This window comes from Botrytis porri (assembly GCF_014898465.1).
Source record: "Botrytis porri strain MUCL 3234 chromosome Unknown BPOR_005, whole genome shotgun sequence".
In the NCBI taxonomy this organism is placed as follows: Eukaryota; Fungi; Ascomycota; class Leotiomycetes; order Helotiales; family Sclerotiniaceae; genus Botrytis; species Botrytis porri.
In genome coordinates, this window is record NW_024066079.1 from 1,013,187 (window position 1) to 1,155,296 (window position 142,110).

A 142,110-nucleotide genomic window follows, 5' to 3' on the forward strand; every position below is an offset into this window, starting at 1 on the left:
TTCCTCTCCTCTGTATCGCAACTTCCCACTCACGTTCTAGCTCTTTAAACCTGAATGTAATGAGGAACCTGATATCTTTTTTAATGTATCATACATAGCTATCTATTTATATAGAACCATTGTAATACTAGACATATAAGAAATTGATGAAGGGTATTTATCATGCATCGTTTATATTTTGTACAGGTTCCTACTTTACTCTACAATTTCTATAGTGACTATCTATTTTGTAGAGTATGTTTGCCATCTATGTATATAATTGCCATCATCCATCTGGCAACCTCCATCTCAAGTATCACCGACGCCCTAACCATCTCATCTATCAAATCAATCCATATTCTCTTTCCGTTTTCTCACACCCTTCTTAACTCTAGACCCACTAGGTTTCATAGAAAACCAAGCCGGCAATGCACATTTCCCCACCAATCCCCCAAAATCCCTTTCACATTCTTCCAAGAATTCCTCATCCGAATATGTATTTAACAATCTCGACTGTTCACCCCCGGATTTAGAATCCACAAGCAATTGCAGAATTTGCATAAGCGATTCCGAAGTCTTGGGAAGAACTTGTACCGTCTGCCCAGTACGTGCAGAGACGAGGAAACCTGATGATTTTTCTCCGAGAAGTAACATGTACAAAGCAACCTGTAGTAGATGCTCTGGAGATAAGGAATCTGAATGTTTGATTTCCCAGACTGCGGCGATCTCTTTTTTGGGTCGACATATATCCATGGCGCCGCCCACTATGATTCCTAATTTTTTCTGTGGGTTTGTAGGCCCACCTCCATGGGTAATATTGAGGAATTTGCGATACCTCATGCTTTCGAAAAATATACCTCGTCCGGAGATTTTCGCGTCGCCTGGTAGTGTGTTAAGGACATATTGAATATCTTTACAATAAGCCTCTGAAACCCATGTGTATCCCATCAATGGAATGCTCAATAGCTTGGTGATATCTTTATCTTTTGCTGCCATCTCAAGGTTAGATAAGTATAATAGATCACCGGTTGTGATAACGCCAGCTTCCAACGCGTACCCTATGTGTCGAATTCTCTCATAGAATTCTTTCGGAAGCTCCCGTAGCGGATTTCTTCGTTTCGTTGGCCTCTGAGGTGGCGCTAAAAGTTTCAAAGGTCCTGCAAGTATGGCCAACCTCTTTTTTTGACGCCACTCAAAAATAGCAGGAATAGCTGTTCCGGTAATTGCTGCCACAGCTTCAACAAGACCATAAATATCTTGAATTTCAGAAGGTGGAGGTGAGCTACCGTAAGTCGGCTCGGCATGCATTTTGAACTCGAGACGGCTTAGACAGTTTGTTATGAGAGTCTCCGAAACATTTCGACACAATGCAGTGACGCCAAATTTGGGTGTTTTTCTTTCAGGGCCTGGGGGTTGAATGTTGAGGTTACGAGTCATGACCAAATCGCATGTTTCATGCACAGTGTCCAGGTCCACAAAGGGCAAGGGAGCATTTGTATGAGCATGAACAAGGACAAGATGCTCAAGTGCCCGGGTAGCTGCTACGTATTGCGGATTGGTGACAACAATGGGGTCTTCAGAGACTTTGTTGAAGTAGTCATGATATGCCTGATCAAATCCTAGAACAATCGAGGCCTTACGCTCGATTCCCTTTGCTTGATGATAAGTACAGATCAATACTTTTCCATGAGCCACTTCAGGAGCGATTTCTGATATATCCGAGTCCGATCTGAATACGGGGATTCCTCGGAGTGCAAGATCATTAGCGAGATAAATTGCAGGCGAGACACCACGCACAGATGGAGAAAGAACTATTATGTCGTTTGGAGATATGCCAGGAAATTCCAAAAGGCGTTGTACCTCGTGCACTAAGTCATCATATGGATCGCATATAACATAACGTGGTTGAGGAAAAGGCCGACCTGATGCATCATGAGATTTTACTGCCCGCATGGGCTTTCCACTGGGGTCTTTGAGAAGTTGCTGGTTGATGAAGTCGACATTGGATTGTGTCATACGATTTGAGGCAGTCTGATCTGCCAAAACCCATTCTTGATCATTTATATAACCGAAAACTTCAGGACGATTAGCCATGGACAAGAAGCGCGAATCGGCATTGTTAAATCCATAAACTTCCTGACGTCTATCACCCAAAACCACGACTCTCAACGGTTGTTCTGCTTTCGGCTGTCGATTAGGCCCGATAAATCCTTTGTCACGTAACACCTTGTCCACGAATCGTTTCAATATCGGTGTCATATCCTGCTGCTCATCCAGAATCAAGACCGAAAACTCAGGAAGTTCCGTGTTTTCAAAGATAGTCATATCATCCTCAACAACTCGCTTGAGACCTTGATCGGTAGCACATTCTGACGTGTAGTATCTAGCTCCTAGTGTATGGTAGTTCTGTACTGTGACATTGGTCAAGCCCAAATCTTCTATCCTCTGTTTTGTCTCTAACATCAAGCGCCGATTATAAACCAATACTAAAAATTTGGTATCAGGTGAAGATTGTGCAAGATGCAATATGGTGGTCGTTTTTCCAGAACCAGCACATGCATCAACGATGATGTTCTTTTTGGTATGTAATAATGTGTCAATGGCAATTTGTTGTTCAGGAGATGGTGGTAACAGGGGCCTGGGTGGCCCAATACCCCGGACAGCAGCGACCGTCTCATCTGGAATACTTTCCGTCGCTGCAGCGGCAACATGAGCCAAACTTCTGATGCAGAGGCCGATACCATGAGGTAGATCACCTTTCTGTCCCAAGCTTGTCCATGGCAACGCGTCTGGCGAGTATGGGAAGAGGTGCCTAGGATGACGCGCAGTCAAAGATGTGCTCAACGTCGCAAATGGCCGTCGAAAGCAACCTCGAAGCATGATAGAGTCGAAATCAATATTGCTTATTAAGTGAGCACGTGGATAGGAGCTCAGTTTGCATGTGTAACTTCAATTTTGAGGATGGGCGAAGGAAGTTGGAGTCCTCTCAGCCGAATGAAGTGGCAAATGTCAACATATTGCTTTTGATGAAAACCCGATTGAAAGTACTAGGAGTACGATTAAGACGCGAGGAATGTTTTATGAGTTAAATTGCTTTTGACATGTCTCAATAAGGAACAACTAACGATTGTGATATATCGCCATTTGATTCTCTTATATGGAAAGTGGGTGGAGCAAGAGTTCTTGACGTTATCGATGTGAGATCTGGTTAGCTGACTAAGCAACACGACGAGAGAGTGGCAGTACATAGATTTAATTTCCATACTGGAAATGCGCATCCTATTGAAGGCATACAATAGAATCCGAGACAGAATTGTTATTCAAGCATATAGTTAATGAGTCATACAGTAAAGGCATAATATTCAAGAGAAAGAAGACTCCTCGTCGAGTGCATTTCCTAAATTAGCTTCGGAAGCCAATTTGTATTTCTTATTCTTACGATATTCAGACTTGACAGAATCTTACGCAGTCAGTTTCTTTTCAATACATATCGATTCCAATTTATTTGCTTTCAGAGCTACCTAGGTAGTTACTAGGTACATTATAACATTTTGAGTCTGTCAAGGTCGGTCAGTATCTTCACGGTATCATCCGCATATTCGTTCCATTTCTCGCTCTTCCAACATTAATACAATAGCTGCGATTCTCTTTCCTGTGCTCTATTCCCTTAATGTTCTTACCTAAGTTGAAGAATACATTATCCTCATCTTGGAATTTCCCTCGAGTACGCTGATAACAGATGTCTGATGGCTCTGACATTAACCTCTTGACCGACAAATGAAACCCCTGATATTCACCACTTGTTGCCGTTTTTTAGAGCTCGTAAACCATACTCCAATCATCGTGAAGAATTCTGCCTACTTCATATGACTACCATTCTAACCACGCACCGAATCACATGCACCCACACATCAAACCAAGAAACGCTGATTACCAAAATATCCATACATACCGTATGCAGAGAATAAAATGCGATAATTCAAGGGGACGGGTTCAAGATTCTGCAATTACCTATTGAGATAAAGGCGTAAACCCCTCGATACCACAAGTGGTTGAAGAAAAGACTCGAATATCACTCCGTGCACACCAAAATATGTGAATTTGTGCATTGCATTTTATGCTATATGCATCACCAAACTACTTAACATTTTGGAAAATATTGAAAACTGGTTGGAAGCAATTTTTTCAACGTGCAAAATCATTGATTCCCATTTCGAGGTAACAAATGCGACAACACTGTTGCGTTCTCAACACTTGAAGAATGCAATGCTACCAAAAGTGCATCGCAATCGCCCTGTCTCCTGACGCTGGATTGTATGAAACTATATTTAGACTTGAGGGTGTCTTACAACCCCACCACAACTTCATTCCTACTCGTGAACTCGTGGGGTAGGCTTGATAATTCTTCATTGAAAAATATGATATCTTGCGAGACTTCAAGGGGGTAGTATCGATAATTATCAAAATGGGAATGCGGTCGAGGAGTAAGGCATACGAGCTTACTTATATTCTTATTTGCAACGTCCGAGACTTCTAGGATGTCAAATAATAGAAACGGATCAAGGTTCAAAGCCAGAGCCCCACCAGTGGCTGGTAAGATGTCGATATACGTGATAGGAAAATAAGACAGACGATACCCACCTGGTTACATTTTCTTCAGATGAAGAAACGAGATACCTCCCGTGGGGGTTGACACGTCTTCTTACCTTGTAATAAACTCGGCGAGTTCCTGAATATCAATGTGAGGATGCATGGCGACCAGGATAATTCATCCTTACACCAGCTCGTCCCACTCTGAATCAATGTTCGCAGAAGTCTAGAAGATATATCTGATATTTCTTGGGGAACTCCCCATACGTGCTCCTTTATTCCGATCATTTGTGGTTTGATTCGTGGGAGGTGGTCGTGCTTGTGCAGTAAAGTCTCTTTATTACGATGAAGTCGATGATAGATCCAATCACTGTCATCAACCCTGCAGTCGTTCCGTATCATGTTCGTGTACGGTATGTGAATTTTGAAGGAGGTAGGTTTTCGAATAGATGTCATCCTGACACCTGAATCTGTTTGCGAATTGTTTAGGGCGGTAGAAAGCACATTTTTCGTGTAGATGTGATTGACTTCCACAATATTGTGCCGGCCCTACGGTACAAATTTCGTGCCCTGGAAGAGAGATCTCTTTGACTGGGCTGACGCATCATCGCCTGCGCGGATCTTGTGCTGGCTTTGACTGTTGTAAGGTATGTAGCAAGGATTGGGCACTGCAATGAACGTAAATGCACCATCGTACTCATCTAACATGTCTCCATCACCAAAAGTCAGCTTGAACCTGTGATGGGCAGACAACATGAAAGACATTTTCATACCTAAGGTTACTATTGCCAACTCTCTGCAGTCTTTCCGACGGGGCTTCCGTGAATTATCAGAGAGCGAACCTCTCATTGTCCAATAATTTCGTAAGGCGTTCGTCTTTGGCGCTTGGTATTGTGTATCTCACGCCGTCAACGAGCCTACAAACAAACAAACCAAATTAATTTGGGTCAGCCAGTTGCATTTGATTCTGGAATGTAATTGGTTGTGTCAGCAGGCTGCAGGTCACTCGCACTAGTTCCCCCCTGTTCATCCACAACAGCGGGGGTCAAGTGTTCCGGATAACAGCCTCTTCAAGTAGCCTCGTCAGCTCTCTCGTCTTTACCTGCAATGTGAAATTATATATCATTCATTCATTCATTCATTCATTCCTCATATCACAATAAGTTTTCTTTCTCACCCCGATTCCTCAATCTTCCTCTCTTACAACTCTCACCACCATTCCCACCTCCACCATAAACTCTTCCCAAAAACATCATGCATTTAATTCTAACCGGCGCAACCGGTCTCGTCGGTTCCGGCATTCTCCACCAGATGCTCATACATCCTTCAGTTACCAAAATATCAATCCTCTCTCGAAAGCCTGTTCCTCTTGCTGAAACACATGCAAATAGCGAAAAGGCAACTGTCATCATCCACTCTGATTTTAAAAATTACCCGGAGACTGTTTTGGAACAATTGAAGGGAGCAGAGGGCTGTGTTTGGGCTTTGGGTATTAGTAGTGTGGGAATGGATAAGGAGTGAGTTTTCTTTCATACTTTGCGCGGATGGGAGTTTATCACTTTGAAGAATAATGTTAACGAATCCATCACAGAAAATACACCGAAATAACCAAAACCTACACCCTCCGCGCCGCGCGAGCCTTTTCCCCTCTCTCCGTCCCTAAACCCTTCAAATTCCTCTACATATCCGGCGAAGGCGCAACCCCATCCCCTGGTAAGCTAACTATGATGTTTGGAGTTGTAAAGGGTGAAACTGAAGCCGAATTACTTGCTCTTCCTGCGGAAAAGGGTTGTGAAAATCTTAAAGTATATAATGTCAGACCAGCCGCAGTGGATGCTTCTCAACATGATGAGATCAAGGAATTTACGCCGCAGAGAACAGGTTTCTTGAAGCTGGTGGATATAGGATTTTCTCCGGTGGTAAGGACTGTGGGTAGGAATTTATATACGCCGACCAGGGAAATGGGAAAGGTGGTTACGGAGTTGATGTTGGGAAATGGAGAGAAATTGGAAGGGAGTGGGGTTATAGACGGGAGAACTTTGAGTAATATTGGATTGAGGAGGATGGGAGGATGGTAGAGAAGAGGAAGAGGTCTCGATACAATTGTCACGATTTTCATTTGGTAATAAAGCAGTTTTAATGTAGTATAGAAGATGAATTCATTTGCTCTCATGCCATCCCTTTTCCAGATCCTATGGATATTTACCTATTTTCATATCTTTTTTGATAGCTAATCTCTGTAGCTCTATATATTCATTTTCATTCCCTTCCATTCCACCCCAAATCCTCCCAATAGAAAAACCCTGACACATTCCATCCTCCCTTCCATCCATCCATCCTCCCGTCCATCCACCCATCCATAATCATCCATCCATCCATCCATAATCCATCCATCCCATAATACAAAAGAAATCCAAATGATAGACAGTATAGTATAACATCTCCCCAAGCCAACAATCCCCTTTTAAGAATTAAAATAAAATTGGTATCATAGAATCGAGTATAACAAAAAGGAAAAAAGGAATAATAAAATTAGAGTTACCAAAAAAGAAAACAGCCATATCATAGCAGACGATGTGAATCGTGAAAGTCATTATACGTTTCTACACGGAAAATAAAACGCCAACGAGATTAATGCGGGGAAATACCAAGAAGTATGGGAGAATCGCCAACATGAATAAAGGAGCATATAGATAGGGGAGGACAGGTAGGGAGAGATTTAAATCTTAACACCTTGCTTTCCAGCAGGCATGGTGAAAACCATTGGTCTGAGTAAGAAAGGCGACATTGGTACCGCGGGCGCAGAAGATGAGAAATGGGAATCAGCTTGGGAAGCTTCAGTAACCTTTTCGTTTCGTGGAGCTTGTGGCTGAGCTACTACTTTCTCTTCTTGGGACTCATCCGAAGGATATAAATTAGGATCGCCCATTCTATTAATCTCATCTTCCACATCGGCCAACAGAGCAAAGACATCCGAGTCCGCATAAATGCGAATAGATTCTACTGCTCTGCGTCTGGTTTCTTTCTTCTCTTTGAGTTCCGCCTCGGAAAGTCGCGGTTGCGGAGTCATGACATCGACGGTGCGATGACTTTCTCGCACAGGACTAATTCCCTTGATGGGACTGCGTGGTGGTGTAATGGTATTTACACTATTATGATGTTTTCTAACAGAAGGAGGAGTGACAGGCATAAAGACCGCAGCGGCAACATGTTCCAATAACTTTTGACGCACGCGCGTGCGTCGGTTCTCAGCCTGATCGAGTTTGGATATCCAGTCGTCGATGGAGGAATCGAGTTCCGAGAGTGCTTCTTCTTGTTTGAGAATGGCATCGTGGGAGAATTTGGCGGTGCGCGGCGAGCGGAGATAGGTACAAATGCGATCGTGCAGGTTGCGACGTCCGGCACGGAGGGAACGGTGGGTTTTGCGGAGGTAGAGACAGCGTTCGTCGAGAGCGCGGAGTTCCTGGGTTTGTTAGTAGGATTTGGGGGAGTGGAGGGGTAATAACATACTCTTGAAAGAGAATCAACATCTCTTGAATTGAGAACCTCAAAGCGACAAACTTGGCCAATAGCCTGACATCTAAGTGTCTCCATTTCCGTTTGAGTCAATTTTGAACTTGCTTGAGCAGCCTTGACACCATGTGGTAAATATTCGAAAGCCAATTGCTCCTCGGAAGTAGGAGAGCGTTTTGAAGGTAAGAGCCTGGGAGCTGATGCTTTGATGGGTGATCCATCACTTCGCTTCTTAGGTCTTCCTCGATCCATGATTGAGGGACCAGATTCAGACCCCCCTCGTCTATGAGGTACATCGTGACTAAGATTTCCAGCTCGTGGCTGTCGAACGAAGTTCTCGGATTGATTGCGAAAATGACCGGGGGATTTTCGTCGAGGGGTTGGAAGTGGAAGAGTGACTGAGCTGGAATTTGCGCTTTGCTGCATGATGTATGAAGCATCTTTGGTCGGTTTAGGAGATGATCGTCCGGAGAGTAAATTCATCCATGGTTTTGGTGATGATCGACCAGTGCTCATCCAAGGTTTCGGAGAAGATCGTCCTTCTCGTGGAGAACTTGGAGTGGTTGCTGCTGTAGAAGCACTAACAGATGATGAAGGGGTGTAAGGAGAAGATCTATGATATGGAGATTGCTCCATCATTCTAGCAGACTTTGGTGGCACTTGTGGTGGCATTGGTGATCTAAGTGTACTTGGTGAAGACTGAGTACGAATTCTTGGTGGCATTGGAGCATTTCTGGATGGGATATATAGAGGAGCCAAAGATTTTGGTGAAAGTGGTTTGGGTGATTTCGAACGGCAGTTAAAATTTGATCGTTGTCTTTTGAAAAAGTTGGATTCATTGATTTCGTGTTCAATCTCTGCATTCTCATCTAGAATTGGTCCCTCAATACATGCAACTAAAGATTCGCCATATGTATGCTGTCTCCATTTACCACCTGGTGCACTGAAAGATCTTTCGTGTAGAGGAGGTCGTCCTGGAATAGTAGCTATTCAATGTTATTTTCAGGCATCCTTATAAGATGTTCAAGCTACTTACGGGAATCCATCGAAACTTCATGTACAGTAGTCATTGGTCCTAATTCGGTGACACTTGGCTTCCTTCGTTTGTTCAATTCTTTGGGCTTTTGAACGTTGTGCTTCTCTCCCAATGAGGATTCTGGACTTTGTCGATCTGAGCCAATTGATGGCTTCTCTTTGGAAGGAAATATACTGTATTTTCGTGGTGCTTCACTAGGTTGATGCATTCGCCAAATATGTTTTTCTTTCTCTTCCATAACTGGGGATTCTGAAGGCTAAATATAATGTGAGCAAAAACCAGCTTGGCCACGAAGAGAATGACATACAATATCTTGAGGTGAAGAAGATACCCCCGTCTCGCGAGCTATTAAGTTACATAAGCCAACACTGCTCGTAGCATCGACCAAGTACTCGGAAATATGAGCCATATTAGGAATTGATCCGTATCGAAGCTCCCGGCTCGATTTTCCGTTTCGATGGGTGTGGGAAAGAAAGTTCGATACTCAATTGTGGATGAAGGAATGTGGCATATATATTAATATAGCGGAGAAAGAAACATATAAACGGACTCGATCCACTTGAAGACTCTAAGAGAAGGAAAAGACAGGATTAAGATATACTCAAGGAGTGCCAGACACTTGGACCGACCCAGCGAGGGTTCAAGTGGGGATATGTAATTTTCCTAATATATTATCTCCAGTCTGTAAGGTAGTATGCAGCAGGGCCCGTTAGTGCCCTTTCCTTCCTTCTCCTACTATGGAGTGAAAATCAACTGTTTTAGCGTCTGAGACAGGCACAATGATAAGAAGGGGCTAGTAAGCACCAAACCATGTGAAAAAGTGCATATGATGCCGGATAAAGCACGGAGAAAAATAAGTATAAACTTCGGAGTTCCCTATTTGCCTCCTTCACTCAATGATACTGTACCAAGGCACTGTGCAGAATAGCTAGTGCAGAGAGGCGAAATTGTGATTTTGGCAAGTGTTTGAGGGTACTGGTGACAAAACAAGGGTGATTGATGAAATGAAACCGCTTGGAGCTTTTGACAGGATCGTAGTTCGCTTACCTCGACGGAATCAACCAAGGGTCCGTGCTGCCCCGTGCACATTCATGGCAGCCACGTAACTGCATGGAAAACTAGGAATACACATGAAGCTATGAAAAAATAGGCAAGAAGAGTCGTTGACTGCATGAAAATTTGCAAGGAATGTAGGATGATACCCAGGGCTACTTACTGGTATCAATTGGTTCTTATACTAGCTAGGTAGAAGAAAAGGGAAGAGGTCAAAAAGAAGGGGGACCGCAAGACATGAAGATTCAAAAGCTTCGTGATGATCAGTGGTGAATCATGAGGTACATATGTACCTGCTTACTCGTGGATTCAGGATTGAAAGTTCGAGATTCATGATATTGACACGATGACTTGATGTCATTCTGAAGTTAATTGGAGGTCGTACTGATCTTCCATCCTCTTAGTTCTGATGATCATCATGGGGACACATGGAAAAGAAGCTTCGTATCAGAAGATTGGGCTGTCTTGGCAAGTTGGCGATGTATTTGCACAGACGTCGATTTAGGGTTGAGAGTTTAGCAAATCGCATCAGCATTTTTGAATTATTTTGTTCAAGTACCTGTGAATCAGTGGATCGTTTCTAGTTTCGGGGTCGATGTGGAGATTTTCGTTTGGAGATTAAACCCTGGAAAATCGTCTTAACGCTCTAAAGACTGGCATAATCGCTATAATGCCTATGCATCTATAGGGGTCCACATTGAATCTTGGAAACGAACTGACGAGAACTTCAAAACAAAATATCATGTTTTTTCGAATGGGAAATCCCATTGTGGAACAGATGGAAAAGATCCCTGGTATTTGTTCTGTTATCTTGTCATCATAGATGTCGACCGAGGTTCTTATTGCTTTACTCGTTTTGCTAATACTGTACTTATTAATGCATTTCGTCAAAAACCTCATTATTCGAGTTCTTGAGACTAAGGTTGTTTCTAGAAGAAAGTTTTCATCATAAGAAAACTCAGTCTAGTTGCTTCCGCCACTTAATCACAAACTTAATAGACTATATGAAAGTTGATCTTATCCTTATGACTCGCCACCTCGCTCGCCTGTCATATTATATTATGTTGACTAGTTTTCTATGTTCTCAATCATCACAAAATTTAAGGCTATTCCAATCGCCCCACAGACTATAAAGATTTACAAGAAATCTGGATGAACGTTCCTAATCTCCGTCATCTCGACGATCTCACAGGAAAATATCTAATTAACTCTAAAACTGCATCCGTTCGTGTATGTTGATAAGTTTGAAGAGCCGGTAAAGACTTCATAGTGGGGCAGACAAATGTCTCTATTCAGAAACTCATTCCGCACTTGTCTGTGCAGTCTCAAACTCTAGACTAAATTTTGTGGAGAAAAACTCTCAAACCTCCTTGATACAAGAATCTAAATCTTTTCGGCACCTGTCCGGTATGTTGACCAATCATTATCGACTAGGGAATGTTCAAATTCTTCATATCATTTCTATATTGGTCATGATGACCTAGATATCCTTACAAATGGAAGTCATTACCTTGTTACTCATCCGGATTACTTGCTATTCTAGGATAATTCTCCTGAGAAAGTGTTTTGCAAATATCCCGTTGGACAAAATCTATTCCTCCTGTTCTGGATCTCTCTGCCACGAGAAGTGGTCAGGATTGTGAAAAGCTTGAGTGCGAGCTGGAAAGTGTAAATGTGGAGAGTTGGGAAAATCCCGATGCTTAATCTTTACTTTATTGCCCCTCCAAGACCTCACGCGAGAATTATGTGATTGAACGTCATTCTGAGATCAATCAGAGAATTAGACGATTAGGTGATTAGGCGATTAATTCAAAATCTTAATAAGAATTATAAGGGGGTATCGCAACCTAAGAAGTCGTCCGGATTGATGAACAACGAGATATTAAACGAAAGATTATATTTTCCAAACGTCGTCGACCAGGTATTCCCCCACAAATTCGCACATCAGTATAACGGTCACCAATAGGAACTCATATACCAGAGTTTAGAACCCTAAAGCTTGTCAATAGCACATATATTATAAACACACGGTACTACGCATTTTTCATCCAATGCCTATAATACAACAAATAGACCCCTTAACGGATGTCATTTTATTACACAAGCCTATAAGCGATGCCGAACAAGCATTTGATCAACAGCTTCATTGATACTCGGGGTGCATGTTTCGTCTAGTCTTTCCATCTCTACATTTTCCTTGTCAATATTAGACTTCATGGTAATCTAACAAGAGCCGGTATGAAGAACGGCGAAGTTGTGCGACTTCGCAGTAGCAGTAATGTACTCTTCTCACACCTCTGTATGCGGGTACTCTTTAACTCAGGTGTTGTTTTTTAACTTCCTGCGTTTGTTTTAGACCTCACATCTTCATCTCATCTTTCGTCTTTTGCGGTTCCCGATACATAAAGGGGCAAAATCCTACAGATCACGCTAAATTACAATTTTGCGAGTCAGACCTATATCACTTCGACTTCATGATTCAAAACATACTTGTATTTCTGATCGAGGAACGGAACAATACTTCCAGGTTCGTTTTGAATTCATCCCCATGATTGATTATGAATTAATCTAATCCTACTGTTCACATAGTCTTGAAACTGTGTTTTCTTGGAAAAGCACTTTCCATATCCATACTGCATCGCTTTCTTCAATGTCATCCCGAATATCATAATTGAGTCTCAATTGTTCTTACAACGGTATCGAAGTGCTATATTTGGCCTATCACGTAACCGTTAGCACATGGCTTCTGTAACGAGAACAATAGCCCGTCATACAAATGAATATTGAAGGTGCCATGAGATAGATCCTCCTCACGTATCTTTTCATGAATTTTTGCTTGCGGGAAGGAACATCATCATGAAATGGAGTCTCTAGTCTAGTTCCTCCTAAGTCTAATTCTGTTCAACACGTACCAAATTAGAAACACTTAATGTTTATCAATAATTCATCATTAATTCTCCGTAGCTCCTTGATGTAATTCTCTACAGTGACACTTTGTTTGTAGATAGCGAAACATCTGCCAGTGTCAACAATGAATATCATGCACAAAAAAGGCCTTTGAATTGAACATCATGCATCTAAATTCTTCAATCCAAATTGAGAAAGATTCTCCGTCGACAGGTATCTAGGTTCGTCTAAATCGTACGATTATATCACAATCTTGACCTTTTGCAGACAGGAAAACTTTCCCCGCCCCTCCATGCGACGAGTAACACAGCGAGATTCGATACGAATCTCATCAAAAGACAAATACAAACTATTGTCAACATTCCGTGCTTAAACCTTCCTTCCGGCGTTGAACCCTGAAGACTTGGCCCTCTCGCCCTATAGTAATAACACCGATAACGAAATATCCCAGAAACTTCAGGATAAATACCTCCCAGCATGATGGAAAAGTCGATCAGCTGTAACCAGTCTAGTCTCCCACCCCGAAAAATCGGGGTCAGCATGGGATATGCATTGGTGCCAAGCCCATGGTTCGAAACACGTCAACAAAATATATGAGGAACTTCCGACTTTTCGATACCACGCCAGTAAACCAATTAAAATCTGAAGCACGACGATGGTGGAGTACTGTGGCTATGTGGAAGGATGAAGGGGAAGGAAATTTTCAAATACGGACTCTTTGAGCTGCCTTTTATCACGATGTATGTTTGAGAACGTGGGCTCGCGTGGGTCGTCAGGTACCGTGGAGTGAAAGTGGGAACGGCAAGTATTGGAGGAAGTGGAGAATACTCATCAAGCATAATTTAGGAGATTTTTGATTACATTGAGATTGATATCTGTGCGAGAAGGCGTAAGGAGATATTTGGATTAGAAAGCTCGCGGGTGACTGTGATTGATACGTATGCTAAGAATGACTTAATGTATTCACAATTTCCCCTCTTCTTCGCATTCGTGCTTCCATATCAATATGTTTTCATCTGCTACCAAGCGTATTCAAAGCTTCACATCGTCGACGAATTATTCGGAGATACTGATTCATAATTGGATATATTATCAAAATTTGTTGGGTTCTTTAGAACTTCTTCCTAGACCCCTGGGATAGCTTCATAAGTTCCCCTTCAAACTATTACCCTCGTGGTCCCCTATAACATAACTGCATCTGTCCATTCATATCACTATTCACATATCTAATATACCCCAGGTCCATTGTTATATCGTCACATCAAAGTATAATTCAGCAATACATATGGCAATTGAGCTGTCACCAGGATCCACCTACGAGAATCCAAAGTTTCAGTCCAGTTCGTCCTTATCGTGTCTGTACCTTGCCTTAGATTTTTGAAGATGCTCCATCCACCATTCCAGAACTCAAACTACACATCCCTTCCCACTATTGTTTCCCCTCAAGCTTAATTTGCCGCTATCAAGTATGTCAAATAGATTTGATTGTAGTTCATATCTCTGAGACTGAGCGGGGGAGCCCGGATCTGGGTATTGAGTGAGGAAGGTACAAAGTTCCTGACCCGGCCGGGGATAGAAAACTTGATGGGATGATGATTCAAGCACCTCGCTAATTCTGGTACTTTTAACCGTACATAGTTACCATATTCTATGGTTATTTGGATAATGGGAATGAATCATAGGTCACTGTGATGCGACCAGCCGCAGCTTGCAGCCTGCAGAAGAGAGTTTCCAGACCGCATTTCTTCCCGGTAAAGCTCCTTTGTACGCGATGATTGTACATATAACCGATACCATGTCTGCGGTCTATTCTGGATGAGACTTTCCGTGAATTTCTTTCGTATTCGGGGGTTTGTAGTAGGTATGACACATACAACACTATACCTTGGTACCTACCTCCTCCGTCCTCATTCACCATATGGAACATCGTGAAAACCCCCTCAAATCCTCCTCTCTATAACAATTGAAAGCCATGAAACACGGCAAATGGAAATTACAGTTCGATTTCAATTTGAACCTGACAGATAGATCCTTCTGGCCGGTTTCCAAATCCTTCTAGATCTGTTCCTAGATCCACACATTTCTCGGCTGATCAAACTTTGCGTGTGCCGGCTAATGTGAGTGATATGGATGAAAGAGATTTGGGCCTTCTCGGACTTCAGGAGGAAGGGGAAGAAAACAAACAGTATTATCGGAAGGTGCTAGCCATAATAGGAATCCACGGCATATCATGTGACCATGTAGATCCCGAGGTCATTCATACATTGAGGCCTGAGGCCCGACATCGTGATTAACCTTACCCCTCCCACCTTCCAACCAAAAGACAATCAACACAAACCCAGAAAGAAATCTTTGACCTTCACCGACCAACGCCAGTAAGCTCAAGTTTGGTCCGGCAACAGAATTACCTTATCCCATCCAATAGGGGTTCCCGATATATGAATACCTTGCTCTCTGTCGGACGCAGTATCATCACATCTGCACCTCGAATAGTATCAGCCCGTCAAACAATGGTGACAGTTCGTACGATGGCTTCAGTTTCTACCATCAACATGCCACGTGATCCAAACACCTTGTCAAATTACAACAATTGGAGAACGAAGCATACTATCGCCGATTTGGCCATTGATTTCACGAAACAGCGAGTTCATGGCACAGTTACACTACAGCTTGAATCTATTACGGATAAGGAATCTGAAGAGATAATCCTCGATACTAGTTTCGTTGATGTGCAAAATGTTGCAGTTGACGGAAATAAGACTGGTGAATGGACTCTCCAAAAACGCATTGAACCATTCGGCAGTCCTCTTTCTGTGAAGGTCCCCGGTGGAGCAGCAAAGGGTACTATCATTGCACTCGACATTACGCTATCAACTACCGACAAATGCACAGCTCTCCAATGGCTCACTCCCGCTCAGACCTCGAACAAAAAGTTCCCATACATGTTCTCTCAATGCCAAGCCATTCATAACCGCTCGATCTTCCCGTGTCAAGACACTCCTGATGTAAAGAGCACATATGATTTCCGTATTCGCTCTCCTCTTCCCGTTCTTGCCAGTGGCTTGCCCCGTGGTGCAACCTCATTTGTTCATGGCGAAAATGGAGAATCCGGAACTCTTCTCTACTCCTTTTACCAAGAAATTCCTATGCCATCTTATCTCTTTGCTCTCGCATCAGGTGACATTGCTACTGCATCTATCGGTCCACGTTCCCTCGTTTCTACTGGTCCAGAAGAACTCATTGGTGCTAAATGGGAACTCGAGAGAGATACTGAGAAGTTTATTGAGACTATAGAGAAAATCGTCTATCCTTACGAATGGACCCAATACAATGTTTTGGTCTTACCACCAAGTTTCCCTTATGGTGGCATGGAAAATCCAGTATTTACTTTTGCTACTCCTACTATTATTAGTGGAGATAGAGAAAATGTTGATGTGATTGCTCATGAGTTGGCTCATAGTTGGAGTGGTAACTTGGTCTCCAATGCTAGTTGGGAACATTTGTAGGTTCTGAGAATTTCACAAATCTCTTTACTTGCTATTATTCTTACGAAGATGGAGAATTTATTGCAGATGGAGATTATTCAACTAACATTTATATAGCTGGTTGAACGAGGGGTGGACAGTCTATTTAGAAAGAAGAATCATTGCTGCTGTTCATGGTGAAGCATATAGAGACTTCTCTTCCATTATCGGGTGGAAAGCTCTTGGTAAGTCATACTTTTGGATGCAAAATCTCAAAAGCTAATATTCAAATACAGAGGATTCTGTCAAACTCTATGGCGAAGATCATGAATTCACCAAGTTGGTTGTCGATCTGAAGGGTAAGGACCCAGATGATGCCTTTAGCAGTGTTCCATATGAGAAGGTGGGTAATTCCAGTGATTTCATTTCAGGGCTAGAAGTCTAATTTAACCAGGGTTTCCATTTCCTCTACTATCTTGAGAGACTTGTAGGTAAACCATCCTGGGATAAATTCATCCCACATTATTTCACCACTTGGAAGAAGAAGTCTCTCGACTCTTATGATTTTAAGGCCACGCTTCTTGATTTCTTCGCTTCCGATTCAACTGCTACTAAAGCTCTCGAGTCGGTTGATTGGGATTCTTGGTTCTACAAGCCAGGTCTTCCCCCAAAGCCAGATTTTGATACAAGCTTGGTCGACAAATGCTATGCTCTAGCAAAGAAATGGGAATCAAAGGTAAATCATGTGTTACACTACGTCACGGTTCAGAAACTAATTCCTTTAGGATTTCACACCCTCCCCATCCGATATTGAAGGTTGGGCCGCAAACCAAGTAGTTGTCTTCCTCCAACAGGTCCAACTCTTCACTACCCCTCTCACCTCAGCTCAAAGTCAAGCAATGGGTAAAGCTTATGATCTTGTCAATACTAAAAACGTCGAACTTAGCTCCCGCTATTTTGGTGTTGGCTTAGCTGCAAATGATGAATCAGTATATCAACCTACTGCAGAGTTGTTGGGCAAGGTTGGTAGAATGAAGTTCGTTCGAACACTTTACAGAAAATTGGTCGTTGTTGATAGAAAGTTGGCCGTGGAAACCTTTGAGAAGAACAAGGATTTCTATCATCCAATTTGTAGAGATCAAGTAGAGAAGGATTTGAAAGAGTAGAAAAGAAAAGTGAGAATGTGGTAAGGGAATGTGCATGAGCGTGTCGAAAAGCGGATATCCTGTGCTGCGAGTTTCTGATAATGATGCAGACTATCAATATATGCATATCACAGCTTGTGATTGCTCAAAATACAGTTGATAAATGATAAGCTTTGCCACTTGTGTGAAGGCTCCAAATGATCTTGTGAATGTGGGAAGTGTGTCGCGTGGTATCAAATGAGGTACAAAGCCATGTTGAGTTGGCTCTACTACAAAGGTGTCCGCGCGAAATACCCCACGGTGTTAAATGTACATGCTAGATGGCCTCTTGTAATCACTTCTAAAGTTTTATTCCATATCGCAGAAACTCATCGTTACTTAATAAGTATCTGTACTCACATGACAAGCAAGTGCTAGATAAGGCTGGAAAGTGAATTTTTTTAGCTAATGCTATATTGATCGATACTTGGGTTGTAAGGTGCGCAGAAATTTGAATGTGTGTGGTATTTAAGAGAGGATAGAATCTTCCAACCACGCTCAAACTCGACCTAGAAATGCTAGGTCCTCTGACAAACGGGGTGTTGTTCCCTTGCCGGGGAATTGAATTGGTGTAATGATATATTAAAAGGGGCTGTGCACGAAGCAGAACAACTCCTACTGTAAGATAAAATAAGTGAATATTTTCTTGAGGATAAATTGAGAGTCTAGATTATGATGGTGAAGGATAACAATGACAGTGCTAGTATGTGTTGACGAGGATGCTATTTAGCGACAGCAAAGTATTCATGTGAGAGATCTGGAGTGATTCACTTCCTTTTCATGTCCTGCTCATAATCGGAGGCTGATTGGGCGTTGCTGAGCGCATTCTCGTTCAATAGGCCAAATTTGCTCATTCTGTAGCTGGTTACTATCCATGCTGATTGCATAGTTGTAAGTTTTTATAACCACATATCTAGGATATCCTATTCCGAGGATCTCTTTGTTACATCGGGATAGAGAGGAGTATTATGATTTGATATTTTAGGCGAATATCGATTTACAGTGCCGTGAAAGGGGCATCGCGGGGTAAAACATGATACATACAGGAAGTTGCTTTGTAAAAAGTAGGCCAAAAATGAAAAGAGAAAAAGAGGATGGCGCAAGGTTTTCGATAGCCAAAATCTGTGAATCCCAAGCTCTGAATTTCGTAGCTTTCCCTTCAATACTACAAACGAAGATGTAGCGTGGGATGTATTCAATTCAATTTTTATCCTGCTCAGGATCTAGAAAAGTTGGAGTAGCTGGTGAGTATCTAAGGGGAGTTGTGGTCTTCGATTCTGCTTTAGATCGAACAACTCAAATAGAAAGAGAAGAGTCCAGGCGCAACACCAGAGCTGTCGGACACGCGTTACAGTAGAGTTGGTTGTGTTGTGAAGAAAATCTCCTGCTTTGAGCTGGGATGGGTAAGTGTTAAGAGGAGATTTATTCCGTCGCGTCTCCGCCTCGTGTAAGTTTTGTATCCGCTCTGAGGCTGTCGTATTATTCTTGCAGATATTCTCGATAATGGTTTGTAACTTCTCAGGGATTATTTTGCCAAATTGATGTTTAGATTGAAGGAAAGCAAGTAATTGATAAGCTTGCGTAACAATCTCCGCCTTCATAAATCGATAGATCGAAATAGAGATTCGATATCCGGGGGTTCCCAGTAGTGCTTCATCAGAGACTCCTTCGAATCCGCTTAATCGAAAGGAAGTATCCGACTAGAAAAGATTGTATTCATTAGGACTTGCTACCAATTGAGAGGCAAATATTGTAGAGTTGTAAAAGCTGTCCTATTACTATCTAGAGAAACTATGCTATTTGTAGGTGTTCGTTATGTAAGCTACGCTACAGGGTAGCGTGCCACAACTTCGAAAATGTACTAAAATCAAGGGTTTCTTGATATTTATATTTTAATAATTAATTATTATTTTTAAAAGAAAAATTTATAAAAAATCATAATAAAAATAGAATATTTAGATTTCTTTAGATAATTCATTTTAGCTTGAAATTGTTATACTCTACGTTATAGAAACTCTTTTTCTTTAATAACTTTAATAATAATTAAAATTTTAAAAAAGAATTAGATTTTTAAAATAGTTGAAAAGTTAGGTTTTATATGAGAAGTTTTTGAAAGATTTCATTGATTAATAAAGAAAGTGTACGGTTACGTATAGACGAATTTTATATATAAAATAAAGTAACTCATAGTAATATAATTTATATACTGATGAACTATATTATCTAACTTTTAAAAGTACTTAATAAAAAAATTCACATTAGAATTAAAAGCTTATATAATAAGATAATTAAAATAAAAAATTAAGAAATAGAAATAAAAGAAAGACTAATCTTGTTTATATAAGGTTAAAAGTAAGTTTACTTAGATAAGTCTATAAGTTATATTTAACTTCTATAATATAATAGATTAAATAAAAAAGATAGAAAAGATTTAAAGCTAGGAATATATATAAATAAGGAAAATATATAAATTAATTTCTTTTATATATTTCGATGACAATTTATGCATGATCGTTATAGTTATATATTTTATTGAAAAGAAAGTTCATTCTTTATAATCAATAGTAGTACACAGAGAAGTAAAGGAGCGTTATCGGAATCTGAGAGCGAGTCAGACTCATATGTACAAAGATGATGGTGATATAGCCAACACGCCATTCACTCAAGCACTCTGTCTTTCGGCGACTTTTTGCAATAAGTTTTATCGTTTGAATCCCTGACATGATGTCAAGCCAGACGTCGAGGTATCTCTACCTATTTTACTCATGCCATCCATCCATTACAACTCTAAATAGATCTAATACAGCCTCTCAGCTGCCACCAAGTTCCTTGTCGCTGAAATATAACACAGCAATTTCCCGTAACTAGACAGGGTATTTCATCACAATAGTAATTATAGAATGCCTCAGACCTCGACTCACAAATCCTCAACTTTGAGGGCTAGGGATACACGTAAAGACCCGGTGGTAACCTATCAACTTACTTCAGGGCATGTTCCGTGTACATTTGATATTGTTTTCTATCTATATATCGAGTAACTCGAATCATGTCTCTTTTCCTCATCAATTGGCTTCAGTATCCTAGCCTTTTAGAACTACTGTATGGTCATCTACTGGCCATCCCAGCCGTATCAATGAGATATATGTGCCATCAAACAACTCGTATTTCACGCAACCACTTCGGGATCCTTTATAAGAGTACTTGATAGTTGCAATCAACACAATCAGCTCTATAACGCTCAGCTCGGAAAGAAAACGTATGTTTCGTTCCTCGATCAATATACTCATCTTTCTATTTGGTCTAATATTTGTTTTCTAACCTCACTTCCTCCGATATAGCTGAATTATCATGAGCGATATCGACCCATTAGATTCCTCCATCAGGAGGAAAATACTTCCAATAGAAAGAAAGTTTGGCAACAATAAGTTAATCTACGATGGTTACGGGATGAAATCAAGCAGCCATACCTTTGATTCTAACCTCGAAACACGATTTCCATCTGCTGATGGGGGTGGAACGCGGTCAGAGTCCTTTTGGAAAGCTCAATGTCTATTTAGAGGCCTTAAAAGAACCGGAATAATCTATGAAATGATAGATAGGCTGCAAAAAGATGGACATAAGCCAATGGTGCCAAAACTGGTTGCATTGGAAATGCAAATGCGGGATTATTACCAGACACGATATATTGCAATGAGAGAAGAATTGGAGGATGAGAAACGGAAAGCAGAGGTCAGAGAGGAGAAAAAATGGAATAACGAATTAGACGATCTTGAGAAAGCTCGCCAGAACCTAGAAAAGTTCTTGAGAGAAAGGTTCCCGATAGTTTTGGATTCTAAACGAGAATATACTGTTTTCATGACAACTGACACATCATCAGTAGCCGAGATTCGAAAGGCTGCTCTATCACTCGGTCTCATATATGAATCCTTGGAAGTTTCAAAATTCGACGAACCACCATCACAAAGAGACCTTTGCTCACTCATCCATATAGCAATAGGCAGAACTAGATCTGCTGTCAATAATCGACTTCAAATGATACATCAGATCCGAGGCAAAGCTATTAAAAAGGCCCGAGAAGCTATCAACAATGCTCGAGAAATTATTAGCGAAGCCCATCATGATGTGATCCGCGCATCAGACGACAAAACCTGGGATGTAACTGGAGATTGGCATATATCGTGCTTGGAAATGGAAAGGAGATGGTCCACTCCTCTCACACTTAAGATTTATATTAAAAAATCTGATGATAAATGCGAAATGTTTGGTGAGTTTGATTTCGGTGGGGTATCGGGTCTATTGCGGTTTGAACAGCAGTATCCAACTACTGAGATGAAGTCGGCTAGACTAGCTCATCCGAATGTCAAGCGAGGAAAGATCACTTTCAAGAAGGCCGAGAAAGAGAAGAAAGATGGCAATTATAACGATATGGGATTTACAAGGCCCAGTGCCAAACGCCTTTTGTGCAAATCTACACCGGAAATCTTCTTATTTCCTGCCACAGAGAAGCCTTCTCTCCAAAATCCAACATGGAATTATCGATGGCGCGGTGAATACAAAGCAGATAGCGAGCCTGTCCCAGGTCAGTATCTTTGTTCGATTATGTTCGGCGAACCCTTAGGTACAACATTGATCGGTACCTTCGGGGGCGATCTTTACAAGACTTGGAAGGAGGATATGGTCTTCACAGGTGTCAAGGTTGGTGTTGGAGGTGATTCTTCTATCGATATTGAAAAGGAATGGTGTGATGGACAAGACATAATATATGATAGCGACATACAGGACTGAAGGTTTATGACGGGATGAAAAAGACGACGAAATAGTTGATAGACTGGCAGAAGAAGCAGAAGAAGCATAAGGATTTATAACTTATCACTACAGGAATCAATACAGATGATGAAGATGCAAAGTAATTTAGATGAAAAGCAAGCATGTGTCAGCCTTAAAAATTCCCACCGACGGAGGCAATATTATCTCGATTCATAGTTTGGCAGTTGCGTCTGTAATTTAGATACAACATCACAGCAATCTAAACTCCTTCGTTCTCACACATGTATCATCATAGAGTTGACGAAAACATACTGGTGTTGGGTATTCTTCACGTTAATAATTCAATCTCATCGCGAAAATCGATTTACCCTCGAAACTCCCCAACCTTACCCAGAAAAACATCGCAACAATTAACCTGCCAATGCCATAGAAACTTTTCACCAACCTCTCAGCCTCAAAACCATCTCCAAATACAACCACATCGCCAAACCCCATACCTATCACGTTTCACCCCCTCACAAACCTGCCACCCCATCAGCCCTTCCCAAAATCAGCCTAACAAAAAGCCAAACACAAAGGTCTCCCAAAAGGTCACTGTGGCACAGAAACCGACCATCATCAAATCCCATCCATTCATTACTCACAAACAAAACTTCATTGGCCACGAATCCCCCACGTTCAGCGCTGAATAGGCAGTGCAGCTTGTCGATGTCGCACAGCTGGGCGCACAGGTGGTACAGGGGCGGGGAGGGATAAATGGGGAGATGCGTCACTTGCTTCCTTTCTTGTTGATATATCGTATTGTGTTTCTTCTGTTTTTGTTATCGTTTTGTTTTTATCCTTGTCTCCATATTTAAGTCGAAATTCTGAGCTTCTATAATTAATTGAATGCCTCGCACACGTAGTCGTCATGCAACCCGCATTTCCCGACGTAGTCCACCCCACGAAACACATTCTGGGGTTGGTATTCGTCCAAGTTTGAAGAAAAATGATATTTGTGTCGGTTGTATAGTATGGCTTCCGTCGAAATTGGAATGCGATGGTGGTTTAGTTTGTAAGCGTGGGAAAAGTTGTTGTAATGGGAGATGCTTGGATGATGAGGGGTATAATCATCCGGTTGTGATTTTGGAGCATGAGGGAGATATTTGTTCTGTTGCTATGGTAGAGAATCTCCTTTTTCATATGTTCAAAGTTGTTGTTGGGGAGGAACCAATGGTGAATGTCGAGGAGAAACTAACAATATATCATCACCGCTAGATGACATCCAAACCCCGTCAAAAATACAACCAGAAAACCCGCATCGCCATATCTCAAACCCCTCAAGATCCAGAAACCCCAGATACTGATTCCCAAATGAAACTCTATCTCGAAGCAGGAAAGAAATTGAAACAACCATCCTTCATCGTCACTGAACATATTCACCCAATCCCCTTCTCAACACTCCGTGCCTATGGTTTTCACCCAGAATCCAGAGCTTTTGATAAGAGACTTTGTGAAAAGAGTTATTTGGATTTGATTGGGGTATTCGATATGGATAAGGATAGAGTGGAATGGATAGATACTGTTGTTATGAAGGGGAATGAAGGAAACGCGAATGCCGAGAGGAGAAGGGAACAGAAGGGACCGAGAGTTACATTCAGAGATCCATGGGAGGAAATCAGAGGGAACATAATGGCTTCGCAGCAAAGCTCCGAAGGCACCGGACGATCTCTGGATCAGAGAAGACTATCCGAACCAATCCCATCTACAGATTTCCCCCATCTTCCGCAAACAACTCTACAAACACACACGGTTCCCACCACCCCATCACCAGGATGGTACACCTATAGCCGTGCAACGAGTCTCGCGAACGAACGCCAATCTCTCCTCCAGCAATCATATCCAATTCCCTCCCATCTTCCGCCCTCTCCATCGCCTTCCCCACCTTTGCAAACAGGACATCAACAATATCATACTAATGTTCCATCCTGTCCCTCACGTCCAACGCACCACGTTGCGCTTCCGTCAGTCGAAAGATATGATCGTTCGCATTGGGATGCAAGGATACGCAATAGTAATTCTCGGACTCATGATTTGGAGGGTGGAAGATATGGTGGTAGGAGCGGGAATGGGAATGGGAATGGGAATGGAGGAGAAGGGGAGAGATATGAGGGTGGTTTGTTTGTGCAGCTTGTGGTTGCATTTTTGGGATTGGGAGGATTTGTTTGGTGGTTGTATGGGAAGTAATTTCTGAATAAGAGGTCAGAGAATATGAGACTGTTGGAACAAATGTGACGATGGATTGAAATTTGGAAAGAAGCAATTGATTTAGCGAGGAATTTTGAGGGGTATATGTATTTGGGGAGTTTGGGTTTGAATATTTATTGGAACTATTTTCTTTAGCGAATCCAAGTCGTGAAGGGGTATGAATAGCTACATATTGGATAGTTCGAAGTATAATGAGTATTGTATAGCGTAATATGGCATGTAACATTGCACATGGATTCAATTTTGGGCGCGTCATTTGTTTTGAGTATGTTATATATTATGTTTGGTTTTCATACTCGTACATAAGAATTTTTTTCATCCACTAGATAGACTTCTAACAAACTCCCAGCTCACTGCAGCTACAACTTCACATGAAAACATCATTCGCACCCCATCTCATCCAATCCCATACAGACAACAAAACTTCTAGACGCCAGTTTCAGTTATATAACTTCCCAGAAAGAACCTGTAGAATGAAACTCATAGCATCTAATTTGCGCTTGCTTCGATTCAAGGAATTGCAGATGACCTCGCCCGGCAAGATTAGCCTAAAGAAACTCGGACCAGAAGGATTCGGAGCTTTGAGCACCACAGACACATTTCCACCACTATGCGCCAAACCATTAGTAATAATCTCCGCTCGCGTCTACCTACGGAACTGCATAGCATTAAGAGAATCAAATACACGAAACGTATCACAAAGCGCTATGAGCTGTTGGCGCATATTTGCAATATGCCATGAGATATCATCTAACTCAAATTAGTTTGACTTCTATTTTCGAGTATTAATGAGCTTTGAGAATGGAGAACTTACTGGAAATATGACTTGCCATCAAATATCCCTTGAAATCTGGCTGATGCGAAGACAGGTTTCGGAAGGGGGGCTGCGGGTAATATATAAAATCTTGATGGGTATTTACCGGTAATTGAGTCTGCTCGGGGCTGTGAGTTTTATCTGAGTTGGAGCTAGATCTTCGAAAATCTTCATCAATTACAGCTTGCGATTCGCTGTGGCTAGCACTCGTGTCTTCGATTGACATCGATACTTCGGCTCTTACTGGATCTGGGTGCTCTGACGTATAAGGCCATGGAAGAGCAGGTGGTATTGACAGTCTATTTCGCAATCTTGCCATTGACGCTCCATCCAAACAATGATCACTAGTCTTTGTATTTCCATTCTTCCCAAAGATGCCGAAATATGGTTGGTCCTGTGTGATGAATTTTGTGTATGTGTGGAACAAACTTAAGTAAGTAAGTTTGTTTATCAATCTCCCTCCTCTTAACCAATATCTCGATCGAGCTTCGGACATGAAGTTATTCTTGAAATCATGTCCAATGGGTGGTAGTGAGACTAGCCATCGTTACTCATAGGTGTACTCGTCATCCATTCTGAGTTAGCGAGTATTCAATAGGAAGCTGCCATGTTGAGAATTATTACTGTGATAAAGGTAACTTTAAGTGCCTTTCCGTAATATTTTATGCCGGTTACTAGTATGGGATGATTGTATCCTCCGTTGTTTAATTGACAATTGGATTGACAGAGACGCGAGTGTTGCTCGCAAGTGAACTTGGAGGTGTGCTCGAGAGGTGGAAGCCATAAAATACATCCAGCACGGATGTCCTTGACGACTACGGGTTTTATATCCACTGGGTGAAGGTTACTTGACATGGTTTATTTGAGAGCTACTATGACGAAGTAGGAGTCCTATGCTTCAGAATAGGAGATGATAAATGTGAAGTTTGGACTTTCGGTTGACTGAATGAGTAGTATATTGAGGATGTAGATTATATGAAGTCGATATTTATTGGAGATCCCTAAGATCCTGAATTCGAATAGAGATATCTTGGGAATCTGGCAAAAACCAAGCCGCAGAGCGGGTTATATAGACCGAACAATTCTTCCTTCGGAATACATCAATGTCCCAGAAACAACACGTACAATGACAATGGCACTGCTTATGTTGAAACTTTTGCGATAATAGTATGATACATTATTTTCAATACGAAAGAAACTTTTGAAACAAAATGTTATTCATTATGAATATAAAAAGAAATCCAAGATGTAAGGCTGAATCAAGTCTCAACTCCAAGACATGCGACATGATTCTTATGCTGAGATTGGGGAGCGTCCTTTGTGTCAAAGTCCGCAGGTGTAGTTGGAGTCTCAACGCCCGCTGCCTTATTACAAGATGTCTGATTTAAGTAAAGAATATTCTTTGACAATACTCATTATCCAAAACAATAATCATCAAAGCCGACCCACATCAAATTCCACCTCCAGAGTCCAAACCATAGACCTCACTCCACCTTCTACCTCCACGCTCCAAATCAACTCCAAATGATTCCCCTTCCCTTCTATTACGAAATCCCCAAAGCACCAGATTTCATCTCTTGCAAAGAGTCAAGGAGTCAAAGACCCAGAAACCCCCTCTCATAAATCCAAATATACTAACATAAAACCCCTCCAAGCACCCACTGACAACAGTCATCCCACCACCACCCAACCCATCCCTACTCCCTTCTCACCCTTCCAAATCTCCAAACCGGCACCAGCGCCAACACCAGCAAACAAAAAAGCACCTACCTACCAGCAACTTCAACAGCCTCCTCCGCCCCATATCCCAAACAGTCGCGAAGAAAACATAACCTCGCCCAACAAGCTCATCACCAAAATCCCCGACTTGAGAGATTTTCCGAGGACATTTCTCAAATTATTTAGAACAGCATTAAAGAAAACATTATTAGAAATATCAAACTCCTAACTATCTCTAAGAACACAGACAACCTCGCCGGGCGAGGTCTTCATCACCCGATCTCCGACCTTAGAATTATTTTTAAAAGATTTGGAGCAACATAAAGGAAACATTCTTATGAATACCTAATTCCAAGTAAGATTAAAAATCCCAAACTGTCGCAAAGAACATCTAACCTTGCCCGGCGAGGTCATCCCCAGCTCTCCCTCCACCAGTGGGTGCATAGACTCACGGGACAACATAAAACAAAAGTACAATTTCACATTCAAATCTATTAACTTCAAAATTCAATCAAAGTTTGAAAAACAATTTAATATTAATCAAAATACAAAAATGTACTTTTCAAATATTGAAAAATATTCTTTTAATAATTTATCTCAAAAAAAAAATTTAAACTGAAAAGACAAATAATATATTTTCTTATTAAAATTTTTAATAAAAAATTATATATTCTTCTATAAGAATATTAATATTAATTTTTTAAATTCAATTTCAAAATATTATAGAGTATTTATATTTGAGATTTATATATATATTTGATTTTCAAAGAGATTAATTGAAATTTTGAATTTCAATCGAATTTTCAAAATAGCTCTTTGTAATATGAAATTGTGCTTTTCCTCTTGAGTATCCTATGACCACTGGTGCTCCAACCACAAAATTATTCCTCGAAGATCGTGAGCAACGCAAAGAAAACACCATGCATTATAAATATCAAATCCAAAAGAAACTTAAAACTCGAACTTACAAATAACCTCGCCACGCGAGGTCATCTAGGCCCTAGCTCTTCGACCCCCCCATCTTCCCCTCCACGATGTCCGCGATACAAGTAAAGATTGAACCTCGCGACTCGAAATCAACAATATACACACTACCTCACCATCTCACCATCTCACCACCTCACTATCCGATTTCCTACAGTACTGTACACATACATCCTTGAACTTATCTCCTCGAGTATATGTTCGAAGTGGAATGAAAAGATCATACCATCGAAAACAACGAGATAACTTTCTTCCATACGAGGATTTCCTTGAATATTCTCACCCTATAGTCCGACCCTCATGATAATAGCCGTTTGGTATAGCAGTACAAACATATACTCGCTGGAGGTGAAGTAACATAATAGCAATGTGCTGATTCAATAGAGACCAGGTAACTACTAAATGATCCAGGTATTTTCAACGTTTCATTAACAGAACTCGAGATAGGAATAAAAGATTATGTGAAGCCTATTGCCAATATTGGGTAGGCTTAGGCGGTAGGCATTCCAAGGCACCACCTCTCAGAACTTGACACACGGTTGTTGTCACCATGATCGCTTGGCGACTAGAGAAAAAATTGACTGGAGCTATTCACTCGTTGCCCTGTTTCTTTATTTCATCTCTCTTTATCTCGTCGTTACTGTTGATATGGTGAATGGGCAAAAGTAATGGCATCAGGGCCGAATTAACATTGACATGAGCATCACATCACATCACAAGACAAGGGACAATGACAAATTACTTTTGAAGTGCATTCTAGACGACTATGTTCTATGTATGGTACCAGAACGTGGAAGAGTCAAACCATTACGCGCAAACCCAAACCCAATCATCTTATCGTAAACCGAGGAGGTAAAAGGAAATGGTGTTTTGCATCCTAGCCATAAATCATCGTGAACCCGAAATAAAGCAAACATGGTGAAATTTTTTGTTTCATTCCATTATTGCATTTATTTCTTAGCACCAGCCTTGACGGCGGCCTTGGTAACCTTACCGGCCTTTTCTTGCTTCTCGACGGACTTAATTACTCCTACGGCGACGGTCTGTCTCATGTCACGGACGGCGAAACGACCAAGTGGTGGGTACTCAGTGAAGGCCTCAACACACATAGGCTTGGATGGAACCATCTTGACAATAGCAGCATCACCAGACTTGATGAATTTTGGAGAATCTTCAATGGATTTACCGGTACGACGATCAATCTTTTGGAGGAGCTCAGAGAACTTGCAAGCAATGTGGGCAGTGTGGCAATCCAAAACTGGAGCGTAACCAGCACCAACTTGACCAGGGTGGTTGAGGACAATGACTTGAGCATTGAAGGACTCAGCACCCTTAGGTGGGTCTTGCTTGGAGTCACCAGCAACGTTACCACGTCTAATTTCCTTAACGGAAACGTTCTTGACGTTGAAACCGACGTTGTCACCTGGAACACCCTCAACGAGTTGTTCGTGGTGCATCTCGACGGACTTGACTTCAGTGGTGACACCAGCTGGGGCGAAGGTAACGACCATACCGGCCTTGATGATACCGGTCTCAACACGACCGACTGGCACCGTTCCAATACCACCAATCTTGTAAACATCTTGGAGTGGGAGACGGAGAGGCTTGTCAGTTGGGCGGGAAGGTGGGTCGATAGCATCGATGGCCTCGAGGAGAGTCTTTCCGGTGGACTTGGCTCCTCCCTTGGCTTCCTTCTCCCAACCCTTGTACCATGGGCAGTTGGTGGAGTTGTCGATCATGTTATCACCGTTGAAACCGGAGATAGGAACGAAAGGAACGGTCTTTGGGTTGTATCCGACCTTCTTGATGAAGTTGGAGGTCTCCTTGATAATTTCTTGGTAACGATCCTCGGACCACTTGGTGGTGTCCATCTTGTTGATGGCAACAATGAGTTGCTTAACACCAAGGGTGTAGGCAAGAAGAGCGTGCTCACGAGTTTGGCCATCCTTGGAGATACCAGCCTCGAACTCACCAGTACCAGCGGCAATGATGAGAACAGCGCAATCAGCTTGAGAAGTACCAGTAATCATGTTCTTGATGAAATCACGATGACCAGGGGCATCTGGAATTGATGTTAGACAATTGAAAGATACAAGGCGAAGCAGTAGACAACTTACCAATGACGGTAACATAGTACTTGGGAGTCTCGAACTTCCAGAGAGCAATGTCGATGGTGATACCACGTTCACGCTCAGCCTTGAGCTTGTCCAAAACCCATGCGTACTTGAAGGAACCCTTTCCGAGTTCGGCAGCTTCCTATGATGGTTATTAGTGACTGTTGAAGCAGCATGTTGTAGACATTGGTGTTGTCCAAAGATGACATAATTTGTTCGATGTACTGCAAAGTGCTACTACTCGCAGATAATTTTATTGTGCTCGACAAAAAAAGTCCGAGCGCACAAATAAAATTCTGCAAGTAGTACAGGGAAAAAATCTTTACCCCACCGAGGGGCACAGTGCGGTAAGGTTGGGTGCTCAATGCCCAACCTGTACACGAACAAAGAATGTGCAGAAAGAGAAGGGAAAGAATGCTCACCTTCTCGAACTTCTCGATGGTACGCTTGTCAATTCCTCCGCACTTGTAAATCAAGTGACCTGTGTGCAATGTAAGTTATTGATCGTAAGAATACAAAGATCGGGTTCGCAGGTCTGCGAGCGGGGTTGCTTACCGGTGGTGGTGGACTTTCCGGAGTCGACGTGTCCGATGACAACGACGTTGATATGTATCTTTTCCTTTCTGCAAAGAGGAAATAGATCAGTAAAGAGTTCATGAAGATGTAGATCGAAGGATAAGGCATAATCCCGATGGAAAACTTTGATGGATCGTAAGACTTACCCCATTTTGAAAGATTTGTATGGTTATTTGTGGAAGTTTTGTCTTCTTAAATTGAATCTATTGAAAGAAGATGATATTAGTTGATCGATCTTCAAGAAGGTTGATGAAAGAAGAAGAAGAGAAGAAGAAGAAGAAGAGATGGAAAGAATTTAAACTTACTGCACAGATATGATTACTTGAATCCAGGTATGTGCGACGAAGAAGGAAGAAGAAGAGTTGCGAGAGGATGGCGGGGTTTATAAAAAAAAAGTTCAAGTGTGCGGTAGGCTAAGCGATCAAATTTGAACGCTAGTGAGTGGGGTATGATCATGTGACTCTAACCAAAAAGCACCATCTTCAGTCCTTTGCGGCGGTATGACTGGTTCGGTGAATATTGAAAGTGGATTGGTTTTAATCTACTAAATTCACTCTTTTCATTTATATCTACTGGATTACTACTGGATTACTACTGGATCACTACTGTATGACTAGGTCCTGTACTATGGATAGCTCATGAAAATCATCCAAAAAAAAAATCAACCATGAAAGTCAAATAGAAAGTTTCCCAGCAGAAAAAAGTGAAAAAAAGATTCACAAACGGGCCACAAAATGAAAGTTTGGCAAAAAGGCAATGAGGTAAATGTGGCGATTAAGATCATTGGGCTCCCAGGATGGCTCAGGCTTACATGTTACAAGACCATTTCGTCGCTCGAGTACATTAGGTTTTATCTTGATTATATGAAAACCAATCGTTTCGACTCAATTTTGACACTTCATGCAGCCAAGTGGAATCATTGAAATCTGTGTGGATTATCTGGCGGCAACGATCTTTACAAGCGGTTAGTGAATTCCTATCTTGATAGAATCCTTGACTCAAATTTTCATTCATTTTGACATCTTTGGTGGAGGGGCAACCAAATTTAGTGAGGGGCAATCTTGATATCATGCAACTGGATGCAAGAGCGGTCTTCACGGCTTCAAGATTTGATCTATTTGATGAAGTGTCACCGTGTTCTCACGACAAGTGGGTTATCGTTGCATCACCTGCATCCATTCTCTTGCAAATTTTCATGGTACGTGAGGAGAAGTATGGAATATCAGTGGATAAATGGGAATCGAAACTGTAGATTATGATGTGAGTTTCGAAAAGAAAGAAAAAAAGTATTCATTCACCCCCACTTATTCCCAATCAATTTTATATCTCTTGACATTTCCTGCACGACGAGTCTGGCGTCAGATTATTCAATGGAACTACATATTCCATCCATCCTTAATATGGTTATGGATGTTTCATTTGTCTTTAGATGAACGGTCTGAATCATGTTGGGAACTCGAGTATCACGCAAACGCAGTCAAGTTGACGGTAAGTTTATTCATTCTTCAAAGGTATGCATTGGATGCTGCATTATCTCACAGCAAGCTCGACGCAAGATGAAACGAACAAAAATTGCTGGTTGGTGGTGGGGCATGAGTCAAATTACCTACCCCTCAACCTCCCCAATTGTTATCACAATACATCTACGAAAAGAACGGGGGAAGAAAACTCGAGGCTGGAAAGATACCCAGTTTTAGGATGAGCTGAACGACGGCAATTCGATGTTTTATTATTAATGGATGTAAACGAACTGAATCCCTCCACGCAACCCTTTTGCTCAGGTGGGCGGAACATTCCTTTTTGCAGATGGGATCAAAGGTGGGAAGCCAATGCCCTTGAAAGTCCTCGGCAGATCGAGTCTGATGATGATTCCCTCACGATTCATGTGTCTCGACATAAATACTCCTGAGTGAGTCGATAGGTGAGAGAGTCTAAGGCTAGGGGTACTCAATATTTGGATGAGCAGGCAGACAGTAATTCAACGGATTTACATGTTACTTGGACGAAACTGAAGCTACAACCTTGACACCTGTTGGATAGGTTCGAAATACACAACCTTGATAGATCCGCCCGATGGAGGGCTCACAGTTTCAACACATATGAGTAGAGCTCGAACTTGCCTGTATTTATCACGAGTCTGCAAACTCGACATTGCGGCTTTGAATCGGGTCAACGTAAGTAAATTTGTGACTGCAGATGCACAAATTTCCACAGCACTCGACAGATGATCTTTCGACAAATGGAATTTTGAAACAATCGACATGTGGGAAGGCGCAAGGCTTGGGAGATGCTCAAGTTCGCAGATGGTTATTCAATGATGGAATTCTTATGGGCTGAGCTTTCGATTTTACCCTCGACGCTCCGGATACACTGAATCCACAACGAGCTTCAGATGAGCCAACTCAGCTAATTCGAGCGCACGGATATACCCAACCTAGAGCGGGTCGACAGTTGAAAATACGAGGAACTCAATATCGTGTCGGGCTTGAGGTTGGCAGTGCATGCGATATCAGGAAGAGCCGGCAGATGAGTCTGATAACTTACCTTTTCCAAATATAGATATCATGGTTTTAGAGGAATTAACAAGTAGTGGATCGACATATACATATTCTTGAAAAGAACACGAATTCACGATTTCGAGGCGATTTTCCGACAGCTGCGAACACAACCAGGCTTGGAACGAGTGGGCAGCAAAAAATGAGTCCACTTCGAAAGATCCTCAAGTCTCCGGATGGCAACTCTATTGGCACAAAGCAGAGCTCACGATGTCGACCTCAATCCGAAACTACATTTTCAGATCAACAAAACACAGAGTATGAGCTCTTGCACTAGCAAGCATATCCCGCAGTTGGGGAGAATAGATTAAACAATGTAGGTGGCAATAGGGAGAACGGATCGCCCATATTCTGGTGCAGTAAGATCTGGGAATGTGCGAATTCCACATACATCACACTGAGCACAGTCTCAAACACGGCATTGATATATCAGGTTTTTATTACTCTAAAAACGAACTGTGATCGACTCTCGTCCTTACTTCTACGGATTGCCGAGTGAATATCTGGATTTTTTCATCCTAGCTCATTAACTTCTTAGTCTGCATTTGGAAGAAGAGAGGATTGTGGTTCTCATAGCTTGCCTTCGGTGAAGCAGCTGCTGCAGCAACAGGAGCAACAGTAGCTAGGACTAAGTCTAGCGACTGAAAAGAAAAAGGTAATGTCTTGAGATATCTAGTTAGCTTGCTGATATATAAAATATCGCTCAAGTACCTAAGCTAAGTGATTTCTTTACTTCTTTATGCTAGCCTCACTAGTCTTCGTTTCCCAACTCATCGATTCAGTCTTGTCTCCGCTCTTCACCCATCACTCTACCTATCCATCAACCTTCACTCCACGTGCCACAGTCGCACCGGTCCTTGAGCTCAAATATTTTATTGCATGTCTAATTCAGGGTTTCAAGCCTGAGAATCGCTGAGGATTAGGCTTGCGAAGGAGAAAAAGGAAGCACGATTTTGGGGGTTTCGCTATGCTCTCATATATGAGGAATCACATTGTGATGGGTCTAAAAAGGGTTTCAATGGTATACGGTTTGACCTACACAATACTATGTGTCGATGTGATTCAGACAGCTCCTTTGCTAGGTTTTGGGACTGCATGAGGAATACTACAACGGAGCATGTTTAGGTATGGATTGAGCCGAATAAGTTTCATGGCCGTGAATGACAGAACTGTATCCATAGTCTTTCGTATATCAAATCACGAATGACGTTCAGGCCTGGGTTACAACACATTGATCGCCGGCCCGCAACTTAGGAGTTTCCAATCGCCACGGAGTTCCTGAACTTCAGAACAATACATGACAGAATCAGAAGACAAGTATACTCACTCCACTGAGCAGCTATTCAATCGCAATCCCGTCGAAACAAGGACAACCATTTTTCACTTGTATTTACTAGCAAAACCTATTCTGCACCTCCCAATACCAGTACCTATATACTCCTAAACTATTCATCTCAGAGCACCCAGTTGGTAGTCTCCTAAAAAACAAGCGCCGAGCACGAAGTAGTCAAATCTCCACTCCAATCCAATTTTCCAATTTATCAACAAATAATCTTACCATAGGATACTTAGGTATGGAATATATAGAGCACCTCGAATTGATCTTCTATAGCTAGGCGGGTGTTCTTGCTGTTTGTTTTCTTTGACTCGTATTCTGGTGGGAAGTATTTCTTTCTTTCTGTGATCTTCTTCAAATATTTGGTTGATTGTTTGTATTTACCTATCCCGTTATATTGCATCCAATCACTCCTCCTCTCCACATACCGTCTTTAAAACTCAGCGAAGCGGTACTTGGGTAGTTACCAGGAATCAATCAAATTGGTCTATTCAACTAAAGTCCCCCAACAGTGCATCATGCTCAAACTCCGAGAGATGAGATGAGATCTAGAGATATCGTGAATCCGCGTATGCAGAGTGATGAATTGTGTGCGTGCTGAAGGTCAATGTGCTACTGATGGGGCTGGAGAAGGAGAAGGAGAAGGTAGATAGATGTCAACGGTACAACTACATAAACATCAATCGTGCATTTCGGAGTCCACTACGAACAAGTAGGTAGGTAGTGAGTTTCCCATTTCTAAATAAAAGACCGCGTCTAAAATTATAAAATCAACTTCTCCCAAAATTCAAATCCTCAATTCATGTCTTCCACGATCATGAATACTAGGGGATAGAATATCTATGATCTTGTAACATCGGTGCTAATTAATACTTTATTGATGTAATACTTTCCTCGCTGGCATTTAGCAGGATACATCGAGTTCTCCGCTTTGAAATTTTTGAAGAGGATGGGTTGTTTGCTGGCGCTTATTGTTTTTTTTTTGTTTTTTTTTGGAATTGATTGCTTTGCATGGAGGAGCTAGATTAGATATAATGAAGTTTTTGGAACAGGCAGAGAAGATGTTTGAGTGGGTGAAGAGGGAGGCGGGGTTCTGGGGTGGTTGGAGGTTGGAGGTTGCAGAGGAGAATGTGGGCTGTTTAGTGGGAGGGTGGAGAGGAGAAGACTTATTGGGATTGAGGGGTATAAGGCGCATTGGATATGTAGAGGATGATGGGAGGGATCATGGATGGTATGGGTTTTTGATAGGTTTTTGGATGGCGATTGCTTGATGGTTGCTTGATGGGTTTAGGATTTGCTTGATGTCCGGGATGGACAGGTTCAGTGGGGTTTATAGATATAGATATAGATATAGCGATACGATACTTTATTTTTAAGATTGCTCATTGGAAAACTGTAGACAGAGCTAGAAACATGCTTGAAGCATAGTCCATTATTTTGATTTTAAAGATACCATGACACGAACAAATCATCCTGTAATTTTCCTAACCAAGACTCAAGGCTGCAATCTGAAGAGTAGTTGAGCGAGAAGTTGTGTTTCTCGAGATATATTGTGTTTTTCCCTTGAGCCTGGATTTGCTGTTTGGAAGGGAGGATGGTGGTAGATAAATTTGTATTGGAACGAAAGGATGCGACTTCGAGAGTGTGAGAAATTATGATGGGTTTCGAGGTAGAGCTTGGCTTTTTATAATGTTAGCTGGCGCTTTGTAAATTTCGGGAGTAAAAGATAGAGATAGAATCATACCTCAGCGAATTCTCCACCACCATCGCGTTGGTCATGATGAGAATGCCACCTTGAATGATGGTTGTAGACGACGAAGCAAGACGGAACTACAAATCCATAAGCACATTCCCCTCTCTTCCAAACATTCTCAAACCTACAATCACTACCATCCATCAATCTTCCTTAGTACCAGTAGCGCATTGCTGGTGTTGATCGTGGTATACTATCCTAGAAATATCGCCAACAAGCTTTCGCAAGGAGAAATAGGAAGTCGTTCCTCGGAAGAAAGATCAATGCCGACGCACGCAACTGGACTGTCAATAACGGCAACAGTGAAAGTTTGTATGAATGCTCGCTGTGAACAGGAGTTGGTGCTACTGGGCAGTGTTGGCGTTGATTAGTATGGAGATGTTGTGGACTGGTTTATGTTAGTAAAGGTGCGAAGTCGTAGATTGTTATGTAATGGCTCACTAATTTCTCCAGATTTCCCGTAGGAGAATTATCGGATTGAATATTTTGACGGGTTGAAAGTCGTTGATGTTTGTACGAGTATTGCTGGTGTTGATCGTGGTATGAGGTAGTTCTGTAGTGTGCCGAGATACGAATGTCAAGGTTCAGAAGTTTGACGTCGGTATCGATGTTCACATCTCGTTTTCATGTTACCACCCCTTGATGCATTGGTGTCGCGGTACTCCTTAATAGAATCATTACTCCGGTTGAGAGCATGGAGAATGTACTTTTGAGGCGTGGCAGATCAGTGATGTACCTGTTCGTGAATCAGTATTGTAGTCTTGTGAGCCCACCAGTGTTGACGACTCACCTCTGACTTGATCGTCTAAAGCCACTTAGATGTAAGCAACCTTGAACACGCAGCAGGTAAGTATCATTCATAAAGTCTTTAGAATACCTAACACATCTTCAATCAATGAGCCAGGCAGCTTTTTCGAATTCACAAAAAATATAGCACAATTCTTCAAAACAATGCAACCATTGAGAGGTAATAAATCGTTCGCACGAAGCAATGAATGTGCACACAAAGTTCACATTATAACATTAAAGGAAGTAACACCATCTCAAGCATAGTCCAAGTATTGAACACCGACAGCAGTAAGAAGTAGTAAACAGCAGGCCCTTAATCGTAGGATCAACAATACCTCCGTACACAGTGGACGTATATGTATCACCAACATATGACCACCTGGATGCATGATCTTCAAATCAAAAGCTTTGAGAAGGGAGTTTGATGGTAGTTTTTGTATGTGATTCTGCTTCCTTCGAATCATTACATCCTTGCTTCTATAACCTGAATTTCTTCTCGCGGCAACAGGTTGAAAGTTATCGAGAAATCCTAGTTTCGTCCACGGATTCGAGGTAGGGTATTGGGTATTGGGTACTGCAGGTAGGTGATCAGCAGCTACTCAAATTAGTGTTTAATGAGATCGAGGACCGGCACTTTACAATTGCTCCTGTAAAGAGGCTAGGAAGAAAGATGACTTACACAAAGTTTCTGCAACAGATGTAGCATTCGCATCTTGCTTCTGGCGTGATCTTGCATCTTGAAGTAGAAGTAGAATTGAAATGGAACAGGCTTATCGATGTCATTGATTTGACAGAAGAGAAGCCCTCAGGAATTACTTCAAATCTTTATGTAGTATCTGATACAATTAGCAGAGCGCATGGTGAAGAGGATATTGAAGATGTTCACCTGAAACTGCAAATAACTCAAGAATTTGTAATTCGATGGTGTCCTGGTCTTCCATTAAACCAGCTGCTCCATAAAACTACCATAGTCCATATGAAGATGAAGATGATCAAGGCGCGCAAGATCAGAAGAATATCTAACGCATGTTCTGGTGGCTGGATTCTTCGAATTATGGCAATTGACTCCATGGTGAGTATAAGAGGATTTGGAAAGAGATTAAATGTATAGAGGGTAGGTGGAAAAGAGTGATCCGACTATATGGGTCGTCCTCCTAACCATGTAGAAAAGAGAAAAAGTTGACAGACAAAATTAAAAAGTGATTCAAAAGGTCTCAAACTTCAGGGCTAGGGCAGGAGAAGAATAAAATTAGAAATTTGAGAGTTATCCAAGGCTGAGATGGCATAGCCCCATTTTATTTGTGGCTATCGAGCTGTTAACTGAGAATTATAGACGTGTCTTTCAGTTATAGAAACAGATTAAGACCTTTATCCCAACTCTTAAGATGCTCAGGAATTATTCCAAAAAATAATCTATTACTTGAAAGTGCATGTGTCTCTTTTTTACCCTATTAATTAGCCAATGCGACCATGTCTCTCTGATGCTAAAGTCAAACAAGAGAACCGGAGAGCATTCGGCATATCTAGATAGTTGAGAGCAAACATGATGGGATGATATCAACCTTGAGCATTAATGAGACTGAAGACAAGCATTGCACAGGCAGTTCACCATGAGGTGAAGTTTGATAGTGAAGTTTGATAGTGGTCTATTCGAGTTGAGGATTGGAAGCTGAAAGCCAAAGGAATCAAGATCGAATGTAACATTGACACCTTTGAGATCCACTTCAAGATGATGAGGAACACACAAGAGATGAACCGCTGTATAACCAGTCAATGGAGGTATATAAGGTGAGAATAGCTCTCAGCAACTCTGGATTCTCTGGTCCTATAACAGTGTTAGTCATCTCTAGATAATAACAGGGAAGGGAAGCTTGGGTGAGTGTCAAGTTTGCTAATGATCCATTGAAAGGCAGTAGGATAGTGGTTACAGGATCCAGTAGTATTGGATGGGTCAAGCAGAAAAGCACAAGATCAATTCCTACTCTAACTTATTACATTGCCTACTTGATGATGTCTGATCCTACTCTTGGTAAGCATGTATGAAGTCGAAAGGCTCTTGACTGGATTACTAATCACATCACTAACGACTCATTAGTAACAGGATAACAAGACAGCAGTTCAATCAAAGTAAAAAGATACTAAATAGTCCATCATCAACCAACTCATTGCTAGATGTCCAACAGATGCCGACAATGTTGACAAGAAAGCCCAAGAGTTACAGTGTGTGCTACAAACTTCAGACAAAACACAAACGTCTATATATGACAAAGGTCAAACCACCATTGTCAAGACTATATCTTTGTACCTTACATCAACTTCTCAGGATCAAGGTATGAAGGGATAAACGAATCAAGTTCGATATTTTGTAGAGAAATTATCTGTAACCTAGCTTTGACTAGTCCAAGACCACTTTGAAATCTTTGGTGAGGCAATGGAGCTGTCGAAGCAAGAACATTCAATGCGTTTACCCCTATCATACAACGGCAAATTCTAGAATTTTAAGAAATCTTGCTTCATATTCCTACAGAGTTAAGATTTTTTGACCTTCTACCGCCAAAGAGATCCTCCACCTAATGAGTTCGTGTTCGTGTTCGAGAAGGTTTCATACTAGAAATGAACATTCACATGAAAATGACCTCTTCTCGTTAAATTGTTTCTCCGAGCCCCGAGCACACACACGTGATGTATCTCCCCACATTCGCTACATCATTGTTAATCTATATTGCTTCTAACGTTTTGGCCAGAACAACTACATAATCTAATTGATAATTGCTCCCTCGAGAGACCTTAGGGAGTAATTGTACCTCTCCTTGAGGACTCGACATTTCAATTTCAAAATTTCAACTCTTCTTTCGCTCTCTCGCCAATCGGAGCCTCATCTCTTTCCAACCAAAGTTCTTCAAACTTGCGTGAAGGTATTGTCGGGCGATCGAGCTTAGCTAGAAAGTTGGCATTTACCCCCCGAAGGCCTTGCTCGTTAGCACACAACTCAACACTGTGACCGACGCAGCAGAAAATTGAGCTGGAGATAACACAAAAACGTCGAGAATGACGGACCCCGTCGATTCAGCGTAAGTAAGAATTATTGAATTTGATCATGCCGGGGGAAGCGCTACCCCCTCTTTCTCCAGGTTTCAAGTTCTTTTGGGCGTTATCGTGAACAGTGACCACCTGCTAATACTTATATTCTTAGTCACAAACGCAGTAAATCATCTGCTTTATCTCTTCTTCGCAGCAGGAGGGAGGGAAAGGATGACGAGAATGTAGAATATCAAGCCCCGACGTCTCCGGCGACCACGGCACACTCACCCACGATTTCAGCTGCACCATTTCAGCCCACTCTTGGACATTCATCGAAGAAGTCGACCAGTGCAACAGGGCTCATGAGATCAGCTTCTAATGTCCATCCGCGAAGCACGGCTACTTTATCACCCGACAAGACGATGTCCATCGAGCAGACTGTTCGAAAGTTCAAGATATTTGAGGCATTAAAAAATGGAGATACAGCAGCAATATCAAAGGCAATCCGTGAGTCTGATGGTAGTCGAATGAGCATCTCTAGCTTTGCAACCGTTTCAACCAATTTGGAAGATACCACCATCCTGCACTTAGCTATTCAATGTGCTGAACAGCAAGTAATCGAGTATGTGTTATCTGATGGAGCGGGAACAATTGACGTCAATGCAAAAGATCGTGATGGGAACACGGCTCTTCACCTTGCTGCAAGCTTAGGTCGTGGCCCTATTGTACGCTTGCTTCTTGGGCAGCCCGGTATCAACGATTCTTTACCAAATTATGCCGGTCGCCTACCTCTCGACCTTGCTCGAACACCCGATATTTTCCAGCAATTACAGCTCTCTCGTTCAATGTTTGTGGATGGCAAAATAAAGCAAATACATGAACTGGTTGCGCACGGAGACTATAAGACATTGGGTGAAATTCTGGAGGAGCCCCGAGTCAAAACGGTCTTGGATATCAATGGTGGAGAATTCACTTCTGACCCAATCACGGTACAAGCTGGTGGTACTTTACTCCATGAAGCTTCCAGGAAAAAGAATATTGAACTCATACAAGTGCTGCTGTTACATGGTGCTGACCCGTTCCGTCGCGACCGAAAAGGAAAGTTGCCGCAAGATTACACAAAAGATGATGCAACCAAAGCTATGTTAAAGAAGTCTCCTGCTGCAGTTGCCGCTCAACGCGGAATTCAGGAGAAAGCTGTTCTCGGGAATGCATCTCAACAAGGAGCAGTCAATGCCAATCCGTCAGATGCACTAGCTGGAAAGGAGGGTCGAGAAATGCAGGGTTATCTCAAAAAGTGGACAAATTATCGCAAAGGTTATCAATTACGTTGGTTTACCTTGGAAGATGGCATCCTAAGTTATTCCAAACACCAGGACGATGCAGGCTCTGCTTGTCGAGGTGCAATTAATATGCGTATCGCAAAACTCAACATGGATCCTACAGAGAAGACCAAGTTCGAAATCATTGGAAAATCATCTGTCAAATATCACCTTAAGGCGAATCATGAAGTTGAGGCTAAGAGGTGGTTTTGGGCGCTGAATAATTCTATCCAATGGACTAAGGATCAGGCCAAGGAAGAGGAAAAGCAAGAGGCCAAGAGATTAGAACTGTTGCAGCAAGCGAAAGAGCAATCTGGTAACGGATCCAAGGAAACCTTTGACAGCAATGGTCTCAACGAGCCATCTCTTGTCTATACGGATTCACGCCGTGAGAGTATACAAGGTAGCAGGCTTCTGCCACAGGCTAGCCTCAGCAGGATACCAAGTCCACGAGTCGCATTTACCAGCATTGCTGGCAGTGTTGGTGATGAAGAAGAGACTAACTATGGATCATATAACCCAAGCTTCATCGGTGATGGAAGTAGAATACCAAGTCACATTGGAACTGGACCTGTGGATGGAGATGATGATGATGAATATGGAGATGGCTCTAGTGAACACGAGATGCCGGCAAGTAAGGATGCTTTTGAAATAACCGCTCAATCTGCTCGATTACAACTCGAACTCATGGGACAAGTCAATGCAGCTTTACAAGTAGAGCAATCCCGAAATCCAAATCTCGTCATCTCTGATCCAGTTGCGAACCAAGCAACCGCGACATATGATTCGGCCATTCGTAACCTTAAGGGTCTTGTTGGCGATCTTTTGAAAATTTCCAAAGATAGAGATGCATATTGGCAACAACGTCTTGATCGGGAAGAGCATATGCGAAGGATGTGGGAAGAAAGTATGGCTCAAGTAGCTCGTGAACAGGATGAATTAATGGCTCGTATGGGCGAATCGGAAGAGAAGAGAAAGATGACAAAACGAGCCCTTCGTGAAGTCACTCGATCGGCATCTAGACCAGCTAGTAGAGGTGAATTGGTAGCAAAAGCTGAGATAGATGAGGCTCTTGATGACGTTTCTCTCAATGATGACGGAACTGCTCCTCTAAGACATGTACCGACTAGCAAAAGCTCATTACGTCAGAAATCAATCGTTGAAGGTATCCCTGATATGTCTGATTCGGACTCAGATGAAGATGACGAATTTTTCGACGCCGTTGATGCCGGACAAGTCGAAGTGGTCAAAGCTTTACCGCTTTCGAGTCCTGCAGTAGGTGTAACTGAAGAGTCAAAGGAGGATGAACTTGTTAAAGTTGAGGGGCTAGACATCAGTTCTGCTTTCAAGGGATACGAAAATGGCGTAAGAACTCGTTTGAAGATGGATGCTGATGATCGTCCAAAAATTTCTCTATGGGTATGTACTTGAGCTCGTTTTATTCCGATATCGCTAATACTTTTCAAGGGTATTCTCAAATCTATGATTGGCAAGGACATGACTAAGATGACACTCCCTGTATCTTTCAACGAACCGACATCGTTACTATATCGATGTGGTGAAGATATGGAATACGCGGATCTTTTAGATATTGCAGCAGACCGAGCAGACTCAATCGAGCGCATGGTATATGTTGCAGCTTTCGCCTCGAGTGAGTATGCATCGACTATTGACAGAGTTGCAAAACCTTTCAATCCTCTTCTTGGCGAAACTTTCGAATATGTCCGTCCTGATAAGAATTATCGCTTCTTCATCGAGCAAGTCAGTCATCATCCACCAGTGGGTGCTGCTTGGGCTGAATCTCCTAAATGGACATATTATGGAGAATCAGCTGTGAAGTCTAAGTTTTATGGAAAGTCTTTCGATATTAACCCTCTCGGTACTTGGTTCCTTAAACTTCGTCCCACTTCTGGAGGACCAGAAGAGTTATATACCTGGAAAAAGGTCACATCTTCCGTCGTTGGAATCATCACCGGTAACCCTGTGGTCGACAATTATGGGCCAATGGAAATCAAGAATTGGACAACAGGTGAAGTTTGCAACGTCGAATTCAAAGCTCGAGGTTGGAAGGCTTCTAGTGCTTATCATATTACTGGTAGAGTCAACGATGCAAACGGACAAACTCGTTTCAGTCTTGGTGGTCGCTGGAACAGTAAAATTTATGCGCGTTTCACGCCTGGTTATGAGGCAACTGTCGAAGAACCTAAATCCGGTTCTTCTCACCGCACAGGCAGTGTCAATGATCCAAGTCAAGCATTTTTGGTCTGGGAAGCTAATCCACGCCCAGCTGGTATCCCATTCAACCTTACTCCTTTTGTTCTTACATTCAATGACATTAACGATAACCTGCGTCCTTGGTTGCCACCAACAGATTCTCGATTGAGACCTGATCAACGTGCCATGGAAGATGGCGAGTACGATTTAGCTGCTACTGAGAAGAATCGCCTTGAGGAGAAACAACGTGCTAGACGACGTGAACGTGAACAGCTTGGTGAAGCTTTCGTTCCTCAATGGTTCGAGAAATCGAAATGTCCAATCACTGGAGAGGAATACTGGGCTTTTAACGATAAATACTGGAACGAACGAGAGAAGGCTGCTACTGGAGAGGCATGGAAAGGTGTTGAAGATATTTTTAATGACGTAAAGGAAGAAGAGTGATCATGTTTAGATGAAGAGATAGGGAAGGGTGTAGGATATCTGAATGTAAAGTATAAATCTTCTTTCATAGCTTTGCTTTTGGCGATGAAATGGGCGGGTTTTCATGAGACGCAACGATACATAAGAGAACACGCACATAAATAACTAGTAGTTAGCGGGCTATCAGCCAGTCAGTATAATACATATCATTCAAATCAGGTCAAGAAGTCTTGGCACGTGTGTACATGATGTAAGAGTGGAAAAATGATTTTATTTGAGCCTGCAGCAGCTCGCGGAAGTCGACCTAGAGTATATTGTTAGCTTCCATTGTCTGGATAGGTCTGGGAGGTTGATATGCACTTACCAAACAAGTCCAGATATTGCGCTTTTCGGCAGCTTTATAAAGAGCCTGAGTTTCAACACGTTAGCTCGAATTCTCTCAATGGTAGCTTTGATCGTCCGTCTGGATCAGGATTAGTTGAGGGACGTTGTACTTACCCAAAGGCAAATGAGCGACGAAAAGCATGACAGCGGAGGAAACAAGCTAAATCGGAGGTTAGCGTTGCTCAATATATCCTCCTCGTTGTTCCAGTGGATCGAGGTTATCGAAGGGCGTTGTACTGACCAGACAGACGCGGAGCGGGGGGGAGCCTAACTACAGCTCAAGAAACCTAGACGGGAGGTTAGATTGAGACCTGAGTGCGTGGTCTATTGTTTGATCCAACTAGCGCCACTGGGGGATATCGTACTAACCAGAAGGAACGACAGGACGGAGGCAGCAGTGGCAGTCTAAACTACCTTATATAAGTGGTTAGCCTTTAGCTTTCCATGTCTGTTCATTGTTCGAACGGATTTAGGTGGTTTGAGAGTATTAAACTGACCCAAAGAAAACAGAGTGGAGAAGGGCGGCGCCAGAGATCTAAACTTTCTAGATTGGAGCTTAGTGCTGCTCTGTACAACTAGTCTATTGTACAAATCTACAAGGGACATTGAGGTCTAGCGTACTTACTCAAGAACGCAGAGCACCGCGGAAGCCGACGACAGCTTAAACGCGCTATATTGAGACTTAGTTTTGAGCGCTGTATATCTGTTGATTGTACAGATGGAGGTGGCAGTTTGATACGTACTTGGCGAGGGATGGAGCGGCTCATATACAGCCTGGTGTAATCCCCGTCGGGGTCGTCTTCGTCGCCCTCCTCGTCTTCCCGACGGCGTTTCTTGGTTGCTAGACAATCGTTTAGTCTTATCGTTCCATGTTATACCACACATTCAACGGAGGTTGTAGTTTGACAACTTACTTGGCTCGTCGTCTGGGAGAGAGAAAGGCAATTCCTCCTCCTCCTCCTCCTCCTCAGCGGGATCCGAGGCTCCCGCGGTGCCGTAAATCGGACAGCCCTCTTTCCAAATAAAGCTATCGCCCTTAGCCCGAAAGCCCATATTTCTTGCCGCCTCTCGCCAATCAAAGCCCAGGTCCCTCCGATATAATATGCATTAGCTTTTACCTGTCAAGGTTTGATTGATTTTTGGGTCAAATACGTACTGTTCTTGCTCCTTGCGGGAGCGTGCAGTCTGGATCATTGCTCGTCGGTCAGCAGCATTGGCGGCCTGCCACTCTGGAGTACTCTGGACCTCCTTCGATCTACGGCAGAGAGCCTGGTTGAAGTTTTCCCGCATGGCGGCGATACACCACGGAATGCCTTTGGCATCGCAATCCAACATGCGATTGGATATGACACGGGGCGCGCAACCGGCGACAACTGTGACGGCAGCGACAGCGGTAGTGGTTGTGGCGGCGGCAGCGGTGATGGAGCTGGAGGTGGTGGAGGTGGTGTTGTTGCTGCTGTTGGCGGCGGCGGCGGCGGTAAGGCGAGAAGAAGCCTCTTTGCCCTCGGCAGGGGCTTTCACATTCTTCTTTGGTGGCATGATGGCTTTGATGGTAATGGTGTCTTTCTTTTATAAAAAAGTACTCGTTCGATGGTACTGATCGCAGAAAATATTTCTGCTGTTGATCCGCTTGACAGAGAGAAAGGAAGAGAAGAGAAGGCACAAAGTTAGACGAGATATTACTTACCTAAATTTGGGCCAACAAGGCTGCATTTACGTCTATCTACAAAGTGGCTATTGCTGGTGATAAAAAGATACATGACTGTGAAGGCTCAAGACCAAGAAGTGAATACTTGAACACGAAAACTCTGAATTCCTGAAATTTATTTCTATTTATTGTGCAATGGTTAAGGCCGAATAATTAACCTTAGACAATAATACATCTAGCATCAGTTTACTGTTTTGTTTCCTGCCTCATTCTATGCTGGTGGACAGCGGGCGACTATGACTGAGCATAAGATATCTTTTATTCTCTACATCATTCGCATACCTGTCGCACCTTACGAACAGGTTTACCCCATAGCAAAAACAAAACGTTCGACTACATCTACGATCACATATATTGACCTATTTTAACCTTCAAATCTTCAAATTTTAGGTACTTGAGCTCTATGGCATCGAATTCGGCACGGGTGAGAGGGAGGAATTACGTTCTGAGGGGACAAAATATTCCGAAGTTCAAACCTCGACGGCAGATTGCTGCTATATAGCGCACCTGTATCATCCATATCTCGGGTATATTCGTAAACAATGTGAGTTTTTCTCTGGCTGGAGGGTCGTTCACAAGGACGAAAGCTGCGGTGCTCTAGTATTTCATTCAAACAGCATTAAAAGATAAGAAGCGCGGCACAGCGGACATGCATAATGATAACAGGAGAACCGATCCTTTGCCTGTCACTACGATACTCTCGGGGCTATCGAGGTCGAAAAAGAATTTAAGATGACTGCAAGAATGGAACAAAGAGGTGGGGGAGGAATCCGAGGAAGGACTAACAGACCGTCCAATTTTATAGCGATGCGAAAGGCGCATTTGGTAGGGCGATAACGATCCTAGAAGAGGATATCAAGATTTGCGAGCTTGAACGACCTTGACTACTAGACATTGGGTAAGTTGTGGTCTGGTGGCAGCATTTCAGGGAAAGGGAGCAATTGTAGTGAAATAGCAGTGGAATTGGATAATGGAGAAGATTAGAGCATAAGATGGCATTGTTCAATATTTTCATAGTAGCACGGAAGCAAGAAATTGTGGTACTGCATTATGAACATACGTCCTTTGAAAGTTTGTGCTATGGATATGAACTCTTTGTTGACAGGAGTTGAGTTCATGAGCGTCAAAGGCGCTATGAGATAATTTACATTCTTTCTTTCGTTGTATTAATCAATATAAAAGTATGAGATTGAGGCTTTGAATGTTCACCTGCTCTCAAGTTCATCATTACCATAGTATATACATTCTTTAAAGATGTCATAGTATACATAGTCTAATTTCTTGCCCCGGATACAAGTAATACTACACTTCCGAATTGCCTCCTGATATCTTCTCTCTCAACATCATGTGTATCTTCAACAGCTCCCCACATCCCAGTCTGCCAATCTACCTCTAAACTTGCAGCTTTGGCTGCCTCCTCTACACCAAATTTCTTCTCGGCAGCTTCATCTCGTAAATGTGCTAACTCAGCACTCCATTCAACCACTAATCGTGCAGCCCCAAGTAAACTCTTTCCAGCCAACACACCTCTCTCCAATCCTGCAAGCTCAAATGGAGGTAATCCAGAAACCCATCCTCTTATTATATCCTTGGTCATTTGGGGTTGACTCTTAGGTACAATACTATCCGTATCTAAAACTGGAATAATTTCTACCCCAGGCCATACCTTTTCGGACAAAAATTGGATAATAGGCTCCGCCGATTTCCTCTGAATGCTTCGCAAGCTTTCTACTCTGTCAACATGTGTTTCGTATCCTGGTGGATCTTCAGGTGCTTCAGGTGCCCAACATAAAAGTGAATCGGTGTCGAGATACCGCATTACAGTTGTAACAATATGAGTCCTGATCAAATCTCCCCCGTCGTTTTCTTCATCTATGATATCGAGAGCGCGGTTCATGAGTGAAGTCATCGGTATAAGATGAGTCTTCAAAGCTTGCTGTGCAGACACAAGAAGATCCCATTCTAGGGCAATGGCAGATGCCAAATGTGGTTTATGATGTGGTACGGTGAGGATATCTTTGGAAGGTCTTCGCAGAGCTCGTTTGTCAAGAAATATTTGTAAACCCTCTGCGTTCTCAACAGTCATTAGCGGATTTGTTACTTAAAAGGACCTATGGAATTGACAAATATTACCTTCCGTATCCTGCACATGAACATCCTTCCAGAACCTCTTGAGTTTCGCAGTTCCACCGCCTTTCCCATTAGCTACAGCTCTCATATCTTGGCCCTTCTTGAGTAGCTCTGCTTGCTTCCTCTTCCTTGAGACCCGAATATCGACATGCTCGGCACTGGGAGTTGGCGCGGCTGGTGGCGGGCCAGATGCTGTGAATGCCGCAGGTGCAACTGTTGCGGGTGAAGGTGGTGTTGTGTGGATGCATCGTTGGCTCAATGGAGCTAAAATTTGACCACGAGAGATTCGTAGGCCTTTCAAGCCATTCACCACTAGTAGTTGACTAATGCGCTTCATTTTTACGGAGTGCTCATAAAGTGTGAAGATAGCTTAGAAAATAAGTCGACATTGAGGTTGATGCGGCTATGCGGCCGCTTGATGCGTTTTCCCCGCATCACGTGCTAATGCGTCCCACGGACAATATCTTTCACTCTTGACATCTCCGTATCAGAGATCAATCAGACCTCGAACGAGATTTGCACGATACGTAGCACTTCGGAGCCATCTGACTGTCAAGAGGAAACGCGTACATATCGAGATTCTAGTGGCTCTAGCGAGTTTTCCGACTGTTTTTTCCCCGCACAAATTGGGTCGTGGCTATCATTCATCTCTTCCTTAGACTTGAGTAGTTCGAGTCCATCTACGGGGAAGCTCTTGCTAACTTTCGTAAATTCATCACTGCAATGCCAGTCGAACTTGCGTAACGGGTGATCTATCACATATACTCTTTGCCAGATGCAAGTGCACTCTCATGGATATAGCTTCGTGCTTGTAACAATTTCCCGTCATCAGTTTCGATGCTCTCAATCTCACAATGACTTGTATCCCGAATTTTGGATCATATTTACTGCGCATCTACAATTATAATGTTGTTGATAGTGAGCTATTAAAGTCTAATCTCGACGATGACGGGGAATAGGACTTAAACTCTCGACTATTGAACCTTAAAAGTTCATTTTCTCGTGTCTTCTGGTATGGAAGACCTTTTGTTGCAAGTCTGTTTCAGAGTATAGGGGTATCTCCATGCCCTCTGTCTTTACCACTGATCAAATCCAGCTTGTTGTGACATGTTGGTAATGGTCCCGAGCCTTATGCTACCTGAAAATTGAGAAATTATTACATAACCTCTTGGGCTAAATCACAGATGAAGTGAGTTCTAGCTAAATTCCACGAATCGAATGACAACTCTCTCCCCATATTTCCAGACTAAAATAGAGATATCAGATACACTTTAAGCTTCAGTCACATTGGAGCTATACTTTTCGTTAGGTGAACTGGATACAGAAGAATGGATTTTATAAAGAATGAACATGGTTACCATTGGACCAGCCATACCCCTTAGGGCTCTGGCGTCGATCTTATAATACATTATATGCCTATTCAGGCTAGCACCTTCTTCTAATACTTTAAAGAAACCTTTCCGTAGCAGAAATTATCAACTTCTGTCGATTACTCCAGTACATCTTTGACTCCCTCACCCTTCGATACCTAGATACTTGGAGTCAATGGACCAGTAAAATTGATTCCATTATTCGAATGAGATATATCATTCCACGGTATTTTACACTTTCTTTTTCCAGTAATCAACTACTCCGAACTAAAACTACTTTGCTAACCGCCGTTGTACCTTCCAATTGAAATGATCAAAGTCTTGTATCGGTCCCTTCCTTTTTAATCCTACTTTTAATACCAGTTTGTATTACATCCAGCCAGTAGTCAAAGTCTTATATACCCAACACACTCACTCAACAGATAATACAACGATAATTCACAGCAAATTCGCACACATCACAACTAAACATCAGAATTACTCGACAGATATATACTACAGCATTTTATATATTATTATCAAATTTGAAAAGGTATTCTCATTCGTTTATCCTGAATTTGTGCTTGGCTTACAATATAGATAAAGGGTTAATATTGAGTCGATTATACTATCAAGAATGTCTAGTCTCTTTGAAAGGGTTGGTAGTGGAAAGATGTGTTTTAACAGACTACAATTCAGAATTCCTCTTTTAATACACCATTTAGACTATACTATCCACAATGTGCGTTTACAATCAAATTCTCCGACCCTCTTGTATACAACGAGGGTCTTTTCCGGACTGGATTAAACTATCAGGATCAGCACTGACTTCGATTCACAAGATCACGCCTCATGAATCTCAAAACTTTTCGAGATATAGAACTAGTTTGGGGTACGAATGATTCATAATTCGATGCTTCCTAACATGTTCGTATTATTGATTGAATTTCCTCGAACCTGTAGAACCAAGAGCCGAGTAGAAGCAGTCGAGCAGAAGCAGGATGAGATATCGAAATCCGGGCAGTGATAGTATTTTCAGTATATCAAGAGGGTATTCATTTACTTGTACCTTGACTGATCACAAATACCGATATAATTTCGAAAATTCCCTTGCTTTCATAGATTCGCACGTTAATTTTATTTGATGGTATTTCATTTGCACTAAAAACTATCAAGACAATAACCTCAAGGAGATGAGTCGTATAAAGGTTTTATATCAAAGATTTTCTTGTACGCGAGTAAGAATACATTTTACTATAAAAGCCTACTGATTCTCAAGAGCAAACCTCGTGTATTGGTTGAAGAGACGAAGCCTATGATCACTTTGACAATCAAATGAATACTTGACGTTGAGATTCCAGCTCTACTTTACTGCTATTACCTGATTGCTTAAGCCGAGGTATGGAGTTCTTAAATAGACGGGAAGCGGGGAGTATGACTTTTTGTGGAAACCCCGTCTCAAAGCCCCACGACAATCATTGAACTGTATATAGTTTTAAAATTCGTTACCGGTTTCAACAAACACAACAAAATGTGACCATTCAAGCCTACTTGAAAACACTCTCGGTCGTCTAGTTGGTTTATGACGTCAGACTGTAATTGTATATTAAAATCTGGATGTCGCGTGTTCGACTCACGCCTGAGAGAATATCTTTTTGCAAATTTTTTAGTATTTGATATCGTTTTGAAAGTTGTTATGTATTTTATGCCTCTGAATAGTTGAATTTGTTGAAAAGAGCGGGGGCGGCCCGCAGGTGCCGTCGGATTTCAAACAAAGTAAATACAAGCCCGGATTATATAATTGATTAAGTATAAGTCTTTTAAGATAATAGGAGAAGCTATTCACTTTGCTATCTGTATATAGCTTTATAAATAAATGGAAATAAAATCAATTTTGATAACATTATTATAAGAAGCAATTTTAAACCCCTTCTTCTTAAATGAAGAAGAGAAGTCTTTAAATCTATAGAAAAACTTGATTATATCGAACTAGAATATATCGGAAACTTAAATATATTAGACTTTTTTTCTATTTTATTCTAAATTTATATGAGAATATTGGAATTTCGATGAAAACCAGTATACCAAATTAAAATGACTAAATTCCGGTATAAATTTTGATGGTCAATCTGGCTGAATAAGCTATATTTTAGATGAGTAAGCTTGAAAGGCTATTATCACATGATTTTCTCTCGAAAATATCAGGGTTTAGAGTTGAAATCGAATATAAATTTTGATTAGAAAGCTTGGGCCATCACTTTTTATACCGGAATCTTCTTTATACTGGATTTCATTGGTCGAAAATTTCAGTCCGGTATAACCAAGTTCTTCTGTATTAGTTAAAAATTAGACGACAAAAGATGGCAAAAATAATTGTTATTGAAGGGAATTGAGCCCAACGGGGGGGTCGAACCCCCAACCTTGTGATTTCAGAAGAACTCATAGATATTGAATCATAAGAGTCACACGCTCTACCGATTGAGCTAGCCGGGCAGGCTTTGATCTTGCAGATATTGGGACAGTCCTTCTTTACATACTTAAAGTGTTGACGACGGTCGAAAAAGCTTTGCAAAAAGACCAAAGAAAAACTGTAATTAGCGAGGATTGGTTTGGTTGGTGGAGGTTCTGAGTGGAACATTCCTCAAGAAATTTCCGAAGAACAAAAGAAATTTGTGTCAGCCGCAAGTAAAAAGAAGTGTTGATACGTGATGTCTATGATAAGCAAAATGGTAGAATCAAACGTGCATTGTGGGTTCACAAAAAAATGAAGGATCTGACGAGTATCCTTTGGAACGGGAGTTACTGGAGTTTCATCATTCAAAAGATTATATAGTTAAACAGGTACTATTTACCATGAAAAAATACAAACGTCATGTCCAGCCTTCGTGGCACAATTGGTTAGCGCGTGGGCCTTTTATGATATGTTGTATCTAACAAAGCCCAAGGTTGTGGGTTCGAGCCCCACCGGAGGCTATGACAACTTTTTGGGTGAAGAAACGTTCGGAAACATTCGGACATGCTTTAGCTATCGGTAGCTTACATCATTTAATATCTCTTATCTTTTAAACCGGTCATTGTCGTTTATTATATTTGTCTCGAATTTCATTAGGACAGAGGGAAATATTTCTCATTGTTATATTTTACTATAACGTAGTTTATCATCGAGTGGATCATTATAAATACATACAAAATTCGTCTATACATAACCATACACTTTCTTTATTTAATAATATTATTTTATAAAATTTGAAATTATGAAATCTAATTATATAAATATTATAAAAATCTAATTTGCTTTTTAAAATTCTAATTAATATAGGAGTTATTATTAAAATAATATTTTTGTAACGAAAATCGTAACAATTTATGATTTTTATAAAATATAATATTAATTTTCATATAAAAACTAAATATTTATATAAGAAATCTTTTCTTATTAATAAATCTTTTTTCTTTTTTAAAAAATATTGATTAATTATTAAAATGTAAATATTAGGAAAAGGCTAATTTTAGTGTATTTTGAAGTGGCCCACTCGATGATATAGTCTACTCGATAATAAACTACGTTATATATAGAATAGTCATTCCTCTTTATATAAAAAAATAAATATAATATCTTTTATTAATTCTATATACTTCATGTAATATCTTATAAAGTCTACTTAAAATTAATAGAGATAATTAAACTAATTAATCATGCTAATTCTATATAATCGAGATAGAAGATAGAAGTTTAATATCATTTAGAAGGACTTTTATAATTTAAATCTCTCTTTAACGTTATATTAAAATGTATATAGCTCTTAGCTATTATATAAAGAAAACTCAAAATTTGATTTAATCTTTTCGAACATTAGTATTTGACTTGAAATGAATTTTTAATTCAATTAGGAAGTCCTTTAAAGGATTTAAAGGAGGACTTAATTCCAGTGTTGAGCGTGCGTTTGATGATGAAAAGCATTTTATAATACATTTTGTGATTGGCTGGCTTATGTCAGCCCCCACCAACCATTCCATTCATGCCATTGCCTCGGATAAGTTTGAATTGAGTGAATTGATATCGTTGAATTTGAATAAATGCGAAATCTCAAGTAGACATTGTAAAAGTGCAGCATCAACTCTAGGTCTTTTGGCGAGGTGTACGACGCTAGTTTAACCAATTATATATGAAATATTCTGTCCATTCGAGGAAGGCACGATAACACTAGGTAAGTACGCTGCTGCCCCAGTTTATACCCCTCAAATGGAATCCGAGGTCCTCAAGTCCTCAACCGAGCATACTCCTCCTCCAACTATATCCAAAATCGTATTCCACCACTACCACCTATACCAGATACTATACAAGTACATCAACAGGAAACTAACCGTCAGAAAATTCAATCCGAAATGAATTCTTCAACTTCATGGAGCGATTCGTCTGTCCATGGACCTCAAAATGTACGCGGAAACCTCGGAGCTAGTACGAGTAGTGATCCAAATGATCCTCGAACGAGTGATGGAGGGCGAGGGAGTTCTACTCTTATTGCTTCAATACAAGATTCGCAGACTCAGAGATGGACTTCTACAGCAGATAATCAGGCCTATACGTGGGATTGGAACTTTGCTGCTCAGTATGTTATCAGTGTCTCACGAAACAATATTTAGCACTTGTTATATTTCACTTCACATTATCCAGTTACTTTCAGTTACATCATTAGCTACTAAGTTACAACTAATCAAAGATATTCCTGGAAAATCTTCTATTTGGCTTTCCTCTTGAAAATCTAGGAATTCAAGAATCTATTCTTAAACAACCAAATGAACGCCCGAAAAGGTTGTGTTAATGCGTTAAATGCTAATGGTTAGCAGAGGTGACCAAACCGAAACCAATACCAACACATCCTCATACCCTCATCCAGATTTATCACTACCCCATCCAGATCTAAATCTCGATTTCCGTATGTCAGTTTCCCTAAATCCTCGAATCTCGGTCGGTCAAACACCATTTGGACATCGAAATTGGATATCCTTCACAGGTGGTGTGTGGTCTGGACTATGGGGATCAGGAATCGTATTAGTACATTAGCACTTTCACCTCTCATTTCTGTTACTAATGTTTCAAAGCCTGGAGGCCAAGATAGTCAACTAATAATCCCTGACGGGTCAGCTCGTTTAGAAACGAATTATCTACTCCAGACTCATGATGATCCTCCAGCACATATCGCGATCAAAACGCATGGTTGGAGAACGGGTCCTCCTGAAGTCTTAGCTCAGCTAGCGGACCCGGCTTTAGCTGATCAAGTTGATCCAAGTACTTATAAATTCAGATTGTTTATTGAGATGGAGACAGGTGATGAGAGATATTGTTCAAAGGTCAATTGTGGAATGTGGGTGGGCTGTGGAATGAGAAAGGGGGCAGAGGTGATCTATGAGTGAGTGGTCATTTTCCAAGCCTGGGCTTCGATGCAGATTGATGATGTTGATTTAGTGCATATCGAGTATCATAAGACCGGATCCGTAACCATTCTAAATCTCGCGAAAACAAATGTTTTTAAGATAAGGAAAGTGTGCTATGCTATTCCTATAAGAGGACGCGAAGCTAATAGATTAGGCAGTAGTGGATGTTGAAATTAACGACCCGGGAGTTCCACTTCTTCAATTGACTTCGAGCAAATCACGATGGGATATCCAGGCTACTTTCAGCGCTGTCATTATGTCCATCTTAGTACTTTAGCTGAAATAGTTGATGTCTTTGCTTGTGTAGATGCAATATGAGATTGAGTGTCTGGCCATGATAAAAAGCTATAAATGAGATGACAACATATCATGCATCCTGCAGAGTAGTGAATTTTATTTTCTTCCTTATGCTATTCACTAATGATCAATTTTCAAAGAGAAATCGACATGAGGTACACCTTGATGTATCGAGCTCGTGGAGATGATGTCTATGTCTGTATTCATGAATTAGCGATGATCAAGAGAGAGGGGACTTATTGAACCTACCATTGTTGATATACGTTTCCACATTCTCAGACGTAAGCCCTCCACTACACTCTAGTAAGAACTCCCTCTTCCCAGCCCACCTTTGCCTTAGGCTCTTCGCAGCAACCTTCAATCCATCTCCCGAAAAATTATCCAACATGATGATGTCAGCACCAGCTTCAATAGCTTCATCAGCACCCTCTTCGCTATCAACCTCCACCTCAATTTTTAATGCGAACCCACCAGCCGCCTTTGCAGCCTTAACCGCATCAGTAATACTACCCCTAGCCCAAATATGATTATCTTTCAACATAGTCATACTAGACAAATCATGTCTATGCCCATCTACCCCTCCAACAATCATTCCATATTTCTCCACCAACCTAAAGCCTGGCGTAGTTTTCCTCGTTCCAGCAAGAATCCCCTCGTACCCCGCCTTCCTAACTAAAACCTCCATGTCCCTCGATTTCGTCGCAATACCAGAACAACGACTCAGTGTATTAAGTGCAACTCTCTCTCCTAGTAAAAGTTTTCGTACTGGACCAGTAACAGTAGCTACAGCTACTTTTCCGGATGCGCCAGGATCGACTAATGTTCCTTCCTTCATATGCCATTTCACAGAACATCCAGCTTGTGCGAACACCTCGTCGAAAAACGGCACACCTGCTAATATTCCTCGCGATTTTCCATATAGAGTTGCAGTTCTTTCGCTATCGCCAACGACAAATCCGCCGTAATCGAAGGAGGGGGTGTCTTCTGCAAACCAGGCTGTGATTTGAGATTTCCAGTGGACAGGAAGAAGATCGGCAGGGTTCCCATGTTCGAGAGCCATGGTTTTCGAGAATTTATGAGGTTATTCAGGGTGTTTGGGAGGGAAATCGTATAGAATTGAGGCAAATGAGTTTCGTTGCTTAAGACGTTATAGTCATAGATTGAGTGTTTGGAGGTTCGGAGGGGTGGGTCGACTGGTATCCGAGGTAGGCTCTAGAACTAGGGGGCGCTTGGGCCTAGATTGGCCATACCCGATACCAAGCTCGGGTGCCTCTACGTCAGAGAGAAAGGAGGCCGGATTTGATCACTTAAATCTGAAATAAGATAACAATTATTTTCGTCGCTTTATAATTATAGATTCCATTTGTAGTCGATTTTACGAGTATAATTCAATTGATTGAACAATTTTGTTAAAGATTTGAATGGTCAATTGCGGCCTGTTTTTTTTCTCCTACAAGGTGCCTAGCTCGCCTAGGTAAGGCCGACGAAAAAGATTCCCGTAGTTGTGTGTAGGCAACTCTCAGCACTAATAGATAATAAGAACTGCACAATCTATTCGATATTTATTTACCTCTGAGCTAGCAACTATACTTGAATCAACTCTTGGTCGAGTGATGATCACGTCGAAAAGACAACCAGAAAATCAACATAAGAAAGAGACTCCCTTCTCTCTAGGTCCTCTGTCGTTGTCTTCTCGTTCACTTCAGTAGATTGATTGGATCCAAAGATGGGTTATAGCGAGAACGTTTGTCAAATCTGTGCTGTATCATTCAATCTAGCAAGGTGCCGCACGAAATATGAATCACCAGATGCTGGTTGGGGCCATTCGACTAGTTTGTATTATGCCAGAGAAGCGAGAACCTGCTATGACTTGTCAGAAGAAAGTGGCTGCTAGAAAATTGCCAGAAATAGCCTATTAACTGAGCATATTGCTGGTCCAAATTGTGTTTTCGATGGGGGCTACAGTGGGTATCGTATTTCAGTGGCACAAATGAAAGTGAGTGTAAATTTCTCGGGTAATCTCCCAATACTCACGATTGTAGGATATGAAGCTATCTCGTTACATCATTAAGAAACCAGAAAACCATTCTGAAGAGGAAAATGCACCAGATTATGAAAAGTGCAGTGATTACTTTATCACAGATCAGTCAATCACCACCCAAGATTCTTGGCAGCCGGGTGACTTGGCCCGTTACCGTTACGGTGTCAATTCGTTCTTGGCTATGAATTATGAAGTTATAGACAAACATGGATTTCCTCGTGGCATCCCAGTTCACGAGTCATGCTGGAAAATCTTCGAACGTGTTTCCAAACTTCGACTGGGGAGGGTTGATCTCCAAGGATTCGTGGCCCTTTGGCATGTAAGTGGCATCGACTACAGTACCCTACAATGTTCAATGTTGACTTGTTATTTCTTCAGAGGTCTGCATGCTCAAATTGTGGTTTCCAAAATATTAAACAGGAATCCATAATAAAGGAGTGTAAACAGCAGTGGTGGAGACATGTTCCTGGCTCGGAAGCGCGTTTTCAATCCCAAAAATATCAAGATAAATATTAATATTTTGCTAGTATCTTGCAGCCAATCCTCACGATATTCCGGGATTTTCCCTCATACTATTAGAGGCATATCAGTATCAACATCCTTATGATAGGGAGAAGGGGGCTGTTTGGCGGAAAAAACTATTCAATGGAGATTCGTCGCAGCCATATGTGAACTCAACAGATCATTTCAACAAGCTTCCGATCGAGCTCAAGCAAAAAAAATTATACGAACTTGGATCTAAGGATATCGCAAAACTCCGCGTAGTAAGTCGCGCGTTTCGTCAACTTCTCCAACAGCTGTTTAGGCATCTCCTTCTGAAGGACTTTCCTTGGTTCTGGGAGATCGATCATATTCAACAACGCAAAATGGAACAATTCCGAAAAATGCTCCTTGAACGATATGGAGAAGATCTCGCAGGACTGAGCAAAAGAGACGACTTTGAGTATGTGCAATTTATTAAAGATTGCGTCGCTATGAAACCACCAAATTTTATTTGGAAGCGAGTTTATGATAGGGTCAAACTTTTGCAGAAAGGAAACCTGGGCGTGAGGAATAGAGTGAGGGTCTGGGGATTGGCGGAGAGAATAGTGGAACGCATTGGCCATTTGAGTGGTATAGAAAGTGCCGGGAAAAGATACGATCCAAGGTACGAGGAGGATAACTTGCAGGTCAAACCTACGAAGGAAGAAGTTCTTAGTGGCGCTGTCAATTATGGGTACGAATGTAGTGAATGTTGTAATTACCAGGTTGAGAGAATGGAGAATATCGAGCGAATGCCAGATGCATAGGATATTCTTTATCTCGTCGATTGCTTTATATTCAACATTAACTCAGTAGTTCAAGCAATTTGAATTATCTTATTGAATCCAGACATTTTATCCATCTCATTGCCAGAATACAGGCCAGACAATTGCAAACCCTTGAAGAACATGGGGTACTTAACCCAGCGCGTGATTCTTGTATCTTTCTTTTGGTAAACTGATCAAAAGTTTGCTCCAGTACTCTTCCCCTCATTTTCTCTGATGGGCGCGTAAACGCTGACAACAATCTTTTGGATCGCCAACCTCCCAACGCAATCCTGCGGCAATGGAAGTCGGAGCTTGGAGCAGATATTTTTCTACCTCTACCTGCAAGATTGAAGAGACTATTATCAACACGATGGTAACCAAGCGCGAACAATTTGAATAATCCTCTGAAGCCCGCGGGAAATACACTCAAATCCTCGAGTACTCATCATTGGCCAGTAATCTGACAGTTGGAAGCACTGCCGGCGAGCCCAGCGGCTATCGATGGTTGGCATCCACCACGCTTTCATTTAAGACCTCAAGAAACTCATGTGTATCTTGGCTTCGATTGTGGATTCTCCTTACTTGACGCTTACTTCTCATCATAACAAACAATCTGCAGTTATTGTGGCTCCCTGATTATATCAAAAATTTACTTCCCCGTCCCCATTCGTCTCAAGATATTTGTGTAGCTCTTCAAAACACTAAAGTTCACCATGACATCACAATGTGATGCAAAACAACCGCCACGTCCTCACTCGCCTGCATCAATGACAGTACCACAGATTCCGTCTCCTATCCACACCGAACAACCTGTTCGTCTTCACCCGTCATCCCATAAAGTCCGGGTGTCACTAACTTTTTCTTTCCCAGAAATTAATCGGCGAGATGACTCTATCACCAGTATCTGAATCTCCAGTAAACTTAAGAGGAGGTGGTCGTCACAATCGGCATCATCATTCCCATACAGGAAGAAAGTAAGTTCTTGCAATTTTCTGCTAATTGGCAAACAAGAGAAAGTTTCATACTAAAGTCTTATGAGAACAGCACTGCAATAGTGGGTGGTGTTTGCTGTTGTGAATGCTGTGAATGCTGTTGCTGCATATGACGAAAGGGTAAAAGGGACAGTAAGGTTATAAGGATTCCGGGATAATTGCAATTCTTGAGTTGTAGGATGGGTTGTTGGTGATGGGAATATCTTCTAAATTAGCTTTCTGAATCTTAATATTCCACTTGGAAGATCGAATGCTAAAATTGAGAGAAACCGGCGTGATTTAAAGTGAGCTTTGGATATTGAAGACTGAGTGTCTTCACATATTTGGAAGGATAAAGAGAATTGTATTCGAGCCACTTTCCATACTCCAAGTTTCCATAGCTTGAACTGACAAGAATTACAAAATGATTACTGTGAAAGTAAGAGTTTAGGCCATTACTCACTATACACCTAAGCGATTTCGTGACAAAATCCCCATAAAAAAGCTGTTTTTTTATATAAACTATAATATTGAATAACTTTCTGATAAATGAGAAATGTTTATTGAAACTTCGAATTATAATATTTAATTATAATTCAAATAAAATAAAATTATTATAACGTAACGTATGGGGAACTCGGACATATGGGGAACTCGGACACTTTTAGCCCATCACCAACTTGAAACCGCAATAACTTTTATTATGCATACCCAATCACCTTCTACATCTGCTCAAATTGAAGAGAAGCTTCAAAAGGCTATAATTTCACTTCAATTGAAAGAATTTAAATCAATTAGAAAGGCTGCAGAGCATTTTGAAGTCCCTAAGTCTACCCTAGCTGATAGGCTGGCTGGGAAGAAAACACGTTCCCAAACCCACGAAATGGCTCAAATTCTTTCAAACGCAGAAGAAAATACTCTTGTACGATGGATTTCACGACTTACCATCACTGGATTCCCTGCTACACCTATGTTGGTGAAGGAAATGGCCGACGAAATTCGTCTTCGACGCGTTCGGGTCGCGTCATCTCGAAATCCTACCTCGACAGAAATTCCACCTATAGGCCACGAATGGATCTATAGATTCCAAAAACGACATCCAGAACTTAAAACATGCTATTCACGTCAATTAGAGTCTAATCGGGCTAAAGAAGCAACTCCGGAGAATATTCAGGCTTGGTTTGACGCGTTTCGCACGCGTCTCATTGAGCGAAAGTATGAATTAGATGATATGTATAATATGGATGAAACCGGATTTGGAGTTGGAAGTACTCAAAGTACGCGCATTATAGTCGATTCTACTCAGAAATCGAATTGGAAAGTTACAGCTGGCAAGCAAGAATGGATAACTGCATTTGAATGTGTCAATGCAGCTGGAAATGCTCTATCACCTATGGTCATTTTCAAGGCTCAGAATACGAATTCTGCATGGATTCCAAAGGACACACCTCAAAGCTGGCAGTTCTCTACTAGTACAAATGGATGGACCTCAAATAGCCATGGATTAGAATGGTTAAAAAGGGTTTTCGAACCAGAATCCAAGAAAGTGTCAGGTGACCGACCTCGACTTTTGATCATGGATGGCCATTCAAGCCATATTACAGGTAGCTTTATTGCTTTCTGTATAGATAATGATATTGATTTACTTATATTACCTCCTCATTGCTCTCACTTGCTTCAGCCACTTGATATTGCGGTGTATGGGCCAATGAAACGATATCATGCTTTAGAGGTCGATCGATATTCTCGAGCTGGTGTAAAGCGAATCCAAAGAGCTGAATGGGTAGAACTCTTTCAAAATATTAGAAAAAAAGCATTGAATTCTTCTAATATTAAAGCTGGCTGGAGAGGAGCTGGTTTAGTACCTTTTGCCCCACGAAAAGTACTCGATTCATTACCATTTAACTCCTCCCAGCAACCTTCTACTCCACAAATGAGAACCCCCAATCAAGACCTAGACTTGTCTATACTCAGGAGTTCTCCTCCAGATGGAACAGAACTAAGGCAAGCAAATCAGATCTTTAATACAGCTCTAGCAAGCAGTGGTTCTCCTGCATCGCCAACTCGTCGATATGCCAAGAGAATGACTAGGCTTGTAGAATCTCAAAATGCTGAGATAGCCCTACTTCGGAAACAGCTCTCTGATGCTCAGGAGGTAATTGAGACTCGAAAGAAAAGAACTAAAGGCAAAAGAGTCAAATTACAAGGTCAATTTGTCTTTAGTACTAAGGAAGTATTGAAAATGGTACGTGAGGCGGAGGAAAAACCGAAGGAGAAAAAGCCACGAGGACGGCCACGCAAACGCCCAATTGAAGAATCAGAAGAAGAGATTGAAGAAGAAGAGCTAGAGAATAGTTCAAGTGATTCGGAATTGGAATTGGAGGATTGTGTGGCTCGTAGAACAAGATCGCGTGTAGAATAATTGAAAAAGTGTCCGAGTTCCCCATATGTCCGAGTTCCCCATACGTTACGTTACTACAATTGAAAATGATATTATTTAATAAATCATATAAAATATAAATACAACTAATAAAAATATCAACAAGTTTTTCTATTATAAGTATTCTAATCTCTATAAAATGTTTTATTTTAATTAATCAATAAGTAATAATTAGAATATATTTATATATAGAATTATAATAAATATAATTTAAAAGTAATATAATATAATTTATTAATATATCAAATCAGGCTCAAAAAAGGATTAATAATAGATATAGGAATTCAGATGAGATTGATCTTAATAACTTTGTATATATATAAAGATTATATACTTATATATAAAACAATCTTCTAATATATTTATAATTATTAATATGTATAAGAAATAAGATTGATTGTTTTAATTTGATCTAAATGTTTAGTTAAATTAAATGAGTATATTCTATAAATGATTTATACTTTTAATTTATTATTTAATAAAATTTATAATCTCTTTTAATAATATATCCTATTATTTACTATATAGCAATCTTATATAACAATTCGAAATGTTTTTTTGAATTTTATTAGTTATTTATGTATATACTGATCCTCAATTACTATAATAAATTAATAAGTTATATTTAATCTTTTATAAACATTATCAATTAATTTATCAATTAATTTACCAATTAATTTATCTTTTATAGGTACTATAAGGTTTATCAATATTAAGTAAATATTAGTTTTTAATTTATTATAAAAATCAATATCGAATTTGTTTGTTAATAAAATTATATACTTTCTATTCTTTAAATATTTATTATCTTTAATTGTAAAGTTTAGTTTATCCTTCTTTTTTCGATTTAAAATATTTAATTGAATAATCTTAAATCTTGATTAATAGATTATATAAAAGTTATAATAAAAAAGGAATTCAGATTAATAGACTTATTATTGATTTAAAGTTTTTATTATAATAAAGTATTTTAGGTTTTTATAATTAATAAGAATCTCAAATTCCTATTACAAACCTTGAAGTTTTAATCATTATTTCTTTATAAACTTAATAATTATAAGAAACTTTTTATTATAAATCTTATAATTATATTTTACTACAAAATACTTCACTAAAAAGTAAGTTATTAATTATAAAAGATTATTAAAATTATATTAAAAAAGTATTCTCCTCAATACTCAATCTAAAGTATTTATTTTCAAAATTGTTTACTTATTATAATTAAAATATACAAGAATTGATATTATTATAAATACATTCTTGAATATAATAAAAGCATTTCTATATAATATATTTCAAAATCAATCAATATCTTTTTATAATAAATTATAAAAAAATTAATAAATCTTTAAAAAGTTTTTTATAAATTATTAATAAAAATTAACAAATTTTAAAAAATGTTATAAATCTTTTATTGAAAATAATTGTCTTTAGAATATAATTGTAATAACTTTTTTAAGGTTTATCTGTATATTTTTAATTATAATTATCAATTTTAAATAGTAAATAAAAACAGTTTTGAATTTACATTTATTTATATTAATTTATAACTTAGTATTTGTTAACTTTTATAATATAGTTTGAATATATTCCCTATACTCCGATTTATTTACTAAATATATAAGAATATTATTTAAATATATTATATAATATTTATTTAATTTGTTAAATAAAGTATAATTGATATAATATTAAAAGAATGTTAATGTATTATAAAGACTAAAGAGTATAACAAATGATTTGAAAAGATTAAAACGAATAATAAAAATTATTTTTTATTTATTACTTTTTATAATATAGAGTTTATTAAAAGTAATAATAATATTTAGTTTTGTATATATTATAATATTATAGAAAGTATTTAGAGTTTTGTAAATAATAGAAAGTAAATAATAATTTTTTATTATAAAATTATTTAATTCTTGATAATTTGATATATATATATATATGTCGTTTTTTGATTTAATAGTTAAAAGTAAGGGTATAGTACTATATAATTTTGATTTTCAAATAAAGTCTTTATTAAGGTTGTTGTTAATCTATTTATATATAATTTCGAGCTTTAATAATAATAATAGGTAATTTTTAAAGTATAGTAACTCTTTTTTAAGTATTAGCTTAATCTTATGATTTTATATTTAATATAATGGAAAGTGTTTGTATAATGTGGAAGAAATGCGGATAATTTGTTTTATAATTAGAAAGGAAACTTTTATTGAATCTTTATATTATTAAGTTTGGATTTTTTAATTAGAAACTTAAAAATATTTATTTTTAAAACTTTATATAAATAAATCAATTTATAAAAATTGTAAACAAAACTATATAAGTATAATAATAATTGAAATAAAGTTTTAATTAGATTTCTTTTATTAAGTAAAATATTCCTATATTCTTCTTAATTGAAATAAATTATTTATAATAAAGTAATTATATTAAAAAATTTCTTATTATTTGTAATCTAATATTCTACTATTTAATTAAATTCGTTCTAAGTAACCTTTATTATATAAACATTATTCTATTAATAAAAAGAAATAAAACTTAAGATTTGTAGTTAACAAATATTCTTTATATTTAGGCTTAATAAAGATAATAAATAATTATATTTTAAATTGATTTATTGTTTACATTAACCAACTATTTTTTCTATTAAAACTATGTATATATTTAAAAAAATTATTTATCATCTAAACTTACATACAAAAACCTTCATTACAAGTTCTTATATAATAATGATTTATACTTAATATAAATGTTATTTCAATATCTAATTTATCTTTATTAATAATAAACTTATATCCCTCATTCTTTTCGAACTAGTTTTTAATATATAGTAATTAATAAACTATTACGGGAGCTGCCTCTAGGATCATGTGGAAGTGTCTAGAGTTCTCTTAAGATGATTTAATCTAGACTTCAAGTAGGAATTCAATAAGGTTATAATTGATTATAATTCTTATAATTATAATAATAAAACTAATAATTATTCTTGAATATAAAGCTTTATATGTAAAGAAACCCTATTCCTTATATAGACCTTCGTTCTCTACAGAACTATGAGGCTCTGTTCTACTTGAATCCTTTGGATCTTATAGATCTAGATATTTATTCTTCGATCCCCTAGATCCTCTAGGTCCATCACGTGACCGTTTGGCCATATGACACGGTATGTTGAATACCGTCGTAACATAAACCTCCTTAAGAAATTCCTTAACTAATAATAATATATTCAAAACTTTTTCTATTTAAAACTATTTCTAAATTATTAATAAATTTGTAATTAATTATAATAAATTAATCATTAATATTCGAACAATATATAGTAAGTTATATCTTGAAATGTTACGGGAGCTGCCTCTAGGGTCACGTGGAAGTGTCTAGAGTTCTCTCGAGGTGGTTTAGACTAGACTTCAAGTAGGAATTCAATAAGGTTGGTAACTGGTTGCAATTCTCGTAACTATAGTAATGAAACTAATGATTGTTCTTGAGCACGAAGCTCTACATTATAATGAAACTCATTCCCTTATATAGATCTTCGTACCTCATGAATCGACAAGTCGATTACCGTAAAGCCGATTTCGACAAGTCGGTTTCCTGATCACGTGATGTCCATCCCGTGATCTATAATGATGCTACCGCTTATCTAACCTGTGCTCTCTAGCCGATTGTCCCTACAGCGCTGTTTCCGTAGGTCCCAACACCAAGGCCTTAGGTTTATCTTATAATCCATGTTGCGGTGCGGGTACCTCCGTAACATGAAAATAATATTTGTCGAAACACATGACTAACAATGTGTTACGTCGGTCCATCCTCGGTACCGCGTCACATGACTCTTAGCACGTGATGGACCCTGCATGACAGGCATAACGGAATGTAGGTCCATACAGACCAAAGGTCCAGGACCTCTCTAGGTCCTGAACGCTCCAGTACAGTACGAAGGTCTATATAAGGGAATGGGATTTCATTACAATGTAGAGCTTCGTGCTCAAGAACAATCATTAGTTTCATTACTATAGTTACGAGAATTGCAACCAGTTACCAACCTTATTGAATTCCTACTTGAAGTTTAGTCTAAACCACCTCGAGAGAACTCTAGACACTTCCACGTGACCCTAGAGGCAGCTCCCGTAACACAATGTAACATTATTTATTTATTTATTTATTTATATTAATTAACGTCTGTCTTGAACCTCCCTAAGGGTATTTAGACGTGCTAAGATAAGGGACTATTTGAGCGGCGTGATCGTCGCAACCGAATTTAGCAATTTAACTTCAATGCCAGGGGCTGTTCGCTCCTCTGCAGGTGCGATCCACTTCTGTTTCCAGAAGGGTACGTCTGATCCGGGTTCTTGTTAGGGTAGAGCTTGGTTCCCGGGTGGATAGGCTCGTTGTGGGCTCCGATCCCTATGGTGAAGGAGAAGAAGTGGGAGTGGGTTGCTATTTGTTTAGCCGAGCGGCAAGGCTCTTATATTGTATATTGGGTTTGCGGTTTTTAGGGGTGTGGTATATTCGAGTGATCAGTTGAGTGGTAAGTTTATAAAAGGGGCGGCGGGCTTTGTTGAAAAGATGGTCGCTTTCTAAGGGTCCTTTAGTAGTTAGGACAGATCTGAGTGTAGAACTCTGAGTCGGTAATCAGCTGAGTGAGCTTGCTAGGTGTGTGTAAGAGTTTCTTGATATATGTGATCGCCTGTTTGTTAGATTGTATTTCTACAGGGGCCAGGGGCCAGTCTGAACGTTTTAGGTTGTTTATAGTGCATTTAAAGAAGTGATATGGTTCCTTAGCGCTGCCGCATGAGCAGTCCAGCTTGTTGTTTTGATGACCAAATCGCTGATGGTAAGCGGCGTAGTCGCCATGACCTGTTTTCATAGCTAGTAGTCGGTGAAGGACTGCTCTTGGCAGAGTTAGTTCCTTCGGCTCCTTTGTGTTGTACTTGGGAGACCATTCTTTATAATTAGCAGAGAGAGAGGGATTCATCTCTTCCCACCACTCAGTCTCTGCGCGTAGGCGCTTTTGGCGAACGATCGTCCGGACACCGCTAATTGTTGGTAGCTTGTCGATCGCCTGGTCCATGGGTCCAATTGCGCCTGCGTTTGCTAGGCGGTCTGCTTCCTCATTCCCTTCGATCTCCATGTGACCAGGTGACCACTTCACTCTAATGTCAAGTTGTTTCATTGCCTTATGGCACTTATGGAAGGCCCATTGCGTTGTGGGCGGCGCGTTTCCGCGAACACCCCAGATGACCGATGTACTGTCAATACACATCCAGATCCGGCCACTCGGGGGATCTTTAAACGTGCTGATCAGGTGCTCCAGCCCTCGCCACGCTCCGATCGCTTCTGCATCGAACACATGTGAGTCGCTCCGGATCTGCTTGGATCCGGAGGCTAATTGAGTGCCATTGTGATATATTACATATCCGTATCCGACACAGTTTTTACGATCAATGGTTTGTTCTGATCCGTCGGAGAAGATCGTGTAGTCCTCAGGTGGGAGTTGCAGCCACCACTCTTTGAAGGCTTGAGCTGCTTCCTCTTTGGTTAGCCCTTCCGTCGGATCCGTTCTGCAGCCTATCGAGAAGTGCGGGCGAAGTAACTTCGGCCGTTGGGTCTCTGGGATGAGGAGGCCGAGCCGTTGGATTCTTGTAAGGGGCCTTCTAGCTGTGCCTGCTCCTCGCCCGCGCTTTCGTACTGTGGGTTTCAGGCGGCTCACTAGCAGGTGCTGATTGTCGACCGTTTTTAAGCGGAGTGCGAATCGCAGCTTGGCGTGTTCTAATGCGACTATCCCCGATGGCAGGCCGGCTTCTTTGATAAGAGCTGCGGTCGGTGTAGTTTTGTATACCGGGATCGCTCCTCTTGCGGCGGTATTGATCACTTTGTTGATGTAGCGGAGATGGCCTTTGATACCTGTGCCTGTGCTTGCTTCGCTTTGACCGAGGCTCGGTTTGAGTTTGCCAGCGTACCATACTTCAGTGCCGAATAGTGCTACTGGAAGGACGCAGGTGATCACTGCTTTTCTCAAGTAGGAAGCTGGTGGCCCATGCAGAGTGCGGGCGATCGACCTGATGTGCGAGGCTACTTTCATGGCTTTCGCTGTGCGTGTTTTGACATGTTGTAGAAACGAGAGCCGACGATCGAAGAAGACACCAAGCCATCTTAGAGTGGGTTGAGTGCTTCCACTCGTTACAATCGGTACTGGAGTGATTATCAGATCCGGGTTAACGACTAGTGGTGGGTTGGTGGTATCGTGTCGTCTGGTTATATGGAGTAGCTCGAATTTCTCTGAGGCGAATAGGATTTTGTTCTCCTTACCCCATCGGATGATCTGTCGAACGCGTCGTTGAAGGATCCTGGCATTCGTGGAGAGATGCTTGGAGGAGTGATAGATCGCAATATCGTCAGCGTAGCCAAAGCGATATTTGGTATCTCGGTTGAGGAGCTCAGCGAGATATAGCATATAGAGTATAGGTGATAGGGGGGACCCCTGAGGAGTACCACATGCTACTGGGTATTCCTCTGTTGTGATGCCTTCGAGTCTTACTCTGACTTTCCTATTTGTAAGGAACGAGTCTATTAGTTTGAGCAGCGGAGTTGGCCATCCTTGCTTGATCATTCGGCTCAGGAGTCGGCGCTTTAGGAGAGCGTCAAAAGCTCCTTGAACATCCATTGTAACAATCGAGACCACATTACCCGTTGCTAATGAAAGCTCCGCATCGTGAGTGAAAGCCGCCGTTAGATCAGTACCTGATCTTCTGGGGAGCGCTCCGCAGTGCTGCGGGCTGATTACCTTGTGTCTCAGGGCTGTCCAGGATATTTGACTAGCTATATACCGTTCGAGCCCCTTACCGATACAGGAGATCAGGGCTATCGGTCGCCACGACCGTGGTGACGTTTTGTCTTTCTTGCCCACCTTAGGGATCATTACTACTTCCGCTAGCTTCCAACCTTCTGGATAGTAGTTTAGAGCTAGGCAAGATGCAAATATCTCCCGGATCAGTGATTTGACGCTCGGCCAGCATGCCTTGAGGATGCGCACAGTGGCTCGATCCACTCCAGGCGCAGTGCAAGTAGCTCCTATGACATGTTTTTCCACTTCTTCTGCAGAGATCGTTCTTTTCCAGGGGAGTATCCCTTTGTGTGCTTGATTGAGCAGCGGATCGTTTGGTAGGTCGTCGTCTGCCCTGAAACGATCCAGAACCGCTGTGAATAAAGCATCTGCCTTCTCTTTTGTATCGCAGATCACCCGCTCGCCGATTATTAGGGAGGGGGATTTCGCATTACTTTCGGGGGTTAATTTGTGCCATCCCATAACCCGATAGAGTTCTTTGTCGTCTTTGACTCCGTCGAGACGCATTGCCCAGTAGGATCTCTTGGCTTGTCGCACTACCTTTTGTAAGAGATGAGTAGCATTAGTCTTCCTTTCCGGGTCTGATCCCCTCCGTGCTTCTATGTGTGCTCGGTGGGCTTCTCTGCACTCGTCCGTCCACCACGGCGAGGCTTTTCCTACCTTCCGATCAATCTTGCCGATTGCTCGGATCGCTTTTTCTAACGCATTCGCCAGCTCACTGACGTGGGTTTCAATCTCAGTTGTAGTCTGAATGTCTACATCATTGAGGTGAGCTAGCTGGTTGGCCATTAGTCCATCTAATCTAGGCAGATCCACTTCCTTTATCCGATAGCGATACTGATCCCACTCTGTTGTTCCACGATTCGTCAGAGTAGTGACCTGGGTAGCATGATCAGATCCACAATGGAGTTCTTCCAGTACCTCTGTATAAGCGAACGGTATGTTGGAGAAGGTCAGGTCTATCACGTGCCCTCTTGCGTGAGTGGGTATGCCTGGAGTACCTATAAACTCCATGCCCTGCTCGTCTGCCCATGTTGCGAGCTGTGCCCCCTGGTTGGCTGTGATCACCCCCGGTTCCCACAGATCGTGCTTTGCATTAAAGTCCCCTCCTACGACTGTACGCTCATTTGGAACCAGGTGTGTAATGTAATTAATAATATCCAAAGTGCACGGAGCTCTATAGACATTCAGGATCGAGTATCCATTGACTCGTATCCAGAGTAGGTCTCTGTTTCCGAGTCGACTCATTTGCTCTACTTTCAGGTTCGCGCTTTTTCGTATATATGTCATGACCCTAGGGCCTTGCTCGTTCTCCTCCAAGTCTCCTCGGAGGTTCCAGTTGTCGGTCGGCTGATATCGATCGTATGCGTTGTGATTTTGTGTTGTTGAATTCCAGTATAGTCTTGGCTCCTGTATACAGATCACATCTAATTGAGCCTCCGCTGCTAATTGTAGTAGTGTGATATGATTCGCGTGTCCCCGGCCTGCGTTCGCCCAAGCGATAGTGAGGCCTTTGTTTCTTTGAGTGTACCCATTGATTGCATCACTCATAGAGAGGGTCTAGGTGCAGTGGCAACTGTTATAGAGTTTTCTGTATCGATCATCTCCAGGTCTATTGGAGTGAAGGCTTTCTCTGCTAGCGCTTCTATATTGAGATTCCGTTGGCTCTGGTTACGAGCTGAGCGTGTGCGTAATCCGGTTGGTGCGATCGGCAGACTTGTACTGAGCCTGCGTGGGCGCTTGCTGAGGCGCTCATTCTCATATGCTATGATCCTCGCCCCCGAAGTGATCGGGGTTTCTGCGGTTGTTACGATAGGAGACAGAGGTGATTCAGAGGTATGTTCTGCCTCGTCTATATCTGCTCTGTGCAGCGTCTCGTAGTCTTTTCTGCCGACAGCTCTGACTGCGGCCAGTTCCTTTGCGGTCAGAACGATCCGTCGCTTAGCATAGACCCTAGGGGCAGCTGGGCAGTTGGAGTGGCCAGCGCGGAAGGGTCCGTGGCAGTTGGCGCATTGAGCTGCTCTAGTACATTGTTGGTGTACGAGTGCACCCTCGTGCTCAGTGTTTAGTTTACCGCATGTCGAGCATCGTGAGGCTCTGTTGCAGGTGAAGGGGTTGCAGTACCCTAGGCAGCCAGTACTGTGAAGTTGAATTTCCCGGGGTTTGTCTAGGAGAACCGAGTAGGAGCTACTATTGAATAGTCGGAACCGCGATACTGCAGTATTGAAGCCAATGATCCAGGTGGCTCTTTTAGTGATCGGGTTAACCCCGCTACGTGCCAGTCGGTAGTTGACCGGCTGCTTGCCGGTCTGAGCTGTGATCTCTTCTTTGATAAGCTCAGTAGGCATAGGAGCAGGAGCTCCTTCGATGTGATAAAAATCGTGAGGTACTTGTGGGACTGCATACATGAACCACTTCTCTAGTCTGCGCATGCTTGTTGCATGGAGGGTCTTAAGCACCCGCTCAGAGTTATCTGCTTTCATGATCTTCTCCCGGCTGGCGCTAGAGCTGCATCGTAGAGTCCAGCCCGTATTATTCCTTTGAAGGAAGGGGATCTCTGCTAATGTGAGTCCAGTAACTGCCTCTTTTATTCTGAGTCTTAGTAGGAAGGGATTTGTCTCTGAGAGCAGAGCTTCCCCATTAGCTATTATAAGGATCGTTTTCTCGATCCGGTCATTCTCCCTCTTGAGTCTGCGTGCTTCTATACGCTCAGTGTTCGCTCCTCCAATAGGAGCAGGGCGTCCTGTGTTGGTGGGGGCCTTAGTGGGGCTTTCTGCCTCAGGCACTATCCGAGTTTTCAGTGCATCAGTGTAGGTCTTCTGCTTATTGCTTTCTGTTCGTGAATGCTCTGTTGTGAGCCCTATCCATTGATCAGAAGTAGCCTTTGCTGCTCCCAGCAGTGTGGAGATGATCGTCCCTTTAATATTCACTGCGAGTCTATGTTGTTGACCCTGGAAGCCTTGTGCAAGCTTATCCGCTAGTGCTGCGAACGCCTCGATCACCTCTCGCTTCTCCCGTTCTGTCTTATCGATCCTTTCGAATCGATCCTTAATTACGCCAAGGGCAGAGCCTGTGAGCGATCTTATAATTGGTGGAGGGGCAATGCTTGCCCCTGGGGTAATGGTACTTGATTGAGGGGGGATCACCTCTTGGGTTGGGGAGCCGCTCGGCGCGCCGGGGGCGCGCATCACTAGCGGCATAGGGGAGCCTCCTGTGAGGCCCTTAGATGTAGTTGATTCGTGATCGTTTCAGTAGTTGAATGATTTCTTTTTTTTAAAGATTAACCGATGACTAGATGATTGTTGTTGCTTTCTATAATTGTATGTAAATGACAATGTAACATTACATGTCATACTTTACCCCATATATACATAAAGTACATAAATGAGAGTAATACATATATATAAATATAGTAATTCCTTTTTTATATAAAGAGGATAGATAGAAATAAACAATCCTTTTATTTATACATATTATATATATATACCTTACCAAGTCTGCTCAACAATATTATATAGTATAATAGAATGATATAAAAAAGAGAGTTATATTTGATTAATCTATATGTAAATTATAGTATTAAAACTATAATAAATCGAAAATGATTAGTATATTAGAAGATAATTTGATAACAAAAAATAATTAGGTTTTACAATATAATTTTATAATTATATTTATAATAAAATATTTAGTAATGATATTTACAACTTTACTATCTACTAAATAAAGTTTTCTTTAATAAAAACGAATTTGAATATATATCTTATAATTAATAACAAAAGATTAACCTACAAATACTTTTCCAAAGTATTCACTATCAATCAGATTAATTATATTAAAAAAAGATTTATGTGCTAAAAATATAATAGTTTTAATAAATAAAGATTTACTATTTATAATATTAAATTATAAAAACTCTTTATTAACTATAATTCATTTTACTTATTCAATATTCCTTAATAATCTTTATAAATGATTTAATATAAAGATTAAGCTTTTTTTGTGTAATTATTGATTAAAAATATTAATATATTATAGAATAAAATATTAGATATATTTTTTTAAAGACATTAAAGATTTAGTTTCAAGAAATCTTTAAAATATATTCAATTATTATTTAAAATAGAATATAATATAGACATTATTATTATTATAATTACTCTGAGAATTATATTTTTGGAAATCATTTTAATTATAAGATTCGTTTTAATATTAATTAAAGTATTAATTATTTTAATTAATAAAAGTATCTCGATATAATTTATGGCCGTCGAAACCTCCTTAAAGACCCGCAAATCCTAAGCCTCCTTTAATTATTTATTGTATATTCATTTGTTTTTTGGTATTATAATTCTATATTGAGTAATCAGATTTCTTATAATAATAATAAAGACTAAATCGATATTTCTTTTTTCATTATTAATTTTATATTTTGAAAGTATCAAAATTTATAGAATTAAATAATATTAATATAATAAATAATATATTGATTAGAGATATATAATATTATATAAAGCTTGAATTCATTTTCAATTCTAAAAGGTATTCATTCTTTTATAAATTCTAACTTTAAACTTTAAACTTTTGTTTTTAATTATTGATATTAATAAGAGAATAAGAATTAGAATTTTATATAAATAATTGTTGAAGATTATAAGAGATTTTCGTTTTTATTATTACAATTATTTATATAGTTACTTATAATATATTATATCGAAATGTTTTAGTTGAATATAAAAAATCGAAAAAGGCATTTTATTAATCATTTTAAATTTATTAAATCGAATTAAGACTTTATATACTACATCGACTAAGATATAAAGCTCATTAAGTTTATTAAAAAAGGAATTATTAATAATATAGATTAAGATTTTATTAATAATATTATTTATATTAATTAATTTTTTTTAATATATATAATTATTAATAAAAAAACTAAATATAAAAACTTTTATTTATTTATATTAAAAACAATTAAATCAATTGTTCAATAGATTTGTAAACCTTATTTTCAAATAATATATTTCTTTTATTAAAATATCAATTCTATCTTTTCCTTTTAAAAAGATTTAAAGTTCTTTGAAGTTTATTATTAACCAGTTTTATCTTGAGCAAAAGCACTTAGTAGATTTTATACAATTTGAGATTATAATAATTAAATCAATTAAAATTAAATATTTAATTAATTATTTATAACAATCTTAAGGAGATATCTTATAATTAAATCTTATTTAAATATTTATTGAATAATCAAAAGTAAATTAAATATATAATTAATAACATTATATAAATAATTAAAGTAATTCTACTAATTTTATATTAATATCAATAAAGAAAGAGAATTATAAAGTTTATAATCCTAAAGGTTAAATAACTCTCCTGTAATTCATTACTATTAATTAAAAGCATTATTGATTTTAATTTTAAGTATTTTAAATAAAACAAATAATAATAAGCTAGTATTCGAAATGCTTAGTATATTAGTTATAATAAAAAAAGAAAATAAAATGAAGATATAAACAAAAACAAAAATAAAGATAAAAATAAAAATGAAAATAAAAAAACATAAAAGATATAAAAGATTATGAAAATTATAAAAAAAATCTATCTTAAACAAGTAAAAATAGAAATAAAGAATTTCTTTTTAAAATTGAATTATTTTTGCTATAATAAAACTTTTTTATAAAGTAAAATATATTATTATAATATAAAAGATAAATATTAGATAAAATATATAATATTTTATAAAGAGTAAAGAAAGAGGTGGAGAGGTGTTGACTATATAGAGGGTAGATGCCTTAGGCATCCATATAACTACGTATTGAACCTGTGACACTTTCCTTGTTTTTATTTTCGTTGCCTTATAAATCATAACAACGTTATTATTTATCTCTCGCTTAGGCGATATAAGTATTTATCGAATACTAATATTACCTATAAAATTATTTTAGATTGTATTATAATTTAAGAATTATTTACCGGATACTAATATGTTACTATAAATTTCAATAAATATAAATCTATAAGATTTGAAATTTTATATAATAACTTTATTAAATCTATAATATAGCTTCGATCTTCATTTATTAATATTTTATTATTATACATTTTGTAAATTTATAAATATAAAGTTAGGTCTACAAAGTTTAGGTTAATTTTTTAGTCAATAATTCAATTAATCTTATTTTAGTAATAATTCGAAAAATGATTTGAACGAGCCCTAAGCACAGTCAGAATTCCCGAGTTGGAGTTAGATAGTTGCTATCTCAACCTATCGATTGTTACGATCACATACTAGAGTATATCGATAGAGATCGATCAACTAGAATAAGAAAGCTAAAGAGAAAAGAGATTCTAAGGGATCTCTTTATCTCTTATATAATAACAATCGGCTAATTCAAGCTAGTCTTGAACTAAGGTAGATATAATGAGTAATTATAATGTCATATGATATTAGTTATATAAACCTCAATCTGTATTAATAAATTGATTTATCATAATTAAAATCTTATTTCTCCTTATCTTTCTCATTTTACTATATATTTAGAACATATATTATACGTTCGTATATTAAAGAATCTAAAAACAACTGAAATTCCTCCGGAGGTTTAATAATCATTAAGAATAATCATGATGACTATTTACGTCAATTCGGTATTAGAATTGATGCTTTTTAATACGATTACTATTCATACATCTCGGTGATTAGTGATCCTCGAGTTATATTTTATCGTCAGGGACAACCCCACCGTCATCAACCTTTCTATATAAATATCACCACTCCAAATGCAAATTGGAGATCTCTATACTCATCTTCGAAAAGCATTGCCCTAAACAGCTATCAAATCCCCCTCAAAAACCAACATCGTCTCAAGACGACCTCTTTCAAAATGTCCACCTCAAACCTCACAATATATCAGCACACCGGACCCTTCCCCACCCCCTCCTCTCGTCAAAACCCTGCTCTCAGTTTCCTCGAAAACTACGTCAAGAAAATAAACACCGCATGCTATACCGGTTCCTATCTTCCCTATTACCATCCCCGTAGTATCTTTCACGACGCTACTGGTGTTGATTACATTGGGGGCGCCGTAATCTGGAAATGGATCCAGGGTTTATTCGGGGGTGACATCTTCTCTAAGATAGATATGGAGAGTAAGGAATTTTTTGTAATCGGAGGATCAGGTGAAGGAACAACGGGTCCAGCAGGAAAAGGAGAATGGAAAATATATGGAGAGTGGATAGCGCATTGGTGGGTGAAGAGTACAGGGGAGAAAATTAGTGTACCGAGGAGTATGGTGTTTACGTTGGTGAAGGCTGAGGGCGAAGGAACGGGAAAGAATTTGGATGCTAATGGAGAGGGGGTAGAAGAGGTGGGGTTCGAGGGATTACAGATTGGTGATGTGAGATTATATTACGATCGGAGTTTATTGAAGGGAGTTTTTAAAACCAGTGAGCAGGAGATAGAGAAGTTTGGTGCTTGATTTGAGTTTTGGGAAGATGAGACTACTATATTCTCGAGGTCCCTTTATTTCTTCTTCCCAGGATACGTTGTTCGAGGAAGATCAGTATGATGAGAGATAAATCATAATTCGCAACCTCATATGACGATCAAAAAGGGAAACAAAAAACCACTCTCACCCAGTGTTAGTGAACATGTATACAACCATTCCACTAGGCAAGATCCATTTGTAGACATTCGGACTTTCAGGTAAATAACTTCCTGAACTTCTATGCATTGTATCCGATAGTTTCGCTCCAACAATTAAAGACCCTTCGGCCACCGCCACTAGATGTATATGTGCCATTGATGGCAAACTTAACCACTCTTGATATCTTCTATGATCTATTTTATATATCACCAACTCCCCTATACAGACCATTGAACCTAAGCTTCTCTTTCCAGTACTCTACTAAGCATCTAAAGGCTTCTGACCATAATGCGCATAACTATCGGAATCAATTAGCATGATTATCCTAACATCAACTCCCGTAAAGTTTTCAGGTAAAAAAAACTATAGAATACTAACATTTCCCAATAAGCATGAATCGATGTATCTTTCATCTCCGTCCTAACATCCACCAAGAATAATTCTAGTTCATCTACACTCCATCCTAATAGCCTTGTAAATATGGCTACACTCAGTCCCATAAGACCGGATGTAAGATTTTCTTGATTCCACATTCCTGTTTGAATTCATATTAGCATATATCTTTTTAACTCCTTCATATTTCTTGACATCATTTATGATTTTCCCTCAAAACTCCTTTCCCTCGTTTAGAATAATCATCACTTACCCAACTCCTTTGCTTTGGCATCTTTCGGCCATTTATTCCCTGGCCACTTATATATCGTCTGACTGACCCCCTGAAACCCTCTTTTCTCCAGTTTCTCTTTACAAGTAACTGCGCTATCCAGATCCCTGCCTGCTATAACACTTCCTTCTAACAGTAATTGCGACCATTTAAGAAGCGCTGAATCGGGTTTAAGTGTATCATCTGCACAGGAGACGGGAAGTCGGATATCTAGAAGTTCAATATATCCACCTGGTTTCAGGTTACTGTTCAAAATATAGTTAGCACAGCGATAATTTCAGTGATTTGAGGAAAAGGATAATAAGGATTAGATTGACAACAGACAAAAAAAGAGGAAACTCACTTCCAAGCTTGCTCAAAAAATCGATCCCAATCCCCAATACTTCCCGTCATCATTCTTGCATAGATAAAATCAAACGCATCACTATCCTCAAAAGTCCATTCCTCTTCCAAATCATCCACTTGAAATATTGCATTTGGAGGTGTAAATATTGGTTGAATAGGACTTAAATCAATTCCCAAAACCGTAGCTTGGGGATACTCATCCGCAAAATCTGTCGTCCAAATTCCCGTTCCACAACCCACATCCAAAACCCTCTCAATCTTATCTGCCTCAATTGGTGCTGTGAAAAGTTTGCCATCAAACGTAAGACTACATATATGATGTTGTAAATCTAATCTTTCTTGCTCCATATCATCATTAGGATATGCGTATTTTCCATCTTTGTAAGCGTGATATGTACGTCCATTCTCTATGCGATATCTAGTAATACTTGATGCGAGTGAGGTTGTGGAACTTCCGGATTCAGATCCAAGGGCTGAATCGCCATCGTCGATTAAAGCTTCCGGATCGTCCGCTTCGAGCGTTACTGGTACGGGAGCTGGTGTTGGAGCTTCTGTTGCCGGTTCAGATCCTACGGATGGAGGGGAAGCCATTGAAGTGTAGAGGATAAATGTATAGATAGATAAGTGACTATTACACGAACCAATGGTTTCAAACCCAAGAAATAAATCGAATATCGCTCCAAACTATCAGTTCAATTGATTGAAACGTTGTTCTCAAACAAACCCCATAGGATATCAAAAAATTAATTACTGACGTAGTTTGTAGGAGGGTTGCATAACCAAAGAACTATATGAAGAACACAAAAAGAAGAAAAAGAGCCCCCTGAAAGAAGAATGGCGTGCGAAACTCTTATATTAGAGAGCTACTCAAATAAAACCTCGGTGCTGATATACAAACAATTATTAATCGACTAGACATGGTCCTAGACAATCATGATCTCTAATGACTTCAATTCGAAAATCTGACACGTCCAGCAAAGAGAACAAGATAACTATTGCGGATTGCGGTCGGCAAAAAAGATTAACATCTGATGTATTTTTAAAAGAGGTCAGTCTTGACTCCTGCTTGTCCCACATTCAACGTCTCTTGTGTGAAGCAACTTACATATCCCTCTCCACCTTCATGATTGGATTCTCCCCTCGGACTTCCTTCCCATCATGATCCCCCATACAGGCCATTTTACTTTCTACAAGGAAAATCCCTTGCTCCCTCGTGTCAATTGGTGATAACAACGGGCTTTACAAAAGCCGAAGTGGGGTGAATCTGCCAACACTTTACGGAATCATTTATCCTTGTTCATGTAATGTGTCGAACATGAGATTTCGAGAATTTTTCAATATAGCGAATTGGAATTGATGAAATGCAAACAATTAAGAGATGAATCCTTTGCTTCGACGACGTAGCGAAGAAACTCAGCTTCTGCGAATGATGTTATTATTTCGGTTTGAAGAACAAAGTAAGAAGCGAATTCCCTGTCAAACTATCAGCAAGAACAACAATCAGCAAAAGTATATCCTTAACATCGTCCCCATCTAATATGCACGTCGTTCATTCGACCGAATCACACTTCCTCCAAAAATGCTTGTTTATAACTTCCTCAAACACTAGCCGTGCTCACCGCACCATCCCAATTACTACTACTCGTACCCGATGCCAGCACAGCTGTAGCCGCCTTATAATTCATACATACTCGGACCCCCGCAACTCTGCTTGAAATCACCCTTGCAAGTCATGGTACACGCGTGCGCTCCCGTTAGACTACTTGGTTCAGGGTTTGGCGGCACCGATCCCGCGTGACATTCCAGTCCATATTCTAGTGCCAAATATTTGTAGGTGATGGGGGTTTGAGCAGTGACTTGAATTAGGGCAGAAGAAATACAGAGATCGGGGCTCATTGAATGGTTGGGAACAATTTGGGAACATTTTATCCTCCATATCATCTAGTTCTCCTGCAGAGTCGTTGAAACAACCTATTGAGACAAACCCGAATGTTGCAGTATTGGTTACCGAAGGAGTGGTTGGTGTTGTGATTGATATTGATGGATCATTATTCGATGGGAAAGGAGCGATGGAAGAAGTCGAGGGAGTACTGGATCGTGTATCTATCGTAGATGAGGTGGTGGTTGAGGAGGTAAGTGAGACTAGTGCACTGGAGGACAACGATGAAGATATTGAAGAGACAATCACACCACTTCGAACGGGGAAAGAGATCGAATTGGTCGAGGAAATGGAGCTCAAGCTTGAAATAGCGCCTGTGCCGTTGTGATGCATCTGCAGACGAGATGACCCACCGCACTGAGTCATGCTATTAAGTAAACTCCAACGGTTGTACGCATGAAAAGTAGACTTACGTATCCGGAAGAATTTCCCATGCAAGTCAAGGAACAAGTATTCTCCGATGCAGACATAACAATGCTTGCGCTGATGACATTCCTATCCCACGATAGCCATAGAAATTTAGCTTGAGATGGTGGTGCTTGATGATTTCGTACACTCTTTCCGGTTTTCGATACCAAACTAGACAAATGCGGAAGAAAAAGCATAACAACTTTGAAAATTCATAAGATTATTTGCATAAGTACCGCCAGTAAGAGCTCTTCCGATAGTGACCTCGGCATAACGCCCTGCGAAGGTGTATGAGCCAATAGATTGGATGATCACAGGTCCAGTCGAGGTTGGTACGACCGAGGTGGTAAATGTAGAAGCAGAATTTGTAGTGGAAGAGGCGGTGGTAGTAGAAATGGAAGTGGAATCTTAGGACGAAGTGATTGTTCGTGAAGAAGATAAAGAGGACTATGTGGTAGAAGTTGAAGTTGAACTACTACTGCTGTTCGAATAGCTCGAGAGCCCGGAAATTGAATCCGGGCCAGGGACAAACTGGTCTCATCATAGTAGACAGATAGAAATCTATCTCCCTCGCATGCTTGTGTTATATCTCTGGGACAACTGAATGCTTGGAAAGCCCGAATATTGTAAAACATGAATTTGTATTATTTGAACTTATATGCAATAAAGCTCAAACCAATAGATATAAAACTTACTTTAGTTTCCCGCAAAACATATTGTGTAGATACTCACTAGATATAGCCTCCTTCGAGAGGATATGAACCTGAGCTGGGGAGTATAGATCCCTAAGCAGTAATTGTTTGAATGATCTTGTCAGTTCCTGTATGATAGTCCACCGCTAGATACAATAGGTTGACTATAGAGATACCCCAGGCCCCTGCTTGAACCCACCAATATTATTCGCATTCAAAACATTAATTCAATGTCAGCTATTGAATATCACTGGAAGGCTTCACGGTAGTTTTTGTACTATGCTTTTCCGAATTTTTAATGACGATTGTGATATGTGTAATATCAGTGCCGAAAAACACTGTGGAGTCCAATGGAGCAACCCCACTAGATCCTATTTTCAATCACCAGCATCCATAGGGACATATTAGTACGGTTCTAAATAATCTGACAAAGTGATTCTACCAGTGATTGAAACGACGAACTTGGCCACAACTTTGTCCAATGTTGAAAGCAGAGTTCTCCCTCATCTATTTGGGTCAACTAGGTTTCGACCCATCTTCAGCTAAACTTACCCAAGATCACTCTGAAGAAAGATAGCTGTATAAATAGTGAGTTCAACAGAGTACCATTGACAGCATACAAAGTACGTATGAAATTCATCGTTAATGCAATGAAGACTGATTGTGACCCGCCTGGTAAAGTATATACTAATGGTTTTACATACCATTCCTTGTTATTCCCGTGACAGTTTTTTCCATGATGTAGTAGAACTTACTAGAGTAGGGCGTGTATCATGGTTATCCAAGTATCCCGATTCTCGAATCGTATGTGTAGGTGCCAGAGAGTTAACCAATGATGGCACCAAGGCTATCAAGATACGAAGTTTTAGCCATACTATCGCGAGATTTTTGATGCTTGGAGATCAAGATTGTAACATTGAGAAAAGATAGAAAGTTTGAGCAAGAGAAAAGTTGTATGTTTGACGTAAAAAGATTTCACTGTTTTTGCAACTGGGAAAGAGCGACGACAGACCAGGAAGGCATCAAAGTGATAAAGTGATGGCACTTGTCATCTGTTACATGAATCAAAATTTGACGGAACGCTGCATTGTTTCCAAGAGAATTGAATGGAGGAAACAAGAAATTCCATACCTTAAATGATCACTGCAGATCCATACAGCTGTAATGATGTGGTACTCTGATATACCGCGAAACCAACTGACTTGCAAATGTATACGAAAGTTCCACAACAGATACCGGATGTATACTTTCTGGTAGTATTTTCCATACTATGGTTTCACTTGAACACAGCTGACAGGTCAAGAGAACAGTCCAGATTGACAGTGGGAGTTTCTTGAACAGAGCCTTAAAACTTTGACTTGTAGATTATTCCGAGGACATCTCGAAAAGAAAATATCAGAGAAGACACAAGCACAAAACTGGCATTGAGTTCGAGAGATCTTGATTTCATCCGAAGTTTTCTTGCTTGCGACCAATCATACATAGCCTTTCGGGTAGTACTGAAGTGAAATTCAACGCGTATGCCATGAGCAAACGGAGAACCATTTAACTTGGCATTTTGTGATACATACGATTGTCAGAATTAGCAAAAATCTGCGAAGTTAGCATTGAACTTTATAGAGTATCAAAAGACAAAAAGAGAGAAACGAGGTCTTGAGAAGAGAAGAAGAGAAGCAGGTTCGTGGAATTCAAGCATACACAATTCAATTTGTTTCCTTTTAGCGATTATGAGGTGTGTGTTCATCGGCACTTTGTCTTAATCACATGACCAAATGAGCCTGTAGCGAATTGAAATCATTAAAAACACCCAAGAAAACTTTAGCTATTTCTTGTCCCATGGTTAATCGATTCATCTTTGGCATAGAAATTTGATGTATATTATAGACGGACCAAATCAAGATCAATAATCTGAGATTAGAATTCACATTCCGTTTATAGTTGGCACGGAACGAAAGTGTTGAGGATATGCATGTATATTAATCATTTTGCGTGATAAGTTCAGTACCCCACTTTTCGGCCACCCCTCTTTTCGGCCACCTTATAAATCTCACCACTCTAACCAACCATTTCTTTTCAATCTTTAATGATTTAATAACCACTAAATCAATTAATTCAAAAATTTGATATATTATCAATTATATTATAAATAATAATTATATTAAAGATAATATTGCTATAACACTTAATATTATAATAGAAGGTATAATTATCAGAAAAGCTGATTTGAATTATAAAATACTCTATACTATTCTTCAATGTTATATAAATGGTTACCTTTCCTATTAAAAAGGTATTCAAAATATATAAAAGATAATTCCAATATAGGAGAAAGTATTAGTTGAATAGATATTAATTCAAAAGACTTTAAGCACTAATTCTATACATTAATAAATACAAGAAATTAACAAAACCCTTCTTAAAATGAAAAATAATAAATTTATATTTGAAAAATAATGAATATACAACTTCGTACTTAAAAACCTTGAAATTCAAATTAAAAGATAAATTAGAATCAATAATCAATATGTTTCAGATATTACTATTAAAATTATTAATAAGTTTTTCGAAAAGTTGAATTTGCTAGCTATTATCCATATTAAATCGAAAAACAAATGAAATATAAATAAAGTTAATATTATAGAAGGCCAAAGCTTAAATGATATAATACTTAGGAGTATTGAAAGATACTTTATTTAAAAGAAATAGTTTAATATAAAAAGTTGAATCTCTTTTATTGAATATATTTTTACTACAAGAAAAGCACTACTACCCTTTATTATATATAAAAATAAAAGTATTCAATAATAATGGTTTTCTATTGAGCTTAATATATATAAGGATTAAAAGTTCTATATTATAGAAAATGGATGGATTATTAATAAAACAGGTCTAGTATAATTAAAAGAGATTTTTATTCCTCAAATTACTCTTTCTGATCTAAAAGAGGTTAGATTATTTGTTTTAGACGAGTATAAAAACCACAAAACCATTCAATTTATACTTAAATGCTTCAAAAACAATATACACCTTTTATTCTTTCCTCTATATATATCATATATATTATAACCTTTTAATTTATTGATATTCTTTTCTCTAAAATATAAATATTAATATAAACTCAATAAATTAGGTTTACTATTTGATTCTATATTTATAAACAAAAGGAATTTTCTTATATACTATTAAAAAGCAAAATTAAAGAGTTTAACTCTGAATAATATTATTTCAAAATAGAGAGCTTCAGATTTATAACCTTAAAACCATATTAAATCTCTTTTATTTAGATTATTACTTGAAAATAACAATAAAGAAGTTCAAAGTCTAAATTCGATTTCAAATAATGATTTTATATTTTAATAAATATAAATTCATTTTTGATTTGATAGGAAATATTACAAAAAGCAAATAATCTATAAAAATATATATTAATATTGAAATCTAAAAAAGAAATAGATTTATATATTCATCAATTATTCTTTCGAAAAATCCAAAAAGTATTGTTACAACGGATTAGTAACAGGCTGTAGAATCACCAACGTATAGGCTATAATGGTACTATAAGCCTCGGTGATTCAGCTGCAGTATACCGGGGGACGCTAGGCACCCAGGAGAGCCTCAGGCACGTATATAGTATTAGTCATAGGATACCCTAGAAACATAGGACATAGTTCCCAGGACAATAGGTCCTAGGAAAGACAGAACACAGTAAGCAAGAAGGCTTCACTAGGATTAGTAATGTCCCAGGGGATTAGCCCCAGGACAAAAGAATAAGCTAGGACACCAAGAGTCACGGGATTAGTGTCCCGTGATGGACAGCTCAGGAACGACAGCGCTCCAGGAGCGCCCGGCTGTCCCAGTGTTACGGGAGCTGCCTCTAGGGTCACGTGGAAGTGGCTAGAGATCTCTCGAGGTGGTTTAGACTAGACTTCAAGTAGGAATTCAATAAGGTTGTAACTGGTTGCAATTCTCGTAACTATAGTAATGAAACTAATGATTGTTCTTGAGCACGAAGCTCTACATTGTAATGAAACCCATTCCCTTATATAGACCTTCGTACTTTGATCGAATCGGCAAGTCTACTCGACTACTCGAGTCGACAAGTCGAATCGACTTTCCTTCACGTGACACTTGTCCTCGTGACCTGGTAAGGTTACCGCTATCTTTAGTTACCCTTTAATTCAACTGTCCCTACAGTGCTGTTTTCGTAGGTCCCAACACCAAGGCCTTAGGTTTATCTTATAATCCATGTTGCGGTGCGGGTACCTCCGTAACACCCAGCTGTCCAAGTAGGACGAAGATCTATATAAGGGAATGGGTTTCATTACAATGTAGAGCTTCGTGCTCAAGATCAATCATTAGTTTCATACTATAGTTACGAGAATTGCAACCAGTTACAACCTTATTGAATTCCTACTTGAAGTCTAGTCTAAACCACCTCGAGAGATCTCTAGACACTTCCACGTGACCCTAGAGGCAGCTCCCGTAACAAGTATTTGATATTAAAAATTATGAAATTATAAAGTCTAAGTATTGAATAAAGGAATTAGAACATAAATTAGAATATATTATATCTAAAAAAAAGAGGAAGGTTAATATTAGCTCAAATTCGAAGTTTTCTAGGATTAAGGCTATATATTAGGCTCAAATCGAAGCTGATGATTGTGAAATTGATAAAATGAATTTCAATAATATATATAAAATTAATGTTACAAAAGATTGTATTATAATTGGATAATTATTGAATTATTGAAGTTTAAAAATTGTATATATATATTTTATGAGGTGGCCGAAAAGTGGGGTACTGAACTTATATCTGATATCTAAGATTACAATAAATACAGTGGTATATTACAACTTGCCAAACCCATTCACCATTCTTCATTTCTCAATCATAAACTCCTATCAATACTAATTAATCAATGCCCCAAAGTTTTTCACCAAACGTTCAACCAATCTTAATGAACTGGCATGTCAAAAGCATCTAAATCATAAATCCAAGAATCAATACTCTCCTGATCATACTGGCACTCCATTGCCGTTCCATTATTCGTCTAGAACGGTCCCAGAGGCCATCCACAAATTTGTTGATTCGATTCCTTATTCGCCCCTTGCAAAACTGTCGCATTCAAAGTGACAGGTGCCATTCAATTCTCTACCCAATCAATGAGTACCTGCAAGTTCGTTTGTGGCCATGGTCCATTAGGTTCTGCTGTATTAACCGCACAATGCGAACCACCTGGTACAAGGAATAGTCGATAGAATTCATTGGTTGTAGCGACAGAATCATTATACGAAAGACCTGGGTTCATAATTTCTCGCACGGATTCGTAGGAGCGAACAGATGAGGCGGTCGGAATACTGTAATCAGATTCACCATGGAAATGAATAATTTTTCCGCCGGCATTTTTGTAGGGGGTGAGATCTGGCCAGTTTGTCAGGAGCACATCATTGTATCGGTTCCAACCATCTTGAATACTAACACCATATTCACCACTGGTGTCGTTATGTGCTGTGGCTGCATCTGTAAAAGTAGAGGAGGGAGTGTATGAGAAATAAGCGCGTCTGCCGTCAGTGATGTGAAGACCGTCGAGGATTTTCTGGGCAACAGCCAAACCTTGGCTGAGATTGAACCATTTTGTGCGGGTGTAGGAGAAGAAAATTGACTTCCTAACGATGCTGGACAAGAGTATAGTGTACCCAAAAGTTTTGAAATGTTAAAGTTCAATGTGCAAAGATCTGTTCGTGAGACGACTCCATCTGTTTTACCATCATATGGCTCGCAAGCAATAATCGTCTCGTTCACAATCTTTTGTAATTCACAAGGCGGTGGATAGTAGCCTGAGTATTCTCCACAACATTTGAATAAAGATGTTGAATCTGCTGGAATGCATATCTGAAAGCCGGTGCACCAATTGCTGCTTCATCGAATTGATTCGCAAATCTTTGAACTTGACTCCACCCTTCTCTACCACTTTCCGAACAACCTTGATAGTAAGAATACAACGTGACATTATTGGCTGTCATATTGAAAATCAATGTAGTAAATTCCTTTCCAATGACACTCATTTCATGGATAGCATTATCTCCAAACATATAGACATTTCGCCAATTAAGTGTTCCACTCGCGAGGAGAAAACCCGAAATGGCATTACTCTGTAAAATTCCAAAACCACCATCAGTATCGCCAGCAACTGCGCCATATTCAATTCCTCCAGGTAATGACTGGGCTCTTGAATTGATGGCATATCCACCACCACCTGTCGAAAGGTAACGATTTTGAAATTTTGCTAGTGCAGGAATCCAGTATGTTAAGAGTACACTGTCATCTAGACCATTATGAGAGTACTTGAAAGTAACAGCACAGTAATCGATCACAGCATTTGGATAAAAAACACTCGATGCTGTGGCATTTGTCACCGTTTTGGCTGTGATGCATGTTGGATCAAGAGTTATCCCGTCATAGAAATCGTCAGCTAGAAAATTGGCTGCGAGATAAGTTGATGTACAGATGTCGGTCAGCGTAAGAGCTTGCGTCAAAGCCGGAAGTGAAGTAATGGCGGTAGCAAGATTTAAAAAAACGCAAATTGATCCCCACCAGGTAGTTCGAACCGTGTGTGGTTAATAAGATGAAGAGAAAGATGAGATGAGGATGAAACACTTCAGTCATCCTCAGTTCTTATACTCGTGAGTTCTCTCGGTCAAGATATTGTGACCTAATCGAGTACACGCATGTAGTCGAAGTTTTGCTACTGTATAGCATCTGCAGGCTGCTTATGGTCCAACCATATCCTGTTCTAGTTCCGGCACCTCAATCCACACAAGAAACCCTAACATCATCCAAAATCCTGAGTTATAGCGGTATTGTTTTGAGCCCCACAAACCAATCACCAACCCCACATTCTCCCAAAGTTCAACAGAACATCGTCGCCATAATCATGCCCACGCGCACGTATTGAAGACTAACTGAGCCCGATGGACATAGAGCTGGTAGGCCGAGCAGTGTGTATGAATCAGTATGATTGGAAGAGTCAGCAAATTGAATCAAGGTGGAGATGAAAAGGCACGATGGCGACTGTATGTGTTTAGCATTATTGATTGAGCGGGATAGCAAACATCGGTGCTTTCGGTACTTATAGCAGACAGCCAAAGCTATCGTTCCAGGTGCGAAGTATTATTCAAGACTTCGAAACTGGTTCAGCAAAAATCAATTGATTCTACGCTGTTTATAAAACAGTACCACCAGTACCTAGTAACTATTTCGTTGGTTTCCAAAGGCTAAGGTTAGACTGAGTTGGGACTAGACTTGCAGAGGTCGCTATCATGTGACTACATGTCAAGTGACACTCCCGTCGAAGTTTCCCATCGTATCTGAACTTCTTTTTCGCTCTCAATCTTCAAAACTTTGTTCTCTTCATCCGAATTATATCTCATTTGATTGAGAGAAGTCTATAATTATTACTTCATAGTCCAATCAAATTGTTTGGGTCTGAACTACAACCTCAGAGTTTTTGTGTTCTTCTTCTCTGCAGCCTCGAATCTGCATTACTACCATCGCCCATGATAGTCAGTTGCTGTAGGCACTACACGCGACATATTAATATCTACTTAGATACTCAAAATTGAGTGGCGTACATACATCTTTCTCATCTCCAAAGCTGTTCCTGCTTGTACCGGTCATCCGTTTATATGTTTCTATCATTTTTTTTAATCATAAACTATATACCATTGTAACTCTCCAAAGTTCTCCATATTTCGAGAAAAAGATGTCTAAGATATCTGAATTCCTGAAGTATGATTGGCTTACATACATTTCAACTCACCATCTCTACACGCGTTAGCCTTTATTCGCGGCTAGCCCCTCTCTATACGCGTATTCAAGCGCCAAGATGCTCGTTCCTCTATACGAAATGCGAGTGCGAATAGTAACTTGTCTTTTGACCTCATTCTTTCATTCTTTTCATTCAAATCACGATACAGAAATGAATAGGACATTGACAACATATTACAACCCTCAATAGAACTCTGGGTCCTAATTTTTCATTATGGATATGAACACAATGTATGATGAGCAAAAGACAGAGTTCTTCTTCTCTCTCATGTCGGATTTTCTGGAGTATGTCAAGACAAGACTTTTACCTTCTTTATGTGCGATTTTGTATTTTTGGGGTGGGAGGAATGATATTACAGCTACTTTGGGTAGCTCTTCTGTTTGTGGGTTTTTTCTTATTTCTGTTCCTGTATCCTGTGGTAAGGGAGTTAGGTGGTATACGGATTGAAAGTCACGAGGTATGTGGAATAGAAGACGTTCTTGTTATCCAGTTAGTTCAACCTGGATATGGAAGATTCTTATGGAGGTTGATCCATCAGTATGGAAATTAACCTCGCCACTGTTGACTTTCATACAGATGTATCTTTTTATCAATTCTGAACCTCTCGAGCTCCCTTTAAAGATACCGTTACCAATCCTCCATCTCCATAATTTGCACTTCCACTTCCGCTTCCCTTCCTTTCCCTTTCTCCCTGCCCCTCACACTTCTAATAAATCCCCAGCACCCCCCTCTCAAAATTGGACCCACGCCCACCACCTCGCTCGCACCTTCGTCAACCAATTAAATATTACCGAAAAATCCAACATAGTAACAGGCACCTTCAACGCCTCTACTCTCGATGGCGAACCCATGTACTGTATCGGCAACATCAGTCCCATCCCGCGTCTCAATTTCACCGGCATTTGTTTGAACGATGGGCCCGCAGCTGTTGCTCGTCAGGATCTCATCAGTGTTTTTCCTTCCGGTGTCACTTTAGCTGCGACATGGGATCGTGACTTGGTATACCAAAGTTACAAGGCGCTGGGGCAGGAATTTAGAGGGAAGGGTACGCATGTTGCTTTGGGGTATGTTTATGTCTCAAATACAACCCGGAAACGTTGTTATCTGGAAAATGAAAACTGAGAAACCCCAAGACCAGTAGCAGGACCCCTCGGTCGTCATCCTCTCGGAGGTCGCAATTGGGAAGGATTCTCACCTGATCCCTATCTCACCGGTCATCTAATGACCGCTTCCATAACTGGCATGCAAAGTGTCGGCGTTCAAACCTCCTCTAAACATTTCATTGGCAACGAACAAGAAACTCAACGAACCAACTCCCAGCTTCCAGACGGAACAAACATCGATGCTATTTCTTCAAATATCGATGATCGAACCCTTCATGAATTATATCTCTGGCCCTTTGCAGATGCAGTACGGGCTGGTACAACTTCAATAATGTGTAGCTATAACCGCATCAATGGAACTTACGCGTGTGAAAATACACATCTACTCAACGATATCCTGAAAGGTGAATTGGGATTCCAAGGCTATGTCGTCTCAGATTGGTTCGCCACACAATCCGGATATCCTGCCGCAAACGCCGGTCTAGATATGGATATGCCCGGGTATGTTTCCCAAAGCGCCATATACACCGGTGAAACTTATTTCGGTCCTCATCTCATCTCCGCCATCCAAGCGGGCAATATGACAGAAGATAGATTAGACGATATGGCTACCCGAATCATGACACCTTATTTCCTTTTCAATCAATACAGTGATTACCCCACTCCAGATCCAAGTCAAACGTACGTATTGGCAAACATGTACGGCTTCGATTTAGGCGCCCAAATTCCCGCCCGAGACGTCCGCACTAATCACTCATCTCTCATCCGACAAATTGGCTCTGCAGGAATCGTCCTTTTAAAGAATGTAAACAATATCCTCCCATTATCCAAACCCCTAAACATAGGCGTCTTCGGCAGCTCCGCTCCCGATCCTACCGACGGCCTTACCTGGCCACAATCAGACCCTTGCACCGGCTTCGTCATCGGCACCCTCGATATCGGTGGTGGATCCGGCTCCGCTCGTCACACCAACCTTGTATCCCCTCTAACCGCCCTCCGAAACCGCGCCGCTACATACGGCGCACGCATCCAATATCTCACCAACAACGCACTCCTCTCCACCTCCTCATTCGCGAGCATCTACCCTACCCCAGAAATATGTCTCGTCTTCCTCAAAACTTTCTCTTCAGAAGGTGTCGACCGAACTTCCTACCCCCTAGACTGGAACTCCACCCTCGTCGTAAACAACGTCGCATCTTTCTGCAAAGGCAACACCATCGTCATCACTCACTCCTCCGGAATAAATACTCTCCCCTTTGCTCAAAATCCCAATGTCTCCGCAATCCTCCTCGCCCATTATCCCGGCGAAGAATCCGGAAACTCAATCGTCGACATTCTTTTTGGGGACGTCAACCCCTCCGGAAAACTCCCCTACACAATCCCCATCCACGAAACAGACATGCACATCCCCATTGTAAATCTCAGCGTCTCCGAAGTCCAAGCCCAGGGGCAAAACGCCTGGCAAAGTAATTTCACCGAAGGACAAGCAATCGATTACCGAGGTTTCGAAATGAAAAATGTAACCCCTCTCTACGAATTCGGATACGGATTAAGCTACACCACTTTTAATCTCACTTCTTCTCCCTCCATTCAAAGCCTCACAAACCAATCCGTTACCGCGCGTCCGGATCCCCTCGCCTCTATCCTTCCAGGTGGAAACACAGATCTGTATACTCCCCTCTTCACCCTCACTACCAGCGTCAAAAATACAGGAACTCGATCCGGCGCCACAATTCTCCAATTGTATATTTCTCTCCCGGAAAAAAATACTCCTGAAGGAACACCGAAGAAAGTTCTGCGCGGGTTTGAAAAGGTAGAGATGGAAAGGGGAGGGGAGAAAGAAGTAGTGTTTGTGGTGCAGAGGAGAGATGTGAGTTATTGGGATACGGAATTGGGGGATTGGGTTGTGCCGGATGGGGAGATAGGGGTTGCGGTTGGGTTTAGTGTGCAGGATTTGAGAGCGAGGGTGGGGGTTGTGGTTAGATAGGATGGGAGAGGAGTGAAGAGGAGGGGGATGGAGGAGGGATAGATGAATGGGGTACGATTTTTTTCGCATCAGTTGTAAGAGTTGAGGCCCCGGCTTATTACACACCATTCTTCTTCGTGATAAAATTCTTGTAAAAATATTATTTTCTTATATAAATTAATTATTTTTATAATTCTTTAACTATTTAATGAATTAATTTGAAAATTGTATATATGAGAAATAATTATATAAAGAATATTTAGTTTAAATAGTTTCTTGAAATTATAAAAACTAGTAAAGTTATAGGTTTTCAAAATTAAAAATTTTCAAAATATAATATATAATACTTTTCCTATACAAAAAAATCATTTTTTTTTAAGTTTTTTAATACTTTCAATTTTAAAAACCTATAACTTTATCCAAAAAAATAACCAAAAATATTTCATTTGCTTTTTTATATCATTTCAATGATTTTCAATCTTATGTATTATTTTCATAAACTTAATTCATAGATTAATTGAATTAATATATAATTTAAAAGTTAAAGAAATGAGGGTTTTTGGTGTTACAGTGTTACGACGACATCTAACATACCGAGTCACCTGATCAGAAAGTCACGGGATTAGAGATTCCCACTGGATCCCACTGCTCCCACCTGGTGGGACACGATGGGATCAATGGGACAACAAGGAACGAAGGTCTATATAAAGAATGGGTTTCATTACAATGTAGAGCTTCGTGCTCAAGATCAATCATTAGTTTCATACTATAGTTACGAGAATTGCAACCAGTTACAACCTTATTGAATTCCTACTTGAAGTCTAGTCTAAACCACCTCGAGAGATCTCTAGACACTTCCACGTGACCCTAGAGGCAGCTCCCGTAACACTTTGAGCACCCTTTCTGCTTCAAGTACTGATTCAATACCAACCGCCAGTATGGCAGCTAACAGTTCTTCCAGAAGCCAACAGGCCCCAGTAAGCAACTTCGATGATGTCGAAATGACTGATGCTTTCAAGAAGATCACCATCAACGAAACACTCAAGATTGCCTTACCAAACAAGTACCAAGGAAGTCGACAGGAACTCGACACCTTCTTATTACAACTCGAAATCTATTTTAGATTCAACCAAGACAAGTTCACCGAAAAGGAATCTAAGAGTATTTGGGCCGTTTCATACCTCAGAGGCGAGGCAGGCAAATGGATTCAGCCATACCTGCGCGACTATTTCGAGCATGACGACAGGGAACGCATGCAACCCACAAGAACCATCTTCGACAGTTTCGAAGGATTCAAGATAGAGATCCGTAGGATCTTCGGAAACTCCAATGAGCTAGAGGTAGCGGAAGATAAGATCTTCAACCTCAAGCAGACAGGATCAGCATTGAAGTATGCTACGGAATTTCGAAGATATGCTGGAACAACCAAGTGGGATGAAACCGCCATTATGAGTCACTATCGTAAAGGACTCAAACCAGAAGTCAGACTGGAGTTAGAAAGATCTGCCGAGAGTGTAGACTTGAACGACCTAATCCAGGACTCCATCGAATCAGATGATCGTCTTTACCGATATCGACAAAGTCAAAGATCATACAAACCCCAGGGAAATCAAAAGCAAGAGCGTTACTGCAAGAATGAGGGAAGACCACGTTACAATCCACAGAGATATGGAGACCCTATGGAACTCGACGCTACGCACCACAAAGGTGGGAATGATGATCCGGAAAAGAAACGAAGACGAGAAAATAACTTATGCTTTGAATGTGGGAAAGCAGGGCATCGGGCAGCAGAATGTCGAAGCAAGAGAACAGGGGGCAAGAAGGGCAACTTTAAGAATAAGTTCGGCAAGGGCCAACTTAATGCCACCTTCACGCCACAATTGTGTGCTGTTAGTATGACAGGGCTAGCCACGCCACCACCAGCTTACGAAGAAGAAGAAGAGGTCGAAGGCCTCTCATGGGTAAACAAAGACCCGCAGTTAGGAGAATCATGGTCTATTCGGGAAATTGACCAATGGAACCGTCGTATCTGGAAATTTGGAGATACAGACGAAGGAACTATGAACGAGGACCTCAGCGTAACAGACGCTGAAGAGGGCGAATCGTATGAGGTTCGGTACGTCGATCAGCATCGAATTCTATGGTTTGGAATCACTACGAACACATCATTCATAGAAAGGATCAGTACCGATCACCTCCAGTGGCCAGACAGAGGAGAGCTATGGGAAGTGTTTTATCACCACACATCTGAAAGAAATGAGAATCAGGTTCTATTTTTATGCAGAAGAGTAGGAAAAGAACACCGGGTCCAGGCTCAAGCCATATTACCACCACCAGTTGTGGGTACGATAATGAAAGTCACTCAAGGGAACTACCGGTACACCCTATGGAGGGATTTACTTGATGACAGAGCTAGATCAGGGACAAGCGCTGTCCATCTAGAAGAGGAAGAGCCTTGACGTGTAACATTTGCCGATGAGATCATCCAGAATAGCGAGAATAAGCAAATTACACCACAGCTAAATGCTACAGGACAAGCAGGACAGATATACTGTAGAGTCAAGATAAACGGACAAATACAACAAGCCATGATAGATTCAGGGGCTACAGGAAACTTTATTGCACCAGAAGCTGCAAAGTACTTGAAAGTTCCACTCCAGAAGAAACAAAACCCCTACTAATTGCAGTTAGTTGACGGACAGCTAGCAGGATCTGACGGGAACGTTTCACAAGAGACACGACCAGTACGAATGAGCATAACCCAACACTCAGAGGTTATACAGCTTGATATTGTGCCATTGGGCCAACAACAGATCATCCTAGGAATGCTATGGTTGAAGGCACACAATCCTAGGATAGATTGGTCACAAGAGACAGTGACCTTTGATCAGTGCAAATGCGGTCAAGGAGACACGCTAGAGGCGTCCGCGAGACGTAACACGCGCCAAGGGGAGTTGAACGCGAACAACTTCGGTGACGTAGGACACCCAGTCCAGAGTCCTCCATTAAGAGCGAAGGCCAGTACACCTCCTCTACAAATGCAGAAGCCAACGACACGACAGGAAATCGCAATCAAGGCAGAAGAGCCTATGATACCAGAACAGTACAAGAAATACGAACATGTGTTCAAGGAACCAGGGATCCATGAGGCTTTACCAGAACACAAGCCATGGGATCATGAGATAATATTGGAGGAAGGCAAGATGCCTGTGCACACCCCAATTTATTCAATGTCAGCCGATGAGCTGAAGACGCTCAGGGAATATATCGATGACAATTTGGCCAAGGGATGGATCAGAGAATCCACGTCCCAAGTGGCAAGTCCAACTATGTGGGTACCCAAGAAGGACGGTACTAAGAGACTAGTTGTGGACTACAGAAAGCTCAACACGCTTACCAAGAAGGATCGATATCCACTTCCATTAGCTACGGAATTAAGAGATCGATTGGGCGGAGCTACAATATTCACCAAGATGGACCTGCGCAACGGGTACCACTTGATCAGAATGAAGAAAGGCGAGGAATGGAAAACCGCTTTTAAAACAAGATACGGGCTATACGAATATCAAGTTATGTCGTTCGGGCTAACTAACGCACCAGCTACTTTCATGAGACTTATGAACAATGTGCTGTCACAATACTTAGACACCTGTTTTATATACTACTTGGACGATATCCTAGTATATTCAAACAACGAGGTCCAACACATCAAAGATGTCAGCAACATTCTTGAAAGTTTAGCCAAAGCCGATTTGCTATATAAACCAAGCAAATGTGAATTCCACATTACGGAAACAGAGTTCCTAGGATTCACCATGTCAAGCCAAGGGCTCAAGATGAGCAAAGATAAGGTCAAGGCAGTGCTTGAATGGAAGCAGCCAAACACCATTAAGGAAGTACAATCCTTTTTGGGATTTGTCAACTTCTACCGAAGATTTATCAAGGGTTATTCAGGGATTACTACACCCTTGACCACATTAACCAGAAAAGATCAAGGAAGCTTCGAATGGACCGCCAAGGCGCAGGAGTCCTTCGAAACGCTCAAACAGACAGTGGCCGAGGAGCCAATACTGTTGACATTCGATCCTGATAAGCAAATCATAGTGGAAACGGACTCCTCAGATTTTGCTATAGGCGCAGTTTTGAGCCAACCAGGTCAAAATAAGAAATAGCAACCAATCGCATTCTACTTTCGAAAACTATCACCAGCCGAATTGAACTACGAAATATATGACAAAGAATTACTGGCGATAGTAGATGCATTTAGAGAATGGCGAGTTTATTTGGAAGGATCAAAATACCCAGTGTAGGTGTTTACAGATCATAAGAACTTGGTTTACTTCACCACAACGAAGCAGTTAAACAGACGACAGGTCAGATGGTCGGAGACCATGGCCAATTACAATTTCAAAATTTCATATGTTAAAGGATCAGAAAACGCTAGAGTCGACGCTCTTAGCCGAAAACCAGAGTACCAAGAAAATAAGTCGTACGAATCATACTCAATATTTAAAAAAGAAGGCGAATCACTGGTTTACAATGCACCACAGCTTGCAGCTACTCATATATTGGAAGACAACCATCTCAGAAGCCAAATCCAATCACATTACGACAAGGATGCTACAGCTATACGCATACGCAAGACAATAGAACCAGGATTCACGATAGAAAACGAGATCATATACTTCCACGGAAAAGTATACATTCCTAGTCAAATGACTAAGGAATTTGTGACGGAACAACATGGGTTGCCGGCACACGGACATCAAGGAATTGCAAGGACGTTTGCAAGAATCCGGGAAATCAGTTACTTCCCACGAATGAGAACGATAGTTGAAGAAGTTGTTGGAAGTTGCGACACCTGCATACGAAACAAGTCATCACGACATGCTCCGTATGGTCAGCTCCAGACCCCAGACATGCCTTCTCAGCCATAGAAGTCCATTACATGGGACTTTGTGGTCAAACTACCACTCTCGAAAGACCCTACTACAGGAATTGAGTACAACGCAATACTCAATATAGTAGACAGATTGACAAAATTTGCATACATGATACCATTCAAAGAAACATGAACTGCTGAGCAACTAGCATATGTATTCTTTAGGGTCATAGTAAGCATATATGGAGTACCAGATGAGATAATCTCGGACAGAGACAAGCTCTTTACCTCGAAATTCTGGACTACCTTATTAGCACTAATGGGTGTTAAAAGAAAGCTATCAACAGCCTTTCACCCACAAACCGATGGTCAGACAGAGAGGACCAATCAGACAATGGAAGCATATCTTAGATGCTACATAAATTATCGACAGGACAATTGAGTAGAGCTATTACCTATAGCACAATTCGCATATAACACATCGGAAACGGAAACCATAAAGATTACACCAGCACGCGCTAACTTTGGGTTTAATCCTAAAGCATACCAAATACCGATACCACAGGAGGTTAATGCCGAATCAGCAATAATACAAGTCGAACAATTAAAGGATTTACAAGAGCAGCTTGCTCTCGATCTAAGATTCATATCATCCAGAACAGCAGCGTACTACAATACGAAACGTAGTATGGGACTTACGCTTAAAGAGGGGAATAAAGTTTATTTGCTACGACGAAACATTGAAACCAAAAGACCAAGCAATAAACTCGACCACAGGAAACTAGGACCATTCAAGATTGATAAAGTAATAGGAACGGTTAACTATCGATTGAAATTACCAAACATAATGAATATTCACCCAATATTCCATATATCCTTGCTCGAACCAGCACCACCAGGAGCGCCGAATACGCCATTAACGGAAATCGAACCAGTCAACCCGAACGCCATATACAATGTCGAAACAATACTAGATTGTAAATGCGTCAGAGGCATAATTAAATATTTGATCAAATGGTTAGATTATCCACATACCGAAAATTCATGGGAACCAAGAACAAACCTCAACTGCCCTGAGAAGTTGGAGGCGTTCCACCAGCAATATCCGGATTTGCCCAGAAGGAAGGAGAATCCATTGAAGCCAGGATCGAAGGGTCCAAAGAAGAAGAATCGAAAACAAAGGAACCGTCGTTAGGGCCAGCAGCAGAGACAGACGCCAACTCCTTTTCCTTCTCAATACGCTCATTTTCCAATCGCTGTTCCTCAGCCTCAAACTCTTCAAGAGCTTCAATAGTACGAAGGTCATGTTGAAGCATTTTGCCAGCCTTTTCCCGCAAAACACGCTTCTGCCTTCGCAGGCGAGCCAGCCGAGCAGCTGCTTCAGCCATAGCATTCGCAGCCTTCTCCTCCTCGAACTCAAGACGCTCTTCCTCAGAATTAACACGAGACCAATCGCCCGCAGAGTGGCCATACACATCACAACGACCACTGCCCACACTCTTTATACATTCACCACAGTGCACAGCATTTGGAAGCACCCGACACTCAAGGTTCTTCTCCAAACAGCGACTACACTTGTAAGACATAATGACACCTTTGTCTTTAGAACGAAAATAAATATTTTTACAACTAACAACAGATTTTGAAGAACGAATAACGGACATCATAACAAACAGAAAGGAAGGCACTACGGAATTAATCAAGTGGGGGAAACTCACTTTATAAACGCTTGGGACAAGCGCTAAGCTAGGAAGGGGATAGTGTTACGACGACATCTAACATACCGAGTCACCTGATCAGAAAGTCACGGGATTAGAGATTCCCACTGGATCCCACTGCTCCCACCTGGTGGGACACGATGGGATCAATGGGACAACAAGGAACGAAGGTCTATATAAAGAATGGGTTTCATTACAATGTAGAGCTTCGTGCTCAAGATCAATCATTAGTTTCATACTATAGTTACGAGAATTGCAACCAGTTACCAACCTTATTGAATTCCTACTTGAAGTCTAGTCTAAACCACCTCGAGAGATCTCTAGACACTTCCACGTGACCCTAGAGGCAGCTCCCGTAACATACAGGAGCTACGTCTAGGGTCACGTGGAAGTGTCTAGAGATCTCTCGAGGTGGTTTAGACTAGACTTCAAGTAGGAATTCAATAAGGTTGGTAACTGGTTGCAATTCTCGTAACTATAGTATGAAACTAATGATTGATCTTGAGCACGAAGCTCTACATTGTAATGAAACCCATTCTTTATATAGACCTTCGTTCTCGTCTGGATAGCTTGGGTAGACTGTCTATCCCGTCTATCCACGGATAGCCTGGATAGCTTGGGTAGACTGTCTATCCATCACGTGACACTTGCCCCGTGACCTACATGATACTACTGCTTATCTAACCTGTGCTTACTAGATAACCTGTACCGCTATCCCTCCTGTGCCTACTGTAGGGTAGGTGCCAACAAAAGATAGGTACCTATCTTTTAATCATTGCTTATTGATTCGGTTACCGCTATCTTTCGTTACCCTTTAATCCAACTGTCCCTACAGTGCTGTTTTCGTAGGTTCCAACACCAAGGCCTTAGGTTTATCTTATAATCCATGTTGCGGTGCGGGTACCTCCGTAACACTCCGTAACAATAGGGCCTAAACTCTTATATTATAGAAAAACTTAATCATACCAGACTAAAATATACCGAAAACTTAATTATATCAGACTAAAATATATCGAAAACTTGAATATACCAGACTTTTTTTCTACTATTTTCTAAATATATATAGGAATATTGAAATTTCGATGAAAACTAGTATACTGAATTAAATTAATTAAATTCCGATATAAATTTTAATAATTAATTTAACTAAATAAGCTATATTTTAAATAAGTAAGCTTAAAAGACTATTATTATATGATATTCTCTTGAAAATATTAGGGTTTAGAGCTGAAATCGAAAATAAATTTTAATTAGAAAGTTGGAGTCATTATTTTTTATACCGGAATCTTCTTCATACCGGATTTCATTGGTCGAAAATTTCAGTGCGGTATAACCAAGTTTTTCTGTATATATTACAACGGATTAGTAACAGGCTGTAGAATCACTAACTTATAGGCTATAATGGTCTTATAGACCTTAATGATTCAGCTACAATATACCGGGGGATACTAGGCACCCAAGAGACACCTCAGGTATATATATAGTATTAAATTATAGAATACCCTAGAAATCTAGAATATAATTCCCAAGATAGTAGATTCTAAAAAAGACAGAATATAATAAGCAAAAAGGCTTCATTAAGATTAATAATATCTTAGAGAATTAGCTCTAAAACAAAAGAATAAGTTAGAACAATAGGAATTACAAAACAAATATCATATAATCAAAAGTTAATCAACTTGTCAATCAACTTTAATATAAAGGTCTATATAAAGAATAGATTTCATTACAATATAGAGCTTCGTGCTTAAGAATAATTATTAATTTCATTATTATAATTACAAGAATTGTAATTAATTACAACCTTATTAAATTCCTATTTAAAGTTTAATCTAAACCACCTCGAAAGAACTCTAGACACTTTCACATGATCCTAAAGGCAGCTTCCGTAATAGTATAGCATTCAATTCTGCTTGTATAAATGATAAATCATAAGACACTTGTTTTCCGATTAACGATATCCTCAAACCTCAACTGTGGAAAATCGAAATGATCTCATGTATATATCTTCCCTCGTAATTTCAACACATACTACGTGAGTTGATTCGGGTTGTAGTCAATGGTGTAGGAGAAGATAGTATAATATCGTAAAGAAATGGAATTGAATTGGGTTTGTCTGTATCATACTTTGGATACGAGTTAGAATTTAGAATACTACGGAAGCTCATGGCTTACCCAGCTGGCGTGATTGAGAGCATGGAGATAGCATTTAGATGTGGATTATCTCATGTCACAAGATATCTCTCTTCACAGCGATAGAATTCCAAACAGCATAATAAATATGAGTAGAAAGAATGAATTATCATTGAAACCCCTGTAATTTCATATCCATCCATCCATCCATCCATCTTCCATCCCTTCATTCATCAAAGAAACCATCGCTAACGCCAACCAACATATTATCCATTAATCATTATCCAGCAATCGCATTTGCATTCGCAGTTGTATCAATCGTGCATCATACCAACATGTACTTATGCATCTCCCAATCGCACCTCATCATTCCCCTCCCTTTCCCAAACCCCCTACTTAGCATAGGTATTCGCCGGCTGCGTCACCCCGCTCGTCCCATAATAATCCGCATTCGCACCCTGGTGCGCACCACCATATGTCGGTGGTGCACCGGTCGGCGGCGCATACGATTGTTGGTTCTGCGAGTAATTGTAGCTGGCGGGTGCTTGGCCGTAGGTAGCAGCGGGTTGGGTGTATGCCATGGGTTGGTTTGTGGAACCGATTTGGTTGCGACGACGGCGACGTTTGGATATACACCTGGGTTTGTGGGTTAGGATTGGATTGGATTGGGTTGGGAGAGGGAGAGAGATGGGAATGATGTCGTTAATACTTACATGATAGCAAAAAGTAATATGAGACCGACGAATATCAATACGCCAGCGAGAATCCATCGACCGAAGCGATTCCAGGCGGAGTTACATCGGTAGTAACTAGAATGAAGTTAGATATCTAGTTTGGAATTGAGAAGGTGATGATTCGATTGAATCAAAAGAAAAGAGATGAAGAAATAGTAAAGAATGAGAAGAGACGAACCCATAACCTCTGCGATAACATGTAGCTCTTGACGTGAGCTCATTCAAATGAAGAGCTTCACGAGTATCGATTGGAAGAACACCCATGTTGAGGTTTCTTTCTGTGTGATTTCTTTCTGAAGTTGTGGGAGAGTGTGGGAGAGTGTGGAATAGTGTGGGATAGTATGAGAATAGTGTGAAGAATATCGAGATGAAATCGAATGTAATTGTCTTGTCTTGTCTTGTCTTGTATTATCGTGATATAGATCTCGTTTCTCGTTTCGAAAAAGAATCAAACAAATGATGTAAAATTCCAGGAATGATAAAAAGTGAAGAAATACCAAGTACCCAAATCCAACTTTTCTCCGCTTCTTATCCTCCCCAAACTTATTATCCCGATTGCAAAAGCCAGAACCTTATTAGTTTCGTGTGGCACGCGGTGCAAAAAGCATGGCATTCCACCAGTGATCCAACCTTTTCTTGGTTATTAGTCTCATAGTGTATGTATGTAGCATGGTGAGTGATGAGTGTATGGATCTACAATCTGCCGAGCCTTATTTTCTTTATTCACTTTGGGTAGCTGCTACAAGACAGATAATACACTGTGTGTGCACGCGTAGGATTTGGTGCAGTGCAGCCAGTTCCTTTGCTCATGACAATCCATCCCTTCCATCACTTCTCGCACACAATCATCCCTCCCAGTTCTCCAACGGAACTTCGGATTCATCTTCTGGTCGTACGTGATATGAACTCGGCGCAGCACAACATCTGATTCCATATCCATCATATCATTGGTACACGCATACCTCTCTCTCGTCACACTTTTTGATTGCGTATTAGAATTTAGTACCTACCTCCGACCTGGTGGACCGACAACATACTTCGCCTTTCCTGCACAGCTGAAAACAGCTTGGAGGAAGGATTCTTGACACCTAAGCCACAATCACATGGGAATCTTAAGCACTGACATCATCCATATATACAGTAGCTAGATTTGTGGCGATCACACGTTTATGAGGTGTAATGAGTGTAAGTTCAAGGTAGATTATAAATACTACAATACCGGTATAATAATAAAGCACCACCTCATCCAGCGAAGAGAGAGATCTCCATACCGATAGATAGATATTCTAATTAATACAATTACAATTCCAAATTCGATAGTGTCACGTGATTATTACGTATATTTTATATCTACCATCTAGATACGATAGATCCATCATCATGAAAATTGAATATAAATAACTCTCACAGAGAAATATTCTCTATTCATTTCTCTCTTCATCCATTCATTCACCATTTGCTATCGTCCCCAACATCTTTCTCCCACAAGTCTATGACGTCACCTCACTCAACTCCCCTCCCCCTCTTAGTCATCTCATCCCACTAAATCACCCCATTCCACTAAATCACGTGATCTCCCTAAAAACCAATTTGTTGCACATCTAATATTTATCCCCAACAGTTCCAACCCATTTCTACGACACCAACCTCCCATTTCTCCAATTTGACGGTATGTACAACAAACAGGGAATAAGAGCCATTCCCAGATTTTATTCCCGCGCCTTTGGAGATGGTGTGTGGAAAAATGCTGGTCAAGTACCTAGATGGATGGATTGGTCGAGATCTTTTGTATCACGTGGGCTCGTTTTCGTTTTCGTTGGCGATGGTGATGACGATGAATGAGTGTTTATCTCTACTCGAGTATACGTTTTAGATTTGATAGTATGATTACTATTTCATCTATCTAAATCTTACCTTTGTTAATTCATTGGTAATTTGGATCATCACACTTTTTATTGCGTTCTCGTAAGCTGCAATTGGTTCATACACAACTAGATAGCGCCTGCAAGCACTTCTTTCGACGTCGTCTTGTCTACGAGAGCATGTGTGTATTATCATTTCACAATCTACTTGTGGGCCGCATCTTCATCTTCTGTACAGCTGTATGTCGGTTCAAGTGTTCTTAATGATATTCTAGTGCTTCAGTATTGAATCCGACGATATCTTTTGACATGACAATGCCACAATTACGATCGTAGTCCTCACAGCGCAAGTGCCAGTTTCCACCCCGTTTGATCTATACAGATGGATACGTCTAACTCCCTCTTAATCTCCATCTTCATTTCATGTCTAACCAAGCACGACGATCACTTTCATATGCTACCCATCTGGACGTAAGTGATTATCGCATAGCCAAATAAAGGCATTACCACCCAGGTCAATACGTTGGCGCACTCTCAACTTCATCATCGTACCCAACGTTATGTGTGGATGAGCATCGTTAGATGATTGGAGTAGACCAGCAATGAAGTCCAGACAAATAACTGGAGTGAGTAGTATCGCATTCCTTACAAGCAACAACGCTCTACGAGCATAGAGTACACAAGGTGGAGGGTACGTCCGAATTCACGGCCGCGATATTATCAGTAAGAGCTAATGCCGAAGTGGTCGCGGGTACTAGAAATATTAAGAAAAGGGTCGAAATAAATTGAACTTCGTCTAGAAATGAAAATCGATCTAAAGTTTGATAGTAGTAGTAAAATCTTAATCGATTCAGTCTATCTATAGCTAAGCTATACTGACTATACGATACACCTCTATATATTGAATTGTATAAAATAAACAAGGAAAAATAATAAAAAACCTATCTTCCTTTAGAGTCTGTTTGAGTTTGTTATTATAAAATCCTATTATATTATAAAATCTCTAATCTTTTTATTTACTTTTTTGTAACTTTTATAATTCTCTACTTCTTATATTTGTTTTTATTATCCCTTTTTATTTTATTTAATTCCTTTTAATATATTAAATCTTATAGTTAATATATTACTATCTTATTATAAAAGTGTCTTTATTTTTAAATCATTAATTCTTAGATTCTTTAAATTTTATTTATAATATTAATAATTCCAATTCTAACTCTATATTATAAAATATTTTATTCCAAATCTTCTTTTTTTAATACTTTAATTAGATTAGATTCTATTCGAAATCTATTATCTTCATTTAGTTTTATTAATACTACTTCTTTAATAGAAGAATTCTAAAGCTTTGTAAGGAAAAAGATTAATAATTATATAATGTAACTTATAGTGAACCAGGTTATATAGGGAATTGAGTTATATTTAGCCCATTACTAACTTCAAACCCTAACAAATTTTGCTATGTATATTGAATCACTTTTTATATCTTTTCAAATTGAAGAGAAGATATAGAATGTTATTATTACATTTCAATTGAAGGAATTTAAATCAATTAAAAAGACTGCAGAGTATTTTGAAGTTCTTAAATCAATTCTTATAGCTAGGATTACTGAAAGGAAATCACATATTCAATCTCATAAAATGACTCAAATTCTTTCAAATGTAAAAGAAAATACTTTTGTATAATGGATTTTACAACTTATTATCATTAGATTTCCTGTTACACCTATATTGATGAAGAAAATGGTTAATGAAATTCGTTTTTGATGCGTTCAGGTCATATCATCTCGAATTCCTACCTCGATAGAAATTCCATTTATAGGCTATTGTTACGGGAGCTGCCTCTAGGGTCACGTGGAAGTGTCTAGAGATCTCTCGAGGTGGTTTAGACTAGACTTCAAGTAGGAATTCAATAAGGTTGTAACTGGTTGCAATTCTCGTAACTATAGTAATGAAACTAATGATTGTTCTTGAGCACGAAGCTCTACATTGTAATGAAATCCTGTTCCCTTATATAGACCTTCCTGCTCTGTTAACTCTTGAGTCGATTGTCGAAAGCCGATGGTCGAGTTTCGAAAGTCGAAAGTCGAAAGTCGATTTCGATTGTCGGCTTTTATGGTCACGTGATGCTAATCCTGTAGTTCTTGTTATCCGTCGTAACAGCTATAAATGGATCTATAGATTCCAAAAACGATATTCAAAACTTAAAACATACTACTTATATCAATTAGAGTCTAATTGAACTAAAGAGATAATACTAGAGAATATTCAGGCTTAGTTTAATACGTTTTATATACATCTCATTAAACAAAAGTATAAATTAAATAATATATATAATATAAATAAAATCGAATTTAAAGTTGGAAGTATTCAAAGTATATATATTATAGTCGATTCTACTTAGAAATCGAATTGGAAAGTTATAGTTGGTAAGTAAGAATAAATAATTGTATTTGAATATGTCAATATAGCTAAAAAGGCTTTATTATCTATGATTATTTTCAAGGCTTAGAATACAAATTCTATATAGATTTTAAAGAATATACCTCAAAGCTAATAGTTCTTTACTAATATAAATGAATAAACCTCAAACAATTATGAATTAGAATGATTAAAAAGGGTTTTCGAATTAGAATTCAAGAAAGTATTAAATAACCAATCTCGATTTTTGATTATGAATAGTTATTCAAGTCATATTACAGATAGCTTTATTGCTTTCTATATAGAGAAGGATATTGATTTACTTATATTACCTTTTCATTGTTCTCACTTACTTCAACCATTTAATATTATAGTATATAGGCCAATAAAACGATATCATGCTTTAAAGGTTGATCGATATTTTCGAACTAATGTAAAGCAAATCCAAAGAGCTGAATGAATAGAACTCTTTCAAAATATTAAAAAAAAGCATTGAATTCTTCTAATATTAAAGCTGGCTGGAGAAGAGCTGGTTTAATACCTTTTGCCCCACGAAAAGTACTCGATTTATTACCATTTAACTCCTCTTAACAATCTTCCACTTTATAAATAAAAACCTTCAATTAAGATTTAAACTTATCTATATTTAGGAGCTTTTTTTTAGATAGGATAGAATTAAGGCAAGTAAATCAGATCTTTAATAAAGCTCTAACAAATAATGATTCTTTTGTATTATTAATTTGTCGATATATTAAGAGAATGATTAAGCTTGTAGAATCTCAGAATACTAAGATAGCTCTACTTCGGAAACAGCTCGCTAATATTCAGAAGATAATTGAAACTTAAAAGAAAAGAATTAAAAATAAAAGAATCAAATTATAAGATTAATTTGTTTTTAATAATAAGGAAATACTAAAAATGATATATAAGGTAAAGGAAAAACCTAAGGAGAAAAAGTCATGAGGACAATCATATAAATATCCAATTGAAGAATTAAAAGAGGAAACTAAAGAAGAAAAGTTAGAGAATAGTTTAAATAATTTAGAATTGAAATTGAATGAATATATAGCTTATAGAACAAAATTATATAAAGAGAATTGAATTTTGTGACCCGGTTCTCCATATGACTTGGTTCACTATAAGTTACATTAATCAATCTTAACTTATATTTAATATATTAATAATCTAAAACGAATTATATAATAAGTATAAAACAGATTATAATATCGATTTTTAATATAATATATACTTTATATTATTAAAGATTATTACTTTCTTTTTAAATAGTTAATAATATATTATATATTATAAAGAAATATAATCAATATTAATATATCACGATTTCTATTATACTTTAGAATTATCCTTATGTGTTTTATTAAATTAAGATATTAAGAATATCATTTTCCTATATAAAGTAATTATAAGTTTTATGTAAAGATTTCATTTCTATATATTGATAATTTTGTTAGAAATATTTCTCAAAATAAATAGGACTTTTTGAAGAGATTTTCCTTATTTATTTTTATATCTAAGAATCTTTTTCTTTATATATAAACTCCTTTCATAAGATTATTAAATACTAAAAGGCCTGAATTATTATAGAAATCTTTAAGAAATTCCTCTTACTAATTTATTCAATATGATTACTTTATATAATAATAGTATTAATTATTTTTAATATTCTAAATATATATAATATATTTTCTTTTCTATATTAACAATAATAATTACTTGATTTAAATAAATATTAACTTAATAACTATAAAAAAGAATATAAAGTAATTCCCTAATTTAAATACGATATAGATTAGAGAGTTATTTCGAAAAGGCTCTTCTTGATTTTTTTTCATATTCCTTCTAAAATCTTATAATAAAGAAGATGAGTAATTATATAGTTAATCTTAATCTATATTTAATATATTAATAATTCAAAATAAATTGTATAATAAGTATAGAATGAATTATAATATTGATTTTTAATATAATATATGTTCTATATTATTAAAGTTTGTTATTTCCTTTCTAAGTAATTAATAATGTATTATATGTTGTAAGAGGATATAATTAGTATTAATATATTATAATTTCTACTATACTTTAGGATTACTCTTATATATGTAAATTATATTATATCGAGATTTAAAGAATATTGTTTTCCTTGTATAAAGTAATTGTAGGTATTATAAAAGGATTTCATTTTTATATATTAATAATCTTGTTGAAGATATTTCTTAAAATAAGTAGAACTTTTAAAGAGATTTTCCTTTTTCATTTTCCTATACCTAAAAACCTTCTTTTTTATATAAAGTTCTAGCACCTCCTCATCGTACAGATTTCAATTTCCCTATTAATACTATTAATTTTTTAGCTTTTAAGACCCCTATTTCTTTATTCAAACTTTATATAAAATAACAAAAAGAATATAAAATCGATTTAGAATTAATTTAATTATATATATAAAAAACTACTAGTTTATTTTTAAATATTTTATTCATAAAGTCACAAGTTATTAAAGATAAAAATTATAAATTTTCTAAAAAATCGTTTATTTTGTATGGGAAAAGTATTACAAGTTAAAAAAAATTAATTTTTCTAACTTCAAATCTATATAATTCATGAAAAAAAAATTAAAAAAATATATATATTTTTTTTCGATAAAGTATAATATTCTTTATTTATTTTCAAGTTTTGAAAATAAAATTCTTTGAATTGAAAAAGTTGTTAATTTTTTAATTTGTATAGAAAAACATCATTTTTATAGAGATTTTATTACAAAAATTTATAGGGTACGGTAAGTAAGTTCGATAACTCTTATAAAACTTTTCTATAAAATCATTAAATATTAAAAGGTTTAAATCATTATAAAAATCTTTAAGAAATCTCTTCCACTAATTCATTTAATATGATTATTCTATATAATAATAATATTAATCATTTTTAAATATCTTAAACAAATACGATATATCTTCTTTTTTGTATCAATAATAATAACTATTTAACTCAAATAAATACCGATTTAATAATTATAGAAAAAGGTATAGAATGATTCCCTAATTCGAATACGATATAAATTAAAGAGTTATTTCGAAACAACTCTTCTTAGTTTTTTTCGTATTCTTTTAAAGTTTGATATCCTGTAAGAAAATTGTACTATTTTGATCCCGAGAAACAGAGTATGAATTGTAACTATGTGCAATAACGCTTTCTGACCCAATATGCAAGGCAGCGGAATGTGGAGGCACATCTTTATGTTTTTCCTCGTATTTGCCTCTTTACCTCAAGAACCCTTAGAGAGAAAGGAAAATGTCAAGCCGTGGCAACAGAAAATCCAAATCGATTCATCTCCCGATGTCTTTCCCTTGGGAGTAACATGTCACTCAAATCCTCGAGCGTACCATAGATTACATCCTTTTCCACAGTAATACGAGCCCATGAATTGCGTCACATATCATGTGTTTCAAAATATCGAATTTTGTATGGGTAAATCGCTCGGGGTTGACTTCTACATTTTTGATCTTCAGGACGATTGAAGTCGTAATAGGAAATACTGTAAGCAGGTGTATAGACAATATCTGGATTATTCTCCGCTGCTTCGATATCGGCTTGAACCGCGATCGGTAGCATCAAAAGTAGTCGTAGAAGTACTGCTCATATTCTCCGAGAGTAACATTCTGTGTTTTTCATTCTCGATGAAGGTGTTTTCGAGATTTTGAAAGACAAGGTAATAATCGCTCGTGAAAAGTTTTTTTTTGGATATCTGCCGGTGTGAGTTTTATAACCCTTTAAATATGTTGTTTAATAAGTGATTGATTTCTTTGGTTTTAGATTTATTCCCAGGAGGGGTTTCTGAGCTACTGAGCCGGTCTTTCAGAGGCACATTTCCAGTATTTCGACGCCCGTTTAGGAATTTGGATCCAGGCATGTACTTGAAAGGAATTAGATTTCCCGAATTCTTTGATTCATCACCATCACTATCTTTAGTGGCCACATTTTCCGTGAAGGGCTGTGACTCGACTTGTGAGGAGGAAGATGCTACTTCCGAGTGAAGCTTAGTGGTAGTGGGACCTTCCAAAGCACTTTCAACCAATTCCAAAAAAGACCCGTACGAATCTTCATCATCTTGTGTTTCTTCAAGGAGTGAAAACTTTGGTACATTCTCCCTAGATTCCTTTGGTGGTATTCTATCAACTGGCGATTCGGATCGATTCCAAAACTTGCGTAGGTCCATAGCAAGGTCGAGTTCGACCTCTTCCGCAAGTCTATCAATATCCTGTTCCGTGATTAACATTCCCTTCAGAGCTTTCGCGAAATTATGAGATAATTCATTGTCTGCAACGTATTCCCCGTTGGCCAAATCGTTGAACGAAATATTTTCTAGCTGTCGCAATGCCTTGTTGAAACGTACAAGGGTCTGTCCCGCAACACCCTCTGCACCTCTCAGTTTGTCTGTGCTTCGCACATCGAATGGAAGCCACTTGTCTACTTCGACTTGGTTTGCATTATCTGCACTTTGACTCAGCGTCCCGCCAAACAAGGATACCATAAAAGGTGTTACAGCAGTTGTACGTTGCATGACAAGGTTTTTATTGCTTAGGAGAGTGAGCTTATCAAAGCATAACAACCGGGCATTGCCTTTTGATGGAGATGTAATGCCTTCAACTTTCAAGTTAGGTTGCTGCCGAGGGTGATTGATAGAAGATGGATGTACATGAACGAGTACTTTCTCGTTGGCGACGATTTGATATTTGGTTTCGCGATTACTCCATGTACCAATGTGCGGATACAGACCCTGTACAAGAAGTGCTCTGATCAATTCATCCTGATCCGAGTTCTCGTTTAGAACCTCTCCGCCATACATTTCACCAATTCCGGCTACGCCTTGAGTCTCTTGATTTACCACCAAACCATTTCTTCGAAGCGCTTGTTGGATTAAACCAATGTTTCGCTTCACTGTGTCATATTTTGCTACACTCAGAAACTTCTGGTATGCAAATGAGGCCATGACTCCGCGACCATCAACCTCTTCCAAATGGCGAAGTGCACGGAAAGCATTGAGCATGGCGACATGATCGCTTTTGGATCTCCTTGCAAATCCTCTCATTGCCGCATCAGATTCTTCTTCCATATATAGTGGACGCACTTGAAGTATTATGTTGTCAAAGGCTGCTAAAATTATCATAGAATCTAAGCAACGAAAAACGATTCCGAGAATCACCATTTTGCCCAGTGCGGGCCTCAACGGGAGCATCCCAATTATTCGGCCCAAAGGAGTAATTTCTTCTGTGGAAGTGAGTGCTCCAAGTGTTTGAAGACCCTCAATGCTTGACTGTATTGCTTTAGGTGATGGAGGCTCTGGAGCGCTGGCTAAGAAATTTTGAATAGATTCATTGTAACCCAGAATGTTAACTGCGAGACAGGTGTTCTGCAAATCAACGCGACTCATTCCTGGGCGAGGGGCTGTTCTAAGGGAATCATAGCGACGTTTTCTGCCTCATGTCAATATCAAAAAGCAGAAGGAGTTGGAGGAATGACTCACGAAAAGAGGCCATAATAACTACCGTTTTGAACACGGCCTGCTCGACCTGATCTCTGTTTCACACTCGATTTGCTAATCCATTTACAAGGCAGTGACCAAATTCGTAACATTTGATGAAAATTGTTTTCCCTGTGTTTTCCAGTATCCACAACGTATTGAATATCGTCAATAGTGATTGAGGTTTCAGCAACATTTGTGGCTAAAATGATCTTTCGACAACCTGGAGAGACTGGCTTGAAGACTTCCTGATGTTTATCTGCAGTAGAGGAGTGTAACTTCAGAATCTTGAACTTACTTTCGTCATTGAAGTTTACATTAAAAACATTTTGCGTCCTTAGATTGTTTTCAATGAGATTGATACCTCGTATGCCCGGCAGGAAAAGTAGTATTGCACCATCTTCTGTAGTACTCGCTATGTGTGCAACCACAATAGCAGCCAGATCAACGGGTACTTGCCCCTCCAAAGTGTCCATTGCTATCTGCTTCTGTAGACTATCGGGATCATCGTCATGGCTGTCCCATTTGATCGCTGATTCAGGCTGCTCATTCTCAATATCCACGACTAAATCAGTTTTCTTGATCCGCTGTTCACTCGTTAGATAAGTCTTGTTCTTTGTTGAGTCGAGAAGGTCCCATATAGGATGGCCTGTTGAGTATGTTTCTCTGAAAGTATTCATTATATTTTCGAGATAGTATTTTTCTACAGGGAAAGCTCGGCCTTCCACATGTAGAACTGGGCAGGTAATTTCTCGGGCTCCATCTTTGAAAGCAAAATATTCTTGAAGCATCTCGGCGTCAGCGGTGGCACTCATCAAGCACACTTTTGGTGCAGGTTTTCCAGCTTCAATTCTGGCTCTCACAAGCTTTTTAACCATGGTTAAAAGGAAGTCGATGTCCAGATCTCTCTCATGGACTTCATCAATAATAAGATGTGTTGTGCTGTCAAGTATAGCATCGGGATGGTGTATTAATTGTTGTAAGATAATTCCTGTGGTACAATATGTGATGCTTCCGTGAGGATTGGGGAGTTTAGTATCAAAACCTATCTTGTAACCGACTTGATCACCCAGCTCTTGACCACGTTCTTCAGCAACACGTTCTGCCACTGACTTCGCGGCTATCCTTCGCGGTTGCGTACAGATGACCCTACACTCTCCACCACGTTTTGTACGAATATAGTAATCAAAAACTATTTGAGACAATTGAGTCGTCTTTCCACTCCCAGTTTTCCCGATTAAAATAGAGAATTGATTATCTTCAATGTGATTCAAGACTTCAAATGAATTCTGATTTAAAGGGAGTAACTTCGAGTATTTCTGTTTGTACGAACGTTGAGAAAACCAATTCAATAAACTGTGGCAACGATTTTTAACTTCCCAGCCATGAGGATACTCGGAGCGGGTTTTGTGATAGTCCACCAAGGCAGGGACATCATGGTCCTTGCATTCACCAGTAGGTAGTATTGATAAGTCTAGCTTTGTGGTGGTTTCTACCGTGCGTTGCATTAACTCCAGACTAGTCTGGTGTAATTCAAGCTTCATAGGAAGAGCTCTGCCCACGTATTTTCCAGTTCTTACATCCAGCTTTTTCGAATAATCCAAGAGTAGTTGAGGTCTTTGCTTAACTAGTGTGACTGCAGCAACTAGAAGAGTCAACGTTTCAAGGTCACGAGAACTGCTTCTCTCAATAGCCGGACCAAGTGTTTCAAGAGCTGTAGTGTCAGAATCCCTGGTAAAGGCTTGACTTTTGAAAATGTCGTCCTCGCGCTTTATCCGAATGACTAATCTGTCATTGTAGTCATTATAGAAATCTATAAAGTTTCTCACGTTTGCAGTGGTTAAAACGATTGGTTCTTCTAATGAATCGGAAGGTATGGTATTCGCAATATGGTGCTTCTCGGCTTGCACTTTGAACTCTGTACATGCCATAGTCTCCGTAAATGCGAGATCGAAACTGGTTGCGGTTGCATGAATACTATGTTCAGGCAAAGATATAGTGACAGTAAAAATTGTTTTTGCAGTTGCAGGCTTTTTTGATATGACGAGGTTGCTCGAGCGTTCTCTTTCAGGAACTTTCTGGACATTGACAGTGTATTCCGGGATGTGTAGATATCTTGCTGCATAATTAAACACTTCACGCGTGGCAAGATGATTCGATGTGAGCTCTTTCGGTATTTTTGCCGACATCAATAATTTCGGTTCTACCGGTGGTTCATGTTTGTGTGTTAACAGAGCATCCGGAATTGATTTTGTCTCCGCTGGTTCGATTAGCACTACTGGTTGAGTCTCTGTGGATTGAACATTCTGATCGAGTTTCTCTTGTTCTGTTTGAACAACCCGTTTTTGTGAGATGAGGAGTAACAAGTCATCTAATACTTGCTTTTCTTCAAGAATGGGGAAAAGTTGTAACAGTGCAACTCCTCTAGCCAAACACTAGAACTATTAGTTAGTAAAGCTTTCCAAAGTACTTGAGAGACTGAACCTACCTTTTTGGTAGATAACCCAACGATATTTATAGGAGCTTCATTAGGAAGGTTGAAAGTCAGGCTGCATTTAGAAAGAATCCTCTGACCATCCGTTCCAAAATAACTCTGGCTTTCATATTCAAAAGTACAGTGGGCTTTGCTCAATCTGACCTCGTTCAGAGAAGCAAGGAACGCAACCTTACTGATTCCAGTGTCACCATGTCTAATAAGACTTTTAGCTAATTTCGGACGTTTGATGAAGATTTTATCTACAGCCTCCCAATCAATTTTATCTCTCGAAAAGACAGCTATAGGCGGAAGAGGCTTTCCAAGTTCGTCTGGTGAATTGAATACTGGAGGAATATCAAATAACCAATCACTCGTCGGAGATTGAGGTTTCTTTTCCAAAACAAGTTCTGATGAATAACCCCTTACGAATGAATATTCAAGACTCTGATTGCACTGTCTTGGTACACGAAGTACATTGCGGCGGTATAGTGGGTTGAGTATCCGGCCATGGAGATTCTATGAACTTTAATAATTGATCTTCAGATGTGGATTGAACTTCTACAAACCAGTCTTCTCAACATTGGGTAGTCCAGTCGAGCAATAGCCTCAAAGCTTTGCTTCTTAATAATAACAATCAGTCGGTGAGATCATTAAGTAATTATGTTCGAACAAACACGGTTAATTGTATTGATTTTGTTGACGGAGTTGAAGATTTAGGCGGTGTAATCGGCAGAATTCTCAATGAGGTGAGGTTGTATCATGTGATTGATTTTAAATGTGACAAAGCTTCAGCTTCAAACTGCTCCACCTTTTGTGGTAGGCAGCCATCTAGAAAGGGGAAACTTCGCGAGGTGGTATCTGTAGTTCTTCTACCTAGTAATTTATATAAGTAAGGATCTGTTACTTCGATTCATCATTATGATGCCATACTATTTACATACTCTTTCCTTTTCATCTCATGAATCGCATTTCCAAATTTTCCTCCGAATTCGAATATCATGTCTTGTCAAATGCATACTTTCCCCGGTATAACCTTACTTGGTCAGCCCGAGAAACGTGGAGTTTATGATCAACAGGAGATAGTAACACTTTTAACACAATACTACGAGCTTCTTGCCAAAATGCGTTACTTTCCCGCCTCCTACATCAAATATGCACCCCATGATCCTCCCATCGATGTGGATCTCGCAAAGAGTTTTGATCTTGAACCACAAGTTATTGAGCTTCTTCAAGCCCTGCCATATGTTGAGGGTTATAGCAATGAAGATGAGTTTATCCTTGGTGGAAGTTTTGCCAATATGAGGGATCTGGAAGTGTTGATGCAGAGTCGAGATCCGGGATTTGCTTCTCCTGAAGATGGATTTGATGATGAGAACGGGGAGTATATGAGACCTTGGGAACTCTGTATCAATGGATGTGGAAATCATGGAGCGATGATGTTTCTTGACACGAGAAATGGTGGGAGTTTGAAATTTTCGTCATTATATCTTGCGTCGTTGGTTGTTTTGTTGTAAGAATACAAGCTCGCAAGCGGCGGTCTTCAATACAGGAAATAAACAAGTTGAGCTTCTGAACAAGACTTTCAAAGTTCTGGCATAGAGTACAGCCGACTCAGAAGGCTGATATGATAGCGACATCAGTTTCCGGACCGTCAACTACAAGCATTCCACTCAAATATTCTTGTCGGACCACCTCCCAGATCTTTTCTCCACCTGACTTGGATACCTACATCTATCTTTCACCTCCATTTTTCTAAATATCAATCTAGGTCCAATGATTTATACTAACTCAAACCAGGCCACATAACAATGGAAGGTCAAGATTCCGGTCGTAGTGAAGATCCCGGCGCATATAACCTCCATAGGGGTCTTCAAAGTCGTAATCGCAATTCTCATGACCATCTTCCCAGCCGCCACGCTAGAGAACTCTTCGAAGATTTTACCAACAGGCTTTTGAAACTTCAATGGATTCCAAGTTCTGAGGACCGTAGAGTGTTATCAGAATCGGATGAAGATGTACTCATTTTTTTCCTAGTGCCATCTCAACCCCAAATATTCCTCATTCGACATCGATATCGATATTAACCATTCCACCATTTCTTTCTTTCTTAAATTTCACCTGTATAATTGTCTAATAAAATCCAGTACGAAGATCTCAGACTCCTCTTCCGAACCTACGGCTGGCCCCATAACTTCAACCACACCAGCTTCGACTCTGCCTACTCCCGCTAGCGCGAGTTTTTAACCATAAGAAACCATGCCTGTGACTCTGCCTCTGATATAATAAATCAAAAGCTCAATCTAGATAGCGTCACAGAATCTCTAAATTCTCATTCTAGGCGTGTACGTATGGGGGTGTGGGATCGTGATCCTGATACAGACCCCTAAGATGTTATACTGTTGAATATTATTCTTGAGGAGGGAAGAAAATTAGTCATTGATGCAAATGAAATGCTAGAACAGGCTATTGCTGATCATGGATACTGGAAGGGAGAAAGAGCAGAAATGGTTAAAGCATGGAAGAAACATTTTGAGAATGGAATCGAGAGGGAAGAGGGGAATTTGGATTGGTGGAGAGGAGAGGGGAAGGCGTATTGTGAGGAGGAAGAAATTGAAAAGACTCGAGAGATGATACGTGTTTTGAAGGGGAGGTTGGCGAATGTAGAAGAAGAGCCGATTTCAGTAGAAGAAGTGATTAGGTCCTTGTCGAAATGTAGGTAGTCGTGTGTAGAAACTCCTTACAGGTTTTTGGACGAGAATACGATGAACTTCTCAAACTGCAAAATGTAACTGATGGGCTCCTTTCATTCAAAATATTCAGTATTTGAAAGAGCTGCGGGAGTGCACACAATAGAGCCAATACCGCAATCAACCCTATCTTGCTCGCAAACACACTCTCTCACAGCTTCTTTTCCTTCAATCCATCTTTTCATCAAATTCACCATTACCCACACAACAAAGCAGAGAATTCACTATGAGAACAATTGAATTAAATCAAACACAAACATTTCAAGCAATTAATCCCTCTAAAACAATAAGAGTTTACAGGCCTCAATCTCATCAAATCTCGCTGAACTTTCGCGACAATCTCTCAGACCTCACTCCGCGCACATTTAATATCTATTAGATATCGCGATGTCTCTAGCCTATTCCATGGACATACCTCCAAATAGACTCGCTACCAGAGTACCAACTCCCCTCCCCTTCACTGCTCATCAAAGTCTAGCATCTTTGCAGCTGACTGGTTCCAGATACTACAATTTCGGTGGTTTGTTCTACACTTCTTTTAGCACTTCTCGCAACCAGCTGTCTCCAATAAAATCCGTGACTGACCATTTTGAAGAAGACGGTCATTACTACTATCACAATCCCGACGGTTCACAACTCTACGCCCACAGATCCTGGAAAATATTTATCAACACCAATGGACAGAGGTATTGGATACCTCTAAAGCATGAATTTGCCTGCAACCCCGACAAGATGAACGCGCGATGCATTTATAACCTCGGGCGCAAATTAATTTATCGCGAGACGCGCGATTGGTTGCGTGATATGGCGGCTCCTAGTCTCGGTTCTTTGATTATGCGATAAAATCAAGAGGTAGTGCGGGAGTGTTTGGATAAATTAGAAAATCGAATCAATAGTGTTATTCGACGTCAGCACTGGGAACGAGTGAAGAAGATTGCGTGGGATGAATTAATTTATTTAGAGTGGAAAACGGGGTTGTGGTATGGAGAGTGGTTGGAGAAGGAACGGAAGAGGTTGCAGTATAAGGGAAAATATTCGGAATATAATATTTGGGTGGATGATGAATTGAAGCGTGTAGTGAAGGATAATGATGTGGAGGAAACTAAGGAGGAGAGTATTGAAGAGAGGGCAATCAAGAAGGCTATTGTCAAGATGGAGGATTTCAAGGAAGAGATTGTCAAGGAGGAACCTACTGAGGGAGTTTTTATCAAAAGCGAGTTCTCTGACGAGGTATTCATGAAAACGGAATGTTGGGCTAGGGAAATCGGCTCGAGAACCTTGAAAGCCTTCTTTGTTGCGGAAATTGACGTCTTGTTTCTTAAATGCCAATGCAAGAATTGGTCTTGACGCAATTACAATCTCTCGTATGATCCGATGCAATGAAGATTAAACAAATGATTTCCAATAGTATCTCTATAACTTCTGCGCACGATGGCACTTTGCAGTGAATGAAAAGAGGTTATGAGAAAACGAGAATCTGGCTGTAGAAACAATCTTAAAGCGCTCATCTGTTTATTTATCAACGAAAGAATAAAACGAACAAATAATTATTAAAAAGATTCAAAGTATGAATGAAAATGAGGAGACAGCACATCGGGGCTGGCTACCATGGATCATGTATTCCCACGCAAAAACCACAACCTCACCACTCTAGCAAAACTCACCCTTCTCATCTGCAACGCCAACCACATCCAGCTCTCTTGCTTTTCTAACTCTTTTCTCACTCAAGACATACCTCTCAGGTAAATCAATAGTCTCCATCTTATCTCCCATCATCAAGCCTACAGCTGCCTTAGCACTCAACCTAGCCGTCGGCATTCCATGTCCCGTAAAACCAGCACAAACATATAAACCCGCCCCCCCTCCCAGTTTCTCACTCGCATTCCCCACCCAGGGCCAATTATCTCTACTAAATCCCATAATCCCACTCTATTCATAAGTAGCCTCGAGCTCTTCTTCATTGTTGTGAAGATTGAGTGTACGAGGCAATTCTCGACGGAGGTAATTCGCAGCAGGAGGATCAATAGATGAATCATCGAAGACACCCAAACCAGCTTGGGCAGCAAATTGGCGACCCCCGCCAAACATCAATTCTCCTCCTGATTCTTGTTGCGATGAGGTTGTGGAGGAAAATGGTCGTTGGACGAGATAATCATCCCGGTTTATGTTTTGACCGAAATGACCCATGATGCTATAGGAGTATTCTAAGGGTTTGTTTGAAGATTCTATAGCCGGGGACATGGTAGATGGAGGTAGAAGTGAAGACATTTCACCGCGGACAGGAGTAATAAGATCAGAGAATGAGGGAAGAAGATGTGATGTGTAGGCATTTGTTGCCAATAAAACTTTGGGGGCTGAGAGTTGGCCGCGAGAAGTGTGGATTATCCATTCCGAGGAAGACTTTTGAAGCCCGGTTACGGGTGTTGAGGTTTGGAGATTGAATTGTGGCGAGCTTGAGGATTCATTCTTGGCGATCAAATCTTCTAGAATCCATGCAACCAATTTGTAAGGCCAGAGTGAGGCAGCTTTGGAGGTCGCAATTGCGCCAGCTGCTGTGGGAATTCGAAGGTCTGATAATGATGGATTGGTAGAATCTTTGGTGATAATGGTAACTAAGTTGCCTAGCGTTGGATCCAGATCCTTGAGGGCTTCCGCAGCTTTGACAGCTACCTCAAACTGATCTTCTGACATATAAGAGTGACAACTGGATAATGACTTCCAATCACATTGAACATCATTTTCCGCCACAAAAGATTTAATATCCTCATAATTTCTCACTTCAAAAGCCCCGACTTCTGGAGGTGAAGCATAAACAAGTGGCTGACAATGACCTCCATTCTAAATCATGCAGTCTCGTTAGTGACCAGACACTAATATATTGTAGACTAGAGACGACGCCTAACTCACTCTACCAGTTGCTCCCCAACAAGCTTCTCTCGCCTCTAACATCACAACATTGAGATCTTTTCCATCATTATGCTCTCTTAACCAATGTGCAGCAGAAGTCCCTGCAATACCACTCCCAACAATGACAACATCAGCTTCTGTAGGAAGGTTCGCTGTGGTTCTATGACCCAATAAGATCTTCGATGGCTCACTATGCCAGAAAGATTTAGTGGGGTTCAGAGATGGGAGTCCTGCTTGACCTGGTATTTCATCTGTAGTCGTCATGGTTAAATATCAAGGATTGAATAGAGAGCTATTGAGATGCTAGAGAGCTCGAAACCGAGAAGTGAAAAGCTTGTTGAGTTGTACTCCAATGTCGTGCCCCCCACCATCACGTACCATCACGTGCATATCACTATCTCCCCCACCTTCTGGATTGGTGGGCCTACAGGTTGTACATGCCCAGTATAGCAAGTCGCGATATGAGGTTAATGCCATGTACCTGGATATTGTGTAGCTGACAATCTATACTAATATGCGTGAGGTTGAGAAAAGGCCAGCTCTCCAAGCTAGCACTAGCGCAACACGTGTTTCTAACAAATATAACCATTTCGACCAATTGTCCTCGAAGAGATAGCAAAGTCTAAAACTTGCTAAAAACGGAAACTTCCGCATTCTTCTCAAACAATTAGATTAACACATTCTCAATTTCCCCTCTCGAAAAGTTAATGAACCCGAAATATCCGCATTCTCCTAAGTTTTCTCCCGAGCCGTATCCGGTTCGGTACCATATTTAGCTTTTCTCGGTTCATGCTGCTAGCGTGCATATTTACTTATTATTAACATCAAGCCACTATCAAGCCATTATCAGAAAAAGTATCGTAATGAGATTTGGAATCTAGATTTAAGTTTGGATTCTTCGCATGCATGGTTCGTATTCCTTACTTCCCCGGATTTGCAGATAGTGAATTTGTGGGGTGAGACTCGGGGTAGATGTTGACGGGAACGTTTTCGGGATGGGTTGGGGTAAGTAAGGGGTTTTATGTAGCTATGTAGATATGCTATGTAAAGATTCTATATGTGGTACGCAGAAAGGAGAAAGCCCAGAGATCGTTCATCAGAATTGGCCATTCTTTCACAGTACGAGTCAAGTGGAAAAGAAGTATTCGATCATTCTTTCATTCATGGCCTGCCTAAAAATAATCTCTCTAGAGTACACATTGTCCTTTGCCCCTATGGATATACCATTCCATTCCGTCCTGTCCCATCCCATCCCATCCCATCCCATGCTATTTCATTACCCCTCCAAATGTACAGACGCTCATGCCAGGAGCAAGAAAGCAAACCCAGAGAAGCAAGCCCAAAAACTAAAAATATCATGTCCTGCCGAAGTATCCAAAGAATGAATTTAATAAATCATTATAATAACCTCCCGTTTTTAAAACTCCTGATGAAAACTCCAATGCACGCGTGAGCGATGCCCTATTCATAGTACTGTAACTATTGTTGTTGTTGCCGTTGCCGTTGTTGTTGCTGTGATAGAGATGGCGTTTAGAATGCCATAGGAAGAATGAATGAACTTCATATAATGAACGGGCTACTGTCTGCCATCTGCGATATCCTTCCTTCCATGAATGAACCCAAAGAAAATGTTGCTTCATGTATAATGAAACCAGAGCCGAAATTCGAGACGCGACGAAATGAAAATGCGGTGGGTAATCACGGACAAAGAAGATATATCGCATGTATATATCTACCTCCTCACAAGATTACACACGCGCTAACGTACACCCCTGTGATGAAACTACCAATGTAAATATGCTAGCGAACAGAGTAGGATCTATCTTCGACAAGCGGGGCTCCAACTTTCGGCGGGGAAGTTGATTGGGGATGGTGGAGGTGGGGCAGGTGGAGCATATTCGTTCTCGTGGAAGATATATGGAGTCTTGTTCTTGGAGTTCGCTTTGACGGTGTCAAGATAGAAACTGACGTCTTCGCCAAAGGTGGAAGAGGTAAGAAGTGGAGATAGACGACGACGGGGAATAGGTACAGCCATTGTAGTGGTTGATGATTGAGAAGGCATGTTTGATGATGTGAGTGATGAAGTTGTATTAATATTCGAATGAGGAAGTATTAGTGTATGATGAGGTCTAGTGTAGAGGACGGTTTTATGTGAAGGTCGAAAGGTTGATATGAAGGTCGGCTTGAATATGGTGAGGAGGTTGAGAGACCTTGGACCTTTATGTATTATTTTCTGGTACTACCCCAGATTGTACGTGAGCTAATAAGTTTGGGGTCAGTTCGGGGTTGGCTGGAGATGATGGGGGAAATAGCTACTACGCACCAGAAGACGTTGGTTCTGTATGGGGAAATGGGGAAGGTTGATAAGCGCTTACGATCCTTCTGGATGGATGGATTTGATGGTTGGTAAGTTGGTGATACACTTGACGCTTTTCCAACTAACAGATGCTTTGCTCAGGCGCACTCGCAGTTATGAAGCAAAAATAGTATAATGATGAGGCTGGGTGAGATGGGAGAGTGAACAACAAATCTTGAAGAGAATGATCTTGTAATGAAGAATTAAACAAACTAAACGATTGAGAGGGGGCAAACGAATGAATTTATCTTGCATCCACTGCTACTACACAGTACCATACGAAACCTTGATAAATTAATCATATCATATCCGGTATGATTCCCCCTTACCAAATACATAGCACAGATGGAAAAAAATATGTTGACAAAGAAACAGCTAATTGCAAAGCCGAAAAAGAAAAGGAAAATAATTCAAGACAATCATCCCTTCGGGAGGCCGCCTCACCATTTAGTATTTACCCCAGTCTCATCTAAGAATGTTCGAATTTAGTAAACCAGGGTTATGGATCGTTTCGGTCGTGATGCTGTGCGTGCGTTACTGGCTTTGATCAATGATCGATCTGAGGCATCCTACGATGCGAGGGTTTCTGGCAACAAATCCAAGGAAATTGAATAGTATAAACAATAAAGCAAAAACAATTGTAACTATACCAACAAGAAATAGAATAAAAATTGCAAATCTCCGGCGTACTACCATGATATTAGCATACTAGCATTGCTAGCATAGCATATAGCCTTTCGAACCCGAGTGCCCCGGACACTCCTAAATTGTTGAATTGTCACTCTCTTACAGGGAAGCCCCTAGAAATACTACTACTGCATTCGTTGTATTTGCATCTCGTTGATTCTCATCCAATCTAAAACAGCGTCCCCAGTTTCTTGGAATATGTACTGTATCGGATTATGTTGTGTTGTTGAGCTGTTTCCAGCCTTACTACTGTAACAGTTTTGTATCCTTGCAAATGAGAGAAAGCATGGAATTTCGTGGGGTTGACAGGCATATTCTCTGGAAAACGGAGGAGGAAACAAGTGTGAAAGTGGAGTTTAAATCGTTTTTTTCTTTTTCTATTCCTACTCATTAACGTTGCTTCCGGATCATCGAACCCGTAAGTAACATGTCTTGGCTTAGATTTTATTGCTTTTTACTCTTGATATCATTGTTTTAGAAAATGATGATTATGTATTCAGATCACGGCTCCTCCGAGATTTAACATGTTGTCTGCTTTAATATGAAGTCATCATATTCCGAGCAGTTGCAGGTTGGGTTGAATTTCCTCGGTAGGATTACTTTCGTTCACCCCCTTCATCTCGTCAAGTGTCATCGGTAGTAATACAAAATGCTTTGTAAGAGTTCTGAAACCAACTTACTACACACCATAACATTGTGTAATATAATTCCTACAAAACTTATATTTTCTTACATGAACTAAAGTATAAGATTACTACTTTAATTGATTATATATTAATTTAATACTTTCCAAATTAATAATTTGAATATATTAAAATCTGAAAAAATATATACTTTATCTTTAAATATTTTCGTTAGAGGTTAATATATAGTTAAGCTTTTAATTAAAAAAGTTTAGAATTTTTAACTTAAAATATATTTTCTATACAAAATAAGTAATTTTTTTTCATATTTTAAGAAGTTCAACTTTAATCTTTTATAAAAGCTATTATAAAAATATTTAAAAATAAAATATTTTATTCTACTATTAATATTTTTAATAATCTCAAATCTTTTTACACTTATTATATAATTTTTGATTTCATTTTATAATATAATAAATAAACTAGGGTATAAAAAGTTAAATATTCGAAGATTTTAGTTGGAAAAGTATTACCTGTGCGACAAGTAGGTTCTAGAACTCTTACAATTTGTATATCCGTCTACCGTCTATAAATCCAACCGGGATGTGCATAATCATACAGTACGGTGCAAGGACAGCTATCATACAATATGAATGGTTCATTAATATGCTTCACTACCAATTCCGAAAGTTTTCTCATCTCATCTTTTTCGAATAGCGGTGTGGATTGATGTTTGACCGAATCATACAGAGAGAGAGCGCCAGCGTTTACGTTAGGCAGAAGCTGGGTAGCTGCGAAAGCAACATTGTACAAAAAGCCAAATGTTACGATCGATGATGTTGGCAATCTAAAAATGAATTGTTTTACTTTCTTCATTCGTCGCTTTTCTATTTCGTGTTGATGAGAACAAATTTTGGGTTCAGCTTATCTAAGTAGGTAGATTTTAGGTTTCTTGATTGTCTTGGAATCGAAAAATCATCCACGGTTGCTGCCAGACTTATCACAACCTAAACCCCCATGTTCTGACTTGTCAAATTTAAAGAAGGGGATATGAAGGTATGATTGAAGTCTTACTGCATTCGGTCTTATATGTGGAGTATGCTCTCAGATTGATTTAGAAAACATGGGGAGAGACAGAACTGGAATGTGCCGTAAGGGGTGGAAGTAATGTCGTAAAATCTCCCAGGCCTGGCCTTACCAAGTTACTTGGCCTGCTTGCAAACCATCCATCTTCAATATTCTATTACACCGTGTAAACGAGACGTCGGTATGCAAGATACGGTATGTTCAGTGGAAAGACCTTTTTTATTTTTGTTTGCAGCTTCTTGAAAAATTCGTCGACTCATACCAACATCTCATCCAACCATTAGAAACAGGAACGGGCCTTACCTTCCGCTCGTCTCGGGTACGGGATGAGGTGAGCAAAGGGAGTCATAGACATCGCCAGCTCAACCTTCATACCAATATTAATGATACGTTTACACTCAATGCTACAGTGACTTTGATATCTCGGGTTACAGCTTTCATGCCTAACGCTGGCAAAGCAAAGGAAGACACAGCCATGGTCCTTGTGACGGTCACGGATGGATGAGGCGAGAACTTTATACTATACCAAAATCTAACAAAATTGATATATTGAGTAGCGATACGCCAAACACATGGCATTGCCGTTTGAAAGCCTCACATTGATATCTTCTGTAGCTCGGAAGTATCATATTAGGTAAAAGATCTCGTGTGTCAATGCGGGGACCCGCGATACCATTTACAGTTCAATGTACAGAATGGTAAATCCGGGGAACCGGATCTTTTCATCGTACAGTCCAATGTTTGCTTTACCACACAAAATTTCATCGGTTCATTCCCTTTGCGAGAGCGACATATTCGGCATTTTTGATGGAATGAATTCTCTTCTTTCTCATGTACTATGTCCAGCTTTCTCGTAAATTCCAGATCCTACATCTGAGTAAGATTCGGAGATATTCTCTCCAACCGGAAGGTTGAAACTTTTAGAAGGCAATTACCGATAGGCTGCCCCTGATACCATGGTAAATCCACGCCGCTGAGCTCCACTGCGGGCGCTTGAAATTCGATGATCCACATATTTGAACGACATTGGTACTTTCCCCTTTCATTCCCAAACAAAATCTAACAAGTTTTCTTAAGTACAGGTACAGAGTCTGAGATTGGAATCAACACAGAGATCACAGTTGCATAGCTAATAAGTGGTGTGACATTATCTAGCGATTGGTTGTTGATTAGTAATACGGAGTGATACTGTAAAATCTACAATCAATAAACCTTCCCCTGACACTACCTATCCGCCTTTCATTCTCCGCTTCCACAAATTTAGAAATATCACTCAATAATTCTTAAGAATTTGGAATGTGTGCCCCCTTTTATTTACTGCAGACCTATATCGATTTTGAACCACCCATCAGCTTCTTCATAGGCTACAACATCAGCTCTAACAACCACTCAATCACAACCCTACTTACGGTGTCATCAATATTATCCCGCGCCACGGAAGCCAACGGTCAGGTTGTCGTATTTGCAGACGGGACGGTTTTCATATATGCATAGCATCCATCAACCGAGCTCCCGATCAATCTATCATATCCTATCTCAGATCAAATCAAGATAACAGTACAGTTTTGAAGGCTGGCGAGAACATCATCGTCGTATATTTCACCCCATACTTACATACAACCCCTCCCCCCCGCTCTAATTCGCATTCGCCAAACAATATAGATCCTTGGCTAAATACAACCTCTTGATGTACCACCATACCAACTTAAGTATTGATTAAATCCCCCTTGTCCGCATATCTTTGTATTACACATCTAACAATGTGCATTGTTTTCTCCAACTTTTCTTCAACGTCAATACTGGCTTTCAATATACCGAACGGTAGTGATATTCTCAGCCGTTTTAGATCATTCAGTTGATGGACATCACCAATAATAGACATTGAAACACAACAGCATTGTATTGTATGTGTAAACTTCATGCCAATCGATTCCGATCGAGGCAACGAAGATTTCGTCCCATGTTACAATTAGGCATCTGATAATCGTTGATGATACAAACGATAAGCATATCACGCATATGGTTCATGTAGTATGACCCGCACGTGTCAATATCTTTATCTTTCAAGATTAGAATTTGTGTAGAGGATTGAGGGTAAAAGAGATGGCGAATTGAATGGGCTGTTTTGCACACTACCCTCCCGTTATCGGATCAGATTTTCGGCACGATTCCTGTTTCTGGCACCCGTGATTCCGATTCGGTGATATATCTGTATCTATTTGTAGCCACGGGAGGTAGAGGCCCATGAATGATCAATCCATCTTCACCTGCAACTATCCCTAGCGAGCTACCCACATGAAGCCTGCAAGAGACATGGTAGACGACCTCAAAGATCTACATCTCTTGTCTAAGACTCTGTTTGGTTTCTACCCTAGTACTTTCACCTCAACGTTTCAACATTCCGCTTATGAAACTCACGCAAGTTCACATTTCTCCCATCCTCCTCTTGTGCCATATCATCCATCAAAGCTCGAAGTTTGACCTATCTTCCTCTTTTTCATTCTTCCTCCTACCCAAAATACTGGCTCAAAACCTGCAATACCATCGCGACACGCAATTTCTCTACTTCCAATTTAAAAAGGCCGCATAGGCGTTTACAATTTCATCAGAAGGTCCTTATTACCATCCAATTGTCATTCTTAGCATTAAGTAATGCCTTTGTGTCATCTATAATCTCAAATTCAGAGACCTGCTCTTCCAAAATCTTGCACTACCACTAAGCACCAATACACCCCAACGTAAATGAAAGACTGTCTTCGTGTAAGTCTTTGCTCAACTCGCCATGAATCATTCCACACTGAATACCAAGAACTAGTGGTTCATTTGTGGGTATGGGTTGAACTGGAATAACAGAATCCATGTTTAGGACAACAGGCTTCAGTCTTCCACTTCTATCCTCCCGAGTCGTGAGGGAAGTATGGATACTTTCTGGATAACAATAACGTTCACTGACCGCTTCGGGTCATCAAACTCGTCTTGGACTTGGATTATAAGATTACGGACTGAAATTGTGTAATTTACTTCCTGGAAATCTTTATTATCTGAGGGTTTTAGATATTTTTGGGTTCCATATTGCGGTAGATAGCATGCTCTTCCTTTCGTAAAAGCTTATTAGGATTGATATTCATGATATATTTGAGGAGAACCAGACACGTGAACATTACAAGTACGACTTTTGAAAGTCCAGATATTGCTTATAATTTGTAAATCGATAAGAAATGGTTTGAATAAATTGTCCTAAGTGAATGCTCTATAATATTCTCCAGTACTCCCCCAACTATTATCTCAGACGGTTTATTTATCCCAGTGGATTTAACGGCTTCCTTTTATATGTTTCGCCCAGTCCGAATGCAATGTGCTCTCTACTCAATGCACCCAAAGCTATGTGTTACCGATTTATGCTCTACCCAGCTACTTCTTAAGTCGGAATTCATATTGAAATGTAGCGCATACATGAACTCCCAACTATATCTCAAAAGCTTGAGTGCTGGCGCAAAGATCGAGAAGTGAGAGCCATGATGTTGATTTCCGTGAAATTTTCTTGTGTCGTGTCATCATTTTTTACCTGATTCCTCCCGCTTTTGTTGTCATTAAATCTGTTACTCTCATTATTATCAATTCCGGCGCGATTTACCCACAAAATATATTCAACAGAGTGATATTGGTCGATATGTCCCAGTATACAAGGAGGAAGACCGCAGTGAAAAGGTGTAAACATGCCAGGCTCATACAAGCTGATACTGTATGCATAATCAATAAATATGTTTCTCTCAAAATAGCAGACTGAAGGCCTTTTAAACCCTGTCCAACTCGCTCTAGATCAGTAGTCTTAATCTAAGTTGATGGCGAATAAGATAGGGGAGTCTCACTGTTCTGTGAACTCTGCCCCGCTTATCATATTTTTGTGGCCCACAAGGCCCATTCGAGATACAGAGCAGGTATATAAAGCCCACAATAGTCTGGTTTCAAGTCTTTGCAGAGGAAATCTACTTCCTGGAGGAGAGAAGTCGGGCTAGGCAAAGACTTATTACGGGACACATTGAAAGGGCTTTAGGTTATACATCCGTCTTCTTTTCGCATCAAATTGTATTGCTAATTGCCATCCATCAGTGTCACTGTCGCTTTCCTTTTTTGTCATCTCGACGATTCAAACGATTCATCTCATCGCAGCATTGATATTTTATGGCAGCAAAACCGCTCCCAATCCGACGATAAAAATCAGTCATCTACACTTCTGTAATCGCAAAAGATACGATGAAACTGAGGTTATCTGTGAGATTCACATTGCTGACACCGGTTTCAGACAGAGGCCTGTGTGTGAATCAACTTCTTATTGACTGCTTATTTACTCGTTTATATGGACTGAGGTGGGCTTTATATACCAAACTTTCGCGCTTATGCTCCATGAAGCCCCCTTAAATCATGTATGGCATCACTAATATAGTCGTGAATGATCAAAAAGAAATTATAGTTTCATTAAAAGTACCCCGCATTATAGACTAAAAAGCCGAACAGCAAAGGTGGTTGATGGCGCATTAGGGGGGCATAAAAGAAACAAACTGTCTCTGAGTCCGATCTGATCCAAATCCTATGACACTACCAACTAACAATGCTTGAATTTGAGTCTTTCACAACTCTAAGGAATGGTGACAGAGGCTTATGAGCAGGTATTGAGAATCATGATATCTATGAGCAGTCCGAGGAATTGATTGAGTCAATTGATTTCATCTCATGATATCACCCGAAAAATAATCGTGGCTCAATAGAACCAATTAAACAGTTGTTTTCCATTCCTTTGGTCGAAGGCTTTGGTATTTTTGGTATAATACACTGTTTTTAGCTTCCTAGATCGATGGTCAGCATATCTCTCCTTTCGGGTCGTTTGTTGGGTGTAATGGCTTCAAATAGTTTGATGAATTGCCAGCTTACACAGCATATACGCCATTTCTTTCTGAGAAGTGGGATAATCGTGAATTGGGAGTAGTGAATGAAGGAAACCTTCTCCCCAAGGCCACGAGAACCACCCCGCTCCTCGTTTTTATCTACATGCGGCATAGTCCTACCCATGTCTCCAGCGCCAAACTAGTGCATAAATAGACCTCTAGGTTCTTCAAATATTGCAATACCTAATCACTCAATAATATGTCCCATCATATGTTTGGATTTGCATGCTCCATAGTGCAACTCCACCAAAGATAAGGAAGCAATTTGGAGAAAAGTAGATTCTAGTGGGGCGCAAAAAGAAAGAAGAAGATTGAAACGGTCTATAAAGTGACATCCCATCACGTCCGTTCTCTCAATTTTGAATATTCCTAAATACCAGAAGCATGTTCCACCGAGCGGAAGATGGTCAGGCTTGAATAACTTTAATACTTCCCAAACTATTGTATGATTGCAGAATGAAGAGTCTAGCGTTTGTGATATGATCCCTTCGTACCATTATCGCCATTCCTGATTGATAATTTCTCTACGATATTGACAATAACAATCATACACCCCATTTCATCCAACTGGGTTTTCATTGTCACTGTCCTAATTTCAGCATCATATACAAGTCATTTCTCTGTTTTTCTATCTCATATAACAATATTCCCTCTTGTAACAAGAGCTAATATCTATTAGACAGAGAGATCCAGCATGAAGAGACGCGGGTGGAAATCTTATTACTTGCAAGATAACTAGAAGGTTTACCAACTACTTAAATAAAGATCTATACAAGATTTTGCTATCCAGCATAAGGCGCAAAATCATCAGTCCAAGTGAATGAATCAAGAAGCCCCTCAATGACCATTTCATCACCCCGCTCCTCACTTATCTATAATCTGTCTAGAGCTCTATAAAGATCACACGATGATTCGATTCTCTTAGATCTTGTGGCACGCTACCTCGTAGCGCAGCTTACATAAGGAACACCTACAAGTAGCATAGTCTCTCTAGAGAATAATAAGACAGCTTTTACAACCTTACTATGTTTGCCTTACAGATCTGTTAATTAGACGACGAGCATGCCTACACGCTCAATGTCTCTCGATCAATGACTAAGAGCTCTTTCCTATAGCTCAATAATAATAAAATTAGGCTGCAGTGGAGTAAGAAATTCTAGGAGCATACGTGGGGATTTTCGTCCAACTTCCCTCCTCTTTGGGTTTAAATGACAGCAAAAATACAATATCTCGTCTAATCTCATCTCATCTCATATCCTGATATATTATAGTAAAAGTGTACAAACACTCACTCCTCATACCCCGCATTTCCAGATTCTCCACCAGACAATCGGTTAATATATCCCATTTTCCGAGTACGAATGTTATATAAACCTGCTCATCTATCCATGATCTTCATTAGACACCTGTCAAGTCTCTTACCGCCATGCAGGAAAGACTTGACATACATGCTAGTATTGGCGTTGATGTTCTTGACTATACGGAACATTACAATCCTATACCAACATTTACATGCATCCATCCGGAGTTGTCATCTCATCTAGTATCTCATCGAAAAGAGAATTTTCGTTGTCGTTAATCACATAAATTGCTGTCCAAATTCTACTTACCAAAATATCTACCACCAAATCATACTGTTATCACCATCAATTTCTACTTCTAAATCTTACAGTCACAGAACTAATCAGAACAATGCTATCTTCCTTCGCCCATCACCTAAAGGGAAACAAGCATATTTTCTCTCCCATAAATGCTTCCAGCACAAAGGGCCAATTTAGCCATTCTTAATCCTCATGTATTAGAAAGGGAATATATACAACAAGCCAACCATCTCGAGCTCTCGAAAAGAATAATCAAGAATCAGGAGACAGTGAATGAAATCCTGAAGTTTGGGTACCTAGGTAGGTTTGTTGATGATAACTCGTCAAGTAAATAAAGCATACCTACCGATTTTATCTCTTTGCTCACCCCGCTAATCAACATCCACTCAACATTGTCCAAATCCTAATATATAAAGCTTGTTTTCGCCCGAGGATATAATAAAACCTTGAGCTCTAGTCACAGAAAGTGGCTAAGAAAACACCGAAGTCATTTGACTGCCCGGGTGCTATCAAAAGATTGTAATCTCTATGCTGCTGATGAAAATTGAATAGGATGTGTTTGTTCATCGCTTCCAGGGGCTCTGGATTATAGTACACTTGTTAATTATGCTGAATCTTGCGTTTCGGTTTTCATGAATAGGAGTTTATTTCCTCTGAATGGTAGTATTGTTTGTCATTCTTTACCTTTTATTCTTCACCATCCACTCGTCACCGTCATTCTCGCAAGCAACACCATTATCACTAAAACAAATAAACTAACCACTATCATTCTCATACTAGCCCCATGGCAATCCAATTCCCATCATCAAAGCACGCTGGTCCCTAGAACAAAGTGCACCTATTGTGTACTCCAGCCTCGAATTCCATTGTACACATAAGAAGAGTTTATCCAACTTCAGGACTCCATGATACTAATTTTCGTATCAGTAACCAAATAGGTGCTTTATATATTAGTAGTTAGGTATTTATTCCTTGTCTTGACGCTCGATCTTTACTCCGATACTTTCGCACTATTAACTCGATTCACTTCATCATCCAATTCTATACCTCATTCACTTACCCAGGTCAGTATCAACATGTGGCAGCGAGGGCCGACATTTTAAATTAGACATCTGAATCATTCGTCCCCTCCTTACCCCCTTACCCCTAGTCTCCCATCCCCATATCCACCATAAAAAGCCCCCCCATCTCCCCCTAAAATTCCCCTCCCAGTACAACACCAATATTATATCACTGTCGCTACCCATGGGAGCTCAGATCTTTCGTGTCGTTGCCTTTTGGGATTCCATGCCGTAATTCCAAGACGAGATGTTTGTTTTTCTGGATGATTCGTAAATGGGTTAACGTGTAAATAAGATAGGGTAAGATGGGATTTTTTGCGTAGAGGTGTGGAGGGATGAGAGAGAGGAGATGAGAGAGTATAAAATGGAATCAAGAGTATCCAACATGAATATAAAGAAATTATGTAAGAATGGGATGAGAAAGAAAAGAAGTGATTGATATAGGTGAAAAATTATATTACTAGATATTGGTGTATGTATCAGAAGAGTACATTAATCGAAAACCTGTCAATCATCACACAAAGCAAATTACAAATCATTTAAAATTACATCACATCACATCACATCACAATCACATAAACTCATCAAGTACCAAGGTATCCAGATAAAACATCCATTCGCTTCGCCAGTCTCGCAAAAAGGTATCTACTATCTCTCATCTGCAAATATGTACCCCAATTCATTTTATGTACTTCATCCCCCTCCCCTTTCCTCTGCATCCCCTAACTCTCCCTTCCTCACAACAGCCCCCCCCCCATCATTCACCATAATCATGAAAATGCCTCCCTTCTCCATCCTCAAATGCAGATGCAAATGCAACGATATCCATGCCAGCCCAAACTGCAATCCTAATTGCAAATCGCAAATCGCAAATCCCAATCCCAATGGTACATACATAACCCAAAGTAAAATCCTTAACACCAAAAATGCCTGTTTCTGCCTGTAGCAAGCGAACTACATGTGAGCCGCAATATGCCTCCCAATACCACGCCCACCCCATGTCCATTTGTTTCTAGTTTATTTCATTTCGTGCGTATAATTTAAAAGAGAAGAGCGTAAAAAGTTGAAGAAGAGAAGAAAATGAAGGAAAGAAAAGCTTTGAGAAAGAAAGAATCCTGCACTGCGACGCGAAGCGTTGTGACGATGTTGATTGTTGTTGAAAATGTCGAGTTGAGTTTTGGCAATCTGGAGCTAGAGATAATAGCAGCCAAATCCAACAGGAATTGTTTTGTGGGAAAACCAATGTGCTGCTGTCAAGATGTTGTATCGAATCTCCAGCCATCATTTTTCATTTGTAGCAAGAGCCTCTTGATACCCTTTTGAAACCGATGATAACGAGGGAAACTAGTTCTGATATCGCAACACCCCTTAAAGTTCCCGGTAATCACTCGGTCTCGCCCTCCTCTGTCTTCCCACATGTCTATGAGGATTGACGGGTTTTCTGAAATATGCATTATCTTCTTCGTTTGGTAAAGGTTCCGCAAAAACTGTCTTTTGTTGGTTAGGAAATCCAGCTGCTGCACCATTTGGTACATTCATTCCTCTACCCATTCCATTCATCTGTGGCATATTTCCATTCATCATGGGATTCATATTACCAAATGCGTTTGCGTTGTTGAACATAGGCATATTGTTCATACCCGGGAAATTCATACCCATCATAGGATTCATGCCCATCATTGGATTCATACCTCCCATACCAAATTGGTTCATCATGTTCATGTTTGGCATGCCGTTATTGAAACCATTTGCGTTGCCGTAGAATTGTTGTTGCATGTTGGGCATGTTTGGGAACCCGTTCAGACCATTCATTGCGTTCATTCCGTTCATCATATTTTGTTGTGGATTCATGGCAGATTCTTTTTGGCGCATAGCTTTTGGTCCTTTAGGAATTTTTGGATTCTCGAGTAATTCATCTGCAGGTCGCTTTTTACCCTGAGGTCCTGACGGAGCACCAGGAACACCAACTGGGGTAACTGATTTTCCTTGCTTAGGACTATTTTTCAAGACCTTTGAGACTTCTGGTGACTTTGATTTAGGTGATTGCTTTGGTGTGGGCGATTTGGCTTTTCCTGCAATTATTGATGCTTTAGATTGGGGGGGCGTTTTGGTAGCTTCAGACTTTACGCTAGGACTTTTAGCTCTTTGGTCTTCTTTTTCTTTCTTAGCGGCTGCATCTTTCTCTGCCAAATAAGTCTTGATCTTTTCGGTCATCTCATCATCAGGCTTCAGATCATCAATCAATACTCCATCAGTCTGACATCCTGGGCATGTGAAATCGCTTTCGATAAGAGCATTAGTAATGCAGTCATTGCAATACGTCTTCTCACAACAGGGCGTCTTCATTGGATCTATGAATATTCTCATGTCGAGCGCGCATTCCAATCCTCTATCTCTTAAAACTTTATCTCCTAAAGCAGCAGCTTTCTGGGCAGCAGCAGATGACTTGGTCTTAGCCTGAAATTGTTCCCATGAAGCTTTATCAGGCTCAGCAACGACAAATTCTCCTTCAGCATTAACCATCACACCAGATGGGGTCTTTGTATCATCCACCGTACCATCATTGGTCAACTGAACTGGTTTCTCTACAGTCTTCAAAAAAGATCTTGGAATACCAGTTGTACGCTTAATCCGAGCCTTGTTATCGAAATTTGGGTCATCATTCGTAGGACAGACCTGAATCCAATGACCTTTCTCTCCACATCGATAACAGATATAACCAGTTGGTGGTTCATGATCTGGAACGTTTGGTGGGGGTTGTTGACCTTTCTTGCCACCTGGTCGGAAGACAGGGGTTTGACTAAAGATTTGTTAGAATAGATTACTAGATCGGAAGAGAAAAATTAACTTACTTGGCCATATCTTCTTGTTGTGCTGTCCATTGATCACTTTGAGCCTGAAACATAGCTTCCATCTTCTCCTCCTCAGTCATCGCACTATTCATTTGTGCCAATCCTTGTGTCGATGCAACGGCCTTTGCGTTTGCCTGCTTTCCTTGTTCTTTTCGTGATGAGTTCTTTTGTTTTATCGGCATTTGTCCCGACATGTATCTTGCAGCTCTACCTGCACCCGGCTTGATAGAGGGTAATCGACGAGCGATGATCGAAGTTGATCGTGGGATAACGGTAGTATCGTCATCATATTCTATGTTGGTCAGCATCAGGATCAATAACCAGTTTGCGATATAACAAATGCTTACCTTCGTTGTCTGCTTCATTGTAAATTTGTAGATCGAAATCGGTTCCGTCACCTAATCCACTCTTGATAATGATATCACGCTTGAGTTCAAATACGGAGATACCAGTACCATCAAATTCAACTCTAGAAGGTTCCTTTTGGGACCTGAACTTGAAGAACACGGAGGACGTCATGACTGCTGTTGGTTAAGTTGATCAAAAGGTGGAGTGGTAAAGGAAGTTGTTGATCCTCGAGTTGAATAAATCGAATGCGTTGGCGTGTACAGAGAAACAAACTACTCTTCCAATGCACTCATTAAGATCAAGTAAACACTTGGGAATAAGTTAATATGATGGAATATGGAAGGGTAGAAGGGATAATTCGTGAATGCGACCGGTGCAATATCAAGATTCTTCTCTCCGTTCAAGAAAATGAAGTGAAATCAAGTATGATTGCGATCACTGGAGATAACTCTGGTGACACAGAAAAGGCTCTCTCAAAAGGAAATGATTGTACAAGATTGCAGATAATACTGCTATTGTGATGTTTCTTTCTTTCTTTGAAAACTGCCGCTGTCCTCCACAAGACCAAACACAATTTGCACCACCAAGATGATCCACTCTTCTTTCTCTCTTCTTTGTATTATTCTTTTTCTTTTCCCTCCAAATCAATTGTTTTCCTTTTCCTTGACTTCTTTCCCGACCGCGTAAAAATCTTTTTCCAATTGTACAAATTCTTTTGATGCGAAAATCTGGTCGTAAAGACGTGAAGTTGTGGTTGTGTTGATGTCGAAAAGAAGGCTGATGAAGATGAAGATGTAATGAAGAGAAGGACTCTTGGGGCGAAGTTGACAAACTCTTTGAACTCTTTGTTGTACTGTTAATAATAAGCCGGAACGCTTAATTATCGGAAGGCACAGTAGATGTAAGACGCTAGTATGAATACGGCTTACTGCGGATGAAACCCGTGCTTGCGTGCGGATAGTATCTGTGGGCACGTGATCAGCACAAGTACTGCACGGCCCTCAACTTCCCTTCCTCGGTTTCGGCATTCACAATTTGAATTGGTGGATTGGGTAAGTGTGAATGAGAGAGAATGAATGATTTATTTCTACTTGAAAGCCTTTGGCAGCTGTGGATGGAGTTTATCTGTCATCTTCCGTATGAGTTGAAAACATCCATCGTCATATGCATTTTCGAATGTCAAAAACCTTCTCGAAAGATACATCTGGTAACGGGATAACAAACATACACCAAGTACAGCCAAAGTATTTCGTTTGATCACGTCTCCACTCATTGTTATATAGCATCGTCTTATGTGAATATCTTCTAGATGCCTGAATGTTTAGCAGAGTCAAACATACTCCATTGTGTCAGAGGATGTATCAAGATGACATAAATCGACATTTATTTCTGCTTTTGCTTCCTTCCAAAGTTCAACTCAATGTTCGTATATCTATTGCCAATGAAAGCAGGTGCTTTAAATAGGTAGAGTTTCTCAGAAGAGAATTTCAGGCGTAGTCTCCTCAAGCTCTGGCAAGTTGATGTTCATTGTTCTACGTTTGCTCTCCTCTCATGACAACATTTCCTGAATATAGTTCTACGAGACTAGCGAGAATGGTGCTTCTCAACGGCTCTGTAATTTTCATGGTAGGAATAAACTATCGAGGTTCTTGAGAGATGCCATCATCCCGTCAAGCTGAAAGCCGAAAGTGAAGGCTATCTTGCATTAGAGCCAGTTAATTGTCGACAAGCTTTCTGCAACTCCCCTTCTCTCTCCAAGGACAATCCAAAATATGGAGTAGGCTGCTATTGCGGAACAGCAAACATCAACTTCTACATATCACTTCATCCAAATCAATAACACTCTCCGAGTAACCATCCCTCCCGATAAGATCACAAAAAGCGATACCGATTTCTACTCCCCAGGCTCCAGTCCCGCCGACTTTCGCCCACCACCTGCTACACTCCACCGAGGAAACCTCACCAACCTATGAACAAGTTCAAAGCTTTCAATTGAGATATTTCCACCCTCAAAACTTGAGAATAGTTTGAATCTCAGGATAAAACCTAAGCAGCCCATACTCGTTAAGGACGTATATCCCCTCCTCTCAGCTATTATCTTTGGATCCACCTTCCATCGCTTCCACTAACACCATTCCTGTTATTCTCCCATTTCATTATATCAGACACCGCTTCTCGCACAGCTCTCATCCTCTCGGTGCTTCAATCTATACAAAGCTGGTGCACCCAATCTTGTGGTTTTAGTTAACAAACCATGCATGTATGCCTCGGGCGGCTCTAGATTTAAGCGCACAAAACTTTAGCATTTTCTTCCCTACGATAGATCTACTATCATAAATGCAGAATTGAATCTACTTGGTGATCTCGGATTCATAGAAGTATTGCACGGTTTCATAATCGCATACTTCCCGGCATGGGAAAAGTTACTTGGGATGTACTGTGCAACGAAAAACCGAGACTGCTCGCAAAGTGTCGATGGACGACTTGCTTTTCTAAAGCCTGGCTAGAAGATGTTATTTTTGAGATTTCGATCCTCCGGACTTGTCACCCTCGCTACTGATGTTCCTGTCTGTCAACAAGGAAGTTAGTCAGTGCTCTAAACTCAATGCCGCATCGGAAGCTTCGTTTTACCGCAAGAACAAGCGTGGAGGTAGAATTATTGCTCAATATCAATTCAAATTTTCACAAAATTGCGCAAGTTACAGAGACAACTGGGAGTCACAGTAGTCTGGAGACAAAAGCTTGACAATCATTATGCACCAAACGATAAAGGTCCTACCATGGGATCTTGCCCGGATTCGAATCATGATATTTAAACTCGCCACTTTGTTCTGTCACTTTGAAGCGACACTGCATGCTAAGGCAGGTTTGGTGGGAAACATAATTTCGTTGCTATTTAAATTAAATTCATTGATTAAGTTTGATTTGGCTTCGCTACTTCCGTCTTATCACTAGGAACAATCAAATATATCAACGATTCAATACCCCGCAGACCCCATTCTTGATCCTTCTAGCAGCTTCGTCTCAGCACGAATCAAAATCAAGATCTGTAATCGAAACGGGATGAAGGAATATGATTTTTGGAAATCTGGCAAATGATATTATTCTTAAGCTTCAAAGTCATCTTGTGCATGGTTGGGGTCATGCCCTTATATACATTATTTCGCAAAAGAAGCAATAACATCCATTGGTCAACAGCTGCTCTCCTCGCGTTGTACCCCTTTGGATACATTACCTCTGGGGGCTATACAATTTGACTTTTCACAGAATCATTCAGTACATCCCGAAGAATCATGGCCTGCAGTATCAGACGGAGAATGAGCGATTGTCTGCCAGAACTTTTCTGCTTGCTGGAGCCCTCCCATAGTGAGGATAGCTGAGTAAAATTCATCCGGCAACCTAGAATTAAGATGAGTCTCTGGACCAGATGAATTTGTGGAATAGGGAACTTACCTTTGGGTTCCGAGCTTTGTCTTCTCCTCTCGCCGACCAAACGAAAACTCGGGCCCTTGGGCAAAGGATGCATAGCGTGAACGTCCCTAGTTACTTTGCCGGTAAGTCTTGCAACAATATTCGTACTTCGAATCGCTTTGCTTGATCATTCTGATACGAATGACCTGCTGCTCAGCATTGTTGTCATTGAACGTCCCCAGTTACCTTGCCCGTCGCAGAGGTAAAGTAAGCCAGCAAGATCTGGAGTTGCAACTGAAGTACTCGAGCAAACCTCGAGCTTGTTAACAATCTCGGGAACGCTTGCCTTTTGTATGCGCTTCTCGGCTTCGCTAAGCTCCTCTTCCAGAGAAAGGAAGATAGGCCCATGCTCAATGTGTGAAGTTGCAGCAAGGGACGAGTGGAGTGTGGGTGGCTTTGTATCTCCAAGGATTAGCGAAGAATATTCACAGATCACTTTAGTGTCAGAGGTGAGAGGTGATAGGAGCGGCAAGGTGGTATTGGGAGTTGATGTTGTTGGTAATGCCATGTCGAATATAACGCGCGGAAAGGTGTCGGGTGCCTTTTCACAGAGGGAGCTTGTAGTGTGTCAGCCACACTGGTCCGAGTTCTCATGATTTTCGCTATCTAGATATCTTGATGACAGCTTTTGGAGTAGGTGGCCCCGCCTCTTTGTGTCCAGCCTGCTTCAATGCTGACGGTTATATTGCTCTCCATTCCTAAAAGTGGCCATGTCAAGCTCTATCACCTTCTCTCGGCGGCGATTTCGGTGAATTCCAATTCACATAAATCTCGTTACCTCGGAATCTTTTCACTCCAATGTGAGATGAATTGGCCGGATAATTAGTCGAGTTCACCGGTCGGTTCTCTCGGGTACTTCCTCCCCTAAGCTTAGATATCTCTAGACATTCTTTGAGTGAGCCCTGAGACTTTCCAGTGAAAGTCGTGCAGATCTGATACGATCGCGTCTGCGACTGATGTCGAGAGGGAAAATGAAGAATTGCGCCTCAGATGATTGGTATTTGCGGCTGCCCGAGAAGGCAGAGCCACGAGAACAGTTACGATAGTTAAATGACGCAAGTATCTTGTCTAGGAAATTCGCCTCCTATCGCATCATAAGATTCATCTTTTCCAAGCTTCTAATGAAGCTTTTGAGGAATACTAGAACGTATAGAGAAGCTATGCTCATCTCCAACTCCTCAGAATTCGATCTAGAGATCCGGGCTCTTGGCGCGTCATCGAATTCATCTTTGCCAACGACTTTGGGTGGGAGAAGAAAGGGTTCCCTTCCCCATCTCCAAAGCTAGAAAGTCAAAGTCCCAAATGCCTTGCTTTCTTCTTCTTGCTTTGCTTTTGAGGAATACTACAACGTGCGGAGAGATATTTCTCTCTTGAGATCTGTCGAATTCCGGAGAGATGATTTTGAGATCATCTCCAAGACGGAGATCATGATCCAGGATACTGATGTTTCCTCCGAAGACTCGTGGTAGTTATCCCATCTCAAGACATGGATAAGATGGACTTATCCAAAGCTATTTTCACTATCATTAGCCGAAATCCACTACGATGAGATCTATTACCAATTTCACTTACCTCAAAAGAAGTGAGCACCCGCCGATATCTGCATCAAATACCCAGTGGATTCCCTGGTTATTCCGAGGAGCATGCCTGTTTGAGCGTCCTTTCAACCCTCAAGCTTAGCTTGCTGCGTCCTAGAACTCGTCACTCTCCTTTTCCTGGTATTCGTCAGCTATTCTGGAACCATATCAAGCATAATGAATTCACGAGAAATACGAACCTCAAAATTACATCAGGAAGCTACGCCGAAGCGGCTAGAGAGAACTAAATATATTGCTATCTGAAATGAAGTTACTACAACACAAAAAACATGGTTATAATCTCTAAATCCAGCCAACCTTTGTACCTTCTCTATCTTCAGCCCCTGTATCCTTGCCTTCACAATCCCACGCGGCCATCAACGAATGATGCAAGACCTCGCCCAGTTTCATAACACCTTGAAATCCCCTCCAACATCAACCACTCAAAACAGTACATGAGGAAGAAGATCAAACAATCCATCAATTGGACGTCAGATTGCTGAAAAATCCAATGCTCCATTTGTTGTTGCTTGGCAGAGAGCCTCGCACTAAGTGCGGCTCTGCCAGCCGTCTTTCCAACGCCAGTCTCTCATCTTGCTCTCTGGCCGCAAGTTGCCAGAAAGCCGGGCAATTGTTGGGGCATTCAAATGTTCCTTCTGGACAATCCAGCAATTGGATGTCATATTGCTGATAAATCCAATGCTCCATTTGTTGTTGCTTGGCAGAGAGCCTCGCACTAAGTGCGGCTCTTATTAATAATAAAGTACAATCTGGAAACAAAGTAATTTGATATTGTTAATAAATTTGTTACCAGCCGTCTTTCCAACGCCAGTCTCTCATCTTGCTCTCTAGCCGCAAGTTGCCAGAAAGCCAGGCAATTGTTGGGGCATTCAAATGTTCCTTCTGGAAAATCTTAACAGATTGTGAATTATCGTGATATTCCTGAAGGCAAACATGGCGAACCTTGGAGAGTCCCAACAGTATCTGCTCTTCAAATTCCCCCTCAAATTGATCTTTCCAATCCATACATTCCTGTCTATTAACAATGCACGCAACCGTCCCAATATCCTCAATAGGACGTCCATAAGGAACAGCTTTAAAGCCCGTATTGCCGACTACAATAGTCATAGGAACTAGCTTTTGATGGTGAAGGCCACATCACCAACACCCAAACTGGTGAAGTTAAATCCGTTGATGGGTGCTGTCCAAGAGCGACGGAAACCGCGGCGCTTGGAACTTAAAGAAGTAGCGGCGATGTATGCGGGGGATGTTTTGATGGGAGTCGGTGGCGATTGTGGTTGGTTCGATGGGGTGCGAGAGCCCATAGTCTAGTGGGGGTGTTTGGTCTCGCACCCGGTAATTAGGGGGCATTCAAATGTTCCTTCTGGACAACTCGAGCAACAGCTTGCAAGTTATCATGAAACTCTGGCACAGGGAGTTATGACACCCAGAATCGAGGGGTCGTGCTTGATTTTGCACAACCAGGAATATGGAGGCTTTCAAATTTTCCTTCTGGACAACTCAAACGATAACTTGGAAATTATCATGGAACTCTTGCACGGGAAGGTAGATATGTCGGATCATAGAGAGTCTCTCCACGGCATCAATGAAGTCGAGTGGTGGTGGCTATCCACCCCAAGAATTTGGATGCTTTCAAATGTTCCTTCTGGATAGGAAGGCAAATATGGCGGTTCTATGAGAACCTCTCCACGGAACTTAAGAGCCCCAACAAAGTCGAGGGGGGGTGCTTGGTTATGCACCTCGGCAATGAGGATGGAACCAATGCTAGTAGCTTGTTCTTCCTGGTGTATCTTCAAAAAATCAGGATAGCAGTGTTGTTTTCAGTTCAAGATGAACCGGTTCCAACAAGCTTAATCGAGGACTGCTCCACCGACTTGATTGATAATTGGCGAGAAAGAGCTGAGAAATGGGATTTGATTGTGGAAGGAGCTCAGATCTTGAACTTCCCTCGCATGGTGCTCTAATTTAATGATCATGAGAAGGAAGATGATCGATGGGGAAAGCTGCTAGATCGTGACTGACATCCCCTGTCATGAATGAAACGAAGTAGCGGAGTGGAGCTGGTAGAATTCTATTAGCACGAGTTTCAGAATCAGAACGGCAATTGGTGATATACCTCTCGAAATCCTATTAATCCATTCAAATATACCAGGACGAAAACTTATCAGAACAGACACCACTGTCTACCTGTAGAGAATTAGCAACCATCCAACCAACA

The 142,110-nt window shown here is 40.0% G+C and overlaps 28 protein-coding genes across 28 annotated transcripts; 12 read left to right on the forward strand and 16 right to left on the reverse strand.

Annotated features, from left to right (window-relative positions):
• Positions 1-327: 327 nt before the first annotated feature.
• On the reverse strand, positions 328-2,859 carry EAF01_004013 (uncharacterized protein; the record flags this gene model as incomplete). The annotated part of the gene is made up of 1 exon (XM_038912267.1): positions 328-2,859. One exon carries the CDS (start codon positions 2,857-2,859, stop codon positions 328-330), a length of 2,532 nt encoding a protein of 843 aa, XP_038771951.1.
• Positions 2,860-5,823: 2,964 nt separating this feature from the next.
• EAF01_004014 (uncharacterized protein) lies at positions 5,824-6,647 on the forward strand (the record flags this gene model as incomplete). Its single annotated transcript, XM_038912268.1, has 2 exons — positions 5,824-6,086; positions 6,161-6,647. The coding sequence occupies 2 exons, from the start codon at positions 5,824-5,826 to the stop codon at positions 6,645-6,647; spliced, it is 750 nt and encodes a 249-aa protein (XP_038771952.1).
• A 93-nt stretch (positions 6,648-6,740) lies between these two features.
• On the reverse strand, positions 6,741-10,077 carry EAF01_004015 (uncharacterized protein). The gene is made up of 4 exons (XM_038912269.1): positions 9,426-10,077; positions 9,119-9,374; positions 8,080-9,068; positions 6,741-8,032 (listed from the first exon to the last, which is right to left on the reverse strand). The coding sequence occupies exons 1-4, from the start codon at positions 9,525-9,527 to the stop codon at positions 7,289-7,291; spliced, it is 2,091 nt and encodes a 696-aa protein (XP_038771953.1). The 5' UTR covers positions 9,528-10,077; the 3' UTR covers positions 6,741-7,288.
• Positions 10,078-15,516: 5,439 nt separating this feature from the next.
• On the forward strand, positions 15,517-17,870 carry EAF01_004016 (uncharacterized protein; the record flags this gene model as incomplete). Its single annotated transcript, XM_038912270.1, has 5 exons — positions 15,517-16,580; positions 16,681-16,787; positions 16,839-16,945; positions 16,997-17,278; positions 17,328-17,870. 5 exons carry the CDS (start codon positions 15,517-15,519, stop codon positions 17,706-17,708), a joined length of 1,941 nt encoding a protein of 646 aa, XP_038771954.1. The 3' UTR covers positions 17,709-17,870.
• A 3,204-nt stretch (positions 17,871-21,074) lies between these two features.
• Positions 21,075-22,511, forward strand: EAF01_004017 (uncharacterized protein; the record flags this gene model as incomplete). The annotated part of the gene is made up of 1 exon (XM_038912271.1): positions 21,075-22,511. One exon carries the CDS (start codon positions 21,075-21,077, stop codon positions 22,509-22,511), a length of 1,437 nt encoding a protein of 478 aa, XP_038771955.1.
• A 769-nt stretch (positions 22,512-23,280) lies between these two features.
• EAF01_004018 (uncharacterized protein) lies at positions 23,281-25,101 on the forward strand. The gene is made up of 2 exons (XM_038912272.1): positions 23,281-23,654; positions 23,751-25,101. Exons 1-2 carry the CDS (start codon positions 23,382-23,384, stop codon positions 24,717-24,719), a joined length of 1,242 nt encoding a protein of 413 aa, XP_038771956.1. The 5' UTR covers positions 23,281-23,381; the 3' UTR covers positions 24,720-25,101.
• Positions 25,102-25,179: 78 nt separating this feature from the next.
• Positions 25,180-26,050, reverse strand: EAF01_004019 (uncharacterized protein; the record flags this gene model as incomplete). The annotated part of the gene is made up of 2 exons (XM_038912273.1): positions 25,180-25,386; positions 25,661-26,050. The coding sequence occupies 2 exons, from the start codon at positions 26,048-26,050 to the stop codon at positions 25,180-25,182; spliced, it is 597 nt and encodes a 198-aa protein (XP_038771957.1).
• A 2,945-nt stretch (positions 26,051-28,995) lies between these two features.
• Positions 28,996-31,371, reverse strand: EAF01_004020 (translation elongation factor EF-1 alpha). Its single transcript, XM_038912274.1, has 6 exons — positions 31,253-31,371; positions 31,094-31,150; positions 30,927-30,994; positions 30,794-30,852; positions 30,375-30,513; positions 28,996-30,319 (listed from the first exon to the last, which is right to left on the reverse strand). The coding sequence occupies exons 2-6, from the start codon at positions 31,096-31,098 to the stop codon at positions 29,208-29,210; spliced, it is 1,383 nt and encodes a 460-aa protein (XP_038771958.1). The 5' UTR covers positions 31,099-31,150; positions 31,253-31,371; the 3' UTR covers positions 28,996-29,207.
• A 1,675-nt stretch (positions 31,372-33,046) lies between these two features.
• On the forward strand, positions 33,047-33,284 carry EAF01_004021 (uncharacterized protein; the record flags this gene model as incomplete). Its single annotated transcript, XM_038912275.1, has 2 exons — positions 33,047-33,121; positions 33,162-33,284. The coding sequence occupies 2 exons, from the start codon at positions 33,047-33,049 to the stop codon at positions 33,282-33,284; spliced, it is 198 nt and encodes a 65-aa protein (XP_038771959.1).
• A 7,144-nt stretch (positions 33,285-40,428) lies between these two features.
• On the forward strand, positions 40,429-44,381 carry EAF01_004022 (uncharacterized protein; the record flags this gene model as incomplete). Its single annotated transcript, XM_038912276.1, has 3 exons — positions 40,429-40,451; positions 40,574-43,142; positions 43,191-44,381. The coding sequence occupies 3 exons, from the start codon at positions 40,429-40,431 to the stop codon at positions 44,379-44,381; spliced, it is 3,783 nt and encodes a 1,260-aa protein (XP_038771960.1).
• Positions 44,382-44,580: 199 nt separating this feature from the next.
• EAF01_004023 (uncharacterized protein) lies at positions 44,581-46,283 on the reverse strand (the record flags this gene model as incomplete). Its single annotated transcript, XM_038912277.1, has 6 exons — positions 44,581-44,664; positions 44,725-44,769; positions 45,114-45,149; positions 45,488-45,585; positions 45,659-45,834; positions 45,901-46,283. The coding sequence occupies 6 exons, from the start codon at positions 46,281-46,283 to the stop codon at positions 44,581-44,583; spliced, it is 822 nt and encodes a 273-aa protein (XP_038771961.1).
• A 1,442-nt stretch (positions 46,284-47,725) lies between these two features.
• EAF01_004024 (uncharacterized protein) lies at positions 47,726-48,919 on the reverse strand (the record flags this gene model as incomplete). Its single annotated transcript, XM_038912278.1, has 2 exons — positions 47,726-48,519; positions 48,586-48,919. The coding sequence occupies 2 exons, from the start codon at positions 48,917-48,919 to the stop codon at positions 47,726-47,728; spliced, it is 1,128 nt and encodes a 375-aa protein (XP_038771962.1).
• Positions 48,920-54,317: 5,398 nt separating this feature from the next.
• Positions 54,318-55,417, forward strand: EAF01_004025 (uncharacterized protein; the record flags this gene model as incomplete). Its single annotated transcript, XM_038912279.1, has 4 exons — positions 54,318-54,541; positions 54,780-54,987; positions 55,035-55,342; positions 55,399-55,417. 4 exons carry the CDS (start codon positions 54,318-54,320, stop codon positions 55,415-55,417), a joined length of 759 nt encoding a protein of 252 aa, XP_038771963.1.
• A 367-nt stretch (positions 55,418-55,784) lies between these two features.
• Positions 55,785-56,724, reverse strand: EAF01_004026 (uncharacterized protein; the record flags this gene model as incomplete). Its single annotated transcript, XM_038912280.1, has 2 exons — positions 55,785-55,861; positions 55,914-56,724. 2 exons carry the CDS (start codon positions 56,722-56,724, stop codon positions 55,785-55,787), a joined length of 888 nt encoding a protein of 295 aa, XP_038771964.1.
• Positions 56,725-57,654: 930 nt separating this feature from the next.
• Positions 57,655-58,994, forward strand: EAF01_004027 (uncharacterized protein; the record flags this gene model as incomplete). The annotated part of the gene is made up of 4 exons (XM_038912281.1): positions 57,655-57,660; positions 57,707-58,024; positions 58,084-58,182; positions 58,233-58,994. The coding sequence occupies 4 exons, from the start codon at positions 57,655-57,657 to the stop codon at positions 58,992-58,994; spliced, it is 1,185 nt and encodes a 394-aa protein (XP_038771965.1).
• A 713-nt stretch (positions 58,995-59,707) lies between these two features.
• Positions 59,708-60,099, forward strand: EAF01_004028 (uncharacterized protein; the record flags this gene model as incomplete). Its single annotated transcript, XM_038912282.1, has 3 exons — positions 59,708-59,806; positions 59,865-59,968; positions 60,039-60,099. The coding sequence occupies 3 exons, from the start codon at positions 59,708-59,710 to the stop codon at positions 60,097-60,099; spliced, it is 264 nt and encodes an 87-aa protein (XP_038771966.1).
• A 16,043-nt stretch (positions 60,100-76,142) lies between these two features.
• EAF01_004029 (uncharacterized protein) lies at positions 76,143-76,736 on the forward strand (the record flags this gene model as incomplete). The annotated part of the gene is made up of 1 exon (XM_038912283.1): positions 76,143-76,736. One exon carries the CDS (start codon positions 76,143-76,145, stop codon positions 76,734-76,736), a length of 594 nt encoding a protein of 197 aa, XP_038771967.1.
• A 429-nt stretch (positions 76,737-77,165) lies between these two features.
• On the reverse strand, positions 77,166-78,504 carry EAF01_004030 (uncharacterized protein; the record flags this gene model as incomplete). Its single annotated transcript, XM_038912284.1, has 4 exons — positions 77,166-77,202; positions 77,283-77,439; positions 77,551-77,813; positions 77,912-78,504. The coding sequence occupies 4 exons, from the start codon at positions 78,502-78,504 to the stop codon at positions 77,166-77,168; spliced, it is 1,050 nt and encodes a 349-aa protein (XP_038771968.1).
• A 7,592-nt stretch (positions 78,505-86,096) lies between these two features.
• Positions 86,097-88,651, reverse strand: EAF01_004031 (uncharacterized protein; the record flags this gene model as incomplete). Its single annotated transcript, XM_038912285.1, has 4 exons — positions 86,097-86,628; positions 86,756-87,437; positions 88,499-88,532; positions 88,589-88,651. 4 exons carry the CDS (start codon positions 88,649-88,651, stop codon positions 86,097-86,099), a joined length of 1,311 nt encoding a protein of 436 aa, XP_038771969.1.
• Positions 88,652-88,936: 285 nt separating this feature from the next.
• On the forward strand, positions 88,937-91,871 carry EAF01_004032 (uncharacterized protein; the record flags this gene model as incomplete). The annotated part of the gene is made up of 3 exons (XM_038912286.1): positions 88,937-89,163; positions 89,503-89,845; positions 89,915-91,871. The coding sequence occupies exons 1-3, from the start codon at positions 88,995-88,997 to the stop codon at positions 91,869-91,871; spliced, it is 2,469 nt and encodes an 822-aa protein (XP_038771970.1). The 5' UTR covers positions 88,937-88,994.
• Positions 91,872-100,975: 9,104 nt separating this feature from the next.
• EAF01_004033 (uncharacterized protein) lies at positions 100,976-101,581 on the reverse strand (the record flags this gene model as incomplete). The annotated part of the gene is made up of 3 exons (XM_038912287.1): positions 100,976-101,219; positions 101,297-101,392; positions 101,496-101,581. The coding sequence occupies 3 exons, from the start codon at positions 101,579-101,581 to the stop codon at positions 100,976-100,978; spliced, it is 426 nt and encodes a 141-aa protein (XP_038771971.1).
• A 7,794-nt stretch (positions 101,582-109,375) lies between these two features.
• On the reverse strand, positions 109,376-114,193 carry EAF01_004034 (uncharacterized protein; the record flags this gene model as incomplete). The annotated part of the gene is made up of 4 exons (XM_038912288.1): positions 109,376-111,089; positions 111,140-113,571; positions 113,625-114,128; positions 114,179-114,193. 4 exons carry the CDS (start codon positions 114,191-114,193, stop codon positions 109,376-109,378), a joined length of 4,665 nt encoding a protein of 1,554 aa, XP_038771972.1.
• A 429-nt stretch (positions 114,194-114,622) lies between these two features.
• Positions 114,623-117,706, forward strand: EAF01_004035 (uncharacterized protein; the record flags this gene model as incomplete). Its single annotated transcript, XM_038912289.1, has 6 exons — positions 114,623-115,070; positions 115,410-115,605; positions 115,757-115,848; positions 116,001-116,324; positions 116,739-117,045; positions 117,256-117,706. The coding sequence occupies 6 exons, from the start codon at positions 114,623-114,625 to the stop codon at positions 117,704-117,706; spliced, it is 1,818 nt and encodes a 605-aa protein (XP_038771973.1).
• Positions 117,707-118,009: 303 nt separating this feature from the next.
• Positions 118,010-118,279, reverse strand: EAF01_004036 (uncharacterized protein; the record flags this gene model as incomplete). Its single annotated transcript, XM_038912290.1, has 1 exon — positions 118,010-118,279. One exon carries the CDS (start codon positions 118,277-118,279, stop codon positions 118,010-118,012), a length of 270 nt encoding a protein of 89 aa, XP_038771974.1.
• A 9-nt stretch (positions 118,280-118,288) lies between these two features.
• On the reverse strand, positions 118,289-119,753 carry EAF01_004037 (uncharacterized protein; the record flags this gene model as incomplete). The annotated part of the gene is made up of 2 exons (XM_038912291.1): positions 119,267-119,753; positions 118,289-119,197 (listed from the first exon to the last, which is right to left on the reverse strand). Exons 1-2 carry the CDS (start codon positions 119,528-119,530, stop codon positions 118,289-118,291), a joined length of 1,173 nt encoding a protein of 390 aa, XP_038771975.1. The 5' UTR covers positions 119,531-119,753.
• Positions 119,754-121,085: 1,332 nt separating this feature from the next.
• On the reverse strand, positions 121,086-121,328 carry EAF01_004038 (uncharacterized protein; the record flags this gene model as incomplete). The annotated part of the gene is made up of 1 exon (XM_038912292.1): positions 121,086-121,328. The coding sequence occupies one exon, from the start codon at positions 121,326-121,328 to the stop codon at positions 121,086-121,088; it is 243 nt and encodes an 80-aa protein (XP_038771976.1).
• A 10,966-nt stretch (positions 121,329-132,294) lies between these two features.
• On the reverse strand, positions 132,295-135,654 carry EAF01_004039 (uncharacterized protein). The gene is made up of 3 exons (XM_038912293.1): positions 134,823-135,654; positions 134,476-134,767; positions 132,295-134,423 (listed from the first exon to the last, which is right to left on the reverse strand). The coding sequence occupies exons 1-3, from the start codon at positions 134,992-134,994 to the stop codon at positions 132,992-132,994; spliced, it is 1,896 nt and encodes a 631-aa protein (XP_038771977.1). The 5' UTR covers positions 134,995-135,654; the 3' UTR covers positions 132,295-132,991.
• Positions 135,655-138,092: 2,438 nt separating this feature from the next.
• EAF01_004040 (uncharacterized protein) lies at positions 138,093-138,802 on the reverse strand (the record flags this gene model as incomplete). Its single annotated transcript, XM_038912294.1, has 3 exons — positions 138,093-138,222; positions 138,277-138,331; positions 138,481-138,802. The coding sequence occupies 3 exons, from the start codon at positions 138,800-138,802 to the stop codon at positions 138,093-138,095; spliced, it is 507 nt and encodes a 168-aa protein (XP_038771978.1).
• Between the last annotated feature and the right edge of the window lie 3,308 nt (positions 138,803-142,110).

Excerpts from the sequence above, each read along its gene's own strand:
- EAF01_004015 (XM_038912269.1), bottom strand. The coding sequence starts at position 9,527 with ATGGCTCATATTTCCGAGTACTTGGTCGATGCTACGAGCAGTGTTGGC. Across the intron at positions 9,375-9,425 it reads CTTCTTCACCTCAAGATATT|CCTTCAGAATCCCCAGTTAT; the intron begins GTATGTCATTCT and ends CATTATATTTAG. Across the intron at positions 9,069-9,118 it reads TGAAGTTTCGATGGATTCCC|CTACTATTCCAGGACGACCT; the intron begins GTAAGTAGCTTG and ends AACATTGAATAG.
- EAF01_004039 (XM_038912293.1), bottom strand. The coding sequence starts at position 134,994 with ATGACGTCCTCCGTGTTCTTCAAGTTCAGGTCCCAAAAGGAACCTTCT. Across the intron at positions 134,768-134,822 it reads CAATGAAGCAGACAACGAAG|AATATGATGACGATACTACC; the intron begins GTAAGCATTTGT and ends TGACCAACATAG. Across the intron at positions 134,424-134,475 it reads CAACAAGAAGATATGGCCAA|TCAAACCCCTGTCTTCCGAC; the intron begins GTAAGTTAATTT and ends ACAAATCTTTAG.
- EAF01_004020 (XM_038912274.1), bottom strand. Across the intron at positions 30,853-30,926 it reads CGGAAAGTCCACCACCACCG|GTCACTTGATTTACAAGTGC; the intron begins GTAAGCAACCCC and ends CATTGCACACAG. Across the intron at positions 30,514-30,793 it reads CCATCGAGAAGTTCGAGAAG|GAAGCTGCCGAACTCGGAAA; the intron begins GTGAGCATTCTT and ends TAACCATCATAG.
- EAF01_004018 (XM_038912272.1), top strand. The coding sequence starts at position 23,382 with ATGCCTCGCACACGTAGTCGTCATGCAACCCGCATTTCCCGACGTAGT. Across the intron at positions 23,655-23,750 it reads ATATTTGTTCTGTTGCTATG|ATGACATCCAAACCCCGTCA; the intron begins GTAGAGAATCTC and ends CATCACCGCTAG.